This window comes from Penicillium samsonianum, assembly GCF_028829775.1.
Source record: "Penicillium samsonianum strain IBT 33392 chromosome Unknown utg000003l_segment0_segment0, whole genome shotgun sequence".
Taxonomy (NCBI): domain Eukaryota; kingdom Fungi; phylum Ascomycota; class Eurotiomycetes; order Eurotiales; family Aspergillaceae; genus Penicillium; species Penicillium samsonianum.
Genome location: NW_026643261.1, coordinates 2,648,559 through 2,770,257, shown reverse-complemented (window position 1 = coordinate 2,770,257; position 121,699 = coordinate 2,648,559). Strand labels below are relative to the sequence as shown.

Sequence of the window (121,699 nt, the reverse complement as noted above, 5' to 3'; positions counted from 1 at the left end):
ATTTAAAAATGGCGGGTCGCCCTTGCACGCCACTTTGGGAGACGGCCTTCCGGACCCAAACCTGATGGATGTTGAGCGTTGGCTACTCCGTTTCTTTCTTTTATTTTCCTGATACCAGGCATGAATATATGTTGTTTTCTAATATTCATGACCTAGATGAGTATTCTCTGGAGCTATGCGATACAGCTCTACCAAACTGTGCCTGATGGTTCTATGTGAATAGTGCTGCTAATGCTACATCCTACCCAAGGCGAAACTTACGTGCTGCGAATACAGCTAGGACTACTGGTGCATGCAATTATGGAAGGGAATCTGAAGTTCCATTGGGAACAAGAAAAGAATCTTAGTGAGTAATGACTCGGATATCAAGATAGGTATATGAAAGAAGACGGGAATATTAGGCAAATTTTTGAGCAATTGCCTTACTCAGAAGTCTTGAAAACGAAGCGATCCTCAGTTTTGAAGGGCACACCGAGCTCAAGGAGCTTGACAAAGACGTCAGAGAATTCCTTGAAGAAGACATCGCTGTCCTTGCCATAGCGCTCGACGTGCTTCTTGAAGCCCTTATCCCTGACAAGAGCCATATCACTGGGCAACATCATGAGAGTGCCGGTGGTCTTGTCGGTGAATTGAATCGGGCCGTTCCACTTCTTCTGGGTCCACTTCTCCTCGGCAAGGAGGCGGAAGAACTCATTGCTGAAAACAGTAGGGCTGAAGTTCCAGGGGCCGTCGAAACCGGAACGATCGGTGTGGCAGCGGCCCAGGGCATGGGCGCCAATCAGTGCAACCATCTCGCGGTCATCAAAGCCCATGCGGGAGAAGATATCGCGGACGTGACGATGGTCCTTGGAGGCGTCAGGAAGACGGCCGTCGGGAGTGCAGGCGGCGACGTCTCTGTCCTCACGGCCGGGTCTCCAGGGGATCGAAGGGCCACTCGCCTCCTGGACGGCGCAGGCACCACCAAGAGTCCACAGATCGGAGTAAGTGATCCAGGGGAACTGAGCCTTGATGGGCTCAAGGAAGTCGCGGGCAGTCTTGAGACCAGCGTTGGCGCCGTGATCAGACTCCGGGGCGAATCTCATAGTGGCGCCGTTGCTGCCACCAGTGCCGGTCTCCTTGTCATAGGTACCACTTGCGTGCCATGCGAGACGAACCAGGACCTATTGAGAGCAACAAAAACGTCTAGGTTAGCTCATTGAACTGGATGACAACATCGAACGAAAGTGACTGCACTTACGGGGCCATAGCTGCCATCATCATAGTCGGTCTCGTCGGCCAGACGGGATGCGATAGCGTCGTACACCTTCTGGTAATCGGCCTGGGTGGGGACGAAGGGCCCCTTGGGGGAGGAGTCGCCGTTCAGGTAGAGGTACGCTCCACCTGCGGCACCGAGGGCACCGAGACCAAGAGCCCAAAGGCCAAAGGATGAGCCGGACTTCTCAGAGCCAGCTTCTGAAGCATATCCGCGACGAGCAGAGGAGCGGAGACCATTGGCGGGGATGGCGAAACGCGTGCTGCGCGCAGCAGGACGGAAAGAGGAGGTCGCCGGGGTCGAGCGCAGGAAGGCCCGGGAAGCAGTTCTGGCAGCCGAAGCCATTGTGATAGGACAGGGAGGGTGCGAGATAAGAAGAGTCTGATGGGTTTTCACTAAGGGAAAGGAAAGTAAAGGTGGGAGTACAAGTACAAACGAAGAGAGAAGGGAAGAACCGGGGGATTTGTACTTCTCCTGTCCCAATTTCTAATGCCAGTACAACCCTGAGCCAATACTTCGGTACATCGTACAGAAGCTGATGGAATCACAGCCAATCAAGGGGGCCACATATGCTATTGCCTCGGCGTTTCGTCTCGTCTCCGCATTCCGGTACATCACCATACATCACCCCCAGACTTTCACGACTTTCAATTCTGTTAACTGTTGTATTCTTCACGGTCTCTATATGTAGATACAATCCCAGGAGATCGTACTCATTGAATTGACAGTACAGACTGATACCAGAGGCGTGAGTAAAAGCTACCTCGGAAAGGTATTATTAACAGCCAAGCGCTGTTTGGTCAATGCCGGCCCACTCGCTTCCTACCTGCTTACCTGATCGAATGGTATTCGGGCCTAGGTGACTTGCTCTGTAATAATAACGGTCTAGATACTGTACTCCGTACATCTATATTTATTGAATAAGAAATCAAATAAGCTATTTACTAATCTTTGAGTTCGAGATCCCTTGGAAAAATTGAACGTTTTTAATGGTCTCGATCTTATTACCCATGGTTCTAGCCATCTGATTACTGACTATGTATGTCCATGGATGGTACGTCGCTATGACAGTGATCCTGCCGTGTGATTCCTCGAAGTTCGATGAAGGCCCAATTTTACATGTATCAATTACTGTCATCGGAGCGAGGGTTGTCGTATTAGCAGTGTGGAAGAAAGAAGTGTATATAGTTCTTATGTGTGACCAAAATATGCCGTATTCTCTTCTCTAATCTTGCAACGAACTACTCAAAAGCTTAATCCCATTACTTTCTAGAACATCCAGGACTTGGTTTTCTACATTAATTATACTTTCCATATTCCCTTGCTTATGGCAACCAGGCCCTTTTGCCTGATACTCTCGATAAATCCTCCAAACGCATCACCCATGGACAGTATCACATGTTTATAGACTAACTTACTAGTTAGTTAACTAACTAACTAGTTCGTCAACGCTGTAATGAGAAACCATATTGCCCTCGCTTGCCTCTTGCATTTTAGTCTCGACGACAGCATCAATATCTATCCACTCTTCTGTACAAGCAGACTAAGTAAAGTTGATCTGACTACTGTACCGCAAGAATGTTGGAGTTCATTTTGCATGCGTTTGGACAAGGATGTATGAAAGCAAGAGTTACTGAGTAAACACTGCCTACATAGTGCCAAGGTTTGGGTAGCGGGCTTTATCGGAAAATCCTTTTAGCTAGCTGGTCATGTGACATATAAACCGAGGCCAGAATGATCTTATAGAATGGTACTCCATACAGAGGTCTGTACATGAGGAAAGAAGTACGATGAGTAATCATCTAGGAAAAGAGATATAATACAATAGAGACCAGAGTAACTTTTTAAGATAAATTTCCATTATTAGTTGGGGGATGTCCGTCGTAAATAAGTCCTGCTGTTCAATAGATATGAACACCAGGGTGGAGTAGACGCAGCTCTGCTAAAAACTGTTTGGTTTTGATATTCCACGAACGAACGATTAAAAAATCACCCAAGAGACGTCCAGTGCCACAGGTAGGCACCACGCGGGTTATGTGGTTTGAAGTTTATATATATCTCAATGTTGGATCCAAGTCCTCAACAATCCCCGACATTAAAGGATTGGATTCTCGAGTCTCCAACACACGAATGATGGTTGAAGAAGAAGACAAAGTGTGAAGGGAAAAGTTTTTATCTTAATCCCCGTGGCACGTGATTTAACTAGCGCAGTCACATGACCATGTCCTTTTGTATCCAAAATTTCCGCGCAAATTGTAGAGTTTTCTTCTTTACACTTATCCGAACGCATAATCAACCGCCAATTCCTCTATCATAGGATGGTAGGTCATATTGGCGTACTAGAAGATATTGGGTAACATTATGACTTCTCGACGGCTCCGAAAAGGCTTCGGCCTTTAGGCGCATTGGTAGATGCGAGTCATTGCTGTCCGGACATGCCATTTTATATTTTCTCTCTTGCTAGTATTAATATACATAATCTTTGACTCTCCTTCTGAATACCGTATGGGCCTGGGCTCGGGCCTATAAGTTCCCAAGTATCTAGGACTTCTAAAGTGTTCTAGAAGACTGAGCTTATGGAGAAAACTATGCCGAAAGAAACGTGGAACGATCATACAGAATGAGATTGTCAACTCAATTTAACTCGATTCTACCCAACCTTGGAACAATTGAGCTAAAATCTTTAAGTCCTGACTATCTACTCTACTCTTTCTTTACTCGCTGTACTCCGTATACCCCGTAGACTAGCACATATATGTCTCATTTGGAATGATCTGCCCCTCGGACGTCAATTGAACCCTTCTCCGCCCTGGGAACCAGAATTCTTCCCCTATTCCACTTTGTATTACTGCCACTCCTTCTATTTATTATTCTTGTAATTATTTTTTGCATCATGGCCCCCGGTATCAGCAAGCGCCAGCAGGCGCGGAATGAAAAGACCCTGGCGGAGCTGATCCGGACCGTTCCTGGCAATGACCGATGTGCCGATTGCGATGCCTTGACCCCAGGTTCGTCCCTAGAGACCCTTTATTGTTGATCTCACTAATTTTTATTTCAATAGGATGGGCAAGCTGGAACGTATGTCGATACTTCTTTTACCTTCGAGCGAATCCACAAACTGACTGTTCATCTCCGACAGATGGGCATCTTCCTTTGCATGCGTTGCGCCGCATTGCACCGAAAGCTGGGCACACATATTTCCAAGGTCAAATCTTTAAGCATGGATACCTGGACATCAGAGCAAGTTGATGTGAGCACAATCTGGCATCCCGGAATAGCAAAGGTCATGAGCTGACAGTGTGAATTTTACCAGAACATGAAATCGCACGGTAACATGCTTATGAACAAAATGAACAACCCGCGGGGTATCAAGCCACCAATTCCCGCCGACATTGACGAGGCCGATGCATGCATGGAACGGTTTATCCGGCAGAAATATCAACACCGTTCGTTGGAAAATGGGAAGCCAAAGCCCCCGAGCAGGGAGGATTCGAGTTACTCCAACACTAGGGCTATGTCCCCCGTGGAGCCAAGAAGGAATGACTATAACATATCCCCCGAGGGTTCTCCTCCTCCACTTCCGCCCAAGACTGGAAGGTTTTTCAAGTTTGGTCTACGGTCGTCATCCTCTACCTCGAACCTCCGCCGATTTGGTGGCAAGCCCAAGGTGACTTCGCCAACCTCGGACGATGGAGCCTGGTCACCACCATTGCCATCCAGGAAGACGACAGGACTTGGTGCGCCTGTCGCCGATGTGACAACGGCATCTTTCGAGTCCAAAATGGCGGCATTGCAGCAGATGGGATTCACTAATGACCGACGAAACGAGATGGTTCTCAAGGGACTCCATGAGGATCTGGATCGAGCGGTCGAAACACTGGTCAGGTTGGGTGAGGGGGGCAACCCTGCAGCAAGATCCAGGACCCCGGCCGGGACAAGCTCTGCTGCATCCGCACGCGTAGTAATCCCGAAGCCTGAGACGTCCAAAAACCCATTCCCTGTCACAACCGACAACACATTCCCTGAGGTTTCCAACAACCCATTTGACCGGGCTGTCTCAAATCCTGTGGCCCAGTCGCAAACCCAGCAACCACAGACCGCTTCGTACAATCCATTTGACCAAATGAACTCGAAGCCGGCATCAACACAGCCTCTAGAATCATCTTTCCAGGGCCTGCAGGTTTCCCAGCCCTTGTTCCCCCACTCTACTGGTGGATACCCGAACCAGACGAGCTCCATGCAGCACTCTGTATATCAACAGTCCTATACGCCTCCGGTCACATCGACATTCTCGCAGTCTCCCTATGTTACATCGCCTCAGCCAATGGACAACAGCTACAATCCATTCGACCAGGCACCGCCGCAGCCGCAGGGTGGCTTGGGTCAGACATATCCCAACCCCAATGCGCCGCAAACGAACCCTTTCTTCAACACTGCGCAGCAAAATCAACCCATGCAGCCACAACAACAGCAAACGACCCCACTCGTAACGCAACCAGGGGGCTTTGAACCCCCTCGCCATGCAAATACCATGCCGGTCATGTCTTCCGCCTCGCCATTTGGACCAACTGCTTCTTTCCAAGTACAGCAACAGCAGCAGCAACAACAACAACAGCAGCCGCAGCCGCAACATCAGCCCTCAAATGGTCTGGGTGCTTACAACCCGTTCCAGCAAGGGTTGGCGCCGAACACAGCACAAAACGCAGGCGGCTATTCCAACCAATTCCAGTCCCACCTGCAACCCCAGCAGGCGCAGCAACTCATGCCTCAACCCACTGGAATGGACAAAAACAGCATTCTTTCATTGTACAATATGGGTCCTGCACAGTCTAATATGACATCTATCCCCGAGCAACCTCGCCAACTTCAACAACATCAACAACCTCAACAACCTCAGCAACCTCAGCAACCTCAGCAAACTCAACAATACCAGCAACCTCAACAACATCAGCAACCTCAGCAGTTCCAGCAGCCACAGACCCAACCCCCACGATGAACCCCTACTCTCAACCATCAAACCCATACACCTCCATGCCCCAGACCCAGCAAGCCACAAACTTCCAGCCTCAGAACCAGAGTCAGCCCCAGCCCCAGCAAAATTTCCAACCCCAGCAACCTACCGCCAACGCCCAGCCCGCCACATCCAACAACCCATTCTTCGGCACCGCCCCCACAGGCAGCGGATCCGGCCTCGCCGCTCAAGCAGGCATCAACCCATACCAGCAACAATCCTCAGGGCTAGGAATTGGCGGCATGAACGGCCAACCCGGGGTCGGAACTTCTCCCGGAACTACCCCGGCCACGGGAACGAACAACTCCCCATTTTCGGGAATGAGCAGTCCCCCCTTTGCAGGAGCAAACAGCTCCCCATTTGCGGGAGGCAAGTCCCCCTTTTCAGGCCCGCCGCCTACGAACTCGGCGTTTCCTCGGACACACATGAGCCAGCCGAGCGTCGATGTGAGCGGGCTGCAGAATGGTCGCCATAGCCCTGATGCCTTTGCTAGTCTGAGTGCTCGCTATGGTTGAGTTCGATGACTTCTTAGGCCTTGGATCATACATAGATAGATGGCCGAGCAATGTGAATATGGATATTGACATGGACATTGGTTTTGGTTTCCATTTTCACTTTGACTTTTATACTAAGCTGGATAGAGAAGATTGACGAGACGTGTTATGTTTGTGCATGTCCGGCGCATTTTCATTGTCTGTTTGCCACTCACTAGATTCTTGTTTCTTTTCTTTTCTTCGCATTCTCTGTTGCCAATTTCTTTTTGTTCATTAAAATATTCCTTTCGCTTCTGGTTAGCGAGTCAACGAGTACATAGTTAAATGTTGTTTCGTGTTACATATGAGTTTCAAACTAGTATATTACTGGTGAACCAAGACAGATTATCGTACTGTAGATCTGGGGCTATATGCCCAAAGAAGAGGGAAAACACAAAAGGGAAAGAGTAGGGGAAGATAAAAGGCATGAAGCTGAAGGGGAAGGAAAATCCCCGCAGCATCACATAGATAACACAAAATAGCTGGAGACCAAAAAATCCAGGCAAAGAGTCAGGAAGCGGTGATTTCAAGACCACAACTCTGTTTCCGTAGGTCTTCTTTCAGCTCCGCCCAACCAAGACGGCAATACGGGAAGCCAATCGGACACCCAGGAAGGAAGCCAACCTGGCTTCTGCTTCGAGAATGACAACCTTGCTACAACTTTCTCCCAACGAGAGGGGGTATGCCAAGGCCAAGAAATCGATGATTTTGCAGGTGACGAGAAAAGAGACTCCACTGCATGTCGCCACGAAGCAAACAACGAAGGAGGCGATGCGGACCAAGGCATCGAAGACACGTGGAAAGCTGTCCATCCCTTCTTTTTTGCTTGCGCCCCTCATTCTTGAACGCTTCCACGATACGATCGAATTGCTTATCTCGGCTTTGCTGCAGTTGGCGTTCGGTATTGGAGCGCCAGGCGTCCTGCTCTGCCGTGTCTAGGCACCAGACTACGATGTCGCCGCGACGGCGATGGTCGTCGTGCCAGTGGGAGTTGAATGTGCGCCAGCACTCGCCATAATAGGAGCCGCGTAGTATGGTGTAGAGGGTTGGCTCGAGATGGGCAAAGAAGATGAGGTAGTCGGGCCACTCATGTTGTGGGGCCTCATTGGGGTTCTTTCCTGATACAGAATAATCTGCGGAATAGGTGTAGCTTGGTCGTCGAGGGAGGTGTCGGAGACCACCAGCCATGTCATGGCGTAGAAATTGGAATGGGTCGTCGTAGAATTGGTCTGCTTCATCTCGATAAACGGCTTTCTGGGTTGCATTGAGATCGATCGGTGGCTCGCAGGAAAGGGCCCAAGCGTTAATTGTCGGGTAGACTAGATGAGAACGCCAGGGTGTGCTGTGGCAGGGCATTAAAAAGCCGGCAGATATTCCGGTTTCGGAGACGGAGTTTGTTTGTCCTTTTGTTGTTGGCACCGAGTGTGCTTGATGCTGCTGACGGAGATAGGAAAGCACCTTAAGTGTTCCTGATGCGTGGTAGAGAGTTGTATATAGTGCAATGACCACATTTGCAAACACGAGAAAGATGAGAATCAACCTGCGGGGAGTATGAAGTGGGTATGATCGTGAGTAGATGGCTGGGTAAAAGAACTGCACTAAAGACGGCGCAGCTAAGATGTGCAGACAGGGCAGCAATGGGTAGATGAAGCGCACTTCCTTATGAGAGATTAAAGAGAGGACGAATGGCATCAGAAGGCAGACTGTCGCCAATTGCACTCGGATCGCCGCCTGCAAACTGTCTCCTACTGTGGAATTCCGAGTCGTCAAGGTTCGGTATAAACCAAGAAGCGCAAATGGCAACAGAGTGGTGAGTAGAAGCGGATAACCCTGCGAGATATAGTAATGCCAGTCATTGCTGCCATAGAAGACAGCCAGTGACTGCGCGATGTTGAAGTATAAGAACCTGAGCGGTGGGAAAGTCCAAATTCCATAGAAGAGACGGTCCGCAACGGAAGACACCGCGAGAATTGCCGATCTGCCAGAACAAAAGGTCAGCTGGTCCCTTATCAAGAGGTCGGATAACTTACCCGCAAACTATAACTTCAAAAATGAGGATCTTGCGCTGAGACCAAGAGGTCCGAAGCCAAGCGAGGCCAGCCAGGGTTGCCCAAACGAGAATGTTGGTCGGCCGCAGTATACATGCGAGCGCCGCCAGCGGCAGGCATTGGTGGAGGCTGCAGGCAGCGTCAGTGACTGTTGTCCTAAAGTTGAAGGTCCAGTCATACCCAAGAATCGCACTTCGATCCCGGTCCGTGCCCCTCACTTGATTGCCGGTGATTTTGTCGCGGCGGTCGCCGGCTGTAGGACCTACCGACCATTGCCATGGCCATAGTTCCAACGCGACAATGGTGATTGTTGTTTCGAGACAGTTCGACAGTGTCCTAGTCGAGCAGAACCATTGCCAGGGATTTAGGACCGTTGCGATCAGCTGTTGAATAATTAACATGCGCTCTTTTCTGCCCAGAGAAATTCTGAACACGCGACACATGATCACGTACCGTTGTCCAGGATCCACGGGAATCTTTTCCATAGACGCGAACTGCAAGCTTCCATGTGTAGAAATCACCAATTGCCGCCACAACGGCCTGCGCTGTCTTCGGAGCGGCAATCAGGAGCTCTGCGCGCGTGGCGGGAGACACGCTCAGGGCGGATGCGAGGAAATCGGCGGCTTTATAGAGAGCGGCGAAGAAGAGAGGGTGTAGTGAGGATCGGAGTTGGTGCCGCCATTCCTAGGAGTAATATTGAGGTTAGCCAAAGCCATGTGCTCACGCGATCGCATTCACTCACCCATGTCACCCAGGCCCCTTGGCCCTGGCCGAAGGCGATCTGCCAGGCTGGCTCCAGTGACTGAAAGTATTCATCTGGCTGGAAAAAGGTCCGAACTGCGAACGCATTGACGAGACGAAAGGCGATGAGGAAGAGGAGTATGTTTTGAGTCGGCGCGCGGGGGATTTGTGGCGCGCGGCGCGGAGAAGTTGGTTTAGACATGATCAAGGGTAAGAATATTGTAAGTACTCATTCATTCCCTCGTACATTGCGGCTCAAGATGTCTGATCGCAAAAGCGCATGAATGAAGCATATGAACAAAGGAGAGGGCGGAAGAGGGTCTCCCCCAACTCCGACTCGAAATACTCTACTCCGTATGGAGTACTCGAACTACCCTGACATTTCGATTCTTTGTCTGTTTTTTTTTTTCCTTTCTTCTTTTTGTATTTTGTTTCCATTGTAATTAATCTTTATTTCTGCATAATCCTTTATTTTCTTATATATCTCCAAGGTCCAAGTATATTTTTCTTCTCCTTCAGTAACCGAAGTATGACGTGTATTTCTACTTCGGTGACTCTCTCTTTTTTTTTTTAGTTGATTTAAATTAGACCAATAGTTAATACCTGGAACATAAGCCTAGAGCATATATAACCAATGAACGAATCAGAAATGGTGGGTTATAAAAGCTAATGGAGCCGTGTAGGGTAATCCTGCGCATAGGGAACAGCATCGGCACGACCTGTACTTAGCGGACATCCGGTCTAACAAGTCTAACACTTAACGGCATAGCGGCTGTACAAAGGGAAAATCCCCCGTACTTATATAACTTCTTCTTGTCTTCCATTTATTTTGCATTGGAATTTCTTCAATTTCCTCAAGTCCCTCAATTTCATCTTCTATCCTTCTTTCTCTTCCTTACCCCATTGCCGATCCCCATTGCCTCCAACTTCCCCCAACTTCTTAGCTCTCCCCGCAATCCACCATGGCTACCAACGGGCCTTTCTCCCACTACCATGCTGCCTCTTCTGCTGAGGCTATTGAGTCCGAGAAGGAATATGCTGCCCATAATTACCACCCTCTCCCCGTTGTCTTTGCCCGGGCTCAGGGTACTTCGGTCTGGGACCCCGAAGGTCGTCACTACCTTGACTTCCTCTCAGCCTACTCTGCTGTGAACCAAGGCCACTGCCACCCCAAATTGATTGCGGCACTGGTAGACCAAGCTTCGCGAGTAACTCTGAGCTCCCGTGCATTCTACAATGATGTCTTCCCTCGCTTTGCCAAGTTCGTTACCAGCTACTTTGGCTTTGATATGGTGATGCCCATGAACACCGGCGCCGAGGCTGTCGAGACAGGTATCAAAATCGCCCGCAAATGGGGATACAAAGTCAAGGGCATCCCGGAAAATAAAGCCATTATCTTGAGTGCAGAGAACAACTTCCATGGGCGTACAGTAAGTGAATTGTGACCCCTCCCTGTTACACCCGTGAAGGTACATTGGTGGCTGATTATGATGACCCCTTGCATTAGTTCGCCGCCATTTCCTTATCTTCCGACGCCGAGTCACGCGAGAACTACGGCCCTTATCTGCCCGGTATCGGATGCACGATCCCGGGAACCGAGAAGCCCATCGCCTACAATGACAGGGCAGCTCTGCGCGAGGCGTTCGAGGCCGCCGGCCCCAACCTCGCTGCTTTCCTCGTCGAGCCTATCCAGGGCGAGGCAGGAATCGTTGTCCCCGACCCAGAGTACCTGCAGGAGGCCCGGGCACTCTGCGATAAGCACAATGTGCTGCTGATCTGCGACGAGATCCAAACCGGTATCGCGCGCACGGGTAAGCTGCTGTGCCACGAGTGGAGCGGAATCAAGCCCGACCTTGTCTTGCTCGGCAAGGCCATCTCGGGTGGTATGTACCCGGTTTCTTGCGTGCTGGGTAGCAAGGACGTCATGCTCACGATCGAGGCTGGTACCCATGGTTCGACCTACGGCGGAAACCCACTTGGTTGTGCCGTTGCTATTCGCGCGCTTGAGGTCGTGCGCGAGGAGAACATGGTCGAGCGTGCGGAGAAGCTCGGCCACTTGTTCCGGGATGGGTTGGAGGCTATCAAGAGCCCCATCATCCAGACAGTGCGTGGAAAGGGCCTGCTCAATGCCATCGTCATTGATGAGTCGAAGACGAATGGACATACCGCTTGGGATCTGTGCATGTTGATGAAGGAGAAGGGTTTGTTGGTATGTATCCAAGCCCCTACTCGTTAAATTTGTTTCGGAGATCGCTGACTTATATTTTCCAGGCCAAACCTACCCACCAGAACATCATTCGCCTTGCTCCTCCCCTTGTCATCACCGAGGAGGAGATCCAACAGGCCCTCGACATCATCAAGGAGGCCGTGACCGACCTCCCCAACCTCAAGGGCGAATCCGAGGACCAGATTATCCCTCCCCCGGAGAAGAAGGTCAAGATTAACCTTGAGAACTAGATGCGTCGGAACTGATGCGTCTATAAAGAGCGGGACCTCCACATGTCCACATATCACAGCCGCAACCCTGGAAGCCGCGTGGGGGATCCACGATCTGTCGTAGGCCATGCATATCATATTCTCTAGGTTAGGGCTGGCTACTTGAGATTCCCCTTGGACACAAGCTTGAGACGACTGAAATGTCCCTACCTGGCACATTTCCAACTGTCTTCGATCTGCTTGTTATCCCACGACGCGATGATGGAATGGCTTTCTTTTTTTTTTTTCGGGGTCAAAACTTGTATGCCATAGCAAAGAATATGATCATAACAATTTGGATTTTGAACACAGTCCGCTAGTGAAGGTATCCATGGATGAAGTTGACTTCAGTTAATATCAATAATCATAATAAATGAGCCCCTCTCCCGAGGCCCACTAGCCCCCGGGGCCATATAAACATTACTAATCCAAATATCGGCGAACGGAGTCACGAAGCCCGCGATGCCGACCCCCCGACGAGACTACTCCGTACACCTAGAGAGTGAAGTGCTAAGCGAATGCCTGTTTCTCTTGATTTAAGAGAGTGAATTGCTAAGCGAATGCCTGTTTCTCTTGATTTAACTATCTCCGACTTTTGACTTTTATGTATCATGATAGGTCCAATAAGCCCGATCTTGGGAAGCTTAGCCCTGTTGGGTGGGATATAAAGGCTCCGACTTCCGTGTCTGACTTTTTTAATCCTTCGTTTACATTGTCATATATCTATAAGCCATTAATGCCCCCCTAAAAGCTCCTGGAATCTCCTCAGTTCCTCTTAATTCCTGATCTCTTAATCCCTAATCCCCGACATTATCTCCGCTTTCCGCATTCAGCATCTCGTGCCCCCACATCGATTCTATTATTACTTCCATTTTCTTTTTCATATTCGAAATTCTGGAACACTTCCCAACTGGTGAGCTGGATTCAATATCCGTTCAAAGTCCAGCATGTCCGCGCCCGAACCGCTACATGAAGTAGGGGTGGTGGATGACAAGCTCCAGACTGACACCTCAAGGTCACCATCCGACAAAGCGGACGTGCAGTCTACGCAAAAGAAAAAATGGTATCGCAGACTCAATCCGCTGCGATTGCAAAAGATACCTCCCGTTCCAACAGAACGATCTGTGTCGCATGAACATGGCGCTTCGTTCTTTAGTGTCATTTCCTTCCAATGGATGTCCCCGTTGATGAAAGTGGGTTATCTACGTCCACTCGAATTGCAGGATATCTGGACTGTCAATCCCGATCGGGCCGTTGACGTATTGTCTGGCCGATTAGACGCCGCATTGGAAAAGCGCACCGAGAGTGGCATTAACCGCCCACTTCTTTGGGCGTTGTACGACACGTTCAGATTTGAATTTCTGCTCGGCGGCATCTGTCAGCTTTTCAGTTCGCTGTTGCTGGTCTTTGCGCCGTATTTGACTCGGTACCTGATTGCTTTTGCGACGGAGGCCTATGTCGCACAAAAGGCGGGTCTGCCGGCACCTCACATTGGCAAGGGTATGGGATTTGTCATTGGTATCACCTGCATGCAGGCACTGCAGAGCTTATGCACGAATCAGTTCCTGTATCGGGGCCAAGTTGTCGGTGGGCAGATTCGCGCGGTGCTTATTTCTCACATCTTCAACAAGGCTATGAAATTGTCTGGTCGTGCTAAGGCAGGAGGGCAAGCCACCCCAGAAGAAGTCAAAGCCCTGGAGGAAACCAAGGATGCTCTCCTAAAGCCCGAAGAGAAAGGGAAGCAACAGAAGCCTGATGCTGCGCTGCCTGCACCTGGTGGCGTTGCAGGTGATGGCCGTGGATGGAACAATGGTCGCATCACTGCTCTCATGAGCATTGACGTGGACCGGATTAACCTGGCTTGTGGCATGTTCCATATGATTTGGACAGCACCCATCTCCATTATTGTGACACTCGTCCTTCTATTGGTCAACATTGGCTACAGTTGCTTGTCTGGGTACGCACTGCTGATAATCGGAATGCCATTTTTGACTTTCGCTGTGCGATCCTTGATTAGCCGACGACGGAGTATCAACAAGATTACAGACCAGCGTGTATCTCTCACCCAAGAAATTCTGCAAGCTGTGCGCTTCGTGAAGTTCTTCGGTTGGGAGAGTAGTTTCCTCGGCCGTCTGAAAGAAATCCGCGGACGAGAAATTCGATCCATCCAGACCCTGCTTGCGATCCGAAACGGCATTCTTTGTGTGGCGATGTCTATTCCTGTTTTCGCCTCGATGCTGGCTTTCGTTACCTATGCGCTATCAAATCATAACTTGGACCCCGCACCGATTTTCTCTTCGTTGGCGCTGTTCAATTCCCTACGGATGCCATTGAACATGCTGCCAATGGTTATCGGTCAAGTGACCGATGCTTCGACTGCTTTTAATCGAATTCAGGAGTTCTTGCTCGCCGAAGAACAAAAGGAAGATATCGAGCGTGATGAGAACATGGAAAATGCAATCGAGATGGAACATGCTTCATTTACCTGGGAGCGTCTTCCGACAGACGAAAAGGATGCAGACAAAGCCGAGAAGAAGGCAGTTGCACGCCCTGAGCCAACAGAGAAGTCAACACCTCAAGACGACAACACCGATGAAACTCCCACAGAGCCATTTAAACTCAAGGACATGACCTTTGAAGTTGGCCGACATGAACTGCTGGCCGTAATTGGGACAGTCGGTTGTGGCAAGAGTTCCCTACTCTCGGCTCTGGCGGGCGATATGCGTGTGACTGATGGTACTATACGTCTGAGCACCACACGCTCATTTTGTCCCCAGTACGCCTGGATCCAAAACACCACCGTGCGCAACAATATTCTATTTGGGAAGGAGTATAATGAGACTTGGTATGAGCAAGTGATTGACGCATGCGCTCTGAACCCAGATCTCGAGATCCTACCGAATGGAGACCAGACCGAGATTGGAGAACGAGGTATCACAGTGTCCGGTGGACAGAAACAGCGTTTGAATATCGCCCGAGCCATATATTTCAATGCGGAACTGGTGCTCATGGATGATCCTCTGTCAGCTGTCGATGCACATGTCGGTCGTCACATCATGGACAAGGCAATCTGTGGTTTGCTCAAAGATCGCTGCCGAATCCTGGCGACGCATCAACTCCATGTTCTCAGCCGATGTGATCGAATCATTGTTATGGACGAGGGACGGATCAATGCGGTTGATACATTCGACAACCTCATGCGCGACAACGAGGTCTTCAAGCGGTTGATGTCTACTTCTCGACAGGAGGATATGCAAGAGGAAGAGGAAGAAGCGGTCGGCGAAGTCGTGGATGAGATGGATGAAAATGAGCCAAGCCCCAACAAGGCTGCCCCAGCAAAACCCGCCGCAGCCCTGATGCAGCAAGAAGAAAAGGCCACCGCATCCGTCGGCTGGAGTGTCTGGAAGGCGTATATCCGAGCTTCCGGCAGTTATCTCAATGCCATCATGGTATTCATCTTGCTCGGCCTTACGAATGTCGCCAACATTTGGACTAGTCTGTGGCTGTCCTACTGGACTTCTGACAAGTACCCGGGGCTGTCGACCGGTCAATACATTGGAATTTATGCTGGACTGGGTGTCAGTGTTGTTCTTCTGATGTTCGCTTTCTCGACATATATGACCACCTGCGGTACCAATGCTAGCAAGACTATGCTTCAGCGTGCGATGTCTCGCGTGCTCCGCGCGCCTATGAGTTTCTTCGATACTACGCCGCTTGGACGAATCACCAATCGCTTCTCGAAGGATATCCAGGTGATGGATAATGAACTTTCCGATGCGATGCGTATTTATGCCCTGACGATGACTATGATTATCTCTGTGATGGTCTTGGTTATAGTGTTCTTCTATTATGTGAGTACCCTTTCCCTTGAAATTTGTTCGGTATTTGTGACGCGAGATTTGCTAACCCGCTTTAGTTCGTCATCGCACTTGTCCCGCTATTCATATTGTTCCTCCTAGCTTCGAACTATTACAGAGCATCCGCCCGCGAGATGAAGCGCCACGAGAGCGTCTTGCGCTCAATGGTGTATGCCAGATTCGGCGAAGCCATCACGGGAATCGCATGCATTCGAGCATATGGCGTAGAGAACCAATTCCGTCGCACCATCCGAGACTCGATCGATGTGATGAACGGGGCCTATTTCCTCACTTTCTCCAATCAGCGTTGGCTCAGTGTTCGACTCGATGCCGTGGCAACCGTATTAGTCTTCGTGGTCGGTGTTCTGGTGGTCACTTCTCGGTTCAATGTCTCTCCTAGTATCTCTGGGCTGGTGCTGTCTTATATCTTGGCTATCGCACAGATGCTCCAGTTCACAGTTCGTCAGCTGGCCGAGGTTGAGAACAACATGAACGCCACGGAGCGTGTTCACTACTACGGTACTCAATTGGAAGAGGAGGCGCCTTTGCACCAGGTTGAGGTGTCAGCTAGCTGGCCCGAGAAGGGCCACATTGAGTTCAACAGCGTGGAGATGCGCTACCGCGCTGGGCTTCCACTCGTCCTACAGGGCCTCACCCTGGACGTGCGAGGAGGCGAGCGCATTGGTATTGTCGGCCGCACCGGTGCCGGCAAATCGAGTATCATGTCCGCGCTATTCCGTCTAACCGAGCTATCAGGCGGTAGCATCAAAATTGACGACATCGACATTTCCACCGTCGGCCTCCACGATCTTCGATCCCGCCTTGCCATCATCCCCCAAGACCCAGCCTTATTTAAGGGCACGATCCGCTCGAATCTCGATCCGTTCAACGAGCACAATGATCTCGAACTCTGGTCTGCGCTGCGCAAGGCATACCTCATCGGCCAAGAGCAAGAACTCGAAGGCGAGGAAAGCGGGCCAGCTAGTGGAGCCACAACCCCAGTCACAGGCAGTGATGTGAAAGCGCGCCCGACAAACAAACTCACCCTCGAATCGCCTGTTGATGACGAAGGCCTGAACTTTTCCCTAGGCCAGCGGCAACTGATGGCTCTCGCCCGGGCGCTGGTCCGAGACGCACGTATCATCGTCTGCGACGAAGCTACCTCTTCTGTTGACTTCGAGACAGACCAAAAGATCCAGTACACTATGGCCCAGGGCTTCGAGGGGAAGACTTTGTTGTGTATTGCGCATCGCTTGCGCACGATCATCCACTACGATCGCATCTGCGTTATGGATAAGGGTCGGATTGCTGAGATGGATGCACCAGTTGTGCTCTGGGATAAGGCAGATAGCATCTTCCGTGCCATGTGTGAGCGCAGTGGGATCACGCGCGAGGACATTCTCAGCACTGACTGAGATGATTGATGTTTTAAAAATCAGTACATAATCTCTACACATCATCAAAAAGTAACTATTAATACATACCATCTTTCAATTCTGCATCTTTACATTATTCCCTATATAACGTGAAGAACAAATTACTCCTTATCCAATTCACAAACCAATTCCATCCCCAAATTCCGCATCATCCCTTCCATCCCAGCGTCCCTCCACCCAACAAGATCCCTCTCATCCAACTTCACCTTCTCTTCCTCCTCCCACAACACCCCAACAGGCAACCCGGTAAACTTAACCGACAATCCAGGCGCCGTCCCAACAACCCTCATCCGCAACCCCGTCAAAACACCCCGCAGATGATCCGCCGCCTTTCCACCACCCCGACGTCCATACGAAACAATCCCCGCCGGCTTCCCTTTCCACTCGAAGAAGAGATAATCAAGCGCGTTCTTCAGACTCGCCGGAATACTCCAGTTATACTGTGGCGTGACGAAGATAAATGCATCGTACTGCCGCACTACCGCGGACCATGCCCGCGTGTGCTCTTTGCTGTAGTGCGGGGTGGGGTCTGCTGCTGGTAGGCTGGCGGGGATGACGGATTCATCGTAGAGGGGTAGAGATTGCTTTGCTAGGTCGAGTATTTCGAAGGTTACGTGGCGCGGGTCTGTGTCGGTTGTTTCGTTGTGTTCGTGGTGGTTTGTTGGGATCATCGTGTCTGAGCTGAGGACGTCATAGACGTATTGCGTTATCGTGGGGTTGAGGCGGGGACTGCGGGTGCTGCTGGTGACTATCGCGACACGTTTGGGGGGCATTTTGAGTGAGGAAGTACCGCCTGGGAGATACGTATGAGTTGGATAATTGTTTTAAGGCGGATTTGTGGGAGCTTATGTTTTCGGGGTTGCGGATATAGTAGCTCGGGAAGTCGGAGATTAGAAACCTGGACACTTTTGACTTCCAACCTTGGAAGGCTCTATATCTGGTTTTTACATTCACGTGTTATTGCAATTTACACGGTATATGCTCAATTAAGATAGTATCTAACAGAATAGTTGGAAACATCGCAAAGCCACTGTCATTCTGGATTTTGAATAAAACAATCCAAGGAAGATTCAACAGCATCTGCCAGGCACAGAGTTACTGGCTCCTACGACCGACCCTCTCCTTCAATTCCAAGAACCGTGGCTATATACCCAAGAATCAAGCACAAGACATAAAGCAATGAGTCTGCCCCTGCGTGCCTATCTCTTCCAACGCGGGATCCGGTCTCCGCAGCCAATTAGCCAGCATGTTAGTACAATGATCAACATGTTCCAGATCCCCAAGCATATTATCCAGACGATCACCACGCATGTGGACATCGTGCCCACGTCGAATGAGATACAGACAATGGACTAGATGCTCACGGACCGCAGTCCAATAGAAGTCCGGGTTATTGCCGAGTTCAGTGTAGTCCTTCATCTGCTGTGTGGCAGCCTCATCATAGAAATAGACAAACGGCTTGCCGTTGTTGAAATGCGCGAACTCGTGCGTAAAATCATGCGGACATTCCTTGTGCAGCCAGCAGCCAGCAAGAGGATCGTAGGCGCAGCCGAGGGCTTCGGCATCCTTGGTTGAGTTGCCGCATGAGTATCTTACTCGTGGAGTTGGTGGCAGGCACTGTCGTTGGCCATCGAGTGACTCGGGGTATGCGAGCGACTCAGAGGATGGTCGTTTTACGACAAGGACCTTGCGGAAGGGTTTCACTGTGATGGCTGTGATTATGGCGATCACCAGGAGCAGCAGGATCATGAGCAGGCCGGTGATGGTGATTGCAGCGAGGTTTCGTTTCAAAAATTGCTGGAAGCCCCGGCGGGATTGTCTGTTTGTAATGGTGGCATCGCTGTCGCCATCGGCATCCCCTTTCGGGACGGGGTCGTAGTCGCGAGAGAAGACTTTGTCCATCATGGCGAAATTAACAAGTGACGATGTGTGAATTTGCCGTCGAATCGAAGAGAAGAAAAAGATCTCTTTTCCGGGGAGAAATAACCAGCAGTTGCACATAATGCTTATTGAGATTGTAGTCTTATTCACGTCGGAGTCGGGACAAAGAACAGATGAACAGGCGAGAGCTATAGATTACCCATAGAGATATCAATAAGACTCGAAAGAAATAAACCAATCATAGGTTGATTATCGAATAGAGGCTATGTCCGAATGGAGAGTTCAATAAGAGAGACTAATGAGAAAATGGTTGGTCCAAAACAAAGAAATCCTAGAAACCCCTCGGCAACGCCATTTTTAAAGACATCTGTTGCTCATGCTCTCCTATATCTCCATGGATCTTCGAGATCGCTTCATATCTTTAACGTAAATGTATTGCTGAAAGTATCTATATATAATCAAAGTATATCTGCTAGGCTAAGCACAATATCCAAATATCCATCAACAAATTCATCTCATGGCATATTCACAAATTCCCGATAAAACATTCGCACCAAAAAGCGATATACAACAAGAATGAAAAAAAGCAAATGTACGAAGCTAGCACAATGCCGACTTCAGGCTCTGGATCTGCCACCAATCTAGACAATGAAGACAGTCTGATTGAGAGACTCCAAGAATGCGGAAGGACCGGCCTGCAATTCAACAATCAGCATACTTGAATCCCAGCAGATGCAAGATATCTACTTACACCAATCAGAGCCGCATGAGCGACATTAATCTGGTTTTTGCCAAGGGTAGCCGAGGCCGGCACGGTGACCGTGAAGTTCTCATACGGGGGCAGGCCGGATTCGTGGTACTCGGGTTTGAAAGGCCCGTTGTATAGTATTGTTCCGAGAACCTCGTCTGCATCTCTGCAAGGCGAGGATGCACATGAGGAGAGGCCGATTGCTACACCCATCTCCTTGGACGGACTCAGAGAGTTCTGAATCATAGATTAGTAAAACATATTGCGATGACGAAGTTGGAAGAGCTATAAAGCCCAGATCCTGGAACTTACAGGTCGCTGCACTTGGATGACGACTTCCTTGCCGGAATTGATTTTCTGATTCTCGGTGGGGAGTCCGATTGTGGCTCTCTGGGCAATGGCCACGGCGACGAAGAGAATCATGGAGAAGAAGGGCTTCATTTTGATTAAGGTGAAGGCAAAGAGTTATAGAGTGGGAAATGCGCTGGCAAGATGATAAGATGGTATAAGATGGTCTGTATGGGAAGTTACAAGATGCGATGATTCTGGGGTACTTATATCCTCAAAATCTGGGTGAAGGGCCAGCCCTCGCAGTGGCCCCTGGGATTCTAAAAGCATCGAAGAAGATGATTGGCCGAGTCTCTGCAAGTCTCAGATACAGTTCAAGGAAGTCACGGATAGCCGCCTGACGCTAAGGTCAATCGGGAAACTAAACTGGAAATCCCCTTTATTATAGATTCGCCTTGCATAGATATTGAAATAAGCAACCTCACTGGGTCTCACTTTAAGTCAAGAACGGACTCAGGTTTGCTTTCAAATCTATCCCCTATATTATTGGCGAGGTTTTAAGGGCTGGGGGTACATGCGGTCTACCGGCTGTCTCACATATGACCTAGGCCCATGATATTTTTTGACCTGGAGCAATGACTTGAGGAAGATCAGCGTCTACAACACAGGGCTGTATAAAATGCATTAGTTAGCTAAGATTTCTCCACAACCCCCGGAATAGAATGGTCTCCAGCGTGGAGAAATGAGGTCAGCCCGGTTTGTCCAGCCTCAATCTAAGGCCGGACAGAACAAATCCCACAGAGTGGTCAAGTCTCAAGCGTCAGGGCCAAAATTAGAATATTCAAGGTGAGATGATAGGTTCTAGTAGCAATTGAAACCCCTTCATTCATGCACACGGGAATAAATGGGCTCGTAGTAATTTGTTCACTATCGTACTTTTGAACCAAGTATGATGTATCTGCATTGAGTTTGCTATCTCCTCAGTTTTTCCTGCTTCCCATATTCAGATTGCGGTATCAAGTTCATATCCGGCATCGGGGTGGTTGGATTGAAATGCATACAAACCCTTGCCTCGTTCCTGGAGGCTGCGTGTGGGCCATTAAGGCACAAAATCACTTCGGATTTTGTTGTCTATTGGTAAAATGCGGTGTAACTATTCCATTGTTGAGTGACATTGTCTTGTTACTCGCCAGACGACCAATTCAAGCAAACTATGAATATGGGGTTTTATATCAGATTTCTTATATTTTCGCTCGTCATCGTGTTTTGATATTTATGTCACCGCTTTAAAAAAGGATTATATCACTAATAGAAGCACCAGAACCATTAGAAGAGAGCGGCTATGTTTTTCGCGCTTATGGACACGAGAGAGCCGTAGTCGAGCACTTTATCTATTTCAGTTCACCACTTCCTCTCATTTACTATTCTCGGTCGTATTTCTTGGTTCGATATCGATGAACTTCTATCTTCTATAATCGATCGGGCTTTTTTTCTTCTTCTAACCTCCCTAATTATCGTCCCTTTTAATTCATCAAGTCGTGGCAGAATATCTGTATTTTTTTCCACATCCTCAGATCGACAGGGGGTGACGTCTTGGCCCCCGGCCCCCAACTCCACATGGCTGAAGAAAACCAGGATACCTGTACTCTTTAACGATCCTATTTCTATTACTTCTATGAATGTAATTCCTAGATTTCTGTCAACTGTTGCTTTCCCCTGCAAACATCCGCCTCGAACACACTTTCACCAGTTGACACTTCACTATGGGCGAAACACCATCAACACCGAAGTAAGTCCTTCCCTACACCAAAGAATAACTCAAGCTAACCCACCACAGCGCCTTGAAAACCCTTCCCCAAGATTGCTGGGTGCAGATCCTGGATCAAACCTCACTCTCTGACACTGCATCCGTAGTGGCGACATGTCGAGGCCTCCAAGTCTCCTCGGAGAGCTCATTATATCGCCAAGTCGATATTGACTGGACAAGACCCCCCCTCAAGCGGGTCCTGACTCTATTCCGTGTTATTCACGAACGTCCAGATCTGGCCGCGCGCATTCACCATGTGAGCATGATCTCTTCGAAACTGGTGTATCCAGCAGCGAGGCGGACAGACGAGTGGGAGTTGCCTCAAATCGATGGGGACTGGAATCAGCTCTCATCTCTATTCCAGGATGAGGTGGACGCCGCGAAAGACATCATCACCAAGGCACAGTTTCCCTCATCAAAGATATGGATCCATGCCCTGGAACACGGCGACCCATACGCATTTGTGGCTGTTCTTCTTTCTCAACTTCATAATGTACGGTCGCTGCAACTTGATTACACTTTTGTGTGGCAAACCGGGTTCCCGGGGCTGATGATGAGACATGCTCTTCTCTCTGCGCCTGAGAATACATTATCTCGATTTTCCGATCTCTCCGTTGTCGAATACGGCCTCAATGTTCCAGGCCCTAGATGGTTTAACGAAACGAGGTGGGATTTCATCGATGCATTCCCCGTTTGTAACCCGGATCAGTTTGCAGGCTGGTTCTATCTGCCTTCTTTGAAATCCCTGGAAATCTGGCTCCAAAGTTTCTCAGGTGTCGGCAACGAGTTGTCCAAGCCTGCTGGATCAATCAAACTCGCGCATCTGGCCCAGCTTGAGAGACTCGTGTTGACGGAATCCTCTGTTGAGGAGGATGAGGTCAGAAATCTTTTGTCGCACTTGTCTTCGCTGAGGAGTGTTCACTTGGGCCTCGTCTACCCTTCACAGGATAAGGAGCTCGATTATAACTGTTGCTCTCCTCAACCCCCCTCTCAAAAAGCAAAATGTGCTTCTCGAAGGGCTGTTGAGTGTAAAGGACACAGTTAAACATCTTTCTATTGGCATAGAGCTTTGTCCACTTTATGGGCTTCTTGTTTGGGGCGCAATAGAACGTGACAATGGCACCCCGCAAGAAAGCTTCAAACCATTCAAAGGAATCTTGAAGCAATTCCCACTTCTTCGAACCGCGGAGCTACCTGCAGTCATGCTCTTCGGATGGACTTATGACGATGCACCAGCCTTGTCTGAGCTTCTACCGCCAACACTTCAGAAACTCTGCATTCGAGAAAACTTGTACCATGTGGAAGATTTTGAGTGGGAGACAAATAAAGTTGCAGAAGCAATTCAGAACTACCTCCCCTTTGTGCAGTCTGCGACTGCTCTGTTGAACAAAATTACAATTCGAATCTTTGATATGGGAGAAGAGGGTGTTGAACCAGACGATTCCACGGGGGCTAGATCAGCGTGCGAGGAGCTAGGGCTGGATATAGACATTAATATGATCCAGGATAATCTCTCGCCGGGACTTTGGACGACGCACAGGGAACTTCAAGAAGGATCTCGGAGAGACTGTCGGAATTACGGATAGCCTACATCGGACCGAATTGTTGAATTTTCATATTCAGATATCCTCTTCTCAATCAACTTGAGCCTAGACATTGAGGTGGTAGATTGTCGTATTGCGAGGCTACTAGATAGTAAAATACTTGGTTTTATTTAGAGGCAGCTTGCAGAAAGTAGGAAAAGAAAGATGAGGCACTTACTAGTTGGTTGTGCGGGAGAATTACGGTTGGGTACACTTGAAGCTCTATCTTTGCTTTTTTTGCCATAATTTGTGCGCTTCAGTCAGGATAGGTCTAATAGGTATTTGACCTGGGGAATTGAGCTCCAGGGCTGTTCGCTAGTTAGACCTTACGTATCTAAGGAGCGAGGATAAGAAAGGACTACACTAAACACACAGATCATCACCAGTAAAAGAATATAACATTGAACGATTTATATACATTTCTTCCTTCGCGATAAATTATTCCATGAAAGTGTCACGCCATAAATAGACTGACGATCATCCAAACATGTCCATCTCATGCTCACCCGCCGGATAGTTCATTCCTGGCTTGGCTTGGTCTTCTTCTTGTCAACCTCAACAGTCTGGCAATTTGATAGCATGAGTGGCTTGGGCTCCTCCTCTGGCTTGGGGAAATCATGAGCCTCAAGGTTAAGATTGGCTATGTTTTGCACAACTTCTAATCCCATAATCTGGGTCCACTGGGCGCACCCCCATTTCACATCACCCGGGTCGGATGAACAAGGTTTAAGGTAGCCCTTTTCATTGTATGCAGCAATCTTGGGGCTGTGATCTCTCGGGCTTTTACCCTCGTGGTCGACCATCCACAAAAGGGTTGACATGATCTCGCCACAATTTGCATTGTTCCCGTGCTGCGGGCGGCCGGTTGTGCTTTTTTCGGCACATTCTTTTAAAGCGTCGGTGACCTCCTTGAAATCGGCTGAGAGATCGGGGTTTAGTGTGCCATCGCCGCCTTTCCAAGACACCTGATGGTAGATGAACTGCTTCGGGCCCGTCACGGAAGAAGCAAAGTAGACTTCGTTGCCGATGGATAGCCCAATCATCGCGCTTGGACGGTTGTCGTTTTGCTTTTTCGAGAGGGAGATAGCTTTCATTTCATTATAGGCTGCATGGATCATCTTCAGGAAGTCTGCGTTCCCTGGTTGCGTTTTGAAGGTGCACTTCGAGTTGTAGGCTTGCCTGGCATTGCCATCGCCGATTGAGGTGTCTCGTGTAATTCCGAGCTCGCCTAATGCCAGGGCACTGCTAAACAACCCTAGGAGGAAGACGACTGCTAGGAGAATTTTGGGAAACATGTTGGTGGGCCTCTGCCAGGAAAGTTGAGAGAGAGATGAGGAAGTAAACGAGATGGCCGATGATGCCAAAAACAAATCAACTAAAGTGAAGACAGAGCCAGGATGCTTGAGTGGATGTTGAGTACTCTGTGGTGATCTGGGAGGCACACGCTCGTTTTAAATATCCCTGATGAGTTGCTATTTCAGGAGTTCTTTGCAAATTAATTGGACATTCAGAAAGCTATTCCAGCTTTTCAGGCCATTTCAGCCCCCACCCCCAATCTTCATAGATCGTCGGGTGTGCCTGGGCCGTCAGGAGCAGTGTAGGGGCCATGTAGTGGAGCAACTACCCGTGGACACGGCCCCAAGTCTGTCTCAGCACATATCATATGTTGTATGTATGAGCCTGGGGAAATTGCCCGTGGCACTTGCGTGGAGAACTTCTAGGGGCCAGCCTCAAGAGACCTCATAATCTGCTTCACAGCGCGTATTTACTGTCAAAAGTTCAGGGGCAATATGCGTCTTTTGTTTACCTGGTGATCCCTTCCAAGGTTGTTTTCTCGGTGTTATCTACTCCGTAATGTAGCAAGTTATCAAGATACTTCGAAAACTCGCAGGTTATTTTCATCGCATAGACAAATGGCAAGTCTAAAGACGTAAGTTTTATATATATTATATGCCAGGCCAAGATCCCTGCAACTTTAATGACAAATTGGCTATGATTTTACCCGATAAACCTGGCAGAAGAATTGCTCTATAGAGAGCTATAATAACAATAATGCCGAAGCTGCCCCGGATTCCAAGATCGGCAGGTGAACATAAACCACCCGGGGGCCGGGGGCCAAGGAAAGCGTATATATGATGCACCAAACTCTGCCCCCAAAACCCACTTCATGATGGAAGTTGATTGGCTTCAAGGGTTGATCGAAATTTAATAATATGGAGTCTTAGTTTGACAGTATCAGGTACATACTTTGTAATCTGGTTAGACAGTTTGAGGTCGCATATAAGACGTCCATCAGAGTCCTCTCTGAGAGCCAGTCAACAGCACAAAGGTTCACACAATGAAGTTTTCTGTTGGAACTGTTTTGGCGGCAACGCTTGCCTTGACATATCCTGTCCAAGCTAGGAATGCTCCATTGAACGGCCGCGATCCAGGTTAGTCCTTCATACCAGGTCCTCTAGAGCGCATAGTAACATCTATTCACAGTTGCCGCCGTCAATGAAGCCAAGGGCTCTCAGGACAATGTGGCACCTCATAAAGAGGCAGTTACCAAACTCATTTGGATCCGAGATGGGGCTTCCATGACTGCTACGCCTTCTGCCCATCCCAATCCGATCTTCAGACACCCAAAGGCCTCCACCCAACTTCCTCAGCCCTCAGAAGCACTCAATGAGGGACATCCCTCAAAACAGCCTTCAGCTACTATAAACGAAGGTGATCAAGGCACAGAGTCGACAGGGTCTCCGAACCATGATTTGAATCAGTCGAGTCCATCCGAGACTCCATCTCCCCCTTCAAACACACCTGAGCCATCTGTGATTCCAATCAGCCGTTCAAACACCCCAACCTCATCGGGGATTCCCCATCCAAGCCAACCGGGTTCTTCTGAGGCTCCATATCCCCCTTCAAACACACCTGAGCCATCTGTGATTCCAATCAGCCGTTCAAACACCCCAACCTCATCGGGGATTCCCCATCCAAACCAACAGGGTTCTTCTGAGACTCCATCTCACCCTTCAAACACACCTGAGCCATCGGGAATTCCCAATCCAAGCCAACCGGGTTCTTCTGAGGCTCCATCTCCCCCTTCAAACACACCTGAGCCATCTGTGATTCCAATCAGCCGTTCAAGCGCCCCAAGCCCATTGGGGATTCCCCATCCAAGCCAACCGAATTTTTCTGAGACTCCCACCACTCACTCACCCGAGCTGGGTGCGTCGAAACCCGTTGGCTCGTCCGAGACAAACACGCCCCTTACGCCCTCCCAAGAGGGCATTGGATCGGACTCCGCCACACCTTCAAAGATGCCAGAGCAGACAGGCTCGCCAAGTGCTACTCCAACTCGTGCATCTTCCAACTCTGATTCGACAATTCAGTCGTCTATGATGACTGCCACTACCAGTGGACATACTACAACTGAAGCCGTGCTCGTTCCTGTAACAGTGAGTACTTGCATAACATGTTGACTGTTATCTATCATGATAGCAACTAACCAACTTTTTCAGACCGTCAAAATTACCAAAGGCCACGAGACCAGCAGTGTCACTTTTACCGCTACCTCTGTTACTACCTCAGAGGGTTCAAAGCCAACGATTGCATGGGGCTGTGCTTCGAGTGACCTTTGTGGCTCTGGCACAACAGACTCCGGAGGAAGCAGTGGTGGCTGTGTTGTTCCACTGCTTTGTCCGTCGGACCATAACTGGGGTATCGGCGGTGGCTGGTCCCCATCTGGAAACCCGTCACCTGGTGGTCCAAGCCCTCCTCCTTCAACACCCGAAATCCCTTCGGGCTCGGGCTCTGAAGAGCCTGATGATGATCCTGAAGATGACAACACTACTACGTCGGCGACCACAACCGATAAGACAACTTCTTCGACCACATCTGCCACTTCATCCACTACCTCTCCCTCTTCCTCCAAGCTGCGCCTTTGCATGACCGTTGTTGAATCGGGTACAGTAGTATCCACTCAGACACCAACTACTAGTTCAAAGGCTACTACAAGTGCAACTTCGACCCCAACCAGTGCCTCTAAGCTACGTCTTTGCATGACAGTTGTCGAATCTGGCTCAGTAACAACTACCAGCGAGGCAGCAACTACCAGCGAGGCAACCACCACCAGCAAGGCAACCACCACGAGTGACAAAAAGTCCAACACCATCACTTCCGCACCCAAGACATTCACCACCACCACAAAGAGTCCAGAGGGCTCTCTGTGTCGTATTAGGTAAGATAAGCCCAGGTGTCAAGTATGGGATCAAGATCCGTCTAACAAAGCACTTGCAGGCAAGATCCTCATGGTCCAAGTTCATGCATCTGCACTGCTGGAACTACTGAGACTTGGCTCCCAACCCAGAGCAAATACGGCGGATGCGGATACAGCACGCTGCCCACGCCGACGGAGACGGCAACAACAAACGACCAGCCTCCACCAACACTTGGACCCGTCACGTCCACGACCACAAATGATGAACTCATCATCTGGCCCACTCAAACCATCAAATATATCGAAGCCGGATTAGGAACCATGTTGACAGAGACCTATCCTGCTGGTGAGCCCACAACCAGCACGATAACCGCCGATACACCCGAAGTTACAGGCTGGAACCCCAAGGGGTCCTCCATTTGTGGAACTACTATCGGCGACGGTTTGAATCCTCACTGTGAGGCTGCCTGGGCAAATTACGACGACGATACAGTCTACACGGAGAAGACAAAGAGACATGACTCGAACTCGCTTGGCATGGGCTGTATAGCCGAATACGCTTGCTCTGAGGAGTACGGTCATTACACGCCTGGACTGACTGGAACACAGCTCAAGGGACTGTAAGTCACCTCTCACCTGGCAGATTCACTGAGTTTTACTGACGACTCTTCCTTTTAGGTTTGCGGCTATTTACGAGACTAAAGGAAACGGAATCGGGACGTGTGGTTTCGCTGAGCTGTCTAGTAACTGTACAGTGACGCTTAACTATTGTGCCTCGTGCAAGGATGTCAACTAGAGCTGTGTCGTTGGAGCCCGAAGAGGGGATTTTGATTTGAGTTAACTATGTTGCACATATGTTAAATTAATTGTCTATATATAAATGACTTCAGGTTTCCATCATTGCATCAGAACGACAGGAAATGCAATTAAGTGAATATATCTATTCGGTGAATGTATGGTAGGAAAAAAATAGCGAAAAAGGTGAAAAAGACACTTCAATTTGTCTGCTGGAGTTATCCTAGAAAGAACGAAACTCATTTCTCATCCTTTTTCCCTCGTTCTCCTTCTTTTCGTCCCCCTTGTGTTGGTCCTTTCTCTTCGCAGATTTTCTCAAACTCAGGGGCCTGATCCATCAGGAATCCATGCGGTGTGAACATTGATGATTTTCAAAACAAAACATATGTAGCGCAAGGAGAGAACATCTCGATGAGAAAATGTCAATAGTGAACACGAAGGATGAAAGAAGAAACATAAATCCTTCTCAACAGACCAGAGGGCTTAGCCTCCTCATGACAAAAACACTATAAATTAATTCTCACCTGATTCTTCAAAGCCCAGTTACCTCTCTGACAGTCAATTCCTCTAAGAGCCCTCAGCTCTTTGATGAGCTGAACATGTCAATCATAGCTGCCTCCCTTTCTCGGCCTCGAGAGCTGCTGCCATTCGCGCCTGCTTTCGCCTCCACTTTCTCTTACGCTTCGTGTTCTGTGGGTTTCGAAAGCATTCCTCAACGGGGTGCCTCGTGAGACGCTGGTGATAGGGACAGTACTGCTTGGGGAAACTTTCAATTTGGTCCACGTCAGCGACGGCAGTATCTAGGTTGCCTGGGACTAACTGTTGGTTTCCTAGTCGATATGCCTCAAACTCCAGGAAATCGGCGAAGGCTTCATCTAGTATCGACGCCGGCAGAGAACCTTTCTCGAACTGGAGCGACTCAACCCATGGAATGGTGTTAGGGTTCACACTGACCGCAGCAAGGAACTGAGTAAGGATGAATACCGTGGGAGGATATGGGGGTCCAAAGGCCTGCTTCATCTCTTTGAGGGCTCGTTGCCAGGCTTGCACAAATGTCTCCGGTGACTTTGATGAATAGTACACCGTGTGAATCCAGTTCATGAATTTGCGATAAGCAACAATACATTCACGGGATTTGTTCTCCGGAATCTCAACAGGTTCGCCGGGATAAGAGGCTGCCATGAAAAAATTCGGGTCGGTGTAATCAATGTTCAAAGGAGGCGGGGAAAGGAATTGAGAACCAGGAAGCAAAGTACCCATCACCGGCGGGCCATATGAGGGAGGACCCGGCGGAGCAGAGTCAAGCAAAACTGGGGAAACTGGCGGCGGTCTGTAAGGACCGTAAGCAATAGGGCTAGGACCAACGGACGGAGGGCCGAAGTACTCAAGGCCAAACTGAGCTGGAACTGGAGCGACTGGAGTCAGGCCAAAGTAAACGGGCTCGCCCTCAAACGCAGATACGGAAGCTCCTGTATGTGAGACAAGCATTTTGAGTTCAGTGAGTGTATCTGTGCATCAATTGGTCTTGATATTGTCGTTACTCCAGGATATTTCGTCTTACGTATGACAGAGTAAAGATAACGGCGTTCGATGGACGTAGATTGAAAGCTGAAAAGGATATGGCCGGAGTGGTTAGAGAGTTGTAAGTTGGATGAGTAGATGTAACTGAGTTGTCAAAGATAAGTCCGACGATTGAAATATATGCTTTGTTGACGCATAGATAAATGTCTGGTCAAGTTAGAAGCTCGGGGGTGTGGTGTTGGGGTGATAACAAGGGAGAGCTGGTGCCGACTGTTGAGCTCTCTTTTATATGTAGGCAGAAATGTCACATCCTGCTGTAAATTGACCTTCCATCAGGGAAGCAAAGTACCTAAAGATTTATGATTATTAAGTCACTGAAGTTACATGCCTAGGTAGACTACATACCCTAAGAGCTCCAATGGACAAAGGTGACCCTAAGAATACTCTGAGACATAGTAATGACAGCCAAGGGCACAATTCGAGTATAGCTTAGAGAGAAGTAAGGTAGATCTTAGATAATACCGATAATACCATAGTGATATATAAGAAATTACAACGTAATGTACCTATATTCCCGAACATATTCATCTCCCTAGGTGATATGTAAAACTCGACCAGATACTTAAACTCTGATATATCTTTCTCTATGCTATTGAGAGTAACATGACATCTTATCATGTCACCTCCGTTTGCTCCAACCTAGGCAGACTCGATCTTGAGATCAAAAAAGGCTGTGCTATTAATGTCCACTGGTAAACATGGCCATCCTCCGTCCAAGTCCATCCACTTCATCTTCCTATGGGCCGGCTGTAATTTTGTGCTCCTCGGGCTCATTTAACAATGCCGATGCCGAGCGAGGGTCCAGTGCAAGGTCATCCCTGCGTGTCCGATTCTCTTTATTCTCCAGGCCGAAAAAAGATTCTGACAGATCGAGGCTTTTCTCCCATATAAATGGGTCGAATCCATGGCATTATTGTCCAAGATTTGATCAAGATATACAAAAGCGGAGAATCGGGGACAAAAAATTAGGGATGTCCCGTTCACCTCGTCAATAGTCAGGTCGACAATTACCCCTGGGGAGATGGCCGGATATCCCCGGATTCTAAGCTGTGATTCGAATATTTTATCAAGATATTTCAGTCGATATCCAGGGCAAATATCATACAAGCTTATATTATGTTAGTGGCGACGACAATCACGTGGTTCTCCTGGGCTCCAGCTAATGCCCCAGATCGCCTCTGTGATTGGAAGTTTGCCTTACTGCGCCCTCTATAATGTGCACCAATTGCGTGAGCATATCAGAGTATGAAAATAATAAATCTAAATCTACTAATTTAACTCAGACCTTTATCTGTACAAATGCGCCTAACCAGTCCCCGAACATAATTCACACCATGGCTCGGTGGTTGAACCAAAGAACCGTTCCGCCATTAGGTGATCCAGGCACGTCGATATGACTGTCAACTGGGTCCGAGGGCTGAAAGGGGAAATTTGAAAGCCTGGTTCCAAGCAATAATGACTTGGGGCGAAAGGAGTGATTACGTGTCTTAGTACCGATTTTTGTAGAATATCGGAGTGTCACTAGATGCCCAGCGTCTACTATACTTCGTAAACCTCGGCATTGATTGGCATCTTGGGTTTGCCATAAAAGCCGAGTTATGCGACCCGCATCGGGCAGCTGCAGGCATGGGAACTATAACCATGAGATGCTGATCAGCATGAACTTCCAGAAGTATTCTGGGTAATTCGGGATTGATTTAGCTTTAGCTTCCAAGGTTCCACTGGGGGGCAGTAGAGTCCATGGTTCCTCGTGTATTATAAAGGGTTTAATCATCCAATGACAAACTTAGTAGTCAACCCGGGACTAACCTCGGAAAATTTAGGGCAGAGGTCCTCTACGGGGTAGTTATGCCGACAGAAGCAAATATGCAATTATAGAAAGGAAAGCTCGGATAATCCAACACGATCCATGGATGTCATTCAACATCAAACTGCACGTTCCGATGGATTTAACAAAGCCACATGGGAAAGAACGATGGAGTGGACGCAATGGAACCCGCCGTGATCTGATAGCCACCCATTTTGGCACGTTCCACGTCCCCTCTCCACATCATTTTGTTACGCTCACATATTATACGTATTCTCTGTTTCTTAATCCCATAGGGTCAAGCCTGGGAGTATATGTACTTTTCTGCCCGATACAATTCCATGGTCAAACATGCCACTTTTGTTCCTGGCCGATCTTTTTCTGACGGGATCCGCCCGATCGTCGTACCCTCACGACTAATACCTATCCCACCTTAGCTGTATAAGACACCCTTGAGAGTCGGAATGAACTCTTTCTCTCCTCGAGATTTCCAGGAGTGGGTAGATCGACGCCAAAGCACCCAATCTGCCTCCACCGTGTCGTCTGCGTCAACGAGCATTCTCTTCCCGAGCCCTGCGACATCTCCAGGGTCCAGCTCGAGGAAGCAATCCTGGCAGTTCTACGATGAGGTCGTGCGGCTTGAGCTGACTCCTTCCGTGCAAATGTTTGTGCTGAGAGAAAAACGTTCCTTTAGACAAGAATGCGCTGACCTGTTAGTAGTTCCTTTCTCAGAAACGGCCAGCTATTTAAGCTGAAATACACATTCATCGATATCTGCAAGGACTCAACGGGCGCATTAAAGTGTCTCGAGCTCGGGGGAGGACTAGGCCAGCAAACCCCTTTCATTCATGGTTGTGAGTTGCCTCGCATATCTCTGAAAGACAACATGCTGATCATTCAAAAACATATATAGTCTCCAATACGAAACTACCAGTCCCCCACCTAGAGCATCCAAAATCAGGCGACGATTACCCTCTTCGCGTGTCCTTCATGGACCAGCAAACTGTCCAAACGTCAAGCACGGTATTCTTGACACAGCTATCATATAAATTTGATCACTGGGATGGTACGCGACCGATAAACCTTGAAATGTGAACATTTGCTCACACTCGCAGATTGTGTACGATTTCAAGAACTGCTGCTTGGCTCCAAGTTGATATTTATCGGCGGCATGGCCGAAGCCAAGTCTAAAGGCCGGGGTGAAGAGTGCATCAGCCAAAATCTTCGCATCCTCCGCGGGCATAACGGGAAACGTGTGATGCTGTTCTTTGCGAACTCGCAACGGAGGGAGCTCAAACGATACGTTTCCATACCCCGTGAGTTTCACTTCTATGCGGGCCCAGATCCCCTGCCTCTGTCACAGTGACGTTGCTAATAACCCGGCTAGTAAACTGTATCGGTTCAATTAAACCCCCGAAGAAGGCCGGGCGGCCAGCCCTACTTGATCTAAGTCCGAACTTCGAGATTCTGTGTCAAATGAGAAATCTTACGATTCAGTTTCTTGACGATGATGGTCAGTGCACATTTAAGTTTCTCTCATTTCGGACTAATCGCTTATTCCTCTCTCTCTGTTCTAGACTGCGCAACATTTTGTCAGATGTTGTCATACGACCTCACGATTGGATGAATAGTTCACGAGGACAGATCCATATAAATCCCTCAATTCTGTCATGATCATGAATTTTACATGGAGTTGGAGTTCCTAGGCAGATTGGGGGGGTATGTATCATCTACATAATACCAAGATACCCCTGGGCGTTAAATAAATACTTTTGAGAACTAGAATTACGTCCACATGAAATAGGATAGGCTAATGAAACTAATTGGAATTTATTCTTGGGAATAATAGGCTGGTGTTGATAACATTAACAGATTAATTAGAATAAAATGGCTCATTTACCCATGTGAGAGATATAATAAAATAATATAAAATAATATAAAAAGGTTCCATGTGTCTCATGAAAGGAACAATTAACCCTCGTGGTTGCCCGTTACCTGTGGGTCCTCGGGTTGGACGTGGACAAGTCAAGCATCAGAGAGGCCGCACGTGGAGAAAACAACCCGAAAGCTTTGGCTCGTTCGCCGCTTAGCCTCGCATTAGCGGGTGCCGGGATCACGGGCCTCGACTATCTGTAATTTTTCGGTTTAACCTTGGAAGCCCCGGGTCTAATCTAAGCATCTTCCGCTATTCTATGAAATGTAGGACTCAACTTGTATCTTCATCTTTCAACTTTCTAGTTATTTACCATGGGCAAGTTCCACACTCGGTTGTATAAAACCGACCGTGCCAGGGACTTCGACCATGAGCAGGTATGGAGTCCCCCGCTTTGTTAATGAACAACATGGCATGCAAGATCGCTAATTAGTTCTGCTATAGGATCGATATGTCCGCATGCGACAGATCTACGAGACTATCGACAGGCAAGGCTTTCAATGGATTGTCGTGCTGGTCGCTGGTCTCGGGTTCTTCCTCGATGGTTACACAGTGCGTTACCCCACGTTCCTAGTGGAACATATTGAAATGCTGAACTCGACGCGTATACGGCAACTGCTAATACTTGAAATAGTTATTTGCCAGTAACATGGCCCTACCGATGATCTCCTACGTGTACTGGAGAGACGACACTTCCTCCTTACGACTCACATGCATCAATATCGCAACACTCGGGGGAACCCTGCTGGGGCAAGTCGCATTTGGATTTCTAGCCGATAAGAATGGGCGGAAGAAGATGTACGGTGTTGAATTGGTACTTCTCATTACAGCCACCCTAGGTGTGGTCATGTCCTCGACAGGCGTGGACGGCAGCATGAACGTCTATGCGTGGCTTATTTGGTGGAGAATCTGTGTCGGTATTGGAGTTGGCGCAGATTATCCACTCAGTGCAGTGATCACGTCTGAGTAGGTCGATCCATCTCAAAATCATCAATCGTGGAGAAACTGACCTTGAAATGCCAGATTTGCCCCTACCAAGCATCGAGCCCGCATGATGGCCACCGTCTTCTTCATGCAGCCTCTCGGTCAGATTGCAGGTAACATTGTCTCATTGATTGTTATCGCGGTGGCTCGTGGTAATAGCAGTCCGGGTGACGACCTCACTCGCACTGTTGATATAATGTGGCGCTGGGTGATCGCCATCGGAGTCGTGCCCGGCGCAGTCGCTACTCTTTTCCGGTTCGCCATCCCAGAGAGCCCTCGCTACCTAGTCGATATCGTGGACGACCCCGTCACTGCGGAGTTTGATGCAAGCACCCTTTTCAGCGACACACCCGGTATGACTGATTCTATGGGCTGGGGAAACTCTGCGTCATGCAGTGCCGGTAGCGCGATTCAACTACCCCCGATTTCATCCATTGCCAGCAGTTCGACCTTTGACATTGATGACGATGATGAGCTCACCCGCCTCCCCCCGCTACCCTCAACTCTCACTGGCGGTTGGCACGTACCGACATCGTGCGGTACTTCTGGACAGAAGGGAACTGGCGCAGCTTGGCTGGTTGCTCTCTCGCATGGCTCCTTCTTGACTTTGGCTTCTACGGTATTGGATTGTCGAGCCCTCAATTCTTAGCCAAGACGTGGGGCCAACTTCACATCTCTGCACCGTCACCGAACTGGATGACCAACGATACACCAAATGCCGATATCTACACAATGTTCATGGAAACCTCTGTGCGCGGGCTGATTGTGCTCAATATCGGAAGCTTCGTCGGTGGCTTATTGCTCATTATCTTTGCCCATAAACTGGATCGTGTTGCACTGCAGAAGTACATGTTCCTCGCACTGGCGGCTCTGTTTATCGCCCTGGGAACCATGTTCGTCTGTCTATATTCCGGCCCTCCGGCTGTGGTGGCATTGTATATTGTTGGCCAAATCATGTTCAACTTCGGTGAGTCAAATCCAGGATACGACACATTAAGTCATTCTAACGAATTACCCACAGGCCCCAATGCAACAACCTATATGATCCCCGCCGAGATTTTTCCAACCCGATACCGCGCAACATGTCACGGCCTCAGCGCTGGAGCCGGAAAACTGGGCTCTATTCTCGTACAAATTTTCTCAGCCTACTACCACTTTGGCGCAGGGCCGGGCAACACATCAACCCGCAAGCATGGCATTGTTCTCCTTGTCTTCAGCGCCTGCATGATCCTTGGTGCAGTAGTCACGCACTTCTGGATTCCACCTATTCAACAAACACAGAATGGCAGAACTAAGCTTTGGGGTGGTAAGCCCGAGACTCTCGAAAGCTTGTCTCTTGGCCGAATGGGGCGCAGGAGTCGAGATGCCGATATTCGGAAACGGACATCACGGCATCGGGCGCTTTCAATGAGTGCCTAGGTATTGCTGTTCTCCATGTCTATCTCTAATTATTCTTCTGTATAAATTTAGAATCTGTGTTATTTGCATTTGGGAGTTCCAGCTATGTTAATAAAAACCAATAGATGCGTTCAGTCCACTGAAATTGAACTTCATAAATATATTCATAATTCAAACTAAAGAGCAGTCACCATCAAGCAACCGCCCCATAGCCACCTCATCAAGATAAAGCGCAATATCCATTCCCCCATCCCGAATCGCACTATCCATCACCTGAAGACACCCATCCATCTTAGGCATAGCAGCGTGCACATAACGTGGCTTATTCCCGCCCACAAAGTCAACATCATACAACCGCAGCCGCAACCATGAGGTGACAAGCGTATGCTCAGACCCCAAAAACCCCTGCCACAGCCGCTGGGGCGACACCTCGTGCGCAGCATCATGCAACATCGCACCCACGGCATCAACCGTAAACCCCTTCATCCTCTCTCGGATCCGACTGGCCGTCTCACCTAATATTTCCTGACATACCGAGGAGGCTGTTCCACCAACATGCGTTAGGAACAGCGGCGATCCGATGAACGTATCAGGAAGAGCGGGTGACACACGCGGTCGTGCACCGAGGCTCAAATCCATATATACGGGTCTTAAAGAGTCGGCCTGTCCGCGTGCTCGGGTAATGGCTATCCATAGGTGTGCGAGTAGAGCGTCCAGTCTTGAGATATCACATCGACTCCCTGTGTCGAGGGCCGCAGCTTGGAATTTGCTTAGTTCTGCGCCTGTGAAGTGCAACTGTGTGTATCTGACTGATTTGGAGAAATCCCATGAAATCCAGGGCGCTGGCTCTGAGGGCGAGACTCGTTTGTGATCGATTTCTGCGGGCGGCGGTCTGGAGTTCTCTGTCGTCGGTATGAAAAATGATGGGTAGCCTTCGTCGGTGGTATCCCACCAGCTATACCGATGCAAGGGCAAATTTCGTGCGACTTGTACGAGGGTTTGATCTGGCTCAGCACTATCGATATCGCCCGCAGCGCAGCTGTCCAGCAACGCGGGATCGAATACCGGCTCGCCCATTACTGGGGATTCGGGCTGGTTTCCGAATTGCTTTTTGCTATTATACGCCCATAGATGCACGAAAACCATTAAAGCCTGTGCGTCCGCTAGACAGTGCGCCATCTTGATTCCGATGACGTAGGCTCCTTCCTGGAGAAGACTGAGTTGGACTTGCATCCCTGGCAGACCGGCATAGTCGCGCAGATTGGCCAATGCCAGTGGGTTGGATGATATGAAGAGTGTTTGGTCGAAGTCATCGCCTGCCCATGCTCCGGGTTGAGAACCATTGGTCGATGAAGCCCGTTCCTCCGCTGTGGGGACAATTTCATCTGCTCGGAGGGGATGCTCGATTACTGTCCATTCAACACCAGGGTCGGTATCAGTTCCGTATACTATCAATGGACGATTGAAACGCTCTGCGTGGTTTCCTTTGGGGTTGACGGGTGCCCATTGGAGTTGGCCTGCCCATTGAGGGAATTTTGATAGGGTTTCAATGAAGGAAGTTCGCAGATGGTCGACCAAGGTCTTCTGATCCAAGTCTGCAGGTTGGTTGAAAATCCAGATTGCTCCTGTTGGAGCAAAGCGCACGACGGTTGCGTCGAGGATGGACAGGGGTGTTGATGTCGGTGTTAACTGGTTGGCTGGTCGCAGCCTTGTGGATTCGATGGTGGTCATGTTGTATGTGCACGTAAATTGTGTTCAATGCCTGTGATTTTTAGACCAATCCCATTCATTTTATCTTTCTGAATTCATGAGTCAATATCTGTCACTGTGTGCCACTGTGCGTCAATCCCACGCTAAGCTCTTAGTTAATTAAAACTAGCACAGAATAAGACCCCGACGGTCGGAGACTGGCGCCACATCTTTGTCTCAGATAAGGTACAGTAGGCTAAATATCTACACAGAAGAATTGGTATAGCTTCAACTCTACCAGGCCTGATATTGTGCAACGTTCTGGGAGCCTCAGGCATCAACGGGAAATCTCGCGGGAAATCGCGCGTGTCCACGTCTGCCCAACACCACAACCAAAATGAAAAATATACTGCCAGATCTATTCAACGAGCTGCTACTACTAGTAGCAGACAAGCTCGAATCAGAGGCTGATATATATGCTTTTGCTCGAACAACGACCACCCCAAGTAAACTCCTCATTCCATACCTTTATCGAGTCGATGCGAAAAGACCCCTAAGCAAGGCATTATTCTGGGCTGCAACACGTAGGGGAGACAGTGCTTGTCAAAAGGCGCTGCAAGTAGCTGACGGTGTTCCGTCAACCGATTTCATTTGTTAGAAACAAAGAATTGCGCTCATTGGTGGCTCTAGCCAACCATAACGCCTAGCTTGTATACAATAAAACACTATGGTACAATTATGGATATTCCAATAATAAACCCCTCCAACCAGAAAGTCAACCATGTTAAAAAGGAAAAGAGCGATGGTAGTACAAAACAAATACACTTCCATAAACAACCCTTGTCATGATGCCTTGGGGCGTTTCAGCGGGTGCCCTCCAGCATTAAAAACAAACTCATCCAAACTGATTAGGTCTGGAGAGCTGAACATGAGATAAAAGTATTTGAGGGTCTGCGACATCCACATGCTGTCCATCGAGTCTTTGAGGGTCAGTTCACTGCCCTCGTCCGTGACATCAATGATGGCCGCATTGCCATTGTTCGTCTGCGTTGCACTTTGCATTGCCTGGAGCATATCCCAAGCTGCATCGAGTAGATCCTCACGGCCACTAACGCGGTAGAGAGTAAACATACTCTCGATCGCTTCCGGACGCAAGTTATAAGCAGTGTCCGAGATTCTGATAAGCCCCTTGGGCAGGCGGTGGTCTGTAATAAAAGTATTGACGTTGAGATTTGGATTTGGTTCTGGCTCGAGGCTGTTCGCCTTTTTCCAGACCTCTTGCTTCCAAAGCCACTCGCTCCAGGGGCAGTTTGTCTGCGACGCACATGGAACCACGTCAAAGGCTTCGGGCATAATCCCCAGTGGTATAACCCGATGAGCCCAGATGCATCCGTCGACCAACTTGTGGGCGATTTCTTGGTGGGTGGGGATATTGAGTAGTGCGCCTCCTAGTGCAAACATACCCCCCGCAAAACAGGATCGGTACTGCATTTGCGACTCTAGGTGTGCTTGCTGATTCCCATTCTCTGTCATGACCACTCGAACAGTGCCAGAAATGAGCACCTCCTTGCCTTCGGGGTTCATCGGTCGAAATAAATTGTTGCCCGCGGCTGTGAGGGTGGCATTCTCATACATCTTGCGATACATGGGTACTTGGCCTCCTAGCAAGGCGTATGCCCGGGGTAGCGACATGTACATAGAGCTTGCTTCGGCACCCAACGTGAAGGCATCGTCGTCGAAAAGCTCTTCTCTAGCATTCACTGAGACAGGCCATAGACCTGCGAGCTTGGTGGCGTCCTGTTTCCTGTCAAACAATTCCATGACTCGTTGGGCCGCGTCGAAGTATTTTGGGTCACCAGTAATTTGAGACAGTCTTGTAAATTCCAATGTGAACGAGCCTAGTTCTGCACCGAGGACACTCTCCTCTGCAAACTGCTCCTCTTGGCGGGCAGCTTTCTGTGCGTTCCAATGTATGATGGGCATTCTGTTCGGGGTATCAAAGGCAGCGTAAAGCATATCACCCAGCTCGATTGACTTTTCCAGCAATTTTAGATCAGCGCTGAGATCAAATGCCGCCAGCAGACCTCCAAGTAAATGGATATTGACATCATGGGTATTGATTTCAGACGACTGTGTGTTTTCAAATTTGATATCTGTGACCGCAGCCACGGCCTTTTTGAACTCATCGTGCATCCCCATAATCCACAACGTGTCGAGGTTGTCAATTAGCGTAGCACCCCATCCCCCCAACTTATTTGTAGGACTACCGCTGAGAGGCGCAAGCTCATCTGCGCCCCGGGCAAGCGACTGGTATGACTTCCAACATCGTTCAAAGGCTCCTTTTGCGGCCGACCGCCTGCTAGTTTGGCGGTCCAGATTGAGACGAGATACTTTGAAGCCTGCTGGTTGGACCTTACGTAGCGTCTGGGATGGTGTAACAGGTAGTGGCTGGATTTCAGCAACTGGGTATCGCACAGGCAGCTTTCTCCATAGAGATTTCGGGTTGATTTCGACATTCAGAGTGAGTTTGGGTGCATCATGTGGGGTGGTCGAGAGAAGAATGCCGTCGTTTGTGCGATGATAGCTGTAAAGCAGGAGCAGTAAGAAAGCCCCGAGACAAGCGCCTAGGACCTGACGCCGGATCCGACTCATAATGATTTCACGTTATAATCACATCGACATATTCGATGCAGCAAAGATATTTTGGTCAACATAGGCGACCAGCGACAGATTCATTAAGGGAAGAAGGTGCAAAGAGAGTGACACAAAACTTTCCCCGCATTTCGAACACTCGAGGGGAACTCAGGTCTACCTACTATATAAGCTTGTCAGGTTTGCCAAGAGCGGGATAGAAGGATTTAATCTATTAAATCGAGGATTTCATGATTCCCTGCCGTTCTAGACTTATTTCTAAGTTCCGATCTCGTATACGCTTTATCCTCCTGCACTCTGCATGGACTGCCAAGTCTATATCTATCTGTCTTTCATGGTTAAGCTTTAATTATGCTAATGCCAATTATAAAGGAAATACTCTCAGGAAATCTCCAAAAGCATTTGATATGAATTTGTTCAAATAGTTGAGAACAATGTAAGACCATTATGCTCCACTCTACTCCAAAACGGGAAATTACCTCGGGTAGAAACCTGTAAACTAATCCAAAATGGAAACCAGGCCGAGCGTCTCGGCCTGTATAGGCCTGACGAGATAGCATTTAGTTAAACGGGGGCCCGGTCTGATCGTCGCTGCAGCGATATGGTTATATCAAAAGGACCAGTGAGGATCAAGATCGCATTGTCTCGATCCAAACTCTCATACTAGGGCCCCGGGGTGTCAGATGATCTGCGGCCCAATTTGGGGAAGACTCACGCGACATGATGCGATCCTTTAGCTTAATGAGATGAAAGTAGAAATAGGAAAGGCTTTTGCACATAAAATGAGAAGAAAACAATTAGGGCGAAAAGTACATACAAAAACAAAAAAAGTAGTGCATCATCCGTGAATCGAACACGGGCCTCGTCGATGGCAACGACGAATTCTACCACTAGACCAATGATGCTAGTTCATATAACATGGCCCACAATTTGGCAACATGTGTCTATGGGGATATATATCCCACTAGTGACTGGTAACAAATAACCATCTAATCTTCCCAGCTGAGAGACCAAACACTTTGGTATTCTTTTTGAATAAATCAATGGCAAGTGGAGATAAGAGCGTCTTGGGCTGCCTTCAATAACACTTTGGTGATCATATAACATATTTGGGTATGGCGTTACTTATCAGGCAAAGAGTTCGAGTTTTATATATATTTCGGCTCTCGCACCGGGTTGTCACACACAACAAGCGAACATCCCCAATAAGCAAAAAGGGTTGATAATAACATGAATGTCACAGTAAGGTTTCGTCTCCTCTAAAATTTCTCTGGGATAATCCCAAGTTGAGGCTTCCGTACTATAATAGGCTTTTTGGTCCAATATTAAAGCAACTGAAACTTGTATATCGACCATCCAAAATGATAGTAATTGAATGCCATCCAAAGGGAGGAAGTATTTCCAAATAAACAGCCGAAGTGAGAATAAACTTGATATTAATATATTAAGACCCCGGGAATGGTATAGCGGGCCGGGGTAAACTATGGCAAAGCTAGCCCCCCGTTCTGCAGTTCCATAAATTATCCATATTGTCTGGAACTTTCTGCGCTGATGTGGCCAGTAAGAATGCGGGGCTGTCAACAGGCGAAATAAGAAGTGAGGGGTTGTTCCATTGCATCTCTGCACTTCGTGTCAGTTTCCCCCCAATACCCTCAAAAATCAAATCACCAAAATCAACATGGAAAATCCCAATGACCTACCGCCATCGCGTGAGCGAGTTGTGCCGGGTTCCTGCAACATCGAACCCGGCCAATTCCCCAAGACCATGTCGGAGTCTGAGTCGGATGGTCCCTTAGACCCGAACGCTATTGCGGACAAAATCATCAACCAGCTAAACCAGAGTCTCTCAGCCAAAGACAAGGCAGCAGTTGCATCACTGTTCCTCGATAACTGCTATTGGCGCGACCACTTGTGCTATTCGTGGGACTTCCGCACCCTCGAGGGGAGTCAAGCCATTGCTGCCTTTGTCACCGAGGCACCACCCAGCAAAATTGAAATCGACCGATCGTCTGACCTCAAATCCCCACACAAGGCTCCTATTGATTCCTTTGGCGATGTTTTTGGAATCGAATTTTACCTCAAGCTCACCACCGAGAATGGACGGGGAAATGGTATTATGCGATTGGCTGAACATGATGGCAAGTGGTACATTTTTACCGTATTCACTTCCATGGTTGAGTTAAAGGGCCACGAGGAGAACAGGGAGAGGCCGTTTGGTGTCCGCCACGGCGAGCAGCAAGGTCGGAAGAACTGGAAAGATCGGCGTATTGATGATATCAACTTCGAGGGAAAGGACCCGGCAGTATTGATCGTTGGTATGTGACGATGAAGCTTTTTACTCTAGAAATATGAAGTCTGACTTGACAATGAAGGTGCTGGCCAAGCTGGCTTGACTGCCGCAGCGCGTCTCAAGATGCTTGAGGTCGACACCCTCGTCGTCGACCGAGAAGAGAGAATCGGAGATAACTGGCGTCAGCGATACCACCAGCTTGTTCTCCACGACCCAGTGTGGTACGACCACATGCCCTACTTACCTTTCCCAACCGACTGGCCCATCTATACACCAAAAGATAAGCTGGCTGATTTCTTCGAAACCTATGTGAAGTTCCGAGAGCTCAATGTTTGGACCCAAACAGAGATCAAATCGTCATCCTGGGATGAGAGCAAAAAGCAATGGACAGTTGTTCTCGAGCGCAAGACAGACAACGGAACTGAGACGCGCACCTTGCACCCACGCCATGTCATCCAAGCTACCGGCCACTCCGGCAAGAAATACATGCCCGTTTTCGAAGGAATGGAGGATTTTAAGGGAGATCGCATGTGTCACAGCTCGGAGCATCCTGGCGCAAACTCCGAGTCAAAGGGAAAAAGGGCCATTGTCGTTGGATCTTGTAACTCGGCAAACGATATCGCCCAGGACTTTGTCGAGAAAGGGTACGATGTGACCATGGTGCAGCGAAGCTCGACCTGTGTGGTATCGTCTGACTCTACCTTGAAAATTGCCTTCAAAGGACTCTATGATGCGACCGGTCCCCCAACCGAAGACGCCGATCTTTATTTGTTCAGCATTCCGTCGCGTCTGTTCAAAGCGCAACAGGTCAAAGTCACCAAACTCACGAATCAGAACGACGCAAAGACCATTGAAGGTCTGGAAAAGGCAGGCTTCAAAGTTGACAATGGACCATCGGACAGCGGTCTCTTGATGAAGTACTTCCAGCGCGGAGGCGGGTACTACATTGACGTCGGTGGAAGCCAGCTTATTATCGATGGGAAGATCAAGGTGAAGCATGGCCAGGAAATTAGCCAAGTTCTTCCCCATGGACTCCGCTTTGAGGATGGCTCAGAGCTTGAAGCCGATGAAATCGTGTTCGCCACCGGATATCAGAATATGAGAACCGAGACTCGTGTGATCTTTGGCGGCAAGGTCGCTGACAGGGTTGGTAATATCTGGGGACTTGATAAAGAGGGTGAGATGCAGACTATCTGGCGGCGGAGTGGTCACCCTGGCTTCTGGTTTATGGGTGGAAACCTCGCTCTTTGCAGATATTTCTCGCGTCTGCTGGCATTGCAGATCAAAGCGCTGGAAGAGGGGTTGACTACCTGGTAGTTACCGAGAAGTGAGGTTTTGCACTTGCGATGGCATCAGCGAGAAGAAAGAATACTTCCAGCCTATGTATGTCTATTTATGGCTGCAACCGGTCTGTGACAGTGAATCCAATACAAGCATCAGTAGCCCTAGTGCTTTCATATTTACATGTAGAAACTATTCACGATACATGTATCTTCCCCTCCGGTGATTAAAACCAATCAACCCAACCAGCCTTCTTGAGAAGCCACCGAGACACCCAATGTCAACACAAGAGTGTACAACCAAGTCTCCAAATCCGGGGAGCCCTCATAAACAGGCTCCGTCAACGCCAAACAAGTCCGCAGATGATCCAAAATTGAGCTCTTCCTCACTGAAATCTCAAACCCGCCCCGATTCATCGTAGCAATACGACTCTTCCGGCGCATCTTGCGGTCAATCGCCATAAGAACGAACTGTTCGTTATCTGGAGACCCAGATGCCGCATTTCCATCTGTAGAGAGTGCCCGTTTCTCCCACTGCATAATCATCCGGGACTGCTCGGAGGCGGCTGTATTTTCTTCTTTTTGAATGCCAAATCTGTAACAAGTGCCTTTCTCAGATCCTGCTGAGCTGGCGCTGGGTTGCCATGTGCATTTTGTGTGACGGAAGTGGATTGATGATGTGGGGTTGTCGCTGCTTGACGGTTGGCACATTGCAGCGACTATATCCTTTTCTTGGATGTTGTATGACTGTGTATCTTGTCCTTGAGAATGTTCCTGTCCGTTTGGCTGTTTATTGGTGATATATGGTTCATTGAGCGTTGCGTAGATATCCCTCGTGCCGAGCTTTGGGCGTTGCGGGAAACCTTTTGTCAATTTTGACTTGCGGAGTGGTGGCTGCCATATCTCTAGTACAGGCACTGGTCGGTGATTTGGAGGTAATTGTTGAATTTGAAGGAGTAGTTTGGGACTGAGCCGAAGTAGTTGACTTGATTTTGGGGGCGGCCGAGCTATTTGGAACTTGGCCTGGATTTTGGTGTTGACGGGTTCTGATGATTGTCTGGGGATGAATCAGACATAATTCTCAATAGAATAAAGGAATTTATATGCGCTCTTCTTCTCAGAAGTATTCTTACATACCTTTCTTCACTTGCTGTGTCGCTATCATAGTTTGGCATAGTATCCGGAGATTCCATGGGGAAGTCCATATTGTCGCGTCTCCAGATCTGAAAAGTTGAAGCGAACACAGGAAAAAAAAAGATAAAAGGCTGAGAGCTAAGAGCTGAGACCTGAGAGCTAAAAAGTCTCAAGGGAAGGTCTTAGTATAAATACATGTAAACTTCAGCCCTTGGCCCTACCCGCCGTACTCGTATCAACGTGCACGAGCCAGGGTAATAAGGTGGGTCCAGCGAATCTGGAAACTAGTACGAATACGGGAGGTTGATGTTTGAAGAGACTAGGCTGCCTGAAACATTTGACACATGGTACGGAGTATGTTGTATAAGTTGCATGTGTGCCGTGTTTTGAAACTCTGCAGGTTAGGCATCTACAATTTCTTTTTGCGAGATGGGCTCCAGGGACTGGAAGTAATATTTTTAAATTCAAAGCGATCTTTATCCACTACATACTGCATACTGCATACGGTATACGGAATACGGAATACGGAGTACTTATCCGTAGAGTAGTCCGTACGTACCTTATAGGATTTGTGGATCGACAGCTTTAATGTTCGGTGTCAGGGTTATCCGAGCCGCGCCCGACGGGGTCGGGCAATTCACAGCCTCAACTTCTCACCCATAGCCACCCCATATGATGAAATCCCCGCTCAAATGTAAATGACCTCACAGAACATGATCGTTGTTCGAACTGCTGTAAAGCTGGCCGATCACAAAATACTCCTGTAGAAGACGGCCAGTTGTAGCCCCGAAAGCCGGTCAAAAGTTCCTCCGACTTGATGATATCAGCGGAAGTTCGGTCGGGAAGGCCGAGTTATCCATGGATGCGTAGCATCATTTATAATAATGCAGACCATAAGTGTCCTGTGATCGAACATGTGTGGAGTTGAAGATCCATTTTGCCAATATTGCATGTGATTGCGAGATTCGCGAACCCAAGCCGAGCCATTGGGATGTTTCACGCTTCTTTGATTACTGCAGACGGTCGGTCATCATATCGTTTTCTCCATCCGTGATCCAGACCCAAGACTTGCCCTGTCACTATGCCTTTCAGTGTCAGGATCTGTATAATCACCCAAACGAGTACGAGCAGCAGCAAAAGGGCAGTGGAAAACACATCGAAAGCAGGAGAATCCATAATCCTCCCAAATTCAACGGCAGCATTGGTAAAAGTACCCTGGAGAAATCGGAGGATTGTTAGAAAAGCTCCCAAGAAAAGCAGAGAAATCAGTATACGCACCCACGGAAAGACTACAGACCACACAGACATGGTGAACCGTGACTGCTTCCAGCCCCCAGGTTGTGTGTGCAGAGTATAACAGATAGTCAGGATGGCAAAAAACCCACCAAAAGACCCCATATCCCCAAACAAGAAGACCAGTGAAATGGCTGATGAAAGCAAAGGGGCCAGCCGCCTTTGCAGTCAGAAGTTGACCGCGATCATACGCCGCAAAGCTACCGGCCTGAACAGCCTCGCCCAAAGCCTGGAGCGCGACCGAAGCCTGTCCGCAAGGGCCGCACATAATCATATCCTGGTACACCATGTCCGCTGGCTGGAACGGGTGACCCAAGTACTGATATAGGATAATGGTATGAAACGCAGCAACGAGGGCAAGACCAGCCCCGATTTCGAGGTAGGAGACGATGATGGCAGGGACCTGGAGGCGGGGGCTTATACGCGCGAGGCGGCATATAACCCCCCGCCTGCGGCAGATGTCAAAACCGCAAGGAATGGCAGCAACATGTCGGCCTGCATATGTCGTGCGCCTGACTGCTGCATCTTGAGGTGGATGAATGGGACCACCAGACAGGCGACTATGGCCATGCCGGTGTTTACCCACCATAAGATGTAGATGGCCAGCCCAGCTGTGTCTCCGTATTGTAACACAGACATCTGGAGGATGGAGGTGAAGGCGATAGAGATGCAGCAGAGGCAGGATGTTTCGGCGCTGTTGTTCCGCAGCTGGTGTAGGACATGTCTTCGGTATAGGAATGTGCGTATGAGATAGAGGATGAGGAATAAACCGAGCTGGACGATGGTGTAGATCCATACGATCGTGGCGAGGGTTGTTAGCCCGTTGAATTGGTATTTCAATCGATATAGTATCACGGCTATTATACCCGTTCCTTGAGGGACGATGAACCATATCGATGAGAAATTCCACAGGGCGCGAGAGAGCGGACCCACTGGTGGAGGGAGGTCTCCATGATCTGACATGTGTGATTCTGTGCGATTTACCCCGAATTGGAGCGGGAGACTGACCTGACCATGTCTTTGATGAATTCAAGGGGATATAGCTTCGGAGAGCTTCGATTGTGTTGACGTCATCCATCCCAAGCCAAAGCTCGGAGCTATCCCCAGATCTCACAATTGCTTCATTTTGTAAAGATAAGATTTTTTTGGATTTGATTGGAGCAATACTACCTTGAATATCAGATACAGATGCAAGCAAATCGACTGCAAGGCAATAATTTCAAGATGAGTTGCGCGCAGATCCAGGGTCACCCCATACCATAAAAAGTCATAATTTCGAGACGAAAAATTGCTCACCATAGCCGACCGAACCAGATACTCCTCCGAAGCTTATGCCTAGTCCCCTGAAACTAAGTGAACCCATTCACATCTCAGTACTTTTTCCTCGAGAAGAACCCATCATTGTTGTAACTCGCTGTAACCCCGTGTAACGCCAGTTTCCCCCGGTGTAACGTCCGTGTTCATTCCGTCAAATATCCATGTAATTCGTGAGAAGTTTGAGAAAGGGGAAAAGAAAAGACCAAGTTACGAGCTCCCTGTGTCTTTTGTGTAGGTGGTGTCTTCGGTGTAAGTGTGGGGGCGATAGTAGCCCGGCCCCGCTGGAGGATCTATGTAATCAACAATGAAAGTCAGCGAGATGATCAGCCCTGGAGATCAAGAAATCACCAGAACATACAACGCGACTCCAGATCTCTTCTAACCCAGGATATCTGCCTCAAATTTTCAAACCCTCTAGCTCGCACCTCGGCCATGTAGACCTTCTGCTCGTAGCCCGGACTGAACGGGGTCTCTCCATCGGCGGGCTTGTAGTGCTTAAAGAGTGATGCTCCCAGTGCGGTTGCTGCGAGACAGGCGACGAGGACGATGACAATGATGGCTGCATTGGAGAGCCCCATTGTGAATAGAAGAGAAAGAAAGCTTGAGTAAAGATCGGGGAATTGCAGATGGTGTTGCAAACGCAGTTTGGATTGTATGAGGTGTGGGTCAGTGCATGGTGGAGAGAGCCTCCGCGATCTGGGAACCGTAGATGCCTCGCGATGCTAGATGGAATAGCACTGGTGCGACAGATGATACGAGATAGACGAAGAGAAAGTGGGGGAGATGAAAGAAAGAAAAAAGAAAAGAAAAAAAAAACAAATAAACTTCTAAGGTTACAACCTTGGAAGTCCCGATACCTCAGATTTGCCAATCTGATGTGTTGTTTCCTGCGTAGTTTCTATACGTGACCATCCCATTGGCCATGTTTTTGACACATTCAATGTTTGAACTTTGGGCACACTACCCACCAATCATTACATGGTGTCGCATTTGATACAAAAAGCCCAAAAATAGCACAGACGTGGCTTCGTCATCGGCTCTATGGGTTTAGTTTAAAGCTTGGCATCGAACCTATATATCTACTTTTATTGGTCAATTCAAGTGTAAATGGCAATTAGAAGGAACAAGTTCGGTATACACAAGTCAATCACTAGAGAAGGAGCGTAAAAAGTAACAAGGAAATAGAAAGAGAAAAGAGCCCAACATCAAAGGGAGCAAAACAATGGAAGACCTCGAGTGCTCCTTAGGCAGCAGCCAAGGGCATATAATAGAGTGGTTTTGCACCGAAATTTTTATTCGCACAATAATCCGATCCACGAATCGTCTATTACAAGCTAGTATCTACATCGAAAGCCACTTCTGATAATTACGGCCAAAGAGGAGATTGTTGCGATCTGGCTAGTCATCAATGTCTATAGAATGTTCCTTATAATGTCAACTGATATTTGTATAGCTCACCAAGAGTCCACTGATCGCTCTTTATTTCCCCCTATCGGCTATATCAAATTGTCTCTTTGATACATGATTTAAAGAGTCGGAAACCAATAGTCTTTTCATAGCTTGAAAACTCAGACCAATTTCGTACTCTTTGGTCCTACGGGATGTCTCCTACATAAAATAAGCTACGTTGTATTTAAACAAAATAAGCGTCGTTTCGATTTGAAGATTTGTAGATTTATTCATGTCACAACTAGAGCACCAGGCGAAAACACTCTAATAACAATGTCAGTAATGCCCAACCAACCACTTACCAAAGAAGAAAGATCATCTATCACCTGAGAGAATCAGCTGTTGAGAGTTAGTCAAGCGAATCAAGGCGAGTATCAGACATCCTCAATATCAAACCGAAGGTTATATTCACTCCAGTCTTCGCCGCTATGGAATGTCACGATCCGTGGTATCCGTTTGACGCCCTGACCATATGCACACAAGACAAAGGCCGCGACAACTTTACCAATGGGAGTACCAAGAATACCGCAAAACTCCGGCGAAGGAGACTCCCAAGTTTGGGGCTCCTTAGGTGGAAACCTAAGCCCCTCCCGGGATTTGTAAATATGATCCCGAATGAAGGGGACGGTTTCCTTTTGAATGACAGTAGTAACAAAGACATACTTTAGGCTTTCCAAGGGCAAGTGCGACTCATAGAAAGCCTTGGCAAATTCGGACATGTAAAAATTCGTGGGATTCTGTGATCTCTTGATATTATCCATGAATATAACGCCGGGTCCCGTTCGCCCTATCCAATAGGTAAACTCGCCATTGATTTTGACAACTGATTGGAATCGATAAATAGGTTCCTGGTTGCTTGCTGGGTCATCAATTGTCAGGCCGAAAATATCGGCCCAGTACTCCCATTTGCCTGTAAGGGACTTCGGGTTCCAAGCGACATGCCAGACATTGGGATCGATGTCTGCAACAGTAAGTGTAGTCATAGGAATAGGGCATTGGGGCTCATCGGCACGCTCCATCCATCGTCGTAAGCTATCGCCCTGTGGCTCGAACTCGGGGTACTTGGGTGCCATTGCGATGAAGTTGGCTTTGAGCTTACCAAACTAGTTGAGATCGAGGGAGAATACGTAGAGTGCTTACTCACCGAGTCAAGTATCTCGAGAGCTTGTTGATATTCTTGATAAAACGATGTCGTGTGTTGTTTTTGAACTAAATGATGCGGTGCATCCAGTATGCTTATATAGTTTTAGCCAGCTGAACATAGGAACAAAGAGAAACAAAGAGCATAGTCAATGCCATTGTACAGAATCCGACATGATAGAGACCAATAGGCTTGGGGAACTAACGAAGAATAAAAGAATGAAGGAGTCAAAGAATAGTTCGAGCGGTGCTACAAGGATGGAATGAGGTCTGAGAGCAGTCTAGTACAGAAACTGAGATTGGTCGGCATTATACAAAATCATTACGACAATCCACCCACTGTATCAAATTCAAATATACTCATCTTTTTCTATTTTCTGTCACGCTCACCAGCGTGTATAACTAGACAGTCGTCATATCATCCAATAACAATGTTTCGTCCTTATTGGTGTGCTCGATGTTGGCTTTCTCGAATGCCCAAATTCTGGCTGCGGATTGCAGGACATCTCCTACTGCCGCTCGTTCTTCGTAGAACGCGGGCCTGCTTGCCCGGCTGCCATATAGGGTGGTAGCTGCGGTTGTGTTGTTTTGGCAAACATATTTGCGACGCATGTATCCTCGGTTTCGTAATACTTGGTCGGAAGCATTGGCCTGTATGTAGTGGTAGCCAGTCATCTAAGACGGTTGGCGGTTTTGGTTAGCTAGGTGATGGAATATAGAAGCTTTAATCTTGCCTAGCTTCTCTGGGATGTGTAGGAAGGCGTTGTCGGTCGAGGTTGTAGACATCGGTTTCGTATGCTGGTGTGTTCACTCAGGATATACTGCCTGCATGTGTCGTCATTTTGAAATGACGAGCTGCACATTTCACAGTAGAATCCTTTTCTGCGAGCCTGGGAATTTGGACTTCTAGGTCGTATCGGACAAAGAGCTCGTCAGTCCCTAAGGTTGCGTCTCGATCCGTATCACCATGTGCTCGCCTGACGTGGGCCCAGAGACCCCAGGAGGTATTCCAGCCATCAAACAGAACTTTCCAAGCTTATTGTGATCGGCTCCCTGAGGGCGGAACAGGGGTTTTCAGACTGGTAAAGGATTGTGGGCACGACAGAAACAGACAACAAAGGCCGTCATCGCCACAGGGAACCGGGTTGTAAACGTCCTCGACCATCCGTCGACCTGAGGAGGGAGTTATAAATAAACCGGATAATCGGCGCGTTGCCGTGTTGATGGCTGATAAGCACTGCTTGGTTGACTCGGATGAGTTGTGTATACCCCAAAAGAGCCTGGTGCTCTCATATGGGGTGATATCGTCACCCCCGCGGAGACACGTCAATGCAATGGCCATATCGACGACGAGGAAGTTGCAATTCCAGTATACCATCAACACAAGGTGGAAAGGTAGTCGGCATCAAATCAGGCGAGCATGATGCCATTTAACGTGAGACAGTCAAGAAGCCTGAGTGTGTTGGGTTTCCCACGGCATGAAACAGAGGATTTGAAGAAATTTCTCATGTCTGGCAATGCATCGAATACAAGATCTTATAATCATGCGACACGCATCAGCCCCCTACGCAGCGGTATAGGTGCCATGCGACAAAACTCCCTTTGCGGGTAATATTGATTCCTTAATGCCTGATTATCCCTAGAACCTCGACTGCTAGTTATAAAAAAGTCCATTTCACAAATTAAGCCTTTTCCCGCCTTTTTCCGCCATCTAGCTAACAAACTAAGAAGGGGGAGAAAATATCTATGAAAACAGACATCCAAAAAGACAAACTGAGAAGAATCTGAGAAGAATCTGAGAAGACCACTGAAAAGGACCACTAAAAAGGACCACTAAACAGGACCACTAAAAAGATATCTAAAAAGACATCTGAAAAGAGTATCTGAGAAGACTACTATAAAAGTCTACTAAAAAAGACTTAACAAGGCCGTATAAGCGGCCCACCATTCTTATATCTATATATTAAAATCAAGCTTTTGACACTATACTCCGTACAAATTCATATATCATCACTTTTTAGGTGGTGTATAGCTCTCAATAGTGTATATAGCTCTGCACACACCTAAATATGTAGGTATAAACATGTGTCTTATATCTAACGTATCTAAGCCGGGATCTACGAAGCCAAGTACTAAGACCCAGAGCCTGCAGCAATGGACTCTCTGGTTACCAAGCTGAAGGTTGAATAGTCGTTTGGTCCCTTTTAGTAGCTTCTGCCATTTTAGATTGAAGGTGCTCAATAGGCTCAATAGGCTCGATAGTTGGCGGGGAACAATAGGTTATCTCGTCCCTTTTTGGCAGTCGCGCCTGCCTCAAAAGGGAGTACAATGGTCGAGACACATAACGTGTACCCATTGTGCCCATCGTTCCTTCCATTTGTGCAGTGCCTTCCATTTTAGGACCCAGTGTCTCCCCCAGTGCTTCCTATAAATCTCCCCCCTCTTTCACTTTTCTCTTTCTTTCTTCTCTCTCTCTCTTCTCTTCTCAAGTTACCAACCCAGTTTTCAACAGCGCCTCCCTGCGCTGTCACCTTTCTGCTCCCCCCGCGTCCCCGGCCTCGCCGAGTTTGTTTTTCATTTTTATTTTCAAAAAAAAAAAAAAAAAAAAACATGTGGATCCCCTTCTTGGGAATCTTCGTGGGCATTACTCTCTGGAGTCAGTGGTTCCCCATCCCGGGTTTCACTGCTCCAGAGCAGTCGTTCATGCGGCGTCTGTCTGGTACGTTCCAGCTGACGATGGAGTCTTGGGCCTTCTGTGACCTGGTGAACGCTGCCGTCTCCAAGCAAGCTTCCCAGCGCGAGCATCCTGTATGGGAGTCACGTTCTCACGTTGGCCGTGGGTATGCAAACTCGACGGATACGGTTCTTAACCTTGGTACGGATGTCATCATCCGGCCTGGACTGGTCGATGATATGCCGTCCTGGTTTCCAACCCCGTTCCTGGTACCCATCCCGGTCTCGTCTTGGTCAAGTGACGGAGTGACATCTTCTGATCCCGAGGAACCTGTCGACATCCACAAGCTTGGATCCAAGCCTAGGCAAGGCTTCTTCGCCACGTTGTTGTTCATCGGCGTTTGGTGTTTCGTCCAAGTCCCCTGGGCCTTGATTGCTTACCAACGGCATTTGTATGACGGACTTGATACCTTGATTGAGTGGATTCTGAAGGTTCTCGAGGGCCAACCGCAAATTGCACGTGTGCAATTTGTGGCCGAGGATGGTTCATCTTCCTTCGACAAGGAGATGGATCTTCTGATCGCGGGCCCAATGGAAACTGACGAGGAAATTCTTTCTTGGGTCATGGCTGCAGACAACTGTCCCGAATCTGTGTCCCATGTGTCGATTCTCTCTCAGTCTGGAGGTATCTGGGTCCACCGGATCACCAAAGGCCAGGGAGATGAGCAGTCACCGGACCCAGAATCGGCGTGCAATACCACCGAGCCGGTTAACACTACGGATGACGCTCGCGCGAACTTGGTCTCTCGGAATCCTTGGAACTCGACTGATCTCTACGCCTCCGACCATGACAATTCTCCGGCTCCGGCTGAGAATCCGATTGGCAACGGTGCGGAAGATGAGCGTCCTGATTCCACCCCGGCGTATTTCAGCAGGAGGAACCGTCCGTCGCAAGCAAAGAGACGTCGCGATGCAAAGAGGGCACGTCAGGAAAAGAAGGAACTAAAGCATTCTAGTGTTTTAGCCTCTTACGCTTCCAGTGCTTCTCTTGCGATGTCTTCGAGCTCGACGCCGCTGTCGGCTTTGGCTCCGGTATTCGTCCCTGGTCGCCTGGCGGAGCAGGATGATCCGCAGAGTGGTCCTCTTTCTCCAACTCCCTTGTCCACGAATGTGGACATTGATCCTCCTGCGGACTGTGGTACGACTTCGCCCGATGACAACGCCCTTACCCAGCAGTCCCGCCGCCGCCGTCGCCGTCGACAGCGTCCTGCCTAGACGCTTCGGTGGAGGTGGGACATGTACCAGCAACAAAGTGTCTGAGTGGGACACCTTGAAGGAACTCCTCTCTTCGGAGGGTTGTTTAGGTCCTTCTTGGCTATCCTGCAGCGCTTTTGTCTGCTGGTACACAACGCTGTGTTGGGGCCGCGTCAAGCGTCCTCAGAAGCTTTTCGTATGGTGGTTGAGTTGGGGATTGAGTTGACTGGCCAATGTGTAAGTAAACTCCTATCCCTTTTTGACACACCAGCTCTAACAATATTACTCTAGGCTTCAAAAAAAAAAAAAAAAAAAAACAACGAAAAAACGAAAAAAAGAGAGAGTGAGAAAAAAATGACGACAGAAAATCGACTAAAATGGAGATCTGCTCTCACTTTCACTTGAGGTTTGAGGTGGAAGTTCTCTCTTGCGACATTACTGTCTCACGTCGCTTTGCTTTTTTGTTGTCTGGGCTCTGCGATTTGCCCATTTGATTTCTGTTCTTCGGCCCTCGACCAAGGCCACCCTTAAAAAATATTCCTTTTCTGCGCCTCATTGTTCGATTGAGGCCGCGACCATTACCTCAAGAAACGAAAGTCGCATCGGTCAATCCATTTTCACGGCGAGTCGACTGCATCTTCTCAGCCGACCATCTTGCCCTCTTCGAGTTCATCATCTTCTTCTTTCCATGGTCGTTCGCCCTCGTCTGCATCAACAATCAACCGGAATCTCGCGCGATCGTGGCTATTCATGACCTTGTGGGGAGAAGCTCGAATTGAAGACACATCTTGATCGTCTTTCGCATGTCTTCAATTCAATCCTGCTGGGTTCACATCGACTCTCAGTGAACACTGTTACATGTACTGCATTCCTCGCCACAGCCTCTTGGTAACGGGGTCCTGGCTGAGTTCATTCCTTCGACCATCCTTTTGCAGGACAACATTCACCAAAACCTGCCTGGGTCCATATTCCAACCACTTGACCCCACGGTCATTCATTTGCATCATTCATTCAGCCGACATGGAAACAGCGTCAGTTTATCCAAACGGCCTCTGGGGGGGAGGACCGGACTGGACCAAACTTCACATTCTCTGCATCGAACATCCTCTGTCTTCTACATCAGCAAGCTCGGCACATCATCAGCCAACTCTATACTTCTCTCATGATATCTGGGGGAGATTTCGGCTGGGTCATCATCTCGATGGTGCGACATTTGTGCCGTGAACACCACTCAACATCTTTTGCATTGGTTACTTCACCAGGCCTTGATTGCAAGGAGGAAAATTAGAAAGACTTCCACTGAGCTTACGGGACGGCTTCAGTTGGACGAACATTGGAAGAAAACAAAACAATTCGATCTCAACTTACCATAACAACACATTTGCCGGTCAACTCAGATTGAGCTCTTCTCCACTGGGCTATGAGACAAGCCTTTGCTGGATCAAGAACGCCATGACCATCAATCGGACCTTCGACTTCAATTATGCTTCCACTCCAATTTAACAAAGTCAAGAGTCGATCATCAATCCAATTCCGATTCAATCACCTTACTTTCCTTCCAACGGTTGTTGCACATTCGCTCGCTCAGCAGGAAGATGAACCATCATCAATGCTTTTGTACTCTGCGCAAATTCGGAGCAACTTCCAATGACAAAACGCTCAATAATGTGCTTATCAGCCAAACCAACCTGCCTTTCGGCTTCTTTTTTTTCTTCCGCGGGCCTTGAAATAGGTGTTTGCTAGATGAGCCTCCGGAAGACCATGAGCACCTTTTGCGTCTTCACTGAAAACCCACTTTCTGTGTTTATCAATGTCATTCAACACGTTTGTTCACCCAGAGTCTCTGGATGAGCTTCTTGACGTCCATCATCACTTTCCATGTGCGTCAGTTTTGCTCGATATGTTTCCCTCCTTTCAGACCTTGGAATAGGTCGTTCCTGGACAGACATTTCGACAACCTTCGGAATCACTTTCCACCTTCATCCTCCGGGCATCTAAAAGAAAGCGGCCCTTGATGAGGAACAAACAAAAAAAAGCGTTATTTCCATGAAAGCTGGAAATTGTGGTATGTCATGGTGGTCCCCACTCCCCACTTCGACTTTCTATTTACTGACTGTTATGGCTTTCCAGGACCCGTGACTCCTTCCATCAATTCATCAGTCCTCCCAGCGTTTCTTTTCTTCAACCGGTTAAACCCCGGTTTTGGTGCATGGTCTACGGATCATGATGGGATATGAAGCATGGGACACGGTACGAGGGGATATTAAAACTGGGATGAACATGCGTGCCATGTTTCAGGCGTTGTGCGGGTTTCTTGTGTTTTATTTGTACAGATCCAGCATCCATTGGAACTGGGCGGATCTTTTTTTGTTGTTCATTGATACCCCACACAGTATAGCCTTTTCTTTTTTGTTGATTTTGACTGTCTTCTCTTCACCTCGGTCAATTCAATACTACTGTTCCGTTGCGATTAATGGTCTTGTAAAAAGTACAGTTCAAGAGCAGCTGTGCTCCAATGATAGTAGACTCTAAATGGGAAGGAAACCTGCAGTAGAAAGCTGGCAACTGGTCGACTCCGCACGGGCTTTTCTCTGAAGGCCCTCTTTGTATAGAGGAGTGATCTACTACTATGACAATGGCCTTTGTGAGTGGCAAAAGTGCCAACAGCGGGGAAATAATTACCCTCAATACATAAATTATCTTGCAAACTTCTCATCAAAAGAATACAACACTATTACAGTCAGACAAAGCTACTAGTAACATGGTAACAAAATGGTAGATACACCCAGGAACTGACAGCCAGGCTGCCAGCTACAGATCCTGACAACATCTACAAAGTGGGACCAGATCTCAATCACCTTGACCAACAGCATTGACGCTTGCTGTCCTCACAACATCAGCAAGGGACTGGAAATCTGAAAGAACCCTTCTCGCCATGCAAGCGAGGGTCGGACCCAGAGCTGCCTGGTCCCTCGTAGAAAAATTGAAAATAGAAGCTGATCCAACCGGAATCTACGAGTTGAAACCCTCTACCAAAGCGATGGGATTGGAGAAATCATACCCAACCCCGGAAACTCAAGTGATCGTATCAATTCGTCCCTTCCGGTGGACCGAGCAGATCTCATTGCATTCAAAGCGATAGTACATGCGCCATTCATCACACCCGAGATACCGAGATACCTCCCAATAAGACACTTAATTCGTCTCCACCTGCCACGTTGCCTTCAGCGCAGGATTTAGGAGGGAACAACCCACAGCGGTTGGGCTCGGATGAGACGAATGACATCGCTATGGATGCAGTGCGTCATATGAAAATCTACAACCTGCGGTCCCATTTCAACCTGATTAAGTAGGGATATAAGGCTTACAATGACTTCCAGAGAGATGCTGTCGAGAAGAAGTGGGTGCAAAGGAAGTATAGGGTCTGGGACTTTGAGACGATGGTAACAGTTAAATGTTTTCATCAGCTCAAAAGAGCAGGGCATGTCCAGTGCAAGTTTCCGGGGATTAGGGCTGTGCGGCCAGGATTTTCCATGCTTATCCTGCAAAGCTGGTTCTATAAAAATTGGTCAGTACCATAATCCATCATCACTCTCGCTAAAGAATCATAGCCATTTTCTTTATGCTTCCAAGTCCCGATGCGTTCCGCGTCAGTTTCTCATCCTAAAGAGGCCTCTAAGCTGCCCGATGGGATAGCACTCGGTATATCAGAACTTCTACCTATTATGGAAACAAAGATTTGTTTTAATAATTTGACAGTTATACTAGATGGAGAATTGGACATATGATAGAAAAGGCTACATGACATGGCACTTCCCCCTTCGCTTACGACCCCGCTCCTTAATTGTGTTATCGTTCCAGTCCTGAATGCGGCGGCGCCATTCCTCATTTGTTGGTGGCGGTAAGCTAGAGGGTTCGGTTGAAACCCGCCTGTGGAACGACCGTTGCCTCTGAGGTATCTCATGGTCGTCATCTGCCGCAGTGCCCTGTCCGTCTTCATATGGCTGTGGGATGTGGAGAAGGTTTGGCGATGATACAGAGTATGGGAAGTAGGCATCACCTAGTGCATCACCCAGTGCCGAGGCCCTCAAGTATGGAAGAGGCATGGGGTTTTCTTGTGGGGGTAGTTCGGCTGGATACAAAGCAAACGTAGGCGTGGTGGGCTGGAGCGATGTAGGTGGACGCGAAGCAGATCCAGGCTGTTCTGGCGAGAAGTTGTTTGTGACCGAATCTCGGGGGACCAATTGCTCTGGGTTAAAGTCTCTTCCAATAGAATTTACCCTGTGCCTGGCGCCAGTCGTATTGCCTATTCCCTGAAAATTGACAGATTGTGGGCGTGGGCGGGTTGACTGCTGCGCGACACGACCGGTTTCTTCTCTTTCAGGCCGTAAGGTAGAATTGGCAAAATTGACTTGGGGGAGAAGCATTCGCTGTAGATCATCTGGTAATGGGTCCACTGTCTCGCGTTTGTAAGGAGGAGGAGGTGGCACCCAATTATCGGCGTCACTCTCATTAGGAATCTGTCGAGGGTTGTGGGAATTACGATATCGAGGGTCGTATCGCCCACGGGTTGATGCAGCCGCAGTGGCAGCTCGATGGAGAGTTTCACTGGAACGAGGCTGCGTATTGTCATATGGAAGGTCGATTATATCGCCTCGAGAAGTCTCGCCTGGCGAGGTAGGAATTGCAAGACTGTTGCGGCGGAAGTGAAGTGGCAGAGCTCGGGATTCTCGAGTAACTGCTGAATGGCCAATGGCTGCAAATGTTGTAGCAGTATCACCACGGTGTAGCCGTGTTCGCCTTCTTTCAAGCTCAACTTCCGTGGCCAAAGAGGAGTCCGGCTCCATAAGAATCTTGGGCGCCATTTCTCCGACTTCGATGTCAAGCTCAATCGTTTCGCCATTCATGGTAGAGCGCTCAAAGTCCAGGAGGAGGATTCGACCACCGTCAACTGGGATATCTTCTTCGCCAAAGTTCTGTGAGCGCACACCACCAGGCGCTACCGCGACGAGTCTCCGACGGCGTTTTGAGTCTGAAAGCACCCAATGAGCGGATGTGATCCCGTGCATGTCACTCACCCGCCGCCCCCGGATCAAAATCTTAGGCTGTTGAACGATTTTCTGAAGCTGTGCTAGATTGTCGCGAGGCGCGCAACCTCCATAATGATGACCACCACCAATCTCGGTACCAGAAATTTCACTAGCACCCAAGCCAGGCATGCCATATATCCACAATTCTGAATCTTGGAACCCCAATGCAGAAAGTTCTCCTGCATCATCCGTGGCGGGCCTCATGCTTGGCCGCATTTCCCGAGATTCATCTGCAAGGAACGGACTGGCATAATAAACGATTCCGGCATTCTTATTTAACTGAAGTGTCCTGAACGCCCCCAATTGCTTGTCATATCCCATCACCCAGTGATCGTCGTCTTCCTCATGACCAGCAATGAGGGAGACGTGAGTTATATGACAGCCGATTGTTTCAGGAAAGAGAATTTGTGTTGTCCACATTCGCATCTCGAGTTCTTCGGGTGAGGCATCCGTTCCAGTCTCAGTATAGAAAGGAGGAGTGATGGTGACGATACCTTGAGCTGTAAAGCCAAGAAGCATCGCTCCATCAGGCGAAAATGAAAGTGCATCGACACGGGGACAACGCACCGCCCGGCGGTCGGTTGGCAAAGCCTCTTCAGCCACAGCGTATACCTCAATACTATCATCAAAGGCTAAGGCTAGCACACTACCTGAGGGAGAGAATTTGATGTCCCTTGGAGCATCATTCAGCGTTATAACTTGAATGTGCTTGGCTTCATCGTCAGAGAGCCGGTAGATATGAACTCGATGCGTAGAAGATAAAACAGCAATGAGTGAGCCATCATCACGGATTGTGGCGCCGAGTGGCCGCCTTCGAGTCATAAGTTCATGTTTGACGGCGACTGGGTCAGTGGCCACGTCTAGTATGACAATGCGAGAAGAGCTGATACAGAGAACCATTTGACCATTTCCTGAAAATGAGAATCGAAAAACTTCACCCTGTGGGAACGCCGTCGACGAGCTCATGGAACTTGAAATTAATCGCACAAGAGTTTGCCGGGGCCGTAAAAATGCGTCAAAAGCATTCTGCCTGACCTCCTTTACAAATTGGCGCTTCAGTTTAGTGAGGTTTTCTGCCTCAGAAATGACCCCGCGAGCCCAGGAAAATGATGAACAGCGTGACAACTGATAGGCATACAATGCCGCGGAATCGGAAGCTTGCTTCCATCTTCGGTTTAGCAGACACAGTGATGCAAATGTATTGGCTTCGGACGCATACAGGATGCTATTGACTCAGTAAGAATTGCAGTCAATGACTGACCGTAAGGCCACATGTCGGACGAACACAAGGTTGCGACTACCTAGTGAGATAGAAACTTACTGCTCGATCACATTAAGTGGTAGCCGGTCAAAGCACGTCTTTACCCTGGGCGATGCAGAAGAGGCCGCTTGATGGACGAAAGAGCCCTTGGAGAGGGAGGTATCCTCCATGATCACCGCTTTGTACCTACATACAACAAATCAGGCACGCCGCGAGCATTGTTGAGAAAAAGATGACCTTGTGGCTGTGCAGTTTCTCGCCCCATGAGGCAATGCGGGACACCAAGCGTCAATGAATCAACTCATGCCGATCGCCTGCATTGTCCACGCCAAGTCCAAAGATAAAAATAGAAAGAGCCTGAGGCAGAAAGTCATTATGTCAGCAGTTATGTCAGCAGTTTCACGTGGGATGAGTCAGAATTCCCCACATGGATCCATCCATGGATGCCCGCAGTTCAATTTTTGATAAGAAAACGAGATCGCCGGATTCTGATATCTGGGGAGACTTTGTACAAGATGATGTGCGTGTAGCTCTTTGATCGGATACAGCTCCCTAGCCATTTAGAGCTCCCAATTTCATCCTCGCCTTCTTCTCCCTGCCGTGCAGGCCTCGTGCTCATACCCCTCACTCTGTCCAACCGCTAATCGGCCGACTCCGAGAACACCCCGACCAAAATCTCCAAATCACCAATTTTCGCTTTCCCGGTATTACCCCTCAGCATAACTCCCTCACACTTGGGCGCGCATCATGTCGCCTGCACCAGTCCAAGTCAATTCCTCGTCCAAGCTCCCATCTCCCGGATTCAATGCCGGCGCCCGACCGTACCGTTCCCACAAGGTCCGCGCCTGTGACTTGTGTCGCAAGCGCAAGTCTCGATGCACCGTTGATATCCCCGGTCAATCCTGTCTTCTATGTCGCGTGCAAGGTGCCGACTGTCACTATCAAGAGGAGGCCAACGCGGATGCTTCAGTCTTGAGTGCCACGGACTCAAAATCCTGGCCGGGGCCTCCTGTAATGGAGGCCGTGCCGGGGCAGAAGCGTAAGCGCAGTCCCGATGGACTCGCACACATGGGCCAGAATATCCCGCCGCGGCAGCCACCCAATGGGCCCAGCCCCCATGGAACGACTTCGTCGGGTGGTCGTCGAGCAAGTGATCCACGGCGGAAAGACATGGACGATCCCCAGAATGAGTCGGTTCTCATTGTTGGCCCTATGGTCGCTGAAGACGCCCAAGTCATCGAAAAACACATGCCCCCAGAGCGGATGAGTCAATCGGAAGAGCCCAATAGTCACCCGTACAATATCTACTCTAGTGATCCGCGGAAACCAGTCCTTTACACCACAATCTCGCGACGAAGGAAAGGTATGCGGAGAGGAACGCCTCCTGGTGAGAACCAGAAGGAGGTCCTCGAACAAATACTCGGGCCGTTCAAACATGACCTAGTGAGACTGTATGTTGACCATTGGACTTCCCCCACCCCCATTTTCTACCCTGCTAATATCCCCCCTCTAGCTTCATTGATCGTTTTAACGTTTCTTTTCCGATCTTCGACGGGGAATCGTTCTGGGAATCATATATGGCCGATGACCTGCACGACCCACCAGCTGCACTAGTGTGTCAAGTCTATTCCATGTCCCTCGTATATTGGCAACACACCCAAAAACTTGCATGTCACCCGAAGCCGGACGTTCGATATGCGATCAACATGACCGTCGCCGCGTTGCATGAGGAATTCTCAGCCCCCGGATTGGACACAATCAGCGCCGCGCTTATCGACCTGACTGGACGACCAATTTTCTCCATGACTGGCAACGCCGTCAGCTGTGGCCGCATGTTATCTTTGGCAAATTGCCTTGGTTTGAACCGTGATCCTAGCAATTGGAAGCTCTCACAAGCAGAAAAAAACCAGCGGATTCGTCTGTGGTGGGGAGTTGTGATCCACGATCGTTGGTAAGATTGTTCCGTTTTGCTTTTGGCTTGCAACACACCTAACAATAAATAGGGGAAGCTTTGGTCATGGTGTTCCACCTCAGATTTCTAAAAATCAATACGACGTGCCTCTACCCACCGTGGACGTAATAGTCCCATCAAACCTCCGCACTACAGAACGTGTGAGAGCAGCACACTGCCACATCTACCTATGCCGATTGACCGAGACTTTGGGCGAGCTGTTACCGCTGGTTTATGGGTTGCAACACAAACCCGCACGCGAGACATCCAAGAAGCTCAGACAAATACGAACAGATCTAGATATATGGGAAGACTCCCTACCGGACTGGTTGAGAGGACCCACAATCCACCCCGGAGAACGAATCTATGGAGCAAGCAGCTTGCAACTGGCTTTCTTAGCTGTCAAAATGCTTGTCAGCCGAGTCGAACTAAATGTAAGCTTGAGAGTGGGAAAATCGAAAGGAGTGGTCTCTAACAACTTTACAGGAAGTCAACAACTCCGAAACAGAAAACACCGAGGCACGTCGCTATTTCCAAACGGAATGTAGAAGGTCAGCAGAGGAGATTGTTGCATTCATAACGTCTTTGCGAAAGGATAATTTCAAAGAGTTCTGGCTACCCTGTACGTTGAAGCATTCTCTCTGATTATTCCTTTTTTTCTAATTTTCTCAACAGATAGCGCCTTTCATCTCACATCAACGGCGACATTGCTAGTTCGTTGTGCATTCGAGACCACCGACAGCGATGTTGCACGATCCTGTCTTTCCAACGTCGAAACCCTGCGCTCAGTCTTGCGTCGAGTGCGGGAAGAAGAAGACTGGGATGTAGCAGACATGTGTTTGGACCACTGCGAACGCATTATGCACCGACTTCCCGGAACTGGTGCCACAATGGACCAGGCATTCACAACCACGATGGCAGACAGCGGGCTGGTCAACCCTGCCGCAATATCGCTGCCCGAGACCCAAACAAATAACGATATCGTTGACGACATGATGTCGATATCTAATACTTTTGGAACGATGGACGGTTTCCCCTTTGACATGACAGGAATATGGGATGTCTCCGTCTTCCAAGATGTGAACCTGACATGATCAGAAGATCATTGAACATATACTTTTAGATTCTTATTTCAACAATATACCCTGGGATGCGAAGCCCAACGACCTTGATATCAGTCCAATCTCAGTCTTTCTCATATTAAAATTTCTGACTAAAATTTTGTACATAAAAAAACAAACCCCAAACCCTATGTTACACTCGTTCATTAATGATCAGAACGAACCCCTGATGATCTTCTAGACACAAAAAAAAACAGGAATTGACTCGCGCCGATTACTGATCCTTAGAGCCAGCACCGAACATGCCAGTGAATGAGCCCTTCATGCTCTGCATCTGCTCCTGGCGGGCCTTCTCCTCCTCGGCTGCCATCTCAGCAAGCCACTTCTCGCCGTTCGCGCGGATCTCTGACTCGATCATCTCGTAGTTCTTTTGACCACGCTCGCGGATCTGATCCCAAAGCATCTTGCCCTGAGCCAGACCCTCGGAGGGCGTTTGCTCGCCGTTCAGGGTGGCAGAAGACTTCAAGCCAAGTGCAGCAGCAAAGTTGCCCAGACCACGCGAGGGCTTCTTCTTCTGCTCCTCGGCAAGGTCCTTCTCAAAGCGCTCACGCATCGCCTTCTCGCGCTTGGCAAACTCGACGGGAATGGGAGTGCCATCAAATGACTTCAGCACGGTACGCACATCTTCGACACCCATACCAGCAAGGTATTCCAGGAAGGGGATGAGGGCGACCAGCGTCTTATCTTTCGGGTCACCGGTCCACTTGTCCAGAACAATGGCGTTCTCGGGCTGGTAACGGGCGTGCTCCTCCTTGGTGTCGATGAGAATAACCTTGGAAAGGTCACGGTTGAGATATTGCAAATCCTAGAAGGCAATTAGCATTTCATGACTAGAATAGAACGAAAGAGAAGTTGGCATACCTTGATGTACTCTCCATCCTTGTATCGGGTCGCCTCGCGGAACAGGGGCCAGCGGATGATGCGGTAAGGGTCGAGTTTGCGCAGGACTTGGTCGGCCATCATACTGGGCACACTGGTGAAAAGGACGAGCTCATAGTATTGGTTCAGGTAGCGGAGGAAGTAGTCGACACCAGGCCGCTTGGCAACCCGCCATCCGTGCTCACGGGTCCATTCGCTGTGAACAAGGAGGTCCTCAAGACTGAGCACCAGGGTGTATGGCTGACGCATCTCGGCATCCTCATCCGGAAGCAGCTTGGGGAAAGCAGGGTCCTTGTAGTAGCTGGTGAGATCGCTGGTGCGGGCCTTCATACGGCTGTACCAAAGACCCGGACTCCATCCAGATGGGATCTCAGGGTGTTGGCGCTCCTCCTCTTCGGTTTCCCAGTTGCGACCCAAGTAACCAATACCAGCAACACCAGCAAGCAACATGGTTGCGTATACTATATTGGCCATGCGGGCCTTGCGGCGGTCGATAGATGTCTCATATCCGCCCTTAGGGATGTCACCTCCTCCTCTGCCTTCCGCGCCATATTCTTCTGACTGGGCAGGGTCTTCTGTAAGGTTCAACGGTCCCTTCTTCATACGCCCTTCCAATTCTGCGGCCAGCGTCGATGGAATACCTTGTGTCAGATCGGGAAGAGGAGTCTGTGGGGGTTCTTCGGCCTAGAAAGACAACGTCAGAGGAGATTCCTTTCTGTGAAAGCAAAAAAGAAGTCTTACAGGCTCGGAAGGTTGTGTAGGTTCGGCTTTTGTGCCAAACTCGGGTTGCTCTGCGGTGAAATCTTTTGGAGCTGCTTTGGGAGTATTCGACTTTGATTTGGTCGACTTCGCCTTTAGCTGGATACACGGGGAAAGCTTGTAAGCAGCATACGGCGAAGGCCGGGCTGACAGGGTTGATGCTCGAACGGCAGATGCGAAGACATTTGGCCTCGTTAGAGGCAAGACTGCACGACGAAGCATTGTGTATTTGGTTGAAACAAATAATGTCTTGAATGATGGGATGGACCACAGTCTCTTAAAAGTCGGCGCGAGTCGGTACGGTGGCGGATCCGGACCACCCGTGCAGGTTGTTTATATATCGACCCCCTCGGCCATCGAGTCTTCTCCTTCTTTTCTTTCTTTCTTCAGAAAGTTCACCCAGACATTAATTTGACCTATCAAGCAATTTCTCTCTGCATGCCGGGTTGTATTAGCTGGGGAGACCAACGAAGATCTTCTTCATTCCCACTACCAAGAGCGCAGCAAAGGATTTTCCCGTGAAGCTGCGCTCCGATCGTGGGACACAAATCTTTTTAGTTTTCTTTTTTCTCTTTTTTACCTGATTACCAGAAATATGATCTTCCTGTCCAAATTTAGACTCGCTCGTATCTCATAGAATTCACTTGCATACCTTCCAATCATGGGGTTCAAAAAGAAGATGATCCATTTTGAGGAGCAACTCTCCGATGTCGAATCCGAACCAGACGCTGAACCTCCGATCTTACTGCGATTCCCTTTCCTCCATCTACCGTCCGAGATCCGCCTGCACATTTATCATTATGTCCTGTTCACGCCAACTCGGAAGAGTGCATTGAAGCGCACTGGCGGCAGTGTTGGGTCTTCGGCGAAGAAGAGCAAACCTCTAGCACCATCCTCGCACCGCATCGCTCTGTTCCTTGTCTCGAGACAAATCCACGACGAAGCCACTCACTACTTCTATTCAACCCAGACATTCCGTGTGTTCCCCATCCAGGACTTCTTGCGCATGCCAACGATCAGGGCTTTGCCTCGACGCCACCGCTCTTCGATCACCACAATCGAATTGATTGTGGGATCAAGCTGGACCGCACCCCCAAAGTCATGGGTTGTAAACCAGGGCTTGGGGTTACACGACATGGAACTGGTGCGCACGTTGAAAGTGTTTGTGCAGTGTGACCCTTCGCACCCTGTGTTCGAGGGCTTTCGCATCTCCAAGAATTACTATACCGACTTCTGTGGCAAATTGTTACATCAAATCCTGGAACGACTGCCACGTCTAGTTCAGGTCGAATTTGATGCCTGGCCCTCTGTAGAGAAGAACGGAGCTTTGATGACTCGCTTGCTTACGGAAACCCGGGATGCTCAGAAAAAGGTTCTTTGGGGCCCTGATAGAGGCTGGACCGACACTCAAGATGAGACTCACGAGAAACATGACCTCAATGACGTGGATGTTGCCTTTGATGGCCTGCGGGCCTACTCCCCTGATGTTGTCGAAGCCTTGAGCAACTCGCTTCAGACAGTCAAGTTGGAGTCATGATAGTCCATTGTTCGGTGGATATTGTTCATATTGTTACGATTTAGATACATTGCGCGGCGCATAGATTACATGAAACAGAATTATAGACACTTACTTTCAACAATAGGCCAAACGCCATTCTTGTTGACAATGAATTTATTATTGTTATGTGAAAATTTGAGTAGAAATCATTCATCTGTTGGTCTGGTTTGGTAACATAAAGCCCAACCAATCAGAAATAATTAAAGCGGTTTGATTGGCACACTTTTCTAACTCTTTAGAGGTCTTCATCAACTTCCATGACAGCACCGTTTGTGTCTTCTTTGGATGATTGCCGTGCCACCGAAGCTTCCTTGTCAATCATCTGCCGCGAGACGGCAACAATGTTATCCTCAATCAACTGTTGACTTACGTCCTCGATGTCTGTAAACCGTCAGTCTATATTTTTGGGGTTATTGTCCAGGAAAGAAAAAAACGTACGCTTCTTGGGGTCAAGCTTGCCAACGTATCTCGTCTTCAGCTGATCCTTGCTCAGCTCCGTCTCTTCCTTGATCCGCTTCTCGTAGCCCTCTGCAAGGAGAACAAGCTGCTTCATGCGTTCCACGTTGTGCTGACCCTCCTCGTGGAAGTCACTCATTTCCAAGGCCTCGGTCCATACATGCTTGTGAAGGTTCATCAACATGTTCTCTTCCAATCCCGTCTTACGGTAATCAATCGCAATGCTGTAATAGTGGCGGTTGAGACCGTGGATCAGAGCCTGGATCGAAGGCTTGTTGAGGTGACCCAAGTTTGATGTAGTCTGGCGGGGCTCCTGACCCATGACCACCGTCTGAGGCTGGATAAGACGGAAGGCGTCAATGACAACCTTGCCCTTCACTGACTGGATAGGATCGACGACAACCGCAACCGCACGCGGTGTGAGCTGCTCAAAGGATTGCTGAGTGTTGATATCGACCGAGGAGAGCCAGCAGCCGAAACCGGGATGCGAGTGGTACCAGCCAACAACAGTTTCTGGTCTGTACGAAACTATCAGCATGGGGGAGTCCTCTATTATATATCAGCTGATAGGCTTACCGTCCCGTCTGTCGGAGCATTTCCATCATTCTAGTTTGGAACACGGGGTCCACTGCCTCAACACTGACACCAGTACCACTCTGGGGCATAGCAAAGACGTCCACTACCCGAACTGTGTATTCATCAACAAACTCGCCTAGCATCAGGCCCATGACCTCCATCGGGACACCCGCGCGGCCATGTCGTAGCATCTTCAGCAGAGCCAAGGAGGAGATGTGGACAGTTTCGGAGTTATCAATCAGGTTTGGGGTATCCTAAATAATAGCTCTCATTAGTCAATGTAGAGAAACATGGTGAAGCTAGGCTAGGGTGTTGCCATTAATGCCTCCCAACAAGGAGATTAGAGGTCTTATTCAACTTACACCACCAGGAGCAGCGCCTCCCATCCCCATGCCTTGAGCGGCCTGGAGCATCCGGTTAAGGCGATCCATAGTTAAGAGATATCCGACAAGACTTGATGAAACGAGAGTAGAGAGGGCGAAGCTATCGCTATTTGGAAGCTCCGGGGCAAATCGATTTGTCTCTAGTAGCTTGGTATTGCCGAAATAGTATGCAAAGAAAGATACAAGATAGCGAAAATCCCCGACAGATGTGATATTAGCGAGAAGATAACAAGGTTGTCGAAGACGTGTTAAGTGATGATGAGCAAAGCCGTGGGAGCTTTGCCTGACGAGGGCGGTGTGTGGTTCGGTCGGCTTCCGCGAAGGAGCGGGCGATTCTCTCTCCTCTATCTATTCTTCAATAGCCTAAACAATGACATTGGCTTGCTATTGTGATTAAGTTCTACTACCTAATCTTCGCATTGCGGGATCTGGTGACAATAGGTGCCATCACTGCCTATTTACCCTCTTGGGAGTATATCTGCATTGCGCCTGCAACTACGCTACTTCATCATTCCCCGGATCTCACTTACACTTCTTGAACTTCAACTTTTTTCCACTCTCAACCTAGTGATCACCCAGTCGCTCTCTGCAATATGGCTTTGGAACCTATCTCTGATAGGCTTCTCGGGTCTAAAAATAAGAAAGTCGCTTACTTCTACGACTCCGATGTGGGCAACTATGCCTATGTCTCGGGCCACCCCATGAAGCCTCATCGCATACGTATGACACACAGCTTGGTGATGAACTATGGCCTCTATAAGAAAATGGAGATCTACGTGAGCACTCTTCTGTTATTCTTCTGGTTGACCCTTGCACTAACAAATCAGCGTGCGAAACCTGCCTCCAAGTACGAGATGACCCAATTCCACACCGACGAATATATCGACTTCCTATCCAAGGTCACACCCGACAACATGGACCACTTCTCGAAAGAACAGAGCCGATACAATGTTGGAGACGATTGCCCCGTGTTTGACGGTCTCTTTGAGTTCTGCGGAATCAGCGCTGGAGGCAGCATGGAAGGCGCTGCGCGACTGAACCGCAACAAATGCGATGTTGCCGTCAACTGGGCTGGTGGTCTTCACCACGCCAAGAAGAGCGAAGCAAGTGGCTTCTGCTATGTCAATGGTATAGTGCTTTGATCCTCAAAATGTCTGCCTCAGAAGCTAACATCCATAAAGATATCGTTCTAGGAATTCTGGAGCTTCTGCGCTTCAAACAACGAGTTCTTTACGTCGACATTGATGTTCACCACGGCGATGGTGTCGAAGAGGCCTTCTACACGACTGATCGCGTCATGACCTGTTCTTTCCACAAGTACGGCGAGTACTTCCCTGGTACCGGTGAGCTTCGCGACATCGGTGTTGGGCAGGGCAAAAACTACGCAGTTAACTTTCCTCTCCGGGATGGCATCACTGATGTCACATACAAGAGCATCTTTGAGCCCGTCATTAAGAGCGTGATGGAGTGGTACCGCCCAGAGGCCGTGGTCCTTCAGTGCGGTGGGGACAGTCTATCCGGTGATCGCTTGGGCTGCTTCAACCTCAGTATGCGAGGACACGCGAACTGTGTCAACTTCGTCAAGAGCTTTGATCTGCCAACCTTGGTTCTTGGCGGTGGTGGCTACACCATGCGTAACGTTGCACGGACATGGGCTTATGAGACCGGTATCCTTGTCGGAGAGCCCCTCGGATCGGAGCTGCCATACAATGACTACTATGAGGTATGATTCTTGTTCCTTCCAGACTAACTAATACTAACTGCATTAGTATTTCGCTCCTGATTATCAGCTTGATGTCCGCCCCTCCAACATGGACAACGCCAACACCAGAGAATACCTGGACAAGATTCGCAACCAGGTTGTCGAAAACCTCAAGCGCACGGCATTTGCTCCTTCAGTCCAAATGACGGATGTGCCGCGCAACCCCATCTTAGATGGCATGGACGACGATGCTGATGACGTTATGGATGACCTCGATGAGGATGAGAACAAAGACAAGCGGTTCACACAACGACGATTCGACCAGCGCACAGAAAAGGCTGGCGAGCTCAGTGATAGCGAAGATGAAGACGAGAACGCCGCCAACGGTGTTCGTCGTCAACCAGGCGTCATGCGCCGTCGCAACCAAGTCAACTACCGAACCCTCGAGCCGGACTCTGGGCTGGATAGTGGCATGGCAACCCCGCAAGATGGCTCATCTGCGGCTGATGGAGAAATGGATTTCGCCCTTGATGCTAAGATGGCCGATGTCCCACGCACTGGGCCCGAGGCGCCTTTTGCCGCCCCAGACGCTTCGCACGCTGATGAAACGCCCATGACTGATGCTGATAACATGGCTATGGAAAGTGAGGAACAGGAAGCCTCTACTACCTCTCAACATCAGTCTCCTCCCCCTCATGATGAAGATACTACCATGGAGGACGCTGCTGCTGTCGCTGAACCCACGACCTCTGAACAGGCTCCGGCTCAAGTGTCAATCATTGAGGAGAAACCTCTGGTCGGGGGCTCCACCGCCTCCCCTGTGCGGGCCCAGTCCCCTCCGAAAGAGGCTGCCGATTCTACCCTCGAGAAGAGTGCCGAAGCTTCTGCTCCTACTGTGGACACCGAGTCAACGGCGACCAAGGAAGAGAACCTGGAACACCTGGCAGAACCCAAGAAAGAGGAGTAGCTCTGGTGCAAAGGCGACAATATCGGATCTGGCGCAACGGACAATGGCAGAAAGGTGTTATCGGTTTAACAGCGTGCTCGCATCTTGCTCGACACTGGGAGGGCATTACTCGTGGCGGAATGACAGACTCAAGTCGAGGTTTAGCCTAGAAATGTCTCGGGAGATGGCGGGTTGCTTTTATGGACTTTCAATGAATCATTTGATATTTTATCTTCATCCCTGTGATATCTGCTTTTCCTTTCGTCTAGCTTTTTTTTTCAAAGTTGCAAATGTATTATTCAGTGAAATGCAATCCCGATTCCAAAATGTCAACATTTAAACCCTAGAAGTATACAGTTGATGCCTCAGGCATTAACACGTATCACTATTCCAAATCGAGTTAGCATTAGGGCAAAGTCGATGGGGCTAGGCAGCCAATCACCTGCCAACGCCAAGATTTTACGCACTTTGCCCACTAAGCGAGAAAGCACACCTCCAGTTTGGATCCTCGACGTTCGACCTCTTGTCGCCAACCTTTTTCACCCAACTTCCCCCGTGATCATCAGCCATCATGTCTAAGAGAGGGTGAGTCTCCCAGCGATTCCCTCCGTGGCCCCATTCGATTCCGAACCGATACAGAATTATTTTGCAAGCATGGACAAGCAACACAACACCTTTGTGTCGAGAGGATAGAATGGGGCTCGGATTGGGAAAAGAACGAATCGACAAGAACGAAACTTACTAACGATTAAACAGTCGTGGCGGTGCCGCTGGCAACAAGCTCAAGATGACTCTCGGTCTGCCTGTGTACGTCTACAAATTTCTTATCGTCTAGTCTGTTTCGAATGCGCCTTTCTTGCCCGCCGGATCCCACAGATCATTTCCAGTCGATCAAACATTCTCAGAAAAACATACGCCATGCAACAAAACGAAAAGATCGGCGGGAAGAAAGGAAATGAAAATTGGATCTCCACTTTCAGCATTCGAAACACGACGTTTTCAAGATCTAGAACAATTCACTAACGGGTCCCTTTTCGTCAAACAGTGGCGCCGTGATGAACTGCTGCGACAACTCCGGTGCTCGCAACCTGTACATCATCTCCGTGAAGGGTATCGGTGCCCGCCTGAACCGTCTCCCCGCCGCTGGTGTCGGAGACATGGTCATGGCTACTGTCAAGAAGGGAAAGCCCGAACTCCGAAAGAAGGTTATGCCCGCTGTCGTTGTCCGCCAGAGCAAGCCCTGGCGCCGCCCCGACGGTATCTTCCTGTACTTCGAGGACAACGCAGGAGTTATCGTCAACGCCAAGGGTGAGATGAAGGGTTCCGCCATTACCGGTCCCGTCGGAAAGGAAGCTGCTGAGCTCTGGCCCGTACGTTATACACCCCATATGGAAATGGGTTCCTTTCCATTTTCAAATGTCCCACTCAAAGCTAACACTTCTTCTCCAGCGTATTGCCTCCAACTCCGGTGTCGTCATGTAAAGAGAGAAAACCCGAATTTTAAAGAAAAAGAACGATACCAAACCTCAAATCTGCTTGGGACCTGGAATGCGGTGCATATGAGACCATAGGATTAAAATGGGAGCTGGACAGGTGGTGTCCATTTGACGAAATCCAACTGTTTATTTTAAAGCCGGTTTTATCCTCCATCTTCGTGTTGCGCCCTCCCTTTACTGGCGGCTCTCGGAAGTATTACTTTAAAATCACATCCTTTTGCAATGCCTTGCCCGTTACCTCGAGGGCTGGCCTAAAGGTTTTAGGCTGTATGGGAGGGGACTTGGTCCTGGTTATTTGTTCTTTGGCCGATATATGAACTCTGATATGACCACCAATGGCTCTACGTAGACCCTTCATAGGCCCCTCAAAGGCCCTTCGTAGACGTATTTATATTTACACAAGTATACAACAAGGAACAACTTCAACAAAGGTCACGTCATCAAGTTATATATCTGGTCGACGCTGTTGTGAAAATATATGTTCTGCAATATATGTATCCAAATGCAACCGCTCTTTTGTCCAATGCTATTAATACAATAAAAAACAAATCTACAACCCAATTATTTCTTCTGTCCATTCTGAGTCTTCTGTTCTGACTGGACTTTCCGAGCAGCCGTCTTCGCCTGAGCACCACCAGATAAGAACCGAAGCAATGCCACACCCAGCGTCACTAGCACGAGGATATGGACCGCCCACCAGATATGCTGCACGCCAGCTGGACACATGGTGATCTCATAGCTCCACTCGCCAGCGGCCTCGTCAAACCATGCCGAAAGGAGACCGGCATTACCACCGAACTCTCCCATCATCGAGCGGAGGGTCACCTCCCGGATTGATGGGTCGTCGATGTGCTGGCTCTCATTGAAGCGCTTGGCAGCCCACTTCCACGCCTGAGACAAGCCGTTGTCGTCGGCTGTTTCAGTGCGGTTGACAAAATGAACAGCATCACAGCCAGTGTGATCGTGGCCCGTAAGAATGATCCCGTTCCGGCCCTGGCCACCAGCAAGCGCATTCTCGTCGCCGCTCAGCCCAAAGATGCCTTGCAGGATCCCGCTAGCGCTGAGTGTATCGCTGAGATGGTTCTGCTCCTTGAGACCACCGTCAAGCCACCGGGGCACACCGTCGGGACCGTCCTCGTCGTCAGAATCGCGGAATGAGAAATACGGCCCATCCGTGCACACGCCATCTTCCTTGTGCAGGGGCAGATGTGTCAGAAGCAAAGTAAAAGCCGACCGGTCCTCGACCGGCGAGAGCCGATCGGCAATCAGCTTGTTCAGATAAGAATACGTATGGCTCTGGACCTCCGCAGAAAGCGCGGGGGTATCGAACATGAGGGAATTGAGGTTAATGAGGTGCAGAGTAGGGGTAACAACCTGGTCTCCAGCAGACGCAGACGAGGACAAGATGGGCGGGTGTTCGAACCGCACATCCCAATTCGCACGGCCAAACGCACGCTCAAACCGTTCCATCCGCGCCTCGCTGATGTCCCCCGCATATCCAATATCATGGTTTCCCGCAACATTGATCACGCGCCTAGCCCAGGCCCGATCCGCGCCAAGGGATTCCAATGGCGGCGCATTGCTGCCTTCGCCCTGGCTCCAACCCGCAGCACCGGTTCTGGTGATGTTGTCGTCGACCCGCTCTCCGCCGCGGAACACGCGGTTCCAGTACCGGTGTCCGCGCCAGGCGAATTCGTCGTCGGAGATCCACTGGCTCCCCACCAAGTCACCCAGCACCGTTGTGTGCGTCGGTCGGGTCCACCAAAATAGCGTGCGGTAGATGTGCGCGAGGTAGTAGTCGTTGCCGAAGAGGTCGAGGCGTTTCAGGCCTGATTTGAAGGCGCGTGGAATGTCTTCGGTCGCGAGGGTTTGGAGGCCGGTTGTAATGTTTGAGAGGACGTCCTCGTTCAGCAGAGGTGAAGTGGAGGCATTGCCAATTGCTTCCTGGATGGCATGCCAGTGCGTCTGCATGCGGGGGGTATAATTCATACTCGGGAAAAGGGAGCGAGGAGTCGCCTTCCAATTGGGGGTCTGCGAGGACTAGGAGTCTAAAGATGGCGGGTTGACTGTTTGTGTCTGAGGCTGAAACGCTAAGGTGTTGGAAAAGCGTATTGATCACCGAATTATGGTATAGCTGCTTCTCACTTGACCGTGAGGCAGACTGTGGTAGAGGAAAGGCGCATCCGTTGAAGACTGGGTAGAGATAGAGGTAAACAGTGGCGGTCACTGTGAGTGGAAGAAGGAGCGCAAAGGTGCGGGAGAGCAGCCAGCGGAGGGACATGAGGGATCTAAAATGACAGAAGAAGGATAAACGTTATAAAGACCTATACAGCATATTGAAAAGAGTTGTCTTGAATGGTGGAAAGGAGAAGAAACATAGGTGCGGACATCGCTAATCGATAAAGATAGCGCACATATATACGGTGACACCGGCTATAGGATTGAACTACCCAAGTCAAAAAGGACGACCTTATAATCGAGTTATTGTAAACAATATCACCAAGTATTGATAAACCTAGTATCAGGAAATATTTAAAGTATGTAAGCTGTTTATATACAACGGTAGGATGGTGGCCATATACTGCCAGTAGTAAGAGTTGGCGGTATATTGGGCGGTGATTACTATGAGAGTGCCAAGGTGATGAGTAGAAGCAAATAACTAGCCATAGTTGTATGAATTATTATAGTATCTACATTTGAAGACGCAATTAGTATAAGGAATAACGCTCAGCTCCAGTCAACTTCGTGTCCATAAGCAAGTTAATCACATACTCCCACCTAAATTCCCCAGCGACCAACGTACCTGCAATGACGAAATTGGCCCGAGTCAACAAAGGGAAGAAGTCTGAGCGAGGGGTATATCACATCAAACGCCAGCAAAAAGAAACAAAACAAGAATGGCCAAAAGATATCCTTCGCATAATTCCAAGCAAGGTCACACACAAATAATAGGGGCCCCAATAAATATTCACTTAGATTCCGTCTTGGTCAGAGGATCCGGAAGCAAGGACGAGTGACCATTGTCCAAGTCTCCAAGGGGGTTAGAAAGAGGTCGTTTAAGGCCTTCATCTGTGTTGTTAATGTCCATACTACTGCCGTTCGTGTCCTCGAACGAGTTGGCATCGGACTGACTGAGGTTCAAGCCCTCGATTTGGAGACCCGGCTCTTCCTCTTCCTCATCGATGGTCTGCGCGTTCTTGGTGCTGCCCGAAGCAGGCATCAGCTCCGGCGGCCGCTGGTTCATCAGTCGGGCTTGTTTCAGACTAATAGTCTTTTGCTTGTTGGTGGATTCCACTGCCTGTCCTAGATCACGCTCGATGGTCGCTTTCATCAAAGCTGCCATCCACAGACGACCCTGCTGTACATTGTCGACCTGGAAGTAGTGGGTGGCCGGTTTTGTGAACTGCACAGTGCGCGAGTTGCCTGACTTTGGGGGCATCAGCTTGAAGAAGAACGGCCCACTGCCGTCCTTGGTGGTCAGTGATTGAATGACCGAGGGTGTGGTGAGCTTCGTGCCGCCAGGGCTATCCACGGTATTGTTGGCATTGGCCGGCAACGCGGTTGAGCCGGTGATGGTTGCGTGTAGAGCGATGATCGGATCTTGATCCGCTCGCAGGACACGGTGAGCGGTGATGTCGATCAAGCCTCTTTCCTCGGTGTCATCCTCGGAATAGTAATAAGACAGACGACGACCGCGCAGGACGAACAGACGGGGCTTCCAGGTGGTCATCAAGTTGGAGGATCTCTTCTTCATCCATCCACTGTAGTCACAACCGTTCATCTGCTCATGCGGTGTCTTCTTCTCAAGACCCCGAGTATAGGCACTTGTCTCCTTCTTGGACTTGACGGTCCGAGGACGTACTACGAATCCATGTCCGTCAGTGGCGGCCTTACCAGACCCATCTGTACTATGCCGTTCCGAGCTCTTGGATGTCGCTGATGGAGTTGTGGATCCGGTGCGAGCAGAGGTAGGATCGGACTCCTGCGGCGAGTCGGGAGGCGCAGATGTGTCAATCTTCTTCCCAACGACGTCGGATATGGCACGAAGGCCCATGGCTCGGCGGAACTTGGGCCCAGCATTCTTCAGTGGCTGGAATTGCAACGGCGAAGCGCGAGAAGAAGAGCTTTCCGAATCACCTTTGCTGCCGACCCGAGGGAAGTTGGCGAAGAACCCACCACCGCTACTAGTTTTGCTCTCGGTGGTTGACGACTGAGAGTTGTTCCCACTTCTATCAGTTGAGACGCGCGTGCTCAAGCTCCGCAGTCGACTCTTCGGTGGCGTGCCGTGATAGGCCTGGGCAGCGGGGGAGACATGCTTTGCTGCGTCACGGATTGAGTCCACACTCCCAATGCGAGAGTGGCGCTTCGCCGGGGATATCACTTTATATGGATCTTCTGCATAGCTTGATTTTCGCGAGTGACTGTTTACGCCGACACCGGCGGACCCCCGTTTCTGTAGAACCCGGCGGGTTCGGCGCGAGTCAACCTCGGTCCCCGAGAAATAACCCCGATCTAGGTCCTCAATCTGATCCGGGGTGCTGATATAAGAGTTGGTATAAGAATCTGACTCAGCGGTCGGCGGTCCGCTCTGGAAACCCGGACTAGTGCCCGCGGAGGTCCCTGGGCGAGCGGGCATGGATTGGGGGCCGGAATTCAGAGTCCAGGACCGGTCGAATGAGGGTTTCTTTTGATGACCAACGAAAACGGAATCAGACATGCCGCGTTGAGTGGCGTCAATGGAAGAATGACGACGCGATTGGTTGAGATCACGGAGCGATGCCGCAGAAATTCTCCTCGGGGAATCATGGCTGTATGGAGGGGTATGCGGTGTCATGGGCGAGCTGTTGTTGCTGGCCAGTCGGGGGTGTTGCACCGGTGCAGAGGCTCGTGGATAACCAGCGCCGGTCTTTTCTGACAAGGTCGAAATCCGAGGAAGAAGTGGACCGGTGTGTCCAGCGCGAGACAATGCACGTTCATCGGAAGGTCCTGAGAAGCCGGAGATGGAGTCTCTTAGGGCTTGCTGCTGACTGAAGCCCTTGGTCTCTTCTTGGAATGCCTTGATCTTGTGCCAGGTCTTGAGCCGTTTGCCCATGACTCCAAAATCGAATTCCTTCATGAAAATAAAATCTTGATCCATATCAAGAAGCACATCACCGGTGATCTCTTGTTCTTCAAAGATGTCACAGTGTTTTGAATCAATGCCTAGCCCGCGCAAGCACCTCGAAGTCTGTGTTTGACTCCATTTCCGCACCTCCTGCTCGGTTGGATGATTTTGCTCCTCGTCGTCGGTTTCATGTCCATTGATATAAGAAGCCCTGTGGCCAATATGGCTGCTGTACTCGCTGCCGGAATCATTGATCGTCCTGGGTTCTTGGGTTGACACGCTGTGACGTGGGGTGTTCATGTCCGTGATGTGCTCGTCAATGACACTCAAGGTCTCATTCATGACCGGACTTTCTTCGCCATTCACATGATTGTCCATCGAACCACGAAAGGCTTGCTGAATATCGGCCGCCAGGCTTGGGCGAGGCAGCGGAGACGAGGCAGATCGATGCTGTGTGGGAGAACCAATTTGCGGTGATTGCATATCGTTGGAGCTAACGTGGCGCGATGCTTGAGGGGTGCTCTGCCCGCTCCCGACTGATGCGAATGATGAATCTGCGGGCGCAGGGGATTCCAATTGTATCGGCGACTCTACAAGTACTGGCGACTCAGCGAGGGTCTTTCTTGGGGAGCCCACTTTGGTAAAGTCTGTTGCGCACAAATATTAGCTGGGGGGAATAGTCGGGAGGTTGGTGAGGGGGTCCTGGGGAGGGGGCGCGCATACTCGCAGGGAAGAGACCAGTTTGTCCCGTCCTAAGGTTTTTGCCGTAGTACCAGGCATCTCCAAATCCTTCATCCAACTCGATCAATTCAATCTTGTCGCGGGGTAACATGATCAGTTCATCTTCTCCGCGCCCGCCAAATTCATCTAGTTTGGAGTGTTAGAAGCCGGGCGCATCGCTGAGAAGCGGGAGTCACAGAAATCAAGGTGTCGCACACGACGTCACTTACGAAGAACCTCTAGAATGTCGCCGGGACGAACACCCTGTGGTGGGCCCATGGTGACCATCTCTCAATATTCCGTGTTTCTAGTCAAGAGGAAACACAAGACATGGCACCCTTTGGGAACGAGTTGCAAATTGCAGATTGCAATCGCGTATCCCTCTGGGGAGAGAGTAATGTGATTTCGGCAGAAGGTACAAAAGGGAGAGAATGTGAGAAAACTAAAGATTCGAGAGATCCCAGAGATTAGAGAGGATTAGGTTAAACAACTCGCGGGGCTCGGGAGCACGAACCTCGAAGGATCCCGAACTCGGGAGCTTGGTATTTTTCTGTATTCTTTTTTTTTTCCTTTGCAGAAAGGATTATGTCTGTGCAAACACGAGATATATCATACCAGACCGAAGGATGTTCCAGATGTTCAAGAATATTGATAAGTATGAAGAAACACACACATCAAATAGAATATACCTAGGTAGTCAATATAACATGTGCAATATCAAAATATACCAAAAATTGCAAAGAAGAAAAGGCGAAAGTGACGTGTGAAATTGTAAGAGTCTGGACTTTGACGCTTTCCGTGGTTGAGAGAGATGTTGGGCTGAGGGGTGGCACAACTTTCAAGGTTATTACATATAATTACAATAATAATTACTAGCTTGAATGGTAATTAGCAACATAACTTGAACAATTTAGTATTCCGTTTTCGTACATAGTACATGCACATGTGTACTGCTTATATGCAGATGAACCCGGTCATTCTTGCCCAAGTCTACCCGATATAGATTGTATTTTTTATTTCTTATTACTTAGTAGGATTTACTACTAGTACTAGTACTAGTACTACGGAGGACTAGTACTCCTTCTCCGTAGTAGCAGTAGTAGGTTAATCCCAGAGTCACTACCTGCGTCTATTGTGCTTTCACTCTGCACGGATCCATTCCTATTATGGTATCTAAGCGCTAAAGGAGTCTAGGATTCTTTATTCAAACACTGTTGTAAGCGCCCTTTATTAAGGGACTTGGACAAAATCATCCTGATGTTTCGACAACTTACTCGATCGTCATGGTATCGCCTAAATCTCGATCGCACACTAGTGCTGATCATATTGAAGAGTCCAACACTACCGCCAGTCTGTTTTTAGGCGGCGTGCGGAGGAACTGGATGGGCCCGCAGACTAACGCCCCGGAGAACTCGGCTACGCGAAATCCTCGCGTCGAGGTTGACCTTCCAGTCCCTCCCAACTCTCTTCCCCACGAGCTTGTCTTGATGTCCCCCGTCACGCCCGGTGAGACCCTTACCCAACCTCCCTCACGTGGTCCTGTTCATACGGCAAAAAACCCCGACACGCACGCGACAGCTCTTCCCTCACCCGTTCTTAGTACAAATTCTAACCCAAGTCCCGTGAACGCCGATGCGATCGTCTCAAATAGACCCTCCACGCTGCCGCCAATCTCTACACTATTCACGGCACAGCGTGGCAATGATGAGCGCATGGCGGTCCAACCTCTTCCCAGCGGGCTCGCCACGTCACAACGTGTGACCCAGTCCCCTCATCCTGGACCCAACTGGTCCACAAACTCGCCCTCGATCACAGGCACACGCACTGGCGCTAGCACACAAGAACACACAGTCTCAGGGTCACGACCTAGCCCGCAGCAGAATGGGGGAGCTGGAGCTGGGGCTGTGGCTATCCCCAATGAAGCATGGGCACAATGGTCTTCTCAATTGGATGCCCTGATAGATGATTTGCACGCAAGGGGAGCACTGACTCCTGTTCATTCGAGGGAGACAAATGTTATTCTGCCTCGGATCGACCTATTGCGCCAGGCCATTAGTCGTAAGGACGCTTTCTATTTGGTGATGCATCAATTGTACTGCCGGTATAGCATTGATCCAAGTACATTGGGTCAAATTAGAGCCCCTGAAGCGGGCATGGAATCGCTCATCCCTCTTCTGGAAAACAATGGAAAGATGCATGAAACCGCTATCATTGGGTTTGCCCATTTCCCGTCATCTCCACAGCAGTTGATGCAGACAAGGTGGTACCTCCAGGTGCTGTCCGGTATTCCTGAGTTTTTATCACGGCTTGCAACTGAATGGCAGAGCATCTGGCTTCAGGCCCATCATCCCCCGTTGGTGTCTCATCTTTGGGGAGTGCTCGCTTGTCCATCTCCAATTTTGATGTCGGTGATGTTCATGTGTGTTGCACGGCGCCTTCACCACGAGGAATATATCAAACCCCTGTTGAAGTTATTCTGGAAAGATTTCAAAGTTTTCCAGCAGTGTAGGGACTCTCAACTTCCTGGGACTACTCTGCAGGCTCACAACCGGAATTTTGCTCAAGAGTATCTCAACTTCCCACGTTCGTCCGAGTATCTATCACAAACACCATTTTCCTCCCACTCTGCACCACCTCCCAGACCTCAGAATCAACCCATATCTCAAGCCGCTCTAGGAGTACCGTCACCCTATCCCAGATCTTCGGTTACTGGTGTCAGTCAACCTGCCACAAATTCACCTGCTCCAAGCCCACTTGGCGCACCTTTGCAGCATTTCCCCTTGAATTCACCCCAGGGTCAGGTTGTTGGCCCAGCTGCTGGGTCCTATCAATTTGGTGTAAACTCACAAGTGCAGAATACCCCACAGACTCCTTATTACAACCCCATGTCACAGGGGCAGGGACAAGGACCGTGGTATCCAGTGAATCCACATATGAATCCACAGATGCCACCAATGCACATGCAGATAGCGCTTGGACATGTACCACCTTCTCGGAGGCACCAACCACTGCCAGGTTCACATGGTCAACAATTGCAGCGTCGAACCGGGATGCCTCCGACTTCAGTAGCGCCTACTAACCCCTCCACCACCTCCCTTCAATCGAGTGCTCCCACCTCTACGCAGTCAGTGCAGTCACTCCACGCTCCATCGCCCATATCCACGACGCCGACTACAACAAACCATATGGCCCAGCACCCGATGCCACCACAAAGGCCTAATAACCATCACCACCGACAGCATTCGATGACTTTGCAGTCGTCTGCTTCGCCAACCACACGTGCGCCTCCTCAAGGACAGCCTCCTCAGCGACAGCCTCCTCAGGGACAGCACTTCCAGCCTTTACCTAACTCTGCCTTCCTCCCGTTACCTGGCTACAGAGCACCCATGATGGTGAATCCAAATCCAACACGTCTCGGCCTACATCTGGTTGATCTTCGCGATCCTATGAAGAGGCTGGTAAAACAAGGTTCAGATGGCAATTACATTGAGACTGATTTGTTCACCTATCTGCATACCTTCGTTGTGAACCCAACCGTCGTCAACGTTGACCAGCCGATCTACACGTGGAATTTCTCCTTCACACATGATGAACGCCAAAAGTTCCCACACATAGCTCACGGGAAGGAGAGCCAATGTTCGGTTTGGACCTTTAGGCCCGGTTGCCGGACTATTCGCCTGCGATGCATTCGTCTTCCTGGCAATCCGGATACTGTGACGGAGCAGACCTGGTCCACCGCGGGCACTTTCTGGCCCAGTGTCTTTTACATTACTGTAAACGGCAAAGAGCTCTATGTGCGTCGAAAGGTCCACAACGGAAAAGACCTGCCCTTGGACATCACCGAGCACCTCAAAACAGGTGAAAACGACGTACGGCTCGATATAATCTTAGGACAGGATGAGTGCAAGACTTCCAAATTCGTCTTTGGGGTGGAGGTCATGGAGATCGCCGAGTTCGACCAGATAATCAGCCTGGTCCAATCCGTCCCAGCCGCCGAGTCTCGTGCAGCAATCAAAAAGCGTCTTTCTCCTATCACCGACGACGATGATCTAGCTGTTGTCACCGACAACCTCACAATCGACCTAGTGGATCCCTTCATGGCACGCATCTTTGATGTCCCCGTTCGCTCGCGCCACTGCAACCACCATGAATGCTTCGACCGTGACACTTTCATACACACCAGGAAGTCCGTATCCGGCCCGACTCCAATGGTCGATAACTGGCGCTGCCCGATCTGCAAGGGAGATGCACGCCCGCAGTTTTTGGTTGTCGATCAGTTCCTTGTCGAGGTCCACGCCCAGCTCGCCCGTACAAACAGACTTAGCGGGATCAGATCAATCCAAATCAAGGCTGATGGAACCTGGAACCCCAAGTACGACACCGATGAGACCTCACCCGGGGCAGACAAACCCTTTTCCCCAAAGCGCAAGGCTGAAGGCTCTTTGGGCCCAGTTGCCATGCGCCCCAGGAACAATGTGTCTCATGGTAGTCACAGCCCGGCTGTTCGTACTCAAGAACATACGGTCATTGAATTGGACTAATGAGTTCATCGGGGTTTCCAACAAAAGTTCTTCCCTTCTTCTTCTTCTTCTTCTTCTTCTTCTTCTTCTTCTCCTCTTCTCCTCTTCTAACAGCCCTGGCCCTCCAATGTCTTTCGTTTATCTTTGCATGCTTTTGAAAAGAAAGATACCCCTTATTGCGTGACCTTCAAATGCATTTCTTTATGTTCTCTCATGATCTGTCGTTGCTGGCGTTGGGGAGACTGGATCTTACGGCTGCGTCCGGCTTTTTCTTTGTTTGTCTCAAGGTGTCACGAACAGAATGGAAACATACTTGAAAAAAAGGAAAAAAAGCTATGATATGAAACGAAACGAAACGAAACGAAACGAAACCAATGCTTTATGTGAAACTCAACGGCTAGCCCAGTTTTAACTAGAATCTTCCCTTACCTCTCGAGTAGTGTAGACCCGTGGACTAAGAACTTGCTTACATCTATTCCAGATGAATAAGTTTCTCTAGTATCGACATTAGATTATACAGAATATATTATATTGGGCATTTAGGTAGTACACCAAGTGCCCGGAGTAAGGAAAGACTACTTTCTGACTCTCCTGACATGACTAACGAGGTTCTCAATGACGCCCTCGAAAGCCTCTTTTTCGCCAACCAAGCCATCCCGCCGCTTCAGCCAGTACTCCAATACTGAACTGGCGCGCTGAGCAACCTGGTTTAGTTCCTCGACATGCAGCTTCAACTCTGGATCCGTGAGACCGTTCAGTGCAGCATCGGTAGTGGCGCACAGCCGGCGAACTGCCGAGAGGTCTATTTCCGGCGCCGGCGGTGCGCCGCGGCGGGGAGTGGCCCTTTGGCGGGAGGGGGCTTGCCCCTTTTCGGTGTTGTTGTCGTTGCCTTCTTCTTTGCGGACTTGACTGCCAGAGCGAGCCCCGGGGCTCTTTGCGCCGGTGCCTTCAAGATCAATAGAAGGGAGAACAAGCTTTTTCTGTTTGGATGCTGGGAGGATCTCATCCAGATCAACGGGGACGCCCAGGGATACGAGGAATAGTCGGCGGATGCGGGATTTCACCCAGTTTTGGGGCTGGAGGGGTGGTGGTGCCACGAGCTGGGACCATAGTGAGAGGGATCGCTCGGTGCTGAAGATTGCTGCGGAGTCTGGGATTGGCTCGACAGGGGTGAGTGAGCTTAGGTCTTGGGATTCGGGGAAGAGGATGTTGAGGGTGTCTTGGAGGGAATCGAGGAGTTCGGAGGTGGATTTGAATGAGTCGAAGTCAGTAAGAGGTGGAGGTGCGCGAGATTGCTGAGATGCCGCAGTATCGTCCGTGGGAGCTTCCTCTGCACTGACTTCTTGGAAGCCGTCGTCGAAATCTCCAAAATCATCATCTCCCATGTCTTCCTGCTCTTCTACAAATTCATCAAAATCATCACCCGCTTCTTGCTTTTCATATCCGTGGTCGTCGTTCATGTCATCCTCCAATGAGAGGTTTTTGGTTTCCAGGTCTGTGTCATCTATTGAGACATCCGGGACGGTTTCTACCGTATCGGGTAATGCGTCACTCGTTGCGCTTGTATGAGCTTGTGGGTGTGGCGCTAGGTCTTCCTCGGTGGGTATTTCATCCACCCGCTCGAGCCGTGTCTCAGGAATGTCTGCTGTAGACCCATCAACCTCAGGAGGTGTAGGGTCGAATGTTGGTGGCGTTGGGCTGCTCTCGGAATCTGAAGCCTTGGTCACCACGTCGGGCACAGCATCGGCGAGACGCTGTTCATGTGCCAATGTGCCAGGGACTTCGCCGTGGCTGGGTTCATCTGGGTCCACCTTCTCAACCACTGTGCGCGGAATCGGCAAGCCTTCTGGACTCAAGCTTTGGTCCTCTGACCCCGCGGGCGAACGCGTCTGGCTGCGTGAGCCTTCTGGAATAACCTCGATCTCATCAGGAACTGCATCCTGTTCTCTCTTTTCGAATGCTGCTGTGCCAGGAATCTCGCCATGTCGGGTGCTGCTGTCAACCCTCTCGACGCGGGTTCGTGGGACAGGGGAAGTGCGACCGGATTGTGGTAGTGACTGGAGTTGGGGATTGCCTTCACTGGCGTCCGAGAAGTGTTCATCGTCGCTTTCAGAAGCTGATAGAGAATATGTCAGTTTCAAATAAATATTCAAGTATATCCAAGGGTTATGTACCATGGTCGCCAGCTCCTGGATCTTGCATTTCTGTAGTCCTGCTGGGGGGCTCTAGATGCGAACTAGACAAATCGGACGGCCCCTCCGACATGATTGCAGCTTGAATTCAGGGTGTTAACATGAAAGAAGGGGCACACAGAAATGAATAATTCAAAATGCAATGGGGCCGTGTGTAGTGTGCAGTGACGACTTGTTTCGATCGATGTGAGTCCAGAACATGTCTGCCTTAGGCACCAGCTTGTTATCAATAAGTTGGTCAATTTCGGCCAATTTATTCAGGCATCAATACTGCCTTATATTCAAGGCTCCAACATTTCAGCGCGTGCTTGCCAAACTCCTTCCAATTATTATTGTCTAATTGTCTCGACTTTCTTGTCCTGCCTTTCTCATTCCACCCTTAGGCTCTTTGTCTCAATCCATTCAATCAAGAGCTCCATTCTCCCATTGTTGGATCTTTTGATCCATTCTGCAGGCCCACCTTCCCTGCTCCGTGTGTCGCTGGTGCTTTCTCTCCGTTCAGCTTTTTCCCTCCCAATCCTAAAGCTCGATCACCAACACCATGGCATTCTCTTTCGGCGCCCCGGCCTCTACTGGCGCCTCTAGTGGAAGTCTTTTTGGCACAGCGGGCAATGCTTTCGGCGCCAACAAGGATAACAATGCGTCTAGTGGTGGCCTCTTCGGTAATGTTGGAGCTTCGTCCACCGCCAACAGCGCATCGCCGTCGATGTTTGGAGCAAACTCCGCAAGTGGCCAAAGTACACCAACCTTCGGCAATGCAGGCGCTTCCAATGCGACCAACGGCGGTACCTCGGCCTTCAGCTTCGGAGGCAAGGCTCCATCCGGAACTGGCACGCAGCCCAACTCACTCTTCGGCGCCGCTGCCGGCAGCCAGACTCCCAACAAGCCTACAGAATCGACCGCACCTGCCAGCAATGCGCTGTTCGGTGGCGGAGGCACAAAGAGCATGTTCGGCAACGCGGCCCCGACAGCTACCCCTGCTCCCGCGGGAGGCAATCTGTTTGGCAATAACTCCACCACCCCTGCTGGTCCCCCGCCTGCATCCAACCCACCCAGCAGCTTGTTCGGGTCTGCGAAACCGGGAGCCTCGACTACCCCCACCGCAGCGCCGTCGTCTACCACACCTGCTACCGCACAGGCGCAGCCATCTAACAATATGTTTGGAGGGGGAGCAACCAAGCCGCTGTTTGGAGGTGGCGCAACCGCTGCTGCACCCAGCGGCGGTCTGTTCGGTGCAAACAAGCCGGCCGAGTCAACTGCTCCTACGACTACTGCAGAGACCACTTCCAAGCCACTCTTCGGCGCAGCTGCACCCGCGGCTAGTGCGCAAAGCTCGCAGACACCGTCTCTGTTTAACAATAAAGCTGCTCCCGGCGGCGACTCCGCTTCGAAGTCTGCATTCCCGTCCCTCGGCGCTCCTCCTGCCTCCACCGCAAACACAACACTCTCACTAGGAGCCCCCGCCACGTCGAGTGCTACACCTCAAAAGTCTCTTTTCCCTTCCACCGGGAGTGCCACATCCGCAGCTGCTCCCTCCACTACTCCGGCAACGGCTCCTCTTGGGGGAGGCCTGTTTGGGGCCTCAGCTCCCTCTACTACTCCAGGTACCGCGGCCACTGCCGCGCCTGCTACTACTACCCCTGCTGCACCTACGGGCGGCTTGTTCGGTCAAGCTGCTACTACGCCTTCGACTCAGGCAGCGGCCCCCACCAGTTCAGCACCCCTTGGTGGCCTTGGTACTCAAACGACCGCTGCTCCGACTACAACCGCTGCTGGCGCTGCTCCAGCTGGGCCCGCCGCCCTTGGCCAGTCTACCACGGGGCCAGCTCCTCCAGCCCAGTCACGCCTGAAGAACAAAACCATGGATGAGATCATCACCCGATGGGCCACAGATCTCGGCAAATACCAGAAGGACTTCCGCGAGCAGGCGGAGAAGGTTTCCGAGTGGGACCGTCTGCTGGTGGATAATGGTACCAAAGTTCAGAAGCTGTACGGCAGCACTGTTGACGCGGATCGAGCTACCCAGGAAGTTGAGCGCCAATTGTCAGCGGTTGAAGGTCAACAGGATGAGCTCAGCTCATGGTTGGATCGATACGAGCGTGAAGTCGACGAGATGGTTACCAAGCAGGTGGGCCCTGGAGAGTCCCTTCAAGGACCTGATCAAGAGCGTGAGACAACGTAAGTACAACCTGCAACACGACATCTGATATTTATGGTTTTGCTAATATGGCCATTAGTTACAAACTGGCCGAGAAGCTCTCGGAACGCTTGGACGAAATGGGCAAAGATCTTACCAGCATGATTGAAGAGGTCAACGGTGCCTCATCCACATTGACCAAGACCAACAAGGCAGATGAGCCGGTACGTCACATACCAGTACTAATCATCTTTTTGTGAGGAATTTTTTGGCTCACGCATCTCTATAGATCTCGCAGATTGTCCGCATTCTGAACGCACACCTGTCCCAGCTGCAAGTCATCGACCAAGGCACCTCGGACCTGCAGTCCAAGGTTGCTGCCGCCCAAAAAGCGGGCCAATCGATCTCTGCCCGTCTCGGATACGGCTATCCTAACAATGGTATGGGCAACAACAACACCGCTGATGATTTCTACCGCTCGTTCATGCAAGGGCGGTAAAGGGGTGGATGGCTTTTTCTAATGATTTGAACTCGGAGTTATCGGCTACTTGGCACCTCGATGTGCTTTGGGGGAATGTTCTGTTGTAGCCAGGGAATGCTAATAGTCGGTCACAATGAAATGCTTGCATGCGCTTTGTGATTAACAATCTTGAACCTTTGTAGAATCCAATGCAATAGGATTGACCAATTCTTCTCAGATGCTCATTGTATATTATGTCCTTCTGGTCACCATTACTAATTTTGATGCTCGGACTGAGCCTCCAGAAGATGCACCACTTTTCTGTGTCTTTCTTCTGATTTCTGTGCTCCTTCTGATGCTAGATGTACAGGCAATTGACCCTTGTGATTCTTGATCAGCCAGTCAGCGCCTGCTGCTAGCAGCAACCTGACGAATTCCACATCATTTCTCTGCGCTGCCATGTGCAATGGCGTATTGCCTTCTCTATCCCTTGGTTGTACATCAGCGCCTTTCTGCAACAAATGCCTTGCTGAGTCCAGAGAGCCAGAACGCGCTAATTTGTGCAGCGGCGTCGCTCCCAGCCTAGTTTTTGGCTCTAGGTCGGCACCATATTGTAGGAGTGTCTTGAAAAGTCCTATATCAGCTTTCGACGTCGCACAATGCAATGGTGTGATGTTGTAATCATTTCCCCGCCCTGGATTGGCACCTCGTTCCAGCAATAGAGTGGTCACAGAGGCCGGCCCCAGGTCTCTGCATACAGTGCCCTCCCAGAGTAACCCCCGCAGCAATGGTGTGTTCCCATTTAACGATCTTGCCTCTATATCTGCACCCTGGTCCAGCAAGAACGCTACTGTTTCTACCCGGCCATCCCAGCATGCCAGATGCAGTGGTGTCTCACCATGCTCGTCTTTCACCTCGAGATCGGCTCCTTTCTCCACTAACAACTTAGTGGTCTTGATATCCATGGAGGATGCCAGGTGCAGGAGCGACCTTCCATGTCGACACCGCGTATCCAGATCGGCACCGCTTTCTATTAGACATCGGGCCACTTCCACGGAGCCAGACTCACACGCTACCTGCAACGGAGTCTGTTTCACATCATTCATAGATTCCAGGTTGGCACCTTTCTCGATAAGGACTCTCGCCACTGCCGCGCGGCTGTTGTGCCATTTTTCAGCCGCAAGATGCAATAGGCTGCCCTTATAGTCCGCCAAGTTCACATCAACGCCGTTATCAAGCAAAATGCTAGTGACGGCTGCTCTGTTGCGGAACACAGCCGTTGTGATTGCGTCTTTGGTCCCCCCGCCGCTCTTGGCATGCGGGTTGGCTCCATGTGCCAACAGCAGCGCAACAATATCTGCATGACCACAGTGAACGGACTGTATCAATGGCGATTTTCCTGTTTTCCTGTGCCATGATTCGATATCTGCTCCTTGTCGGAGTGATTCTTCGGCTGTTCTTAGTTGTCCCTGGCTTGCTGCCCAATGGAGTGCGCTCCCTTGGTGCTGTCGGACGTTGTAGGCATAGAGAAAGGGGTTCAGGAGGGTATAGCAGCGGCGACTGGTTCTTGCGAATGCATTTATGTCTCTTTGGCACTCTTGAGCCTCTGCTATGGCTAGCAGAAGCTCGTTTGGTAGGATAAGGAGAGTCATGACGGGGTATTTATTGGAGGCCTAGTCTAGGTAAAATGGAAGGAGCCTCAAGGTAGCTAACAGTCCCGCTTTATTTATGTGGAGACGGTTCAAAGGTTGGCAACATCCATGGATACAATATTCGAACTTACATAGTAACTAGTTATACATATTCTTGTACATTGTTTACACGCATTATCGATTAATATTCACTGCAAGACAATTTTCTTGGGTTAGTTGAGGTCTTCCTAAAGAAACGATAGACATTATCCACCAAAAAATATGAAACCTCTTTTGCTTGTACAAAGACCGGGAATATGTATAGGTAGTATACATACTAAGCCTACAGATTTAAATACTAGCAGATGCTGCCGAGCCTTCTCAATGATATTTCCAAGCGAGCTACTGGGCACTGTATCAACAAGAGCAGAGAAACTCTATAACATGCTATGGCAGAGAGGTGCTTTGTTTAGGAACAGGCGCTGAAAACGGCACGATCTCAAGGCAGCAGGCAAGTACGATAGCTTGTTGGAGCGGAGATGGTATTATACACAGCAATTGGAGGAGCTCTTCATATTAAACATAAGATAAAATGGGTGGAGTCGATTAGCGGCTCAAGCCATCACTATAGAGAAGCCAGTCAGTCATGCGATTTACATTTAACAGAAAATGAAAATAGTCAGGAGAGTATTTCCAGACTTGCAACTTACATGTGGGTCTCCAGCTCATCCAAGTGCTTGCGCTGCTCGCTAATCTTCTTCTTTAGCTGAGCAAGCCTGTCAAATCAATTAGCTCCCCGCTCCAACCTGATTGTTCTCGGCTCTGCGAAACTTACTTCTCGAGCTCCTTCTCACGGATGTAAAGGCTCTCTTGGGCAGCCTCGCGCTTGGTGAATGCGTCACTAGTCGAGGGATAGATGTTAGCGATCATACAGATATGATGTCATACAACTGCGGCAAGGCAGAGATGGGGCTGTCATCTGCTCATGGCCATTGAATTTCGAGTGTAAGCTCCGCAGTCAACCTGCATCTCACTTACCCGGAAGAGGCACCACCGCCAGAGCGGGGAGCACCGGTGTCACCTTCGCCCATGCGAGGGACAGCTACCGAGAAGGAGCGGGTGAAGACTGCCCGGTTGGCAGTAGCGGCGGGACGGACAAATTGACGAAGCATGTTGATGATTTGGATGGTAGAGGGGGTAAAGTGAGATTTGTGAAGTGAGTTTGGGATGAAGTTGACAAAGTACGAGGGAGAACTAAAGCAAGGCAAGCTTATAGCGAATGACGTTACGTGCCAAGAAACATCATGTGATGGTATTCGGGAGAAACAAGCTTATGTCAGAGTCTAGGTCATGTGAACAAAAATTTCTGATAAGTCGCAGCCTTCTTATTCGACTTGCACTTGGGCCTTTCCAGGTTGTATACGATTGTACTTCAACTACTTTGATCACAGGGATGGTCACATCATCAATCTACTGCAGGTGACTCTTTTTTTCCCTCTTCCTTTTTGTTATTTTTACGATACGGATAGCCTGATAGTAGAGCCTCTATACCGTATACCAATTCGTTCTAGACTGTTTCGATCCAATCTTGTCTGCCTTTGTGATCTCGAATGAGGCGCAAGTAAGGAACCCCCGGGCGATTGGCGGATGTGGAATGGGGGATGACGCTGTAGGAGGCCCACCGAACCACACAGAAGCGATGAGAGAAGATATATGTATACAGATGGGCAAAAAAGTAATATATTCTTGGACACTTTAGTAGATGGAAAATAATTTAATTTTTAAAAAAAAAGAACTAGTTCAAGTGACCTCAAGTACCCTTTTTTTTATATTTCACAAAAAACCACAAAGCCCGAAGAAGTGGGTTGTTCAATTAAATCCCAACAACACCGCCTTCTGCCCCCCTCCTTTCCTCCTACCTCCTCTCTCTCAACTCCCTACTCTTTCACTTCCATCTTCCATCCATCTTTCTATTCCTTAATCACCTTCTTTTCCTCTTTCAACCAGGTCAGTGTCTTCCTGTCGTTTCCCCAGTTGAATTTGCCCTTTCCTCGCCCTATTTCTATGCCCCCGTCATCACCGCAAAACCCACACATATCAACAATGGTGGAAAGAGACCATCTGAAAACTACAATTCCCCCATTCAAATCATGGAATCGCGTCACAATTTGCGGTGGAAACCACATGTTCTCGTCTCCCTGTTTACTCGTTGAACCGTTGCCGCGACCGCTTGCCTGCGATACCCCCCAACGACACACGGGAAAACCAAGGGCCCTGTAACCGCCACGATCGTCATGATCGGCCAAATCTCTGGGGTCTTTAATCTTTGCTTCCAGTATTTTGATTCAGAGACGCTCTACGTGATACTCATGGGAATTCAACTGGGCCCTTCCCCGTATATTTGAAGGGGGGTCGAGGGTCGATATCTACCCCTCGCCATCGCCTACTTGCACTGTCCCATGGCGTGATTCTCAGCCCTCATCTCAAACATTATCTATCCGAGAAGGAAAGCCCATGTGAGAAGAAAAAAATTGGCTAACATAATTCGACTGTAGAAAACACATATTCACCATGGGTCACGAAGACGCTGTTTACCTCGCCAAGCTCGCTGAGCAGGCCGAGCGCTATGAAGGTTGGTTTCTCAACTCTAGATTGTTTAGTTGCACAGATCTCTGACAATGCGACGCAGAGATGGTCGAGAACATGAAGGTCGTCGCCTCGGCCGATGTTGAGCTCACCGTTGAGGAGCGCAATCTCCTGTCTGTCGCCTATAAGAACGTCATTGGTGCCCGCCGTGCCTCGTGGAGAATCGTTACCTCTATTGAGCAGAAGGAGGAGTCCAAGGGCAACGAGTCCCAGGTCACTCTCATCAAGGAGTACCGCCAAAAGATCGAGGCCGAGCTTGCCAAGATCTGCGACGATATCCTCGAGGTCCTGGACGAGCACCTCATCAAGTCCGCCCAGACCGGCGAGTCCAAGGTCTTCTACCACAAGATGAAGGGTGACTACCACCGCTACCTTGCCGAGTTCGCCATTGGCGACCGCCGCAAGGGTGCTGCCGACTACTCTCTGGAGGCCTACAAGGCTGCCACCGAGATCGCCTCCACCGACCTTGCCCCTACCCACCCCATTCGTCTCGGACTTGCCCTTAACTTCTCTGTCTTCTACTACGAAATCCTGAACTCCCCCGACCAGGCTTGCCACCTCGCCAAGCTTGCCTTTGATGATGCCATTGCTGGTATGTTAAAATGCAGATTTGCCACGTGCATTGGTCAAAACTAATATTTGTCTGCAGAGCTCGACACCCTGAGCGAGGAGAGCTACAAGGACTCTACTCTCATCATGCAGCTTCTCCGTGACAACCTGGTAAGTGTTCAAATCATCTGCTGATTCAACTTTGTTCATACGCTGACTCGCATTTCCCACCAGACCCTCTGGACCTCGTCCGAGGCTGAGCCCGCTTCCGAGAGCGCTGCCCCTGCTGAGAAGAAGGAGGAGGCCCCGGCCGCTGAGGCCGAGAAGCCCGCCGCCGAGTAAATGATTAACACCTAAAAAGACCTTGTTGATGGACACGCGTCCTCAGGACGGATGGAACAACCGAAAGAAAGAGAGCGCGCGACGGGTCTTCTAGTGCAAGGACATAGATTGGAGATGAAGGAGGAAGGACGATGAGATGCGTTGGCCCGATTGTCGGTTTATTGTATCGCAGAGACTCGCAAGGGTTGGTGTGAGAAATATTGCGACCTTTGGGTGTTGATGCTCTCTGGGCCACTTTTGCCTTGAATCTTCTCTACTTGCCTTTTGCTTTAGCCCGACGCTTGTTCTCTGCCCTGGAGGATATCCATCCTGTCTCCTCTTTTCGTTTTTTTCATTCTCCTTGTTATTTTGTCTACTTTGCCTCTTAACTACCCAAAGAGTCCCCTTGCGCGCACTCTCCCAGCCCAACACACATACACACACAGAATTTCTTCAAATCAGTTCCTTATCAGGACTTCAACAAGGGTATCCCTGCTGATCCCTAACCTGGCTTTTCACCTTTCCTATTGATCATTCCCCGTATATGTGCCATGTGGCGTTTTGATTCTCACTAGATGTGGTTTCGAAGATAATCCCTCGTACGCTGTTCCGGTAATTTACTTCGCGAATCATTGTAGCGCTGAAGCATGGATGACTATGTGTATATGTCTATGTCCATCGCCCTTGACGCCGCGGAGTAGATAGCACGCTGTCTTGTCCAAGGAAACTAGGCCGTGCATATAAATGAAGCTACCATAATAAGCTCATCCTGTCTCTAGATCAACACAACTCCCTTGTCCACATTATCTCATTCTCTGCCCGTGTTAGCCGCACGGCCACTGATGATCACCGATCGGTGGACACACGTGTTCATTTAATCATTTTCTATGAACAACCAACAATATATAGAAACTTTATTCTCAATGGTCTAAAATAGAGATCCATACCCAATTAACTTCCAAGTGAGATAGTATGAAGTATAGTAGCTGCCTAGAAATGGCGAATCTACCATTTATACGCTATAAAAGGCGCCCCCTAATTAGAATTAGAGGTTGATTCTTACTCGGTAGAAGAATTAGAGATTGTTTCCTACTTAATAGTACCATATGCATTCAATATGCACAGCAAGGTCTTTATCAGGGTATAAACATCCCCATTGAACTGACAGGATAGGCAATCGAAAAGATATACTCCATAGCTTAATACGAAACAGCATTGTTTCGGAGACTGAATCGGTACCATATATCTGACTGGGATGTGCGGACATGTGCATATGCCCGTGTACTGCAGAGGAAGCAGCAATGATATCAGTGGCTGTATTAGTTGGGCACTATCGAGCTTATGTGCGCCTGCCGGTGTCACATCACGGTTGATCGTCATTTACTTCACTTAGTATGCATGCCATACCCTCTATTCATTTGTCCATCGTAATGACTCGATATGTAGTCAATTGCATGGCGTTCCGCCGAGCATCGCGCTTGATCGCATCGGGTTAGCTGTCTCCTGGTAAAGCCACATTTGAAGTGTTATGGGGTTTACACAGATCTACAAAAACAAAAGAGTCTCAGTTGAAATAGTTTCCATTGCTATGGTCGAAACCACAATGCCACCAGCCACGCGGGCTCGATAAAAGGGGTATGAGGATAATAAACGGAAAATAGGACTTGAGAAATGCACGCTCCTGGGTATGTCAAGTGCAAGCAGAAATAGAGCCACAATGATAACAAACATGATAAAAAGCGGCATCTTTGTCTCCCCATGCAGAGATACGAGTCAGTCCAGCGGAGACAGAAGAAAATATAGAAAAAAAAAAAGGTTGGAATGCAGATGTACAAAGAGCCCCCCGAATATCGAGAAGGCATGTGAGGAAAGAGGAGAAGATAAATGGACTGCTCCAAAAGACCCCTAAGATGCTTTCCACTTCCCACGCCGTTCTGCTGTGGCGATGACCGTCACCATGCAATGCCCATGACGAAGAAACATTTCAATGCTCCAGCAAGAGCCATTCAAATCAAATCGAGTCTAGTCCCAGTCCCTGAAACGCCCAAGGTGCTATGCATCGAAAGACAACAAAAAAGTGAAAAAAAAGTACAAGTGAAACGTTGTTCACAGAGCCGCCAGAAAGAGAAAAACGCCAATTGAAAGAGCGAGGAATAGGAAATAAAAAGAGCCAATAATATCGACAGGGTTGAAGAGAGGCAGAGTGGAACACTGCGTTAGATGATAGGATCGAAGGTTGCACACCGACTTTGAGGATGATGTAATGAGCTCCGGAAATCAAATGCCAAGAAGTCAGGTGGCGGGCCACTGTGCAAGGCATGCGATGATGTCACGAACAATCCCCTTGAAGTTTCCCCTTGAGTAAATAATTCGGATTCAGCCTCACCCCCGGTGCAGCAGCCGACCCCGGTTGAACAGGGGGACTGTGGAGATGATGACATTGTGGCGTTTAAACTGAAATGTGGTGTTCCAGGGAGGCCACTCGAACCAGTCGGGTGGCAGATGATGTGTGCGAAAATGGTAACCGTAAGATTGCCCCCCCGGTTAAATGCTGATCCCATTGCAGAAAGAGAAACTGTAACCAGAAATTCCCAACTCTGCTGTTTTATGAGACCCTGACATGCTGACATTGGGCATGTAACTCATTGAGCGACCACTTGAATGTGCGGTGAGAAGAAAAATCCGTTGACCAGGGATTTCGTCGTAATAAAGTGAAAATAGTTCGAATGTAAAACCCGCGACCGTATGTAATGCATGGAACCCCCTGCCGCAAAACAACAGGCGATCCCTCCCGATTGACGTTCACGGGACGAGGTATCTGGCCACCTTGCGACATCCTGTTTGGAGGAAAGCCGATTTATTTTTGTGCTTTGCGTGCTTTCGTACTGCGGGTCATTTCGCTCTTGGTCATGTTGCGAGTGAGACCACCGATGTAGTCTTGTAATATTTTGTTCTCGTTTTCCAACTTATCATGGTCCGATTTGACCGCGTCGATGCGTTCGGCAAGAGCCTGAAGGGACGATTGGAGAGCCTTGGCTTGTCTGTTATTTTTAGTTTGGTTAGCTACCCAAATTCTTCGAACTGGCGTAATTCAGTAGCAAATACGCCTTGGATGCCTCGTTCAACTCACTCCTGCAGGGTCTGTCGTGCCTCCTTGCCCAAACGTTCCAGATCGGCAGAATTGCGTCGTGGGCTCATTGCGCGGGCGTCATCGGGGGGAAACTCTTCCTCCTCAATTTCAATTTCGGGGTGGTCCCGAGGGACAAGAATCGAAGCACTGGGTTTGCGGCTCGCCATTCGTGGACGTTCTGATCGGCCTCGGCGCTCGGTTTCTGCGTCGGATATAGAAGATGATGATGAGAGAGATGACATATGCATGCGGCCACCGTCGTTTGGATGCGGCAGAGTATCAACAGGAGAGGCTTCAGTCATTTCTGTATCTGGTGCCATAAGGGTTACTGCTCGCGACACACAATATCGAAAGGAGGTCCAGGATGGCGGTATGATCAAGCTCCCACAATTGGGGTTTGCGGATTAAAAGAGGCCGGAGGAAAAGTGGCTGATGAACGACCACGGTCTACCCCTAGCGATGTACCCCAGATGAGAAATCTGTGTTACGCTTGAGGTAGCTACCGGGTCGGTGAAAAGTCGAGAAGAAGAGGAGGATTGTGCAATTTTCAAGACGACCGTGGTCGACTCTGACTAGGCGAGTATTTTCGAAATTCGTGGGTTGAGATGAGTGCAATTCGAGATTGGCGGGAAGAGGGGAGAGAAATGTAACCGGAGTGGGTTCAAAAGGAAGGTCTGTTGGGGGATTTTTTTTTCTTCCCTCTTTCCGGAAAGAGAGGCTGGCCACAAGGCGGGATCGAGGCTAGATATGTAGGAATAGTTTCAAAGAGAAGAGACTGAAGATAGAGAGAAGAGAAAGAGAGAGAGAGAAGGAGTCAGAAAATCGAAAAGAGCTTTGGGGGAAAAAGGAAGAGAGTTTCGGTATTGGCGTTACGGCAGAGGGGGTACATGAGAGTGACCCGAATTGTGGTACGACGGGTGCGGTACCCAGGGGTACCTCTAGAGTCTCCAGTATAATTGTCTATCTTAGCACCTTTTGAGTAGGTGGAGGAGGAACCCATGTCCCTTGGATCATCCCTCCGAGATCTTTTCTTATTTTTCTCATATCTTTTTCTGTATGGAGATGTTCTGTATTACTACCTATGTATGTGGTGGATTAATATACGGAATACTATATTACAATTCATATATTAAATAGCGCGTGGAACACTATCAAAATAATCACCTAGATAGACAATATACAATATAAAATTTCAAATATATAAAATAAAAAAAACCGGTGAGGAATCGGAAAAAGGAAAAAAGAGGGGATTTCTAGAAATGAGAGGCGTTCAGGAACTAACGGGTGGCTCCTTTCCCCTTTCCACATACACCTTCCCGACAAGTATCCGGTACACCGCCGTTCCCTATTTGCACCATGGTCCGATTAAGTACTCGGTACATCATAGGGTTCCTTTTTACCGCTCCACCGCTAGTGTTGATTTGACACGTATTGTGAAAATAAAACAGTGTCTACGGAGTATCTTGTCTTGGATATTATTGTACATATGTACGGAAAGATGGAGTACAGAAGCTTTATTTTATTTTATATCCAAGCCACCTGGCTCCGGGAACTTGGGTCTTCCTGCATTATATTTCACCCGGATATTCCGTCCACGGGTAACCTGGGGAATAATCGATAAAAAAAATCAAATCTGATCTTATATTGTTACTATAGAGTACTATTTATAATGTATTATACAATATTGCACATGTGGCCGTACCCCCGTCCTTCAGGGGAGGAGGGGGGCATGCAATGTCGATCGAGCCTCAGAGTCAAATGACGCCATGGATATCATTGGCCCCTACAACGGTATTTCTCACGATATACATAGTGAATAAAAATTACACCTATTATAGTATGGTAATACTTCGTGTACTACGCGCACTCTTTGCTACGTACGGAGATAACTATTTTCTACATCTCCTCGGTACCGTGGCGAGGATTCGAAGGGGGTAGATACAGCCGCCCTTGGGCAAGATCGACCGAGGGACAAAGGAGCACCAATACCCGGTACAGATCCTGAAGGCCCAAACAAGGATGTCCTCATAAATTGACCATCTGCCAATATAAGATGTACGCCGTATTGGAAGGCAGGAAAACAATCCGAGAATAAATCCCCGTTTGCCCCCTCGTTAGCCGCCTCCACCGCCACCGAAAAAGAAAAAGAAAAACATAGATTCACAGTTGAAGAATAATGGGTGGAAAACTAACGGAAAGTTCAGTGGCACAACTGCATTTGCTTGCTCCGCACCCAAGGCCTGTCGTAATATCCCGCGACCAGTCACCATCTCCCGTCCGTAGCCCACTCCCTCACAACCAATGTGAGCCCAACGCTTGGGCTTCAGACGATCATTCATTATCGTGGATTTTGACACTCCTTCCTTATTATTCGATGGATCGTTAGCCGAAAAGGAGGTGAAACTGAGTGCCATCATAGGCGCCGATCTCAGCAAATCGTTTTCAGTGACTCTCTATGCTCTCCGGTCCCTACAATACTTTGTAGGCACCCTAATCATCAAAATTGCCGACGCCACATTCAAGGTCCGGGGATATGTACTAGTCTTCCGCCCTTGTCGACGACATCGGTTTGTTGCCGAGTTAGACCCATCAGACGAAAAACAACAAAATATGATTAATTCAAGGGAAAGATATCAATACTCGAGTATTTCGTACATAATCTCTTCCTGCCCCGCTTGGCTTTGGTGCTTATGCGGTTGATGACAGCCAACTCACCCCCTCTATCAAACCAGATGCGTTCCTAGATCCCGTTGTCAGATGACTTTTAGCCCCTAGGCGAACAGCTCTACGCTCAGGCCTGATACCGTATCTAGTACATCTCTCATGAACACAAGTGTAACTACGAAGAGTGTACTCCGTACTTGTACACCCTCTTCACCGAATGCCCATGAGGTGGGGGGTGCGTGTGACATGCTTTGGGTCGTAATCTATAAAATAAAAAAAGTCGATAAGAACCGTGTTTAAGATTGGTATTAGTGTATTTACAACATAAGGTATTTAGGTTATATCTTATTATACTGGTTCGCATTTATATTAGTTCAACTATAGTTCCCGCTAAGCAAAATAAAAAACAAAAAAAACATTGTCATCGGGGCAACTGAGACAAAATCAATATCAGACGATTTTTATATCACTACTAGTATTACATACTTTGTTTATGAGACATCCGCGGACATCATAACATCACGCGAACCTTGAGATTGCTTTTTTTTTTTTGGCTTTCCAAAGAAATCCACTCCAAATGATGGCGAAAACCCAAGTACCCGCCGATCTGCAAGTGCGTTTTGTCTCGTTGATTTGTGCACTACGGAGCCCTGAGCCCCCCACCCATACGAACGCGTTTTTCGTCCCCCATTACGGAGGGGGCGTCAAGGATGTTTAGTCGCACGCTAAGGTGGAGTTTTTCCCCTTCCTTTTGCTTCTTTTTGCCCCTCTCCGTGTTCTAAGTGGCCACCTTCCCGTCTTTCTTCGATGCTGGATATTTAAGGTCCAATCATCTTGACTAGAATTCCAAGGGTTTGGGGGATTTAGTGTGCTGTGTCAAGGTATGTCGCTCCGATACTTCCGTTTATAGTAGGATTGATCCGAAGGAATATACCTTATGTATGTGTAGAGGCTTCTTCCGATCATTCCATGCATTGAATATTGAATATCATCTACACCCCTCCAATGGCCCTGAAGTAATTACCCGCCTAGTAGTACAATAGAGTTTAATATCCATATTATAGCCGAGGACATCAATTTATGTACCTAGGAAATGTGCCGAAGAACTGTGTCTCACCGTCTCCCAGAGTAAACAACGAACAGCATGTCCGTGGCAAAAACAATATGAAAGATCTTTCATTCATTGCGTAGGTTTCACTCCGGGAACACAGAGATATTATTGTTAGCTTCTCGTGTACGGAGTATATACTCCAGCAAAACGGGTACTGCATAAACAGACCCAAAATGGCAAGAGTCATCAACGTTGTGTATCTATCGCCAGAAACATGTCTTATATTGTAAGTCAGCCTCAAAATGTCCTATATCTCCCGCCAAACCCAATGTAGGTAACACATAACACAGAACACTTCCTAATCGCTTACCAGTGTCCACTTGTTGCAGATCCGACGATCAAGTAATCCGGTTTTCAGATTTGAATTCCTGTTTTGTGTGCCGTGTTTTGCGGAGATGGATCTATCGGCGGAATGTGGGAGCTGGGGATTCATTTCGGCCAATCATTCTATTTGGAATTTGGATGAGTGAGGGATATGAGATCCATAGAGGATCGGATCAAAAGGTAAGCGCCGAAGTAATGCTGTTTGGTTCGGCAGTTCCAAGTGCCAGGGGAAGTTTTCAAAATGTGAAAGCAGTTCCAGCCCTAGATAATGGCAGGCGTTGAGATGTGTCTAAGGCTCGAGAGAAGCCAATGTTGAACCTGAAGGATGATAATGATTCATTCCCAGTAATTGTAAACTGTATAGGTTGTACAAAAGAGCCTCAAAGAAGCCCTGGATGCAATGAATGGTGTCTCTATACCACAAAACACCAACCTCCAAGCGTTTCCTTTGTTTTGTTCACAGGGCATCATAGGATTGCCATTGATACAGGGCTCTCAACACAGCGATGCCGCCGGACTGTGTTTCTACCGTGCGGCCTCGACCACGATCGTTGTAGTCATTCGGGGTGGAGCCTGTAGTCGAGGATTTGGGTTCATAATCGGGATTGCGATAGTCAACAGCACCATCCGGGATTGTGCTGCTATCCACGATCTCGTTGGCATCCAGCTGATGATATGAGCGGCCCCACCAGCTACCAAACTTGCCATCGCTGTCACGAGTCATCAGAGCAGCTTGCGCATTGTGTTTAATCCAGGGACCATAGGTGCGGCACTGCTTCATATGTTGCTCATAGACTTCGACCCAGTCGTCATTTGCTGCATGTCCGCGGATCGCGTCCGCCAAGAACTGCTTCTCTTGCGGCTGAAGAGGTCGACAGAATCCGGAAAGGTGGTGGAAAAAGATCCCTTTGAAGGTCTGTCCATCCTGGGAGCAGACTCCGCGAGAATCACATGCGTCCTCGAGCACACCTCCGCGACCAAGTCCCTTCCACTGCTGACTGGAGGTATGTGGCCACCCGGTAGCCTGCAGTACTTCGCGAACAAGTTCGTGACCGTCGCGCAGATAGACTTGTGAGTTTGTGGCTAGCCAGAGTCCTCTCAGCCCGCTGAGAACGACTCCTTGATTGTAGGTGTAGATCATAGGGTTGAGCTCGTCGCATTGTCCCGAGCCGGGATTTGATGCGCTTTGCCAGCCACTGATGTGGAAACCATCTGCATAGAGACCGCCGATCCCAGTCATATTTGAGTTCTTGAGCCATTCATACCCGTCAATTGCAGCCTGCAGATGAAGAGGGTCATGTGGGTTCTTCCGTGCAGGCTGTGTGCCTTGTGAGTCGACAAGGAACGGGGCTTCAATTGAATCTCCGGGGAAGTACAAATACATCTCGATGCTTGCGGATATATAGAGCTCATTCGTAATCGCATTCTTGTACGGGATCAAATACGGGCTCCAGATCATGCCGCCCTTGCAGAGGGTCTTGTCCCAACCAGCGGAGGCGAGCTCGTAAAAGATGCGTGCTCTGTGCGCAGCAGAGTTCTGAAACTGGGTACCGTACCAAAGCTCTCCAGACCTGTTGTTTGAGGAGACATAGTGAAGGTCTGAGTGAAGATTTTGGAACTTGATATTTTCCAACCACCCTAACACGACCCATAGCATGTCATCGTAAGCCTGGTTTCTAATACTGAACGAGTTTTCGCCAAAGTAGAAGGCGGAAGTATGGCTGAAAAATCGATTGACCGTATTCTCAAGCCTGAAGAAAGATAATCCTTGCAATTCATCTGTGTCGGGGATATCAAGCGGGCCTGAGGTTAGAGATGAGAGCGCTGCCGAAACGTGTGTGCCCAACACCGCCGCGGTCCAATCGATGCTGGTTGGCCACATGCCTTGCCACAGCATAAAGTACCTGTCTTGCATCACCTGCAGGGCGGCGATAAGATCCTGCAAGGTATTCAGAATGGGGTGGTAAATCGACCCTTCCCGTGCTGATTCAGTACCCCCAAAGACAGTCTCCTTTGAGGGACCATCAATCAAACTGGAAAATGAAGGCACTCCCAAAGTTTCCTGAGACGGATACGCCAGCGCATTGGCCATAACTGAGAACGATAGGAAGCATAGCATAAGAATACGGTATAGAGATCGTGACAGCCCCAAGGGGGTAAAAGATGTGTGTTGGGGAGCCATTCTGCCTCAGGAAATATATCCTGTCAGAATCAGATCCCCAGACACAGGATTCCGGAGTCCGTCTATAAGAATAGAGAGTAGAGTGTGCGCATGAGAGCGACTAAAAAAAGAGGAACAGCGATACCCTCATGCGCCATGCGGGGAAAACGATGAGCCATGGATGGAGGCTTAAGCTTAGTCACCAGACCCGCTGCCCACTTGGGCAGGTGGTCAGGACATCCACACGTGGACATCCATTGTATGGGACATTAAAGCCTTATTATCACCCTGTAATATCATTGAAGCCTTCTGATTCTACGATACTGACTCTAGAGTCCAAAAATAATTTACCCACTCTACTCCGGAACCACATGTCTTTCGAATCATGCATCCCACCCTCTAACTAAGGGGGTCCTATATAGGTATATCACATCGTATATTACAGAGTACTAATGTACCATTTTTGATTTTGTCTTGAAATGAGTCACAAGACAAGTGGACGTAGTGAAAGGTCGCTCATAACTAAGAAAACCTATTCTTCATAATGTACATTACTCCCAGAGGCTGGGTTTTGAGGTCCAAGGTTGTCTTTGTTGACCAGATGCTCATACACCAATTTTCAATTTTCATCAAACGGCCTTTCATTTCTGAGTCGAAGTCAGCATAATTGTAATCAAAGGTTAAGAACGGATTTCCATACCATTATGGTAATCTATCGTGGCGCCGGCATGTACCACTCGTGTGTATGTGTCCCATGCACACCCACACTCGGCCTGTGGACCCATACAGGTTCGACTGAGGAGGGGTCATGCCGGCGAATACTAGATGATATGTCCATCATTTGTAGACAAGTTCTGACAGGAAGGGTGGGCAAACGTTCGAACGAAACAGCGCGAGGTATTGAAAAAAATGCGAGAAAAAGCAAAGCCCAGGTATCAAATGGAAGAACACAAGCAATGTATGCTGGTCAAATTTTATCGTTCCCATCCATTAGGAAAGCTTATTCCCGGTCGCCGTCAGCTTCGGGGCTGCGAGTCCGGTTGGGGCTTCTGCTGCGATTCCGAGTAGCCCGGCCCTTTGGTCCTCCATTCTTGTTCTTGCCTGATGGGGGCGGGCGGACAAAAGCATAGTCGACATGAAGCGTCTGGTCGAGGAGCTTGTAACCGTTAAGGTTCTGGATAGCTTCACTGGCTTCGGGGAGAGTGGAGTATTCGATCAATGCGTAGCCCTACCGGAATAGTGGTGTTAGCAATCGTTTCATTGGATGTAAGTCAACAAAGGTTCCCATATTTCAGAAGGGACGTTTGTTGAGGGTTGGTTCAGAGATAGTTGTGAGACTTGAGGATGCGCACCTTGACATAACCCGTTCGCCGATCAAGGTTCAAGCTGAAGTTTTTGATCTCACCATACTCCGCAAAGAGTTCAGTGACATCTTCCTCGGACGATTCCTCGTGGATATTAGATACGATGATAATCCATCCTTCGATACTGCGCACGGCGACCGCGTTCCCCTGGGTGCGTGGCTCAAAACTGCGGTCCGACTGCTCGGGAGCGTCGTCTTGTGCGACAGGAGGGTCAATTTCCATCTCGTTCGACATATTGTAAGGTAGGGGAGCAAGAAGACTTGTGCGACTGCGTTGGTTACGTTGAGAGGTTTAGTCTGCACGTTTGTAGTGGTCAATGAGTCTGGGTCTGTATCGCGATCTGAAGTCTGCAGAGGGCGGAGGGCGGTATTATTGGGCGGTCTCTAGGGCGGTCTTGGGCAGCCCTCCCCGTCAAGAGAAGCTTGCAATCACATGACCACAACTGCCCTTTCTAGTTCGGTGTGTCTGATAAGTTCGAGCCCATTGCATTGTATACATATGTACATGTATCTATATGATATTTCTGATGTTTCTGAGCCTAAGCCAAGCGACAAAATGTTAGGTAGTAGAGACTTGTTGCAGAAAGCTAGTTATGGTATTAAATCTCTACTAAAAACCTGATATGGCTAGACACACATATTCACCTGGAACTAAACACTACCTATTTACATAAATAGTTGACTATTAGATGACTACTATGATGTTTCTTTGTTTTGACAGCTTGGAACATCTTCCTTTCTCTTCCAAAGCCGGAATTTGGAGACTCGAAGCATTGTCAACAATGTTTCTGGATGCAACAGAAATGTCTAGGGAGTGGAGATTGTATTCGCTACCCTGTCTGTTATGTCTCTTAGCAAACAGTGATTAACTGCGCTTGCCCATCTGAAGAAGCATCAAAGTTAAAGAACAAAAAAAATAAAAAAAATAAACAGTTGGTTCAAATGCAGGGCTGTCAAATGACCGAGAAAAAAAAGCGAAACACAAATTCTAGTGGTAGACAAACCCGAGATCAGGTTGCACATTTAATACAGTGGATATCAAGTAGCTTAACGACGGTTGTTGCCCATGCCGAGGATCTGGACCATGCGGATAAAGATGTTGATGAAATCCAACTCGAGGCTGACGCACTCGTTGACCACATCACGTTTGATCAAGCCGCGCTCGGCAAGACGAGCATGGTGCAGAATCTTCTGCACGTCGTAAAGAGTGAAACCACCAAAGACAGCAAGACCACCATACAGCCAGAGGCGCTCAGACCACATGAGAGTGCGAACGGCAGTAGCAGGGAGGACCATGGGGGCCAGTCCAGAGAGAGCAACGATGGTCACACCGGCAAGAAGGGGACCACCCAGGTATAGGTACTTCTCCTGCTTGGCAGTGGCACCGACAAAAGCGATTGAGCCCATCATACCGACAGTGTAAAGTCCAGCACGAGCAAGAATGGCAGGATTCATGAACATCAAGGGGGAGAGAAGAGCAGCCTGGGTAAGGTTGAAGACAGTCCAGCAGCCATACTTCATGACGTAGCTAATTGAAAAGTTAGCTCATTCTGTTTTTATAGGAAACAAAAAAGAGAAGGCAATAAACTTACTTATCCGGGGAAGTGTAGAAAGTGCCGTACATGGAGCCGATGCTGCCAACGAGACCGACACCCATGACGAGCCACGGGTTCATGGCCATGAGACGATAAGACCAGCCGCTCATGTGGAGGGCGCGAGCAGCAACACCAATGATACCAATACCAAGACCAGTGTGCATGAAAGTTTCGTTCAAGAAGCTCCGCTCGTAAGCGGGCATACCGCCGTCCTCTCTCGTTTCACGGTTGAAGATGAAGTTGGTTGCCAGAACCGTACCACCAATAATGGCAGCACCATACACCAGTTTCTGGGTCATGTTACCACCCTGTGCAGGGTTGAAGCTCTGCTGCATGTATGTACGGCGGAAGGCATTTTGGAAGTTCTGTCGGGACTTGGCGAAGATCGAGGACGAAACGCCCTGAGGCTTTGTTGCCTGAGTGGGCTTGATGGGAGAATTGTGAATGAATCGGGCGGTGTTTGTGAGCTTAGGGACCTGGCGAAGTGCCGAGGATACAGCGAACGGGCGCCGTAGAAAGAAAGCCATGTTTGTGATGGGGGATGTCGAGAGTCAAGAATGAGGAGATGTTTAAATGTCGGGCCCACGGGTGATATGCAGGCGATTACTCATGTTCCGCCCGCGACCGCTTAAGTCCGGAAAATTCCAGAATTAGTCACGTGGATCAAGAAGTGGTCATAGTGAACTCCAGGGCTCACTTTAATTTTTTTTTATCAGATCAGCTTGATTACACATACGTCATCTTCTTTTGATTTCGGTTTCAGTTCGATCTCAATCATGGCCTCAAGTCTAGAGACGATCAGCCTGCCACATTTACCATTGATGCCCGTGCATGTTGCTCTATATCGCAATGTTCAAAATGCCGCCTCTCTGAAAGGTCAACTTCTCGCCGGTCAGATAGAATTCCAGTATGCATTTATTGATGCAAGCATGGTATGTTAAGTTGTCTCCGAGAACTAAGAAAATGAACTAGTTCACTAACACCAAGCGACAGGTTCTATCAAGGGCTCACGCCACTGCTGCAGTATTCAGAGCAGTTAATGATTACATGCACAATCGACTGAAGTCTCATAATGTGCATTCCGAGATCGTGTTCTCATTGAACCCTACGAATAATGTGGGTTGCCAATTCTAGGAATTAGTTGCGATTTTGCCACTAAAGCCGGGGCTAACACGGACTTAGATCACCGAATCATTCCGTAGATTCGGTATTACCGATTCAACCAAAGACCTGTTGGTGATCAAAGTCTCTGTCTCTCCGGAGATAACACATGAATCCGTTGCGGCGCACTTGGACAGCTCGGTTCAAGGAACACCTGTGCCTTTCGATAACCAGACACTCTCCGAAATCTCTGATATCAACAAGATCAAGAAAGCGTACAAGCTAGGGGCTCTGCCTTCGCCAACGGCCAAGGAGAATGATGAGGCTAAGCAACGACTGGAAAATTCCTTGTTGAGTGCAATCGCCTTGAGGGGATCATGAGCAATTGCCTATATCAAGCAACCAAATCCACTGTGCCCCAAATTCCTAAAGATTGCCATTGGACGAGTGGGAAATGCATTCATTTTCCAAGCTGTGCTGTTGTTCTCTAGTGTGGGATATCATGAGCAACAAATTGGCTTGACTTGAAAATATGCCCATCATCAAGAACAAGCAGACCATGGTTTTTCTGAGGTCGACTATTCCTCAGCCCCAAGATTGAGCAGAGAACACCCTAGGTCTCTCTTCTGAGACAGTGCACGAAGTCAAGATAATGAATAATTGAATGAAATATTCCAAATGTGCAAGGCATGTTTTTTTAGTTCGACGGACGCGCCTAATCCTGGCCGTTTGTTTAATGTGATACTGGACAGTAAAAACACATTTGTTCAGATTGAGAATTAATTGATCCCATCAAGCATTCAGCATAAATGTAGTTAATATGAATCCACTCTATTGGGGGTAAATGCAGTTGGTTGCCCGGCCGAACTATATAGTCAACTCAAAACTTTGCCAAGACCGCGGGCGATCGACCTTTAACATCGAAACATTGAACTTGGATCACCAAACGCTACTTCTCCAGCATATTCAACTCGCACACAATTTATACTGTTTTTGCCTTGGGTACAAACGTTGCCAAGGAGATGTCTGATATAGCAAACTCAAGCAGTACACGCGACTCGCCCTGATCAATAGAGCAAACACCCAGAGACGCGACTCGACACTATGGCCAGCATTGCAGACGTGATCATTCTGTCGTCCTCTCCAAATCCACCGCGGTCGCCAGGGCCAAGTAGGCATGATGCAAAGCTGGTCTCTTACGTCTTGCCACGAGGCGCAACGCCACCGCCAATACGCCCGACATCCGATTTGTCCAAACCTCGTACGCGTTCCCGGTTTTTTCCCACTCCAATCGCGAGCACCAAGTGTCCTGAGGACGTGACGAAGCCGAAAAAGCGATCGAAAAAGAAGGACCCTACTTCAGACACCACCAACCAAACTGTACCGAGCAAACCGCGGCGGAAGGCGAAGAAAGCCGCGGATGTGCCTGGAGACCCCGAGCCAGAGACTGTTGGCACAAAAGATGACGCAGTGAAACTGGGCAAAGGTCGTCCTCGAAAGAATGCCAAGAGTAAAGATACAGGAAACATGACTCTAGCTGGGAAAGTTACGAAGACAAGCGGCGACCCACCAGCAAAGAAGTCCAGCAAAGGTGGGGAGAAGACGGTTGCCACAAAATTATCCCTTTCGGAGGATGCGCTCGAGAAATCTACTCCCAAGGAATCAAATGCTTTGGGAAATGATGAGGTGTTGCATCTGGACGAGGCAATGAGAAGAAGGATGGATTGGACACCACCAAGGGAGACCGCTTACGATGAAATCGCTACCGTGAACGATGGTGGCAGCCAGGATAAGGACCGTGATCCGAGCCTTACCGGTGGGTTTGGCAAGCTGCTATCCGATTATAATTACTCTGGGTCAGCTTTGAATCCCCGCGACCTCGTGCAGAATACAAATGGCGGAGGACCAACAAAGCGTCGGCGGATAGAGCTGGTCAATCCTGAAATCCAAGCATTGCTCAATGGAAGGTACTCTGATTCAAGTGATCAGACATCTGCTCAAGGAGAGAACTCGGGAAAGCCTAAAAAGACAACCAAGGGCAAACCTAAGAAGTTTACCACGTTGACGGCGCGCATGACTGCGCAATATTCAACACATGATGCAGAAGAGGATGAGTCAGTGATTGATTGCCTTCCGGACATCAGAACGACAAACGGAAGACGAAAAACGGCCAAAGAGACAAAGAAACAGTCTTCGTTCACTGTACTTTCCCCGGAAGCGGCTGTCGAATTTTTGAATGATCAAGATCTTGTATTCGGCACCTGCAGTCAACTGGAAAGAGATGATTCGCCGCAGACTCTGCGAGAAACTCAGCAAGCCATCCGTGCCTCCGAGGGTCTTTCATATCCGCAGGGGACGCGCAATAAGGACCCCAGCGCGATCCCAGAATCATCTACTCGTTTTGTATCACGGCTGGCAGGCACCAGGAATATGTGGTGTGTTGGCGCCAGAGACACCGAAGGATCTTTGATTCAACCAGAAGCACTTAACGTGGTTGACTTGACGGATGGGGGAGAAACTCCCACAAAGGAGAGTATGGAACAAGCAAGCCACAAACCTCTTCAGAGGGACTGGTTTGAGCTTGAATTCGCAGACATAGATTCACCCCTAGAAAAGAGACCATCATCACTACCATTAACCGAAAGGGGCTTGGATTCAGACACGCAGGTCCAAGCTCCGGCTCCAATCCCGGCAGCTATATCTACGGCCATGGCCAAAGCGAAAGCTGCAAAGCCTGCAAAGCCTGCAAAGCCTGCAAAGGAAGCCAATGATACCCCGACTGAAGCGGTTGATTCCCAGCCAACTACATCGCAGGCGCATTCAATGCCACAGTATACCGGGTTTACGGATGCAGAGTTGTCTAAACAGGTCTCCACTTATGGCTTCAAGGCAGTCAGGGGCCGCAAGAAGATGATCGATCTCCTTCAACAATGTTGGGAATCGAAACACGGTAGCAATCCAAAATCTGACAGCCAGCCTATATACCAACCCGACCAACAGAAACAACCTGTCTCTAAAATGGACAATGTTTCAAAATCCACCTCGGCTGCGAAGACGAAGGCGACGGTGAAGCCTAAGTCTGGAACATCTATAAAGAACCGAAAATCACTTGACGCGACAAAATCAACTTCTGCCTCCCAAAGCAATCTCCAGACAAGCCCAAAGAAAAACTCAAGAGGAAAGCCTGTCACTGGGACCTCTACATCATTCATTGATGTAGAAGAGATCCAAGACTCAGAAGAAGAAATCATTCCCTCTCCGAGTCAAGTGCAGAAGCACTATACCGACATCTATTCAAAATCCAAGATTGGTAGCCGGGTGCAACACCACTCCTTGGATATCCTCACAAAAACACCATCACCGAGCCCGACCAAGCGCAAGGTGGTTTCCTCTAAGGTTTCAGTCAAAAGACCACCATCCTCTGCATCCATCCCAACCACGTACACAGCAGAATCCTCTAAAGAAATCAGTCTGGCAGAAATATCTGCACAGATAACCCAAGCTGTTCGCGTCCAGCCTCGGCTCTCGCCACTGTCATCATCTCGTGGTAGCCGTAATCGACCGACATGGCATGAAAAGATCCTCATGTACGACCCTATCGTTCTGGAAGATTTCACAGCATGGCTCAATATCGAGGGGCTTGGACTTGTGGGTGAGGATCGCGAGGTTGGCACTGCGGCTGTCAGGGAATGGTGCGAAAGCAAAGGAATCTGTTGTTGCTGGAAAAAGAATGCTAGTTGGTAAAAGACCGATGGTTATTTGCATTGCATTTCTATTTTTGATACCCGGTGCACGAATTGGGATTACATGGTCACCCTACTAGTACATATACCTATTGACATGTCCTTTTGGAACCAAGACAAACAGACTTGCTTTTCTCCGTCTACTGTAAGAAACCTCTCACCCTTTACTTAACTAAAAGACGAAAAGTCCACAATATTCAAATACAAGCATTTATTTGTACTCAAACAACAACTCTCGTCACCGTGTGCCATTGCTTTTCTTGATCATACACTTCATCTCGGATAGAACAGGACGGATACAAACAGGAAACCAAGCCCACGAGGCATGATAAATTGTCTAGAAAATAGCATAGACAAGAAAGGCATCACAATCACAGTAGACTATGGTGATGATGTCTGGGGTCAAGGTCCGGCTAGTAATGGAGTTAACACTAAGATTATAGAGAAGACGAGAAGAAGAACATACCTCGTAGTGATCCATGTGATTGGCTCTGTATGAACCGTCCAGACAGTCCTGTAGCTGTGCGTTCTTCTGCTGAAGCTGTGTGATCTGCTCCTTCAGGTCCTTGGTCTGCTTCTCGAGGTTCTCGATAAGAGCCCGCATTCGTCCAGCCTCACCACGCACCCATGTCTCACCGGTGACACGGTCAGTGACTTTGCATGGGATGTTGAGGATAAGGCAACAAGCGCAGCCTCCAGGATCGGGCGTGCACTTCATCTTCTTGAGCTAGATATCAATTCAAATGCGTCAGTGTGGTGTTCTGAGTCAAAGCCAACGCGATATCGGAATATGAGAATATGATAGGCATACCTTGCAACGATCACAGGCCTGGCCGACACGATGCTGGGACTTCGTGACCTTGGCACGCACCATGGCCGACCAGTCGGGCTCTGGGTCGTAGCGGCTGCGGCGAGTCTTCTTGGGCTTCGGGACCTTCTCGCTAGGAGCGTCATTCACGGGCTCGTCGTCGGGCATTGTAAAGTCGGGAGTATCCATGATGAGATTGGATGGTCGTGTTCCTGGAAATGATGGTTAAATGGGTTACCATCTCGTCTTCTTATGCAAAGCACCGAAGAAACAAATTGAGTCTGTGTTTGGGATCGCGGAGTACTTGCCTTTCATTTTCTAGGCTAGTTCCAGGTAGGAACCACTTTTCCTGTCTTTTTCTTTTTATCTATCCAGAGAAAAGGTCCGATTCAGATCTCATTCTGAACACAAAGCCTTTGTCTTTTGTAAAATCCCTTTGTTTGGACGGCTTCGCTGTCTCAACGGAGCGTATAACAAACGAGTGGACTGTTTCACCCTGCTTGCTTTATTAGACCTAGAGATCCTCACTCAGAGTCTCTGCGTCAAGGACAGAGCCATTGTTGTATACTCCTGGCTATTTTTCACGTGGTATACCTCCTCATTGCCCTAGAAATTGTCTTAGACTTCCGACCTTTTTTTTTTCTATGCCTTCTTCCAATAAGTATTGTTGATATCTTTGTTATTCTTTTCGATGGCTATACACCTTGTCTGAGAGGAACTGGAACTTATCTCTCTCTTAGACATATCTTTATATGGCCCAAAAATAATGGTTAGGTACTTGTCAGTGCAATATAATTTTGATACGTTGCTGCGCCTACTCACCAACCCTTTATCAGGCTAACCTCATCAGCTCCACACATAGTTCTTCAAGATCGTCCTCGGATGCATTATTTATTCATGGTATACCACCCTTCACGAATGAGAGCTCTAGAAATTCGATGGCTAATTGCATGACTAGGAGTATCATCCGCATTCACGGCATAATAAATCCTAGCGGGGTGGGAAATTGGCCCTCCATTGTTACCAGTACTACTTCTTTTTATGAAAATGACCAATAGGTTAACTTGATATCCAAGAATAGCTACTCATAAATAAATTAAATTTTAGCTCTTCACAGCCCCGGACCGGAGCCACTACTACTGCATTAAACTTGAAAGCAAAAGTTCAGCAGAACACGATTACAGAAATTTTAATAATATGAGAGCGATGGAAATGAAATTCAGGATGAAAAATAAGAATAAAATATATAGAGAATGGTGTAATAGCAGGCGATGTCTCCCAGCTCTGCTAACATAGTCCTATCAAATCCAAGGGTAATTGATCATGACAATCGTGGGGGCAACAGTCGGGGTGAAGAATGGGAAGAAAAGAAGAAAAAAAGAAACCATTGAAAAAGAAAATAACAAAGTCAAGCTGAAAATGAATGAGCAATGAGAAATGAGAGGAAGAGAAGAAGAAAAAAAAGAAGGGGAAAAAAAGGGAAAAAAATGAATCTAAAAGGTCGCTTCCTCGTCATCAACCTCCAACTCTAAGGACTGAGCTCGAGGTCGTTTTCGAGACATAGTAGGTGTCATAGGAGCAGGGTCAGACATAGCAGATGGGGATTGACTTGTGCGGTCACGATGCTGTTTTTTCGCGTCTAGGAGTCGAAGTTGAGTTCTGCACTGATCAGGCGAGTACAGCCTAGTACCGCCAAGTTCTTTCATCTAAAAAATAAGATCAAAAGACACATTAGAACTTTTCCTATATCATATGAGCATAGGAAATCTCACCTTGTCTGAAAGGAAATGGAATTTATCTCTTGCCCAGATCCCATGGGCGTGGATCAGGAGTTTGATCTAGCAGACTTGCGTATCAACACGGACTGTTCAACATATGTATACTCCAGCTCACACAGCTTCTTTATACCATGTGTTGCGGGGGGTACATACTCACATCTGATTCTTCCCAGCGCACCATTCGCTCTCGGAGCCGGCGATGAAGACGCATCTGCAGGCGCGCCTCGGAGGCATCTTTATTAAATTTCTCCCGGAATTCCTGCCGCACGACCTTCCAGGCCGTTTGTCTATCACGCAGCTCTTCTACAAATGCGTCTTCGTCTTCTGCTTGGGGGTCGCGCCGGCCGCGGCCTGGAGCCCGGATCTTTGGGAGTATGTGTGAAGTTGGCTGGGTGTGCTGGCGATCCTGCTCCATTCGGAGGACGCCTTCTGGGTTGGGAGCAATGTTGATTGGTGTGTTGCTTAGCTGCTCGCGCGAGGGCGTGTCCGAGGATGGATGTCTGGCGCGCTTGGCTGGTGGTGGGCCCTGTGGCGACTGGCTAGGCGTTTGTGCCACGCCATGTCGGATGCCACTTGGGTCCGGAGCATACAGGTAAGCGGGATCGGGAGCTGAAGACCTGGGGAAATCACTCGGGAAGGGCGCAGAGATACCGAGACCTAGTGGGGCTGAGAGGGGGTCATTGATGCTGTATTGGTAGTCTTGTGTGTGGTAGCCCTGTGAGTGGTGACTGATTGCTGGGCTGGGATGAAACGAGCTGTCCGGAAGACTGATTGGTGTCAGGATGTTGGCTGGAGCTAGAGGCTCTGTGCAGTAAGGGCTGTGGACTCCCACGAACGGGGTCTAGATCGTATACGGGGTCAGCTCATGTTGCGGGAGCATACAATGTCCGATCTCAGAGGTGAATCGGTACATACCGGTGGAATTACGGGCCAATGGGCTGGGATGCCTTCATAGTACTCTAGCATTTCCTCGGAGCAGGGGACATCCGAGCGATTAGACATGATGTTGACTGGTTGCACTCAAGCGGAACATAAAACACGGGGGGCAAATTCACAGTCCACTGCGTTGTCTGAGTGGGGAGAATAAACGCCGAAGCAGCAGAATGTGAAACGAGATATGAAACTTGAGGTAAGGCGAGATGTGGGACTGCAGGCGCCTGGTAGACTATAATGGTTTGCTGAGGCGTTAGGGTTGTATGTGTATATCAACAAGGTCTTTCGCTCCAAATGTTGAAGAGAAGATTCACCTTCCCAGCTATCGACGGTAGTCGATCTTATAAGATTCATGCGAGCAAGAAAAGAGGGGAAGATTTAAAAGCAAGAAAGATGCACAAGTCCGCCTGTCCTCCACTCTGAGAGATATCACAGCCAGCACCGGGATGCCTCGTGAGGCTAGATGTGAACAATCAGTCGAAGTATTAACCATAGGCTCAGAGGGCACCAAAACAGACGTCAGTACCGCCGACGAGCGCTGTGCCGCATTAGAACGTAGGGAAACCCATGAAGACTCGATGAGAGCCTATATTTAAGCGCTGCGGACTCAATAGTCCAATGTTGATATCCATATTCCGCCCCCATCCCTGACCGGGGGCTCAGACTCTGCATTGTGAATAGGAATTAAAGTGATTCTATGACTTCAGACCCACTGCGGCGGGCCAAAAAAATAAAATAAAAGTAAATTAAAAAAAAAAAACAAGAAAAACGTGTGCTGCTTAGGGTTGTGGATGATCCTCCACAAGGGAGACAAAGCGTAGCGCTTAGAGTTCTAGAGAGGTCCAGTGGATTATGGAGGGCCCCATTAAAACCCATAATATCCATACTAAGCCCATCAATTATAACTTACCTAGGTAGCGGGTTCTTTCAATTTAGTTTTAGTTAGACATAAACGTTCAACCCCCAAATGCCTATAATATGGCCCCCTCCTCTTCATGAAGATTTTCTGTACAAGTCAGCCTTGTTGACAGCCTATCTACACTAATGCTGTTTCATTTTGGCAGCCCCCACGAGAAGAAAAGAAAAAGAGAAAAAAACCCCTCAACTTGACGCTAGATTCCAACACATCGGTTGTGGGATAGAAAGATGGAGGGATCACGATCCTTCTGCATTCTCCATGCATTCCCCATGCAGAGGCGTTGTTCAAGACGGGCGGCTCTCGACTGGCCATAGATGATCCAAAATTCTTTTGAGGCTGAGAAGACCCCACGAACCGCTTGGTGGCTTTGTCCACGGAGAATTCATGACCGCTGGTTAAGCGCTGATGCAGACACCCGGTAAACCCCGGTCATCTCGAAGGGTGCAGAACAACCTTGGAACTTTCTTTGTGCTATTAATTTTTTTGTTTCCTTTCTCTGACTTCTGTATGGATCCACGAGCAAAACTAATGTTTTTTTTTCTTCTTTCTATTTCTCTTTCAATCTCAAAAATCCCCACATCTCTGGTGATCGTTTGCTTCTGGGGTCAGCTCTCCGAGCCACGTCCTGCTTCTAAGCGCCCGAGAAAAAGCCAGGCGTGTCTGGAGCTGGAATAATACGCTCACTTCTTTTTGATCTATCTGCACATCACATTTTTGGAAAGAACATTGCATGCTAGGAGTTGATAGCTCTCACCAATCTTAGATAGTGTTAAACCAACCCTGGAGAAGGATATTTCTTCTGTTTGCAAGGTGCATTTGGCCCCCAACTCAGCTCTGGGGTTAGATACCGTTGATTATTAGGTTTACATTAAGAATTCATTGAAACATTGGACTTTAACACGGTGTCCACTTCAACCCTACTGTCTGGTTAGGATCTCCAGATATCAATCGAAAGAAACTCGGGAGGCTTTGAAGATCAGCGTTCTTTGCCGGGTGGACCATCCTAACGCTTAGATTTCCTACATAGACTACCCATATTGACTATGTCTCACTTTCGCCCTTGTATGGAGACGTTTGTTGTTTCTGACAATGTTAACTTATGTGATGATTATCTACATAATTTTGTGGGGGCCGAATGCTCCTTCAGGTGTCTGAATGCGGAGTGCTCCGAGGTCAATAGATACCCCAGTAATGTAATATTCTCAGGCCTAACCCCAAGGGGAGCGCCCCCATAAAACCGGCAGCTAAAAAGAAAAGCGAAGAGGATCTGGTCCGTAGAACTACCGATGTACCGGCTGGTTTCCATGCATACGGAGCGAATCAAGGCAGTAATTTACTACTGACTACGGATTAGTTAGAGACTAAATGAGAATCAGGATCCATAGCGGGCTACTAGTAACATCAAATGACATCAAATGACCCCCGGGTAGCGTCGTGAAACGGTGTGGCCTGAGCAAAAATGGCCCCCATAAACTTGGGGCCAGAGTACGGAATGCTCCGTACATGTTCTCATTTCCTAATTCTATCATAGAAAATCCCCGAGAATCAAAGGTGGGGATCAAATCACGGGAGATAACCAGACTAGAACCGCAGTAGCGGGTCTTCCCGTACAGTCAGCCCATTTAGAGCCCATGAAGACTCTGTGCAACATCCAACAACCAACCAAACTGACATATAGATATGCCATGCGGTGACCGAATTTGCTCATAGCAAATTATCACTTAACGAGAATTGTTCACCCGGTGATCATCCGTTTCGTCATCGTCCCCCGAAAATCCATCTAAACTATCATCACGATGAGGTCCCTTATTCTGACCATTGCTTTCCAGGGTATCATCGGCTGCGATGGAGATACCACGAACGCCCCACCGGTTGTGGTTTGATTGACCATTCACCCCTTCCTCCTCGTCTTGAAGGTGCTGTTCTTCGTCTGTAGAGCCTCGCGATGCCCGGAAATTCACCACACGATTCACCAGCCAACTGTTCCCATAGTCCTCGGAGTCAACGACACCACCATTGCGAAGCTTGACTCGCTGGCGCGAATAATATACCCACGCAAAGTCGACATAAAAGGCAGTCTGTACAATGCCAAACACGACTGCGATCCAATCATTGAAGGGCTCCTTGTTGAAGAGACGGACTATCCAATTGAGGATGTAGAATGCTCTGTAGGAGCCCAGAGCAAGCAGGTAATATGAGTCGATCACCGTCGGGACAGTGGTCTGGCGAAGGAGAAGGAGCTGCGGCAAAACACACACAGACTCGAGAATGATGGAGAAAGCCCAGCAAAACTAAGTGATTGGATCAGTTAAGCTGCAAAATATGAATACTTTGGGCTTGTCCAACTTACCTCAAGGAACCATAAATTATAAAGCTCGCTCTCGAGAAGCCAGACTGAGATAGGGGCCAAAACGACGGACCCAGCCACAGACCACAAACCAAGCTTCCAAGCTCGCTCCCTCTCTCTCGTCCGCGGGTACACTTTCATCATCAGGAAGATCAGGTATGAGGACGAGATGAGGTAGAAGAGCTTGAAGGAGACATTCCAAATGCTGTGCCACGTGCCACTCTTGTACGTGTGGGGATCAAATAGATCAAGATAGCGAAATATGAAGACGGCGCCGTAAAGCAGCTGCGTGAGGAGTGAGACGCCTAAATGAAACATCTGTGTCAGTAAGCTCGACAAGGTACCTAGGTAATCGGATTGATATAAGGGTGTACGAACCCTCGGCGCTCTTATTCTTGTGGATAGCCCAGAGCAGGACACATATTGAGCCTGCATGGGACAAATCTCCAATTATACGAAAGATATTCCAGGCCACCATGACTGAAGGGGTGTGATCGGACAATCAACCAATGTGTTGGACGCGGGGTGGGTGTGGACACTTGTCAAGCTATCACCATTAAGGTCGACGCCAATTATCTGGCGGAATGGGAGAATCAAGGATCGTCGAGTAGATTGGAAGAGGAAGGACTTGTTTTCTTTGTGTGTACGTTCCCTCCAATGATATTAACGTGTAGGGAGATGCAAGAGTGAAGGTATATTGGCGCTGTTGGAGTGACTGGGGGAGTCCGTTCGCGGCGATCCACATGAGCTCGGGCCGCGTGTCCCGAGCTCCTCTCACGTGAGGTTGACGTCAGCGCGTAACTCGAAGCTCTGGAGTAGTTGTGATGGCGAGAAATATGGTGAATTGATTTTATTAGACAATGACAAAAGAAAGAGTTGACATTCTCGGGGTTTTATCTCGTTGCCTAGTGCCTGGTTATAGTTGACATGTGCTGTTCAACATTGCGGTCTCAATGTATATATTCGGGGGTAGTGACAACATGTGAAATAAGTATACAAAATATATATAATTCGACAATCGGTCTTCGAAGGACCAAACATACTGTGGTGAATGTTGCTCTTAGCAAATCATATAGTCCAAGGCTTACCAAACACTCTTGGAGGAGATGAACTAAAGCAACGAAAGATGCGGGGATGTCTAGGAGCAAATACTATGAGGACGTACAACTTGCTCGATAGATATTTCAGTTATCGAAAGTTGATTCGAGGCTCTTCTTAAGCTTCTGGAGTGATACCGATGATCTGGAATTCTAGTTAAAACCAAGATCTGTTTATTTGTGCTTGAGACCGTGGTGGATTCGAGAAGGCCTAGATCCTCCAGGTAATGCAGGCGATGCGGTAAGATTCCCAAAGCAGATGTAATCGCTGTAACGTACCCAGGTGAGAAGTACCCAATATTCATAATTAGCCCCATTAATGTTCCCAGGAGTAATGATTAATGATTTAGTAAGAACCTTGAATGAGGTTTGGCCTGGTAGGAAGCACCCTAATTCATTGTAGAATGATTGAAACAGTTGATCGAGTAAAATCAGCAAGGAATTGGTCATATTCAAGAAGTCCTTTTGTTGTTTTAGCCGAGTAGATTCAAGAAATTCAAGAATATTGGAGCCACCTGTTGAAACACATCTTTTTCGGCTTTGTTGATCAAGGAACTTGATATTCCTAGATTTGACAGAGAGACCTTTTCTATTTATTAAAACAGGGTGATGCAAGTCATATTTACCAACAGCGATTCTTGGCAGTATCTTTTTGCATTGATGAATATGCCGCACCAGGAGACATTAAGCACACCTGATCCTTTGCATGCATCATCCTCAAACCTACCCAGAGATACTTGATCATTACCACTTGATATCTCCTAGTCAATTGCAACTGACAATGTCAGGAAATTAAGTAGTCCTGGTCGCTTTTGGGCAACAGCAATTTTGTCAATTGTTACCAATTGGAGATTGACAGGGGGAATGGACTGTGTGTGACAAAGAAAATGCCGGCAGGATTCTGAGAGGCTGGGGCTTCTTGAATATATACAGGCCCTAGATGAACCCCGCGCGGTATTAAGACAAAAAATAAATGCTCATAGGGTCCTCCAGACCTTCTACCCCATACCGTGCATGCTCTCAACAAAGACCTGCATGGGGGCAGAGAGGGGAATGGTACCCCGGTGGCTTCACACGAAACCGTCTTGTGGCTGATCTAGCCCGCCAAGTCTCGGGTTGGACGGAGACTTCTACTTCTGTCAATTGAATGATGGTGATTGCGGGATGAGTTCCCCGGGCCACTGGATGCCTTTGTAATAATTAGGCCCTCGGGCGTGTCGTTGACTCGCATTGGGCGTGTTCTGTCATCCTCGCACGGTGTTGTGAGATCTCGCCGGGTCACCGGATTCTGGAACAGGCCACTCGCGGGTCTCTTCGGCCCAAATGTCTTATGGAGGCTGCCGGACGTGGTTATCTTTGCTTCTGCATCTTGATGTCGGTCGAATTGGATCACAGGACGAGTCATAAATTGTGACAGGGCCCCTGTCCGGGCATCGGTTCCTAGGCCAGGGAAGAACGGGTTGTGGAATGCACCGGAGGGGGGAAGTGGTTGGAGGCGCATTTGAATCGACACTGAATTTTAATTTGATTGCATGAATAGTCTACATTTGATATAAGGAGTAAAAAGTGAACATAAAGGGGAGAATTTAAGAGTGACAGAGATATAGAGAGAGGTAATAGAGGGGTTACAAGTAGGGGAAATTGACACTTGGGGGAGATTAGAAGAATGATCCAAATCAAAACATTCAAAAGCATTTTAAACACTATAAACATGAACCTATGTTAACTATTGTTAACTATATAAATCATATAAATCAATATAAATCATATAAAAACAGATTCTAATTCAAGTGCTATTATTACTTTGGTTGTTGTGATATGAGGTGACTCCATCCCCGCTCTCTGCCTTCCCTCACAACTTCCCTCTCCTCCTTTCCCTTCTCTGTAACCTTGTCTCTCTCTCTCTTACTCCCTCTCTCTTTCTCCCTTATCTGTGTTTTTTTAAAGTCTCTACTTTTTTTCTTTCTTGGGGGTTCCTCTCCTCAACCTTGCCTTCCCTTCCAAGTCAAAAACCATCACCCAGCCTCATGTTCTCCCCGTATTCGGAAGAATTCGAGGTCCCCGAATCGACGCTTCGACCATGCGATTTTGACCTGTGAGCCTTCCCTTTGACTTCCAACCCACCCACATAGGAGTTAAAACACTCCGGTCGGAGTTTGGACTTCTCTGTGTCGCGACTTATTCCTATTGTCCCTGTTACCTTTGTCAATCTGGTTCTGCCTGGGATGCGCCTGTGTCATCGTCTTTAGTGTAACGCTTCCCGAGAGTTGACCAAGGCGCGCCAGTACCAGATCCAGCTAACCCCCCTACGCGGCCTTTTTGTATGTACAGATGAATCGGCACAGTGTGATTGAAAACCGCGTGTGTCTTTCACCATGTCGTAAGTCCCTTCGTCTGTGATCTCCGTCCGGCCTCCAGCTGTGGGAGGGAGACTGGGTTGGAATTCAAGTGCACTTGGTCGCGTTCTTATTACATTGCCTCATCTCATCTTATGCGTCTTCTATTCTCTGACTCTTTACCCGATTAGTTCCCCCCCCGACATCTAAACGCCTCAAGACGTCGGCAACTACCAGCGCTCCCCCGCATATGCTTTCTCAACAACAGATCCATCCATTTCACCGCGTCCCAACCTTTGAAGGCATCCCGATTCCGACTGCTCCTATACCTCAACAAAACCCCGGCGCTTCGCGCAAACGTCCTCCTTCTCCTACGGGATCGTCAGCCATGATGGCAGCCTCAGGGAATCCTGCAGGTGGTGTGATTGACGACCCCGGTGCCATTCCTACGGTCGAGTCTACGCCCAAGAAAAAAGGACGTACAAATACCCCATGGACCGCAGAGGAGGAGCAAAGGCTTAAGACAATGCGCGATGCTGGGCGCAGTTGGAGTGAAATTGCCAAGGTGCGCGCGCGCGGCTTTTTATAGGCTGAAACTATGGGTTGCTGACCTGGGCTTTTTTTTTACCTGTCGCAGACTTTCCCGACCCGAACCGAAGGCAGTGTCAAGAAGCATTGGTATAAGGTACGCAATATCAAGCGAATTTGGTAATACCACATCTCGTCTCACTAACACCTCACGCAGGACATGCACTACGCGGAATTTGCCGAAGATGAGGTATGATCCCGATTTTCTTTTTTTTTAATGTCCGTTGTCGCATCCGTCCCTAACGTCGCACAGTCTGTGAAACTTCGTGAGGCGATCAAGGAGTACGAGGCGAACAAGTGGAAGGTGATCGGTCAGAAAGTGGGAAAGCCTGCCAAAGTGAGTATCGGAATTTCCTGCATGTCATTGTACATCCCATCTAATCTCGATATTTTCCGACAGGCCTGCGAACAGTATGCCAAAGAGCATTTCAAGAACGTCTGACCACCACGACGCCTCTGATGAAGTGATGATCATGTTTTCTTAGCATCGTTTTTATGAATTTGGCATTCTCTCTTCCGGATTCCCTGCAATTCCAGAGCGATGCAAGTTTCATCGGTGGCCGCTGGAGGCCACTGATTTTACAAGGCAGATGGAGTTGGTGATCTGGATCTCTTTATTTCAATCTTATTCTTGAATTTCCTTGGTATGCGCTATGAACACCTGCGCATCCTGTTTTGCAATCAGCCATGTTTTTCCCCAAGGCGTTGCCTCT

The 121,699-nt window shown here is 48.9% G+C and overlaps 50 protein-coding genes across 50 annotated transcripts; 20 read left to right on the top strand and 30 right to left on the bottom strand.

The window, feature by feature from the left end:
- Positions 1 to 422: 422 nt before the first annotated feature.
- N7471_004638 (peroxidase) lies at positions 423 to 1,597 on the bottom strand (the record flags this gene model as incomplete). Its single annotated transcript, XM_057277357.1, has 2 exons — positions 423 to 1,160; positions 1,238 to 1,597. 2 exons carry the CDS (start codon positions 1,595 to 1,597, stop codon positions 423 to 425), a joined length of 1,098 nt encoding a protein of 365 aa, XP_057136967.1.
- Positions 1,598 to 4,145: 2,548 nt separating this feature from the next.
- Positions 4,146 to 6,778, top strand: N7471_004637 (uncharacterized protein; the record flags this gene model as incomplete). Its single annotated transcript, XM_057277356.1, has 5 exons — positions 4,146 to 4,260; positions 4,314 to 4,330; positions 4,392 to 4,502; positions 4,566 to 6,069; positions 6,150 to 6,778. 5 exons carry the CDS (start codon positions 4,146 to 4,148, stop codon positions 6,776 to 6,778), a joined length of 2,376 nt encoding a protein of 791 aa, XP_057136966.1.
- Positions 6,779 to 7,450: 672 nt separating this feature from the next.
- On the bottom strand, positions 7,451 to 9,787 carry gpi10 (putative glycosylphosphatidylinositol-alpha 1,2 mannosyltransferase; the record flags this gene model as incomplete). Its single annotated transcript, XM_057277355.1, has 5 exons — positions 7,451 to 8,774; positions 8,827 to 8,973; positions 9,025 to 9,227; positions 9,298 to 9,528; positions 9,587 to 9,787. The coding sequence occupies 5 exons, from the start codon at positions 9,785 to 9,787 to the stop codon at positions 7,451 to 7,453; spliced, it is 2,106 nt and encodes a 701-aa protein (XP_057136965.1).
- A 760-nt stretch (positions 9,788 to 10,547) lies between these two features.
- Positions 10,548 to 12,042, top strand: car2 (ornithine-oxo-acid transaminase; the record flags this gene model as incomplete). The annotated part of the gene is made up of 3 exons (XM_057277354.1): positions 10,548 to 11,015; positions 11,093 to 11,794; positions 11,857 to 12,042. The coding sequence occupies 3 exons, from the start codon at positions 10,548 to 10,550 to the stop codon at positions 12,040 to 12,042; spliced, it is 1,356 nt and encodes a 451-aa protein (XP_057136964.1).
- A 959-nt stretch (positions 12,043 to 13,001) lies between these two features.
- On the top strand, positions 13,002 to 17,332 carry N7471_004634 (ATP-binding cassette transporter YOR1; the record flags this gene model as incomplete). Its single annotated transcript, XM_057277353.1, has 2 exons — positions 13,002 to 15,911; positions 15,977 to 17,332. Coding segments are annotated over 2 exons (4,266 nt in total), but the record flags the coding sequence as incomplete, so codon positions are not given.
- A 122-nt stretch (positions 17,333 to 17,454) lies between these two features.
- N7471_004633 (flavin-dependent quinone reductase) lies at positions 17,455 to 18,126 on the bottom strand (the record flags this gene model as incomplete). The annotated part of the gene is made up of 1 exon (XM_057277352.1): positions 17,455 to 18,126. The coding sequence occupies one exon, from the start codon at positions 18,124 to 18,126 to the stop codon at positions 17,455 to 17,457; it is 672 nt and encodes a 223-aa protein (XP_057136962.1).
- A 385-nt stretch (positions 18,127 to 18,511) lies between these two features.
- On the bottom strand, positions 18,512 to 19,258 carry N7471_004632 (uncharacterized protein; the record flags this gene model as incomplete). Its single annotated transcript, XM_057277351.1, has 1 exon — positions 18,512 to 19,258. The coding sequence occupies one exon, from the start codon at positions 19,256 to 19,258 to the stop codon at positions 18,512 to 18,514; it is 747 nt and encodes a 248-aa protein (XP_057136961.1).
- Positions 19,259 to 19,875: 617 nt separating this feature from the next.
- N7471_004631 (uncharacterized protein) lies at positions 19,876 to 20,423 on the bottom strand (the record flags this gene model as incomplete). Its single annotated transcript, XM_057277350.1, has 3 exons — positions 19,876 to 19,929; positions 19,986 to 20,219; positions 20,295 to 20,423. 3 exons carry the CDS (start codon positions 20,421 to 20,423, stop codon positions 19,876 to 19,878), a joined length of 417 nt encoding a protein of 138 aa, XP_057136960.1.
- A 1,610-nt stretch (positions 20,424 to 22,033) lies between these two features.
- On the top strand, positions 22,034 to 23,663 carry N7471_004630 (uncharacterized protein; the record flags this gene model as incomplete). Its single annotated transcript, XM_057277349.1, has 3 exons — positions 22,034 to 22,059; positions 22,108 to 23,045; positions 23,095 to 23,663. 3 exons carry the CDS (start codon positions 22,034 to 22,036, stop codon positions 23,661 to 23,663), a joined length of 1,533 nt encoding a protein of 510 aa, XP_057136959.1.
- A 515-nt stretch (positions 23,664 to 24,178) lies between these two features.
- Positions 24,179 to 24,955, bottom strand: N7471_004629 (uncharacterized protein; the record flags this gene model as incomplete). Its single annotated transcript, XM_057277348.1, has 1 exon — positions 24,179 to 24,955. One exon carries the CDS (start codon positions 24,953 to 24,955, stop codon positions 24,179 to 24,181), a length of 777 nt encoding a protein of 258 aa, XP_057136958.1.
- Positions 24,956 to 25,998: 1,043 nt separating this feature from the next.
- Positions 25,999 to 28,657, top strand: N7471_004628 (uncharacterized protein; the record flags this gene model as incomplete). Its single annotated transcript, XM_057277347.1, has 5 exons — positions 25,999 to 26,092; positions 26,145 to 27,100; positions 27,164 to 27,882; positions 27,942 to 28,481; positions 28,540 to 28,657. 5 exons carry the CDS (start codon positions 25,999 to 26,001, stop codon positions 28,655 to 28,657), a joined length of 2,427 nt encoding a protein of 808 aa, XP_057136957.1.
- A 605-nt stretch (positions 28,658 to 29,262) lies between these two features.
- N7471_004627 (uncharacterized protein) lies at positions 29,263 to 30,144 on the bottom strand (the record flags this gene model as incomplete). The annotated part of the gene is made up of 1 exon (XM_057277346.1): positions 29,263 to 30,144. The coding sequence occupies one exon, from the start codon at positions 30,142 to 30,144 to the stop codon at positions 29,263 to 29,265; it is 882 nt and encodes a 293-aa protein (XP_057136956.1).
- A 2,364-nt stretch (positions 30,145 to 32,508) lies between these two features.
- N7471_004626 (uncharacterized protein) lies at positions 32,509 to 33,671 on the top strand (the record flags this gene model as incomplete). Its single annotated transcript, XM_057277345.1, has 6 exons — positions 32,509 to 32,708; positions 32,765 to 32,898; positions 32,958 to 33,110; positions 33,160 to 33,360; positions 33,432 to 33,557; positions 33,622 to 33,671. 6 exons carry the CDS (start codon positions 32,509 to 32,511, stop codon positions 33,669 to 33,671), a joined length of 864 nt encoding a protein of 287 aa, XP_057136955.1.
- A 570-nt stretch (positions 33,672 to 34,241) lies between these two features.
- Positions 34,242 to 35,610, top strand: N7471_004625 (uncharacterized protein; the record flags this gene model as incomplete). Its single annotated transcript, XM_057277344.1, has 4 exons — positions 34,242 to 34,354; positions 34,422 to 34,529; positions 34,612 to 34,943; positions 35,001 to 35,610. Exons 1-4 carry the CDS (start codon positions 34,292 to 34,294, stop codon positions 35,608 to 35,610), a joined length of 1,113 nt encoding a protein of 370 aa, XP_057136954.1. The 5' UTR covers positions 34,242 to 34,291.
- A 47-nt stretch (positions 35,611 to 35,657) lies between these two features.
- On the top strand, positions 35,658 to 36,497 carry N7471_004624 (uncharacterized protein; the record flags this gene model as incomplete). Its single annotated transcript, XM_057277343.1, has 2 exons — positions 35,658 to 35,928; positions 35,983 to 36,497. The coding sequence occupies 2 exons, from the start codon at positions 35,658 to 35,660 to the stop codon at positions 36,378 to 36,380; spliced, it is 669 nt and encodes a 222-aa protein (XP_057136953.1). The 3' UTR covers positions 36,381 to 36,497.
- A 33-nt stretch (positions 36,498 to 36,530) lies between these two features.
- Positions 36,531 to 38,090, bottom strand: N7471_004623 (transferase family protein; the record flags this gene model as incomplete). The annotated part of the gene is made up of 1 exon (XM_057277342.1): positions 36,531 to 38,090. The coding sequence occupies one exon, from the start codon at positions 38,088 to 38,090 to the stop codon at positions 36,531 to 36,533; it is 1,560 nt and encodes a 519-aa protein (XP_057136952.1).
- Positions 38,091 to 38,891: 801 nt separating this feature from the next.
- N7471_004622 (glycoside hydrolase family 47 protein) lies at positions 38,892 to 40,700 on the bottom strand (the record flags this gene model as incomplete). Its single annotated transcript, XM_057277341.1, has 1 exon — positions 38,892 to 40,700. The coding sequence occupies one exon, from the start codon at positions 40,698 to 40,700 to the stop codon at positions 38,892 to 38,894; it is 1,809 nt and encodes a 602-aa protein (XP_057136951.1).
- Positions 40,701 to 42,378: 1,678 nt separating this feature from the next.
- N7471_004621 (flavin-containing monooxygenase) lies at positions 42,379 to 44,307 on the top strand (the record flags this gene model as incomplete). Its single annotated transcript, XM_057277340.1, has 2 exons — positions 42,379 to 43,015; positions 43,073 to 44,307. The coding sequence occupies 2 exons, from the start codon at positions 42,379 to 42,381 to the stop codon at positions 44,305 to 44,307; spliced, it is 1,872 nt and encodes a 623-aa protein (XP_057136950.1).
- A 200-nt stretch (positions 44,308 to 44,507) lies between these two features.
- Positions 44,508 to 45,475, bottom strand: N7471_004620 (uncharacterized protein; the record flags this gene model as incomplete). Its single annotated transcript, XM_057277339.1, has 2 exons — positions 44,508 to 45,327; positions 45,408 to 45,475. The coding sequence occupies 2 exons, from the start codon at positions 45,473 to 45,475 to the stop codon at positions 44,508 to 44,510; spliced, it is 888 nt and encodes a 295-aa protein (XP_057136949.1).
- A 454-nt stretch (positions 45,476 to 45,929) lies between these two features.
- N7471_004619 (putative malic acid transport protein) lies at positions 45,930 to 47,822 on the bottom strand (the record flags this gene model as incomplete). Its single annotated transcript, XM_057277338.1, has 4 exons — positions 45,930 to 46,619; positions 46,687 to 47,100; positions 47,121 to 47,715; positions 47,812 to 47,822. 4 exons carry the CDS (start codon positions 47,820 to 47,822, stop codon positions 46,401 to 46,403), a joined length of 1,239 nt encoding a protein of 412 aa, XP_057136948.1. The 3' UTR covers positions 45,930 to 46,400.
- A 24-nt stretch (positions 47,823 to 47,846) lies between these two features.
- On the bottom strand, positions 47,847 to 48,780 carry N7471_004618 (uncharacterized protein). The gene is made up of 2 exons (XM_057277337.1): positions 48,373 to 48,780; positions 47,847 to 48,304 (listed from the first exon to the last, which is right to left on the bottom strand). Exons 1-2 carry the CDS (start codon positions 48,590 to 48,592, stop codon positions 48,222 to 48,224), a joined length of 303 nt encoding a protein of 100 aa, XP_057136947.1. The 5' UTR covers positions 48,593 to 48,780; the 3' UTR covers positions 47,847 to 48,221.
- Positions 48,781 to 49,837: 1,057 nt separating this feature from the next.
- Positions 49,838 to 50,536, bottom strand: N7471_004617 (uncharacterized protein; the record flags this gene model as incomplete). Its single annotated transcript, XM_057277336.1, has 1 exon — positions 49,838 to 50,536. The coding sequence occupies one exon, from the start codon at positions 50,534 to 50,536 to the stop codon at positions 49,838 to 49,840; it is 699 nt and encodes a 232-aa protein (XP_057136946.1).
- A 469-nt stretch (positions 50,537 to 51,005) lies between these two features.
- On the bottom strand, positions 51,006 to 51,278 carry N7471_004616 (uncharacterized protein; the record flags this gene model as incomplete). Its single annotated transcript, XM_057277335.1, has 1 exon — positions 51,006 to 51,278. One exon carries the CDS (start codon positions 51,276 to 51,278, stop codon positions 51,006 to 51,008), a length of 273 nt encoding a protein of 90 aa, XP_057136945.1.
- Positions 51,279 to 53,213: 1,935 nt separating this feature from the next.
- N7471_004615 (uncharacterized protein) lies at positions 53,214 to 54,551 on the top strand (the record flags this gene model as incomplete). Its single annotated transcript, XM_057277334.1, has 1 exon — positions 53,214 to 54,551. The coding sequence occupies one exon, from the start codon at positions 53,214 to 53,216 to the stop codon at positions 54,549 to 54,551; it is 1,338 nt and encodes a 445-aa protein (XP_057136944.1).
- Positions 54,552 to 58,327: 3,776 nt separating this feature from the next.
- On the bottom strand, positions 58,328 to 61,051 carry N7471_004614 (F-box domain protein; the record flags this gene model as incomplete). Its single annotated transcript, XM_057277333.1, has 2 exons — positions 58,328 to 60,845; positions 60,942 to 61,051. 2 exons carry the CDS (start codon positions 61,049 to 61,051, stop codon positions 58,328 to 58,330), a joined length of 2,628 nt encoding a protein of 875 aa, XP_057136943.1.
- A 577-nt stretch (positions 61,052 to 61,628) lies between these two features.
- Positions 61,629 to 63,926, top strand: N7471_004613 (putative C6 transcription factor; the record flags this gene model as incomplete). Its single annotated transcript, XM_057277332.1, has 5 exons — positions 61,629 to 62,332; positions 62,395 to 62,832; positions 62,885 to 63,266; positions 63,319 to 63,454; positions 63,508 to 63,926. The coding sequence occupies 5 exons, from the start codon at positions 61,629 to 61,631 to the stop codon at positions 63,924 to 63,926; spliced, it is 2,079 nt and encodes a 692-aa protein (XP_057136942.1).
- A 241-nt stretch (positions 63,927 to 64,167) lies between these two features.
- Positions 64,168 to 65,813, bottom strand: N7471_004612 (protein translocase subunit TIM50; the record flags this gene model as incomplete). The annotated part of the gene is made up of 3 exons (XM_057277331.1): positions 64,168 to 64,758; positions 64,815 to 65,516; positions 65,574 to 65,813. The coding sequence occupies 3 exons, from the start codon at positions 65,811 to 65,813 to the stop codon at positions 64,168 to 64,170; spliced, it is 1,533 nt and encodes a 510-aa protein (XP_057136941.1).
- A 439-nt stretch (positions 65,814 to 66,252) lies between these two features.
- On the top strand, positions 66,253 to 67,128 carry N7471_004611 (uncharacterized protein; the record flags this gene model as incomplete). The annotated part of the gene is made up of 1 exon (XM_057277330.1): positions 66,253 to 67,128. One exon carries the CDS (start codon positions 66,253 to 66,255, stop codon positions 67,126 to 67,128), a length of 876 nt encoding a protein of 291 aa, XP_057136940.1.
- An 80-nt stretch (positions 67,129 to 67,208) lies between these two features.
- Positions 67,209 to 68,818, bottom strand: N7471_004610 (proteasome regulatory particle lid subunit RPN11). Its single transcript, XM_057277329.1, has 4 exons — positions 68,544 to 68,818; positions 68,182 to 68,435; positions 67,588 to 68,123; positions 67,209 to 67,530 (listed from the first exon to the last, which is right to left on the bottom strand). Exons 1-4 carry the CDS (start codon positions 68,610 to 68,612, stop codon positions 67,385 to 67,387), a joined length of 1,005 nt encoding a protein of 334 aa, XP_057136939.1. The 5' UTR covers positions 68,613 to 68,818; the 3' UTR covers positions 67,209 to 67,384.
- A 104-nt stretch (positions 68,819 to 68,922) lies between these two features.
- On the top strand, positions 68,923 to 71,477 carry rpdA (histone deacetylase RPD3). Its single transcript, XM_057277328.1, has 4 exons — positions 68,923 to 69,340; positions 69,392 to 69,692; positions 69,746 to 70,287; positions 70,334 to 71,477. Exons 1-4 carry the CDS (start codon positions 69,158 to 69,160, stop codon positions 71,231 to 71,233), a joined length of 1,926 nt encoding a protein of 641 aa, XP_057136938.1. The 5' UTR covers positions 68,923 to 69,157; the 3' UTR covers positions 71,234 to 71,477.
- A 306-nt stretch (positions 71,478 to 71,783) lies between these two features.
- Positions 71,784 to 72,694, top strand: N7471_004608 (60S ribosomal protein uL14; the record flags this gene model as incomplete). Its single annotated transcript, XM_057277327.1, has 4 exons — positions 71,784 to 71,797; positions 71,969 to 72,019; positions 72,258 to 72,582; positions 72,662 to 72,694. The coding sequence occupies 4 exons, from the start codon at positions 71,784 to 71,786 to the stop codon at positions 72,692 to 72,694; spliced, it is 423 nt and encodes a 140-aa protein (XP_057136937.1).
- A 575-nt stretch (positions 72,695 to 73,269) lies between these two features.
- N7471_004607 (uncharacterized protein) lies at positions 73,270 to 74,697 on the bottom strand (the record flags this gene model as incomplete). Its single annotated transcript, XM_057277326.1, has 1 exon — positions 73,270 to 74,697. The coding sequence occupies one exon, from the start codon at positions 74,695 to 74,697 to the stop codon at positions 73,270 to 73,272; it is 1,428 nt and encodes a 475-aa protein (XP_057136936.1).
- Positions 74,698 to 75,676: 979 nt separating this feature from the next.
- N7471_004606 (putative polarized growth protein (Boi2)) lies at positions 75,677 to 78,879 on the bottom strand (the record flags this gene model as incomplete). Its single annotated transcript, XM_057277325.1, has 3 exons — positions 78,763 to 78,879; positions 78,536 to 78,679; positions 75,677 to 78,459 (listed from the first exon to the last, which is right to left on the bottom strand). Exons 1-3 carry the CDS (start codon positions 78,818 to 78,820, stop codon positions 75,677 to 75,679), a joined length of 2,985 nt encoding a protein of 994 aa, XP_057136935.1. The 5' UTR covers positions 78,821 to 78,879.
- Positions 78,880 to 79,815: 936 nt separating this feature from the next.
- N7471_004605 (MIZ zinc finger domain protein) lies at positions 79,816 to 83,073 on the top strand (the record flags this gene model as incomplete). The annotated part of the gene is made up of 1 exon (XM_057277324.1): positions 79,816 to 83,073. The coding sequence occupies one exon, from the start codon at positions 79,816 to 79,818 to the stop codon at positions 83,071 to 83,073; it is 3,258 nt and encodes a 1,085-aa protein (XP_057136934.1).
- A 554-nt stretch (positions 83,074 to 83,627) lies between these two features.
- N7471_004604 (DUF5102 domain-containing protein) lies at positions 83,628 to 85,317 on the bottom strand (the record flags this gene model as incomplete). The annotated part of the gene is made up of 2 exons (XM_057277323.1): positions 83,628 to 85,168; positions 85,227 to 85,317. 2 exons carry the CDS (start codon positions 85,315 to 85,317, stop codon positions 83,628 to 83,630), a joined length of 1,632 nt encoding a protein of 543 aa, XP_057136933.1.
- Positions 85,318 to 85,785: 468 nt separating this feature from the next.
- N7471_004603 (putative nucleoporin Nsp1) lies at positions 85,786 to 87,880 on the top strand (the record flags this gene model as incomplete). The annotated part of the gene is made up of 3 exons (XM_057277322.1): positions 85,786 to 87,422; positions 87,482 to 87,605; positions 87,671 to 87,880. 3 exons carry the CDS (start codon positions 85,786 to 85,788, stop codon positions 87,878 to 87,880), a joined length of 1,971 nt encoding a protein of 656 aa, XP_057136932.1.
- A 236-nt stretch (positions 87,881 to 88,116) lies between these two features.
- N7471_004602 (ankyrin repeat domain-containing protein) lies at positions 88,117 to 89,493 on the bottom strand (the record flags this gene model as incomplete). The annotated part of the gene is made up of 1 exon (XM_057277321.1): positions 88,117 to 89,493. The coding sequence occupies one exon, from the start codon at positions 89,491 to 89,493 to the stop codon at positions 88,117 to 88,119; it is 1,377 nt and encodes a 458-aa protein (XP_057136931.1).
- Positions 89,494 to 90,078: 585 nt separating this feature from the next.
- On the bottom strand, positions 90,079 to 90,644 carry N7471_004601 (uncharacterized protein; the record flags this gene model as incomplete). The annotated part of the gene is made up of 4 exons (XM_057277320.1): positions 90,079 to 90,097; positions 90,183 to 90,248; positions 90,308 to 90,373; positions 90,511 to 90,644. The coding sequence occupies 4 exons, from the start codon at positions 90,642 to 90,644 to the stop codon at positions 90,079 to 90,081; spliced, it is 285 nt and encodes a 94-aa protein (XP_057136930.1).
- A 1,399-nt stretch (positions 90,645 to 92,043) lies between these two features.
- On the top strand, positions 92,044 to 93,009 carry artA (14-3-3 adaptor artA; the record flags this gene model as incomplete). The annotated part of the gene is made up of 4 exons (XM_057277319.1): positions 92,044 to 92,104; positions 92,162 to 92,710; positions 92,768 to 92,838; positions 92,902 to 93,009. The coding sequence occupies 4 exons, from the start codon at positions 92,044 to 92,046 to the stop codon at positions 93,007 to 93,009; spliced, it is 789 nt and encodes a 262-aa protein (XP_057136929.1).
- Positions 93,010 to 94,773: 1,764 nt separating this feature from the next.
- On the bottom strand, positions 94,774 to 97,190 carry N7471_004599 (short coiled-coil protein). Its single transcript, XM_057277318.1, has 2 exons — positions 96,119 to 97,190; positions 94,774 to 96,029 (listed from the first exon to the last, which is right to left on the bottom strand). Exons 1-2 carry the CDS (start codon positions 96,436 to 96,438, stop codon positions 95,846 to 95,848), a joined length of 504 nt encoding a protein of 167 aa, XP_057136928.1. The 5' UTR covers positions 96,439 to 97,190; the 3' UTR covers positions 94,774 to 95,845.
- A 3,484-nt stretch (positions 97,191 to 100,674) lies between these two features.
- Positions 100,675 to 102,309, bottom strand: N7471_004598 (putative glycosyl hydrolase; the record flags this gene model as incomplete). The annotated part of the gene is made up of 1 exon (XM_057277317.1): positions 100,675 to 102,309. The coding sequence occupies one exon, from the start codon at positions 102,307 to 102,309 to the stop codon at positions 100,675 to 100,677; it is 1,635 nt and encodes a 544-aa protein (XP_057136927.1).
- A 1,069-nt stretch (positions 102,310 to 103,378) lies between these two features.
- N7471_004597 (RBM8 family RNA-binding protein) lies at positions 103,379 to 103,976 on the bottom strand (the record flags this gene model as incomplete). The annotated part of the gene is made up of 2 exons (XM_057277316.1): positions 103,379 to 103,606; positions 103,731 to 103,976. 2 exons carry the CDS (start codon positions 103,974 to 103,976, stop codon positions 103,379 to 103,381), a joined length of 474 nt encoding a protein of 157 aa, XP_057136926.1.
- A 397-nt stretch (positions 103,977 to 104,373) lies between these two features.
- On the bottom strand, positions 104,374 to 106,007 carry N7471_004596 (Bax Inhibitor family protein). The gene is made up of 2 exons (XM_057277315.1): positions 105,334 to 106,007; positions 104,374 to 105,269 (listed from the first exon to the last, which is right to left on the bottom strand). Exons 1-2 carry the CDS (start codon positions 105,861 to 105,863, stop codon positions 104,789 to 104,791), a joined length of 1,011 nt encoding a protein of 336 aa, XP_057136925.1. The 5' UTR covers positions 105,864 to 106,007; the 3' UTR covers positions 104,374 to 104,788.
- A 24-nt stretch (positions 106,008 to 106,031) lies between these two features.
- N7471_004595 (EKC/KEOPS complex subunit CGI121/TPRKB) lies at positions 106,032 to 107,192 on the top strand. Its single transcript, XM_057277314.1, has 3 exons — positions 106,032 to 106,268; positions 106,330 to 106,452; positions 106,519 to 107,192. The coding sequence occupies exons 1-3, from the start codon at positions 106,113 to 106,115 to the stop codon at positions 106,816 to 106,818; spliced, it is 579 nt and encodes a 192-aa protein (XP_057136924.1). The 5' UTR covers positions 106,032 to 106,112; the 3' UTR covers positions 106,819 to 107,192.
- Positions 107,193 to 107,541: 349 nt separating this feature from the next.
- On the top strand, positions 107,542 to 110,181 carry slx4 (the record flags this gene model as incomplete). The annotated part of the gene is made up of 1 exon (XM_057277313.1): positions 107,542 to 110,181. One exon carries the CDS (start codon positions 107,542 to 107,544, stop codon positions 110,179 to 110,181), a length of 2,640 nt encoding a protein of 879 aa, XP_057136923.1.
- A 370-nt stretch (positions 110,182 to 110,551) lies between these two features.
- N7471_004593 (putative C6 finger domain protein) lies at positions 110,552 to 111,177 on the bottom strand (the record flags this gene model as incomplete). The annotated part of the gene is made up of 3 exons (XM_057277312.1): positions 110,552 to 110,593; positions 110,647 to 110,907; positions 110,992 to 111,177. The coding sequence occupies 3 exons, from the start codon at positions 111,175 to 111,177 to the stop codon at positions 110,552 to 110,554; spliced, it is 489 nt and encodes a 162-aa protein (XP_057136922.1).
- A 1,304-nt stretch (positions 111,178 to 112,481) lies between these two features.
- N7471_004592 (uncharacterized protein) lies at positions 112,482 to 113,768 on the bottom strand (the record flags this gene model as incomplete). Its single annotated transcript, XM_057277311.1, has 4 exons — positions 112,482 to 112,694; positions 112,761 to 112,826; positions 112,924 to 113,607; positions 113,682 to 113,768. The coding sequence occupies 4 exons, from the start codon at positions 113,766 to 113,768 to the stop codon at positions 112,482 to 112,484; spliced, it is 1,050 nt and encodes a 349-aa protein (XP_057136921.1).
- Positions 113,769 to 116,339: 2,571 nt separating this feature from the next.
- Positions 116,340 to 117,443, bottom strand: N7471_004591 (ER lumen protein-retaining receptor; the record flags this gene model as incomplete). The annotated part of the gene is made up of 3 exons (XM_057277310.1): positions 116,340 to 116,909; positions 116,969 to 117,270; positions 117,344 to 117,443. 3 exons carry the CDS (start codon positions 117,441 to 117,443, stop codon positions 116,340 to 116,342), a joined length of 972 nt encoding a protein of 323 aa, XP_057136920.1.
- Positions 117,444 to 119,158: 1,715 nt separating this feature from the next.
- N7471_004590 (uncharacterized protein) lies at positions 119,159 to 119,563 on the bottom strand (the record flags this gene model as incomplete). The annotated part of the gene is made up of 1 exon (XM_057277309.1): positions 119,159 to 119,563. One exon carries the CDS (start codon positions 119,561 to 119,563, stop codon positions 119,159 to 119,161), a length of 405 nt encoding a protein of 134 aa, XP_057136919.1.
- A 1,085-nt stretch (positions 119,564 to 120,648) lies between these two features.
- Positions 120,649 to 121,428, top strand: N7471_004589 (SANT/Myb-like DNA-binding domain-containing protein; the record flags this gene model as incomplete). The annotated part of the gene is made up of 5 exons (XM_057277308.1): positions 120,649 to 120,963; positions 121,036 to 121,083; positions 121,144 to 121,176; positions 121,240 to 121,323; positions 121,387 to 121,428. 5 exons carry the CDS (start codon positions 120,649 to 120,651, stop codon positions 121,426 to 121,428), a joined length of 522 nt encoding a protein of 173 aa, XP_057136918.1.
- Positions 121,429 to 121,699: the final 271 nt, after the last annotated feature.

Excerpts from the sequence above, each read along its gene's own strand:
- N7471_004618 (XM_057277337.1), bottom strand. The coding sequence starts at position 48,592 with ATGGGGCTCTCCAATGCAGCCATCATTGTCATCGTCCTCGTCGCCTGT. Across the intron at positions 48,305-48,372 it reads AAGAGATCTGGAGTCGCGTT|ATCCTCCAGCGGGGCCGGGC; the intron begins GTATGTTCTGGT and ends TTGATTACATAG.
- N7471_004610 (XM_057277329.1), bottom strand. The coding sequence starts at position 68,612 with ATGGATCGCCTTAACCGGATGCTCCAGGCCGCTCAAGGCATGGGGATG. Across the intron at positions 68,436-68,543 it reads GAGGCGCTGCTCCTGGTGGT|GATACCCCAAACCTGATTGA; the intron begins GTAAGTTGAATA and ends GCTATTATTTAG. Across the intron at positions 67,531-67,587 it reads CAAGCTTGACCCCAAGAAGC|ACATCGAGGACGTAAGTCAA; the intron begins GTACGTTTTTTT and ends GACGGTTTACAG.
- rpdA (XM_057277328.1), top strand. The coding sequence starts at position 69,158 with ATGGCTTTGGAACCTATCTCTGATAGGCTTCTCGGGTCTAAAAATAAG. Across the intron at positions 69,341-69,391 it reads ATAAGAAAATGGAGATCTAC|CGTGCGAAACCTGCCTCCAA; the intron begins GTGAGCACTCTT and ends CTAACAAATCAG. Across the intron at positions 70,288-70,333 it reads CATACAATGACTACTATGAG|TATTTCGCTCCTGATTATCA; the intron begins GTATGATTCTTG and ends TAACTGCATTAG.
- N7471_004599 (XM_057277318.1), bottom strand. The coding sequence starts at position 96,438 with ATGGCACCAGATACAGAAATGACTGAAGCCTCTCCTGTTGATACTCTG. Across the intron at positions 96,030-96,118 it reads GCACGACAGACCCTGCAGGA|ACAAGCCAAGGCTCTCCAAT; the intron begins GTGAGTTGAACG and ends TAAAAATAACAG.
- N7471_004596 (XM_057277315.1), bottom strand. The coding sequence starts at position 105,863 with ATGGCTTTCTTTCTACGGCGCCCGTTCGCTGTATCCTCGGCACTTCGC. Across the intron at positions 105,270-105,333 it reads TTCTACACTTCCCCGGATAA|CTACGTCATGAAGTATGGCT; the intron begins GTAAGTTTATTG and ends CTTTTCAATTAG.
- N7471_004595 (XM_057277314.1), top strand. The coding sequence starts at position 106,113 with ATGGCCTCAAGTCTAGAGACGATCAGCCTGCCACATTTACCATTGATG. Across the intron at positions 106,269-106,329 it reads CATTTATTGATGCAAGCATG|GTTCTATCAAGGGCTCACGC; the intron begins GTATGTTAAGTT and ends ACCAAGCGACAG. Across the intron at positions 106,453-106,518 it reads CATTGAACCCTACGAATAAT|ATCACCGAATCATTCCGTAG; the intron begins GTGGGTTGCCAA and ends ACACGGACTTAG.